Source organism: Saccostrea echinata, unplaced genomic scaffold, assembly GCF_033153115.1.
Source record: "Saccostrea echinata isolate AGI-Se365-2 ecotype Australia unplaced genomic scaffold, CSIRO_AGI_Sech_v1 ptg000081l, whole genome shotgun sequence".
In the NCBI taxonomy this organism is placed as follows: domain Eukaryota; kingdom Metazoa; phylum Mollusca; class Bivalvia; order Ostreida; family Ostreidae; genus Saccostrea; species Saccostrea echinata.
In genome coordinates this window covers 805,093-942,500 of record NW_026889830.1, presented here as the reverse complement: position 1 = coordinate 942,500, position 137,408 = coordinate 805,093, and the positions used below count along the sequence as shown (strand labels likewise).

Sequence of the window (137,408 nt, the reverse complement as noted above, 5' to 3'; positions counted from 1 at the left end):
ATACAAAAATAAGTCTGCTAATAACGGGACATAATTGGTACCCATGGAAATTCCGACAGATTGTTGGAAGACCTGATCTCCAAAAACTACATAGATATTGTCAATCAGAAACTCAAGCATCTTTTTATTATCAACTTCAGAGTACTTGTGTGTACAATCAGAATGTTTTAACAAAATAATTTTGCAAATGACCAAAGACAAAATAAGTAAATATACGATTTCCATTTTTATTAAAAAGCAGCTTTCTATGATGTCAAAATGCCTGAATTTTAATTTACAAAACACTTTAAAAAGAATTACTTTTAATATAAAAAATACTATTTTGGGTGAAATACTGCTCACTAAAGATAACATACCTATAAGCTTTATTATAATATACACTAAGCAGTATACTTTTACTTGCTCATCAGAGTGTTAAAAAACAAACTTTTTTTGGCCTTGTAAGTCATTTGATTGTACACCACTATATCATATCCACTAGAGTTTTACATAATAGAAACCAGTAATTTGATTTAAGAGTTATTGATTCACTCCAAGCTCAAATATACCAAATACTTGTAAATAGGAACTTATATCTCATTATTTTCTGACACCTAATCATTACTTCCTATTGATCTTAATGAATTAAGCACTTGGAAAAAGAGGCACATTTTCTAGGACTAACCTTTGGTAACAAGTTCAAACAAATTTATTTAATTCACTTTATCTTTTTAATGGAAACATTTTGAACATTAAATCCTGTTTCTTCAAGTCACTTCTATGCAAAGATAATGAAAATCTTGTACTATGGGGAGTTAAGTACTTCTCAAGAGCACCGATAGTACACATAATTTATTCTTCCAAGTTTACATATACAGTGAAATGTATCTAATTCAACATGCACTGGGAGACAAACTTCGTCTTTTGAATAGACAGGATGAAATGAGAATTTCAATGAAGGTTGCAATTCATAGTGAAACGCGTACGGATTTCACAGGTTTCAGACTAGACAGTTTTCACTGTATTTTTTTCATATCAATATGGAGACACAGTAATCAGGTACAATGTATTTTTATGTCTTACATCTACATGTATAAAGGAAATATAGTAACAGATCACTGCAAAACATCTCAATTCAAGAAAAATACCTTCAAATATTTTACAATCTTTAATAAATAATAAGGCATTTTATGCATAAAATCAAATGAGGAAAAAAATATGAAGTCTGTGAACAAAGAACCGGTATATTTTCTACCTGGATCATGATACTAACAGATAAGTAAACAAAATCAATGTAAAGCAATATGCCTAACCTAAAAGATGAATAAATGTTTTCAGAACTGCACATCTTCAAAATGTTTTAATATAAATAAAATATAAATGCTGAAGTTAAGCTTAAATACAGAGAAAAATACTCATAAAAATCAAACAAAATCAATAAATGTATTAATATTGATCATACGCAAAAATCTAAAAAATTTACAAAATTAAAATATACAGATGAATATTTATCCAAATGATTGAAATCCTACACGTTGCACTTGAAGATGGAATGGAATTTTAGTAGTTTTTACACAATCCACAGAGTAGACTTATTATTAAGAAAGAAAAAAATAATTGTGGACTACATATACGTATGCACTCTCTTCAATAAAAAAAAAAACAATAAACATGTATTCTAATGATTTTACACAGAAAATCTTTCTTATAATCATTTTTTTTTTCATTTCATTGCCAATTTCTCTTATTTATATTACTGGAGTTTTTTCAGAGCATATAATTTTTACAACAGTGCTAGGGATGGGATGATACACCTTCTTCGATAAGTATTATGATACTTGCAGTGCCAAAATATTTTTAACTTAATTTTCCTTTTTTATTTTGAATTTATATTTATATCTAAAATATTCATTTTAAATATTATCACAGATCTATAACTCTCCTGTGTTTGCTGCTAGATCCACCCCTCAAAATTCATTTATTGATCAGCAGCCTGCTCTCACTCCCTCCACTGGAAGAGCTACAACTGCTGCTCTGGTCGTCTATCCTGGCTGTTGTAACGGGCACCCCTGTTTGGACTTTGGTAGAGCTTGTGTCATCTTTCTTGTAATTTTCCTTTAAAAAATCATGGAAATTAATATCATTATATGTTACATCTGTGCAAGTATAATTCTTGTGACAGTCAAATTATTCCTTTTAAAACAAAGAAAGCAACTTAATACTTATAGCTTATGAAATAAATGCGATTTTTTAAAATATCTGAACTTTAAAAAGGACAAATATAAATCATAGAAATGTTATCATTCCAATGCTACCTTTCAGTTTGGAAAACCATTTGAAAAAAATTAGAATCCAAAAAATCTAAATCCTCAAAATTAAAATGTAAAGTTTTTCAATCAAAACATGTTACTTCAAGATCTGTTTAAGACCAAGATACTTTAAGCTTTTTTAAACAAAAAACTGCTTTCTTTGTAGAATGGTAATTAATGTTGCAGCTATTGCAGAAAAAAAATATATAACCTGTGTAAGCTGCAACTGTTAATTCCCATAGTAATACACAAAGAAAAAGTTTTTCAAAAACATTTTACAGTTTATATTTATGTCTGTATAAAAAATCAAATAAAATAGGTGTAAGTACATTAAATCAAGGAATGTTTTTAAGTTTTGTGTGAATTATTGGTGTGTAAATCACACAGACTTGTCACGTAGGTATATTTCATGAAGCGCGCTAGCGCTTAATAAAAAAATATGCCTACGTGCAAGTCTGTGTGATTTACACACCAATAATTCACACTAAACTGAAAAACATTCCTTATATTTACATTTTACAAGTTCAAAAGCCACAATATTATGCTCAATATTTGAATTTCTTGCTGCCCTATATCATTACATTTTTATTAACGTCTCTGTAGCCTCATTGTGACGTCACTTTACCGCGAGTTTCACCGTGTATATTTCTACGCGTGAGTATACACAGAAATGAACTTCAAATCAATTGCAGAGTTGGCTTAGTAGAAAAACATAGCAAATGCAAATATTATTGTATTAATTGATATGTACGTTTTTGTACGTTTCATTCACACTGCATAAGAAATCTTTGGGTGTACAAGTAAATATTTAACCATCTGAAAGGGGGTACATTGAAACTAATGGTTGCAAATTGGAAAATTTTACCTGTTTTGAAATACCAGTCCATAGGGAACCAGCTTCTCCTCTTATACAGCCAATCACAAATGTTGTTACAAGTGTAAATGGCACAAGGTACAACAAAGCTGGTTGGCCTTTGTCCATAAGATAAAGGGCAAGGAAGGTCACCACAAGACCAATAGCATATGCTGCAATAAAAGAAGAAGGGGAAAATTGTAATTTTAAAATGCTGACCAGTAAATCTATTGAACAAGTCATATTATATTGATGGGAGTTCTTTTTTTTAATTAAATGTTCTATATAATATTATATATATTGCTAAACACAAAAAATTTCAGAAGTTTGCTTTCTTTTAGAACCAAGGGATGCATGGTTCTGAAAGAAAATAACTCGTCTATTTATCATATCCGGAAACCATGATGGTTTGAAATCATTAATGTACAACTACATTAAAAAAAAGTGTTCTGCCAGATTTCAGAAAAATTAATAAATATTTCAATGAATGAACAAGTTTTTCAGAAATGACTTTTTAAAAAAAAAAAATCTTTCACAATATGTTTATCACTTTAGTAAAATGGTGATATACAGATTCTAACAAATTGCCGTATCTCATTTTAGAAATGAAAACTGAGGTGTCAGTGTAATATTACATTTTATGGTGAAAGCTATACAGCTATACCGAGTTATTACACTCAGAACCTTACCTATAACAGTGGCTATGAAATAAATCCGTCTCGTGCCCACTCTAACATCAAATCTGTGGTTATAGCTGACCAGTAAACCTTAGAAGAAAATGATCTCTATTATTAAGATGCAAGTTCTTTATGTTCTATGTTACTACTACATACAACAATTTACAAAAGTTCAAATAGAACAAAAAAAAAATGCAATTGTCTTTCTAAACATTGGTAAAGAGATTTTTTTTTGTAAGTGATAAACTGTGAATGCATGAAAATTGTAACCAGAATTGATTGACTTATTCATTTATTTATTCATTAAGAATTCTGAGTAAAACAATAACTTATTCATTTATTTATTCAGTAAGAATTCTGAGTAAAACAATAACATCTTCTATAAATTCATTTACTATCACCCTGGCTACTAATCTGAATACAGCTGATTTTCTTAAACAAAAGGAAACAGAGCAGTGAAGAATCCATAGTATTAAAACATTTTAGAAAATAAAATGAAGAGTTATACTTCCCTTTATTCAAAGAAAAAACTTTTTCAGAACTTGAAACCTACCTGGAACAATGACGTCACCAAACCCCAGTAAAGAGTACGGCAGATTACACACGTTCATCAGTGAACTGCCAAGGCGAGGAACCTTAAACACCATGGGGATCTGTTCCCCTGATGACGACCCCCCTGAGGACCCTCCAGTGGCTACTTTTACCATCACACTTTCTCCATTCTAAAATTAGAATGTTTTTTTTGTATTTTTTTTGAAAAAAATTGGAGAATTAGTACAGCCTTAACTAGATAATTATGAACTACATTTAAAATTGTATGAATTCATCTACTTGTAATTTTATTCAAATGATTTGTTTCTAAGTATTGTGCCAAGAGAAAATTACACGAGGGAAATGCCATGTTGTGAAAATAGTAACGCTAATTTTCTTCTAAATTATATGTATGGGAAACAGTTTTCTGAATAAAAGAAGAATTTCACTCACAGAGGTAAAGTAGGGTGTAATGAAGACAAAGAAAATGTCATACAAAAATAACAGCACCATCAGTATGACACAGATCTGGAAAAATAACACATTAAATTAATTAAATATCAACATTTTACAAACAGAAATAATTGTTAAAAAGTATACATCATAAATTTGGCACTTTTTTGTATTTTAATTTTTGGTAGAAAACCATTATGCATTTACTGGTACAATGCACCATACACTGAACAATATTGAGTACAAACACCTTCCTTGCACATTCTGCATAAGATTATTATGGCAAACTGTTTTTCCTAGCATGTACAGAATAACATGCTTATAAAGAATTGATGCTTATAACAGTATAACAAATTGAAGCTTAAAGCAAAGTGATTTTAATTCCCCTTGGCTTTGAAATATAAACATTATGAATATTAAGAACATATAGCGGATAAAACAAATTATGGATTTTAACGATCGAAGCATATTTTACTGTACATAGAACAGTACTGATCACTATGTATAGCTGTCACTTTACCTTTAAGTTTGGCAGGTGTAATGTCTTTAGCATATTTACACAGAATGCCACACCTAGGATGTCCTGTAATACCCAGGCATAACTGAAACAAAAGAAAAGTATATTTATTTTCATGTAAAGGGAAAGAGGATTCTTATACTTTAAAATACAAGAACATTTTTCCCCCAGAGCTGTGGTACTATATATAATTAGGATTATTTCAATAATATTTGAAAGAGTCATTTTACTCATCACAGCATTTTTTTCAAATAATCCAGTTTTGATGCAATTTTTACACACGGTAACATAATAACAGGAGGCGAAAAAGAAATATTTGTACATCACAGCGCATTTGAATCCTTGAAAATGAATTGCATCAAAGTAGTAATTTTTCTCTTCACTGGGCTTAAATCATTTACTTCAATTCACATTTGCTTTACAGTGTATCCAAATATTAAAAATGTTAACCAATTATTCAAATAATGTTAATGTCTATAATACCTTTCTTTTCTTTGAATTCCCCAAAACACTGCCACACCTAAGCAGAGCAGAACCAAAATTATGTCCCTATAAAATGGTCGCTGTTTTAAGAATGGAATTTTATTGGCAGGTAATCTACAAATAACAAAAAAAAAATCATTCACATATTATATTATAAGTATTTTTTAACTATGATGAGCTCCATGAACATGTTCACCATAGACTACTAATATAACAAGCAAATTCAGAATTCAAGGTCAGAGCATGAGGTGAAATAAAATACACTGTAATACTTTACAAAAAGTGTGAAATGCTCGAGTACTGTACCTGTGAAAAATATAAATGTCCTGTCTCTTCTGTTGCAAAAGTATGGTCAAAAGTACAGCTGTAGAAAAGTACATCAAATGTCTAGGTCAAGGTCATGAGGTCAAAATATTTAGTTTCTGAAATGTGTTGACATTAGGTTACATGTACAATACATACATGTAAAATCCATAAAAGCCCTGTCTTTTCTCATTCCAAAATTGCTATAAATATTAAAAATTTTGAAAAGAAGATTAAACTTAAAGAACAAGGCCAGGGGGACAAAATTCACAGTATATCTGAAAAAGTTTGAATACAGGTAATAATCATTTGAAATATGAATGTCCAATCTTCTCTCATTCAATAGTTAATATGACCAATGATAAAACTTCTTACAATTAGGTCAAACTTCAAGGTCAAAGTCACAGGTCAAATTTCCTTGTACATTTGGAAAGGTCTTCTCACATGTAATCCACAAGTGAAATATAAAAGTCCCATCTCTACTTATTCAAATCAATATGACCAATGTCTGTGTTTCTATGACAGACCAAAAGCTGGATAGACAGATGGACTAACAGACAAACCAGTGAGATTTAATGTTCTTTTGCTTTCGTGAAGGTAGGGAACAATAAGTAACTAGAAAAAAATGTCAACCTGTACAGTACACTGAATACTAAGTCTGTTCTTTGAAAAACAGAAAGGGGGGGGGGGAGGGACATGTAAGTCAATTTCTTTCAGTGACATATATATATGACTCTCCTTACTGGTTTTTTTAAAGGGGGCATGAATGTTGTCTTAGGGTGGTGGCAAGGGCATTTTTTTTAACTTTTCGTAAACATCTAATAACTTTGCAAATCTCAGGGGGATCCAGACATACCCTTCCCACAGATCCATACAATGATTCTGTCAGGAAATTGAAACCACAAGTTAGAAATATTGTCTTCGGTTAGAACATACATGTATATTTATACAAGTATTAGAGTTATTTTAATTTAATACTTTAGACTGGTTAATAAAGCAATTTATTAAAAAGTATATAAATGCTTAATTACCGAATTCCACTTTATTCCAATTTGCAAGTTTTATGTTAAAGTCCCATGAAAAGCTTCAGGTTAAAATAAGAGTCATTACCCTTTATTCAAAGTGCCATACTGTACAGTGATTCTTTATGATGAAAGTATTAAGGCATGCTGTGAATATTATGTTTTATTATACAATTGATTCATTCCCAGCTCTCTAATTTGCTAGAGATGTAAATTACCACTATTTAATATGTAATTATAAATTCCATATTAATTTATTCTTTTGTTTGAACTCTTGAATTACAAATAGAGGACTTGTAAAAAATGTTGTAGAACAACTGCATCATAGCATCCAAACATTGACACAGGGGTCATTAATTCCCGAAACATATAAATCAAATATTGCACTAAAATTTTCCCATGAAAGGCCCCACCATAAACCTAGATCCTGATTCTAATGTTTCAATGTGTAGTACTGGCACTATGCCATCATCTGGGAAATGACAGTGCTCCTACATGAGCAATACATATCTAACCAAACGATATGGTTGTCAATGATTATCCATTGAATTCTTTGAAGAAATTAAAAAAAATGAAATGAATCAGAGCATTTCTGAAATAAATATTTTTCTTTTGTTTTTACCAAATCTATGTGTGTGTGTGTGTGTGGGGGGGGGGGGGGGGGGGGGCTATTTTTTAGTATGCAGGAAAATTTAAGAAAAGTAGGTTTACTTTGCCTTTTTTATGCTTATACAGTATTTTAGTTCTTCTTTTAATTCAATTGTCATATATTGCATAGTGTAAAAAGCTTGTGCTATCATTGCTAGACATCATATATCATGTCTAATTTCATATCATGCTAATAAGCATTGGTATCTAATGCTAGACTAAAGGAAATTTGATTTCTCTAAAAATGAATTCATTTTATTTTCATTTACGGGGTACAAATGTCAACTTTTTACAAGACCGTTTCGAAGACTTCAAAGAACCTTGAATCATATTAAGATGCATAAAATGAAAATTGTTGCATGAAAAGATCTCAATGTCAAGATTCATTTAGAGACTTTTTAAATAAAATAATAAATTTAAGAGTTATCCTTCCTGGCTGAGGATCAGATATCCTTAAATATCAACATTTTACAAACAGAAATAATTGTTAATAAGTATACATCATAAATTTGGCACTTTTTTGTATTTTAATTTTTAGGTTAGCAGGTTTACTTTGCCTTTAAATAGGTACAAGAAACTTCACGTGGAAAAAGGGTGAATTAAAATCTTATATTACAGTATGAAAAAATTAAAATTGAAAAAAAAAAACCATAACTATTTTAGAGAACAAATTTGCACCCAAAGAAAAAGCTACACCAGTAGTAGTATGTATAATAGTCCTTTTTTTCTTAGAATGCAATACGTGGCTTTTTCACTAATATATTCACATCCATATAGGTGGGTTTTTTTCTTTTTTCCGTCCATATTGCTCAGAGATTAACATGTCTTTATATAAACAATTGGGCCCTCAGTGTCTCGTCTTGTAATTAAATCTGTAACACTTCTATAACTTTTTTTTTTAAAAATAAATCTCACTACCTTGCCTCCCATGGTATTTTGCTCCATAATGGCTCCACACAGGCAAATAGACCGGCTGTTCCAGCCAAACAGAACAGAGCTATCACCACATACACTGTAGAATATAAAAATATTAACTTGAACGTCTCACTGTTGTTTGAATAAAGTTTTAACTATGGTGCCATGGTATATATATACATGTTTATAATTATATATATTTTAAACATATGGATAAATATGTGTTCTTTTGTTAAGAGGAATGTAGAAGGCTAGAAGCCCCAATGATTTAAAAAGGTAATTAAAACATTTTTATTTCCCACTTTTATACAGTTGTAGCAATTAAATATGCCAGCTAGTACATTTTTCAGTTAGAACTACTTACCAAGATAATCATAGAAGAAATACAGAAGAATGAGGAAGGTACAGACAAAAAAGAAGAAGACGATGATCATTGGTACGGAGATGTCCAGCTCCTCTTCATCATCATCACTGTTGTCATCAGCTCCCGATCTCCCAGATTTTTTCCCTGAGTCTTTTGATTTTGGTTTTTTCAAACTATAGAATTTACATGTATATTACAATTCCTTACTGTTAATATTATTGTTTTTATTACACATTTGAATCTGTGACTTGCATAAATCCTTTCCATTTTCAGATGTAAATATTAAGCATCCATTCAGCAGAAAAAAATTCTGAACCTCCATAATTTAGTGAAAAAAAATGTTTTTTTTTTTTTTTTTTTTTTTTTTTTTTTTTACAAACCCATATGTATATCAAGCAATTACATTTTACTGACATTATATTGTACCCAAAATCCAGCAATAAATGATTATCCCAAATCATTTCATAACAATACTATAATCCATGCCTAGCAATACTTTATTTTCCCCAATTCTTAATTTCAGTAGCAAAACTTACCCCCTTACCAACAATATCTAATTCCCCCATCAACTCTCTCAAAAGCATATCTAACCCCTTACCCAACAATACTGAATTCCTCTCAAACTCTTTCTTCAGTGATACCTTACTCTCTAACCTGATCTTCTAGCAATAAGAACATCTCCCTGTTACATCAACCCTTACCCTGAAGTTTTGACCACTCCTGCCCAGTATCCCCCCACAATGATACACAGCATGGCCAGGAGAAAGATGACCACAATACAGGGGTCAAATCCACTACTGTCTGGAGCTACCAACATCACCTCCACTTCTGAGCCCTCTCTCTGCAATGATAAAAACAAAAAAAAAACCTTATTATAGTGACAAAATGAAGAAACTTCTACTCTGTAATTTTTTTCTATTTTCTGGCTTGTCCATCATGACAAGCAAATGTATGTCTCACATGTACATCAATTTCACAAAAATCAATTCCAGAATGTAAATAAAGGACCCCCCCCCCCCAAAAAAAAAAATACAGTCTAGGAACAGAACAATAAGACATCTGCATATTGGCTGTACAATACCAGGAGTAGACATGGTAGAAAAAAGTTCAGAAAGTATACATAAGTCAGGGTTGTCTTTAAGACCTGGAAAATGACGTTACCTCCCGGTTACTCTGGTATTCCTTGAATCCCCTTGTTAGGGGAGGAACCCCAAAACCCCTTTCTACTTTTTTTAATGTTCCCTGCTATTTCAATTCTTAGGGACAACCCTGCTAAATGATGCTAACTTTTCTGTTCCCATCAAAGTAAACATCTCAGTCATGAGTATATGCCAAATTTAAAATGTAAGAATTGAAGATTTTTCTTGCAAGTTAATTAATTCATTCTGACTCATATTTCTTGGTAAATACATGTACAATCCCACTAAACAATATATTTTAGAACATATTTATTTATGTACAGAATCAAGTTTACAATGCAGAGATCTTTTTCAATTATCTCCTATTCTCCTCATGAAATTGCACTATCAACTGACATATAAATTTTATGCAGCTGTATGCTGCTTTCAATTTCAAATAAAAATGAAAAAAAAATTGTCACATTTAAAATGCTAGTTTTACCAGAATGTCCTGAAAGTCTGCACTTTTGATGCTGGCCACAATGATATTGATGGTGTTATAGTCTGATGTCTGGTTGGCACTTGGGTATATCTGTAAATTATCATACAACTTGTACATTTTAAACATCAGAAAAAAGCATTGTGTGATCAACAAACATTTGTACCCATAATATGTTCACATACTTTGTCCAGTGTAAAATTTATCTGGTACCCCAACTTCTTCCTGTTTCTTAGTTCCCCCTCCTACCTTGTTTTTGGAGATAATCAATATCCCTGCTGCTCCATGTCTCTTGGCCATCATGGCTTTTTCTGTGAATGTACATGTCCGATTTCCTCTGGCAATGGCCACAATTTTCCCCTTGACGTTGGTGTCATTGGTGTAAATAACACTGGAAAAACAGCCCTCATCTTGGGACAGGTTTACTAGGTCATAAGCCTTCTGTATAAAGAAAAGAAATGAGTAACCCAAGATAAGACTTAATGTGTGCCGTATATACTCGCCTAAAGGTCACAACAAATTTTGGTGCAAAACACTATGTCAAATTTATTAGAATCCTAGAAAATTCAGTATTTTTCTGGATGAGAAAATAAACTACAAGTAATTTGTAAAATTTAAAATGATAATCATCTATATGATTTACAAATGTCAGAACTTAAACTAATGCTGGAAAGGAAGGTCTAAGATTATACCATATTATACCATAATTATGCTTATAACACAAGTACTTTCAGATTTAAATGATCTTATTTTGTAAATAATAGTCTCAATTATCAATGTTTATGCCCAAAAACATACTTTTAACAACAGGTAAATACTATTATAAAAAAAATTGAAGTTGGTAACAGATTCTGGCAGAAAAAACATACTGACTTATAAGAGAGTCAGGGGCAAACTCCTCCAATATAATCTGATAAAATATAACAAACTTAAAAGTGAACAGACTTATAAGTGAGAATATATGAGGGGTGATCAAAAAGTTCGCAAACTATCTCTATATTTAAAAAACCACAATTCAGATCAGAATGAAATTTGGCACACATATAGTCAAACACATGTTCTATAAATAGCAGATGTTAAATAATGTTTTGCTCCGTGTTTATGAAATCACAATGTTAAAATGAAGTCAGTATGTAGATGATTTGTGACAAGAAATGGTTGACTCAGTCGTACTCAAGCAACGAACAGCTGTAAAGTTTAACGTATATCTTAGAAATTCCTTTGCAGTAGAATAAGATAATTTGTACAAGGTTTATGAAGACAAAAGACTTACCAGAAGTTCAATTACTAATTGGATCAAAAGGCAGGGAGATGATTAAAAATTATGTTTATTCTGTTGACTAGCAAAAGCAAGCCGGTTAAAAGATGTGTCCTTAATTGAGCAATTTGTTTTGAAAGGTCGCCAAGTTACAGTAAGAAAAATAGTTGAATATCTGAGCAATAATATAATTATTAAATCCCTAAAATATCGCTTACTTTAGACTTTAAACATATGAGATATGAAAAAAAGAAGGCGCCCATACATTTTTCACATTGGATAAACGACGCTCCCGAGACAGAGAACTCGGGTTGTGATGGCCACCATGCTAATTTTGGGAAGGGATATCCTTATCCGCCCATCCTATTGCCGAGATTTGGCCATTTCTGACAGATGGTCTGTTCTTGTTATAAAAAATTACTTGCATGGTAAGAAATATGAGACTCGGAAAAACCTCTCAGCTTCTGTGAACAGATCACTACGAAGCATGTCACGTGACCGCCTGGATCACGTGATTTGCGCATGGGCAGAACAATGTCAGATGTGCATTAAAATCCAAGAGGACCACTTTAAAAAATAATAAACACTGAAACCTCATATTATTTCTTTTAAGGAAGTAACTCAATTAGTTTGCGAACTTTTTGATCACCCCTCGTAAGGTATGTGCATAACTGGAACACTTTGTTAACAAGGTTTGACTGTAATTATTACATTCTGTTTTAACATTTTGTATGTTACAATTTCTTGTTCCAACTACAGTAAATTCTTTTGTAAGATTTATATATAATAATTATAACAATACAAAATTTCATAATAGACTGGAATGTTGATAATGTTCACAGCTTGAGCTCAGCAGCTGTGGTTTGCTACCTGTCATTTATCTTTGCCACTGGGAAAAAAACCCAGAGTGAATACTGTGTCGGATTTATTCAATCAACTTTTCATTATTTTCTTTATAAATTGCTAAATGTAGATTGACTTTTGTATTGTTTTGATAATACCTACAGCCTGCGACTTCTCCTCTGGGAGAGAATGGAAGAGTGGATTGTACAGTATACAGAAATGGTCACCCCATTCAGTATGGGAGGAATTCGGCTTGGCAAAAATTACACCATTGCCGTCACACACAACCTAAAACAGATGATACACATGTAATTATATTATCGTGATAAAAAGTTACATGGGTCTATTGTCAATCACATATTTTAACACACTTAAGTTTGAATGGGCAAGGCACGGAAACTTCTTCATTGAAAAAGCAAATTGAAAATTAAGTATCACAAAAAAAGTGAAAAATTTCTTCCTGCTAAATGTAACTTGACCCACAGTAATGATTATAACTATCTTATAGTTAGTTACCTTGCACTACAAAACGTATATAATAATTGAGTCATGTTCAGTCGATATGCTTTGAATTATACATTGCTTGAGGACCATGATAATTGTAATTCAAACATATTTCAATAAACATTTTACAAAATTTTAAAAGGAATATTACCTTTGCAGTTTTTCTTTTTTCAAAAGGATTTATTCTAACTACATGTAGACCCATGATATCATATTCCTTATGTTTACAACCTTGTGATCTTAACATGAATAAGTATCAGTGCTGCTATTCATGTAGACATTATACATGTATTTCCTGTTTCTCTGCTTTTGTGCACTCAGAAACATCAAACACGGCTGGAGAATATGTGAGAATCTAACAAGAGTTGAACTCTTTTATCACTGAATGCTCTACTCTGTGAGGCAATAGGTCCTTCAAGGTATTCTACCCGGTCAGATAGACTTCATCCTGACCCCCCTCCCCCAAGTTAATGTTTCTGCTTGAAAAAAAATAATAAAAAACTTACAGACCTATATTGATCCCTTAAACCTGGACACTTCATTTCATTTTGAATATTTACCCTTAAGTCTTAATCATGGAGAGCAACCAAATGAATTGAAATAATTTTGATAAACCTAAATTTAAACAAGGAAACACATCTGTGGAGCCACATGACTCAACAGATTTATCAATAAAGCAATAAAAACAGCAACCAGCAAGCTTCACTAGGCAAGTATGCTTGCAAAGCTCAGAGCCAGTTTTCATTGCTTCCTGCTGATATAACTCCTGTGGTGGATCCAACATAAGAACCTGCAAGCAGGGACCTATATACTAACGTTGTAGTATGTATTAGGTCTCTGATCATGCAAGTAAACTAGTTGCCTTACATATCACAGGTACATTTGAATTGTACAAGTATTTTTTCTCTCTATAAGATCGAATTATAGTCATTTCAGATTGTTATTCCGAGATTCTTACTCTAACTCCAGTCTTTTTATTTCTTTATTTTGACCTGATGAGGGGGTTGGGTCGAGTACAAAATCAAACAATATAAGGAGGAATCTCTGATTAATAAAGTGTGGTTAGTTGATAAGAGAGATGTGTTTTCAATACTCAGTCTAACCTTCCTAGATAACTGAAATCTCTCCAACGCCATTTTGCGAAAGAGACATTGGCAACTCATTGAACTGCCAGGTACTGTGGGGTCATAAAAAAACTCCCACCTGTTAACGGAGGAAGAAATATAATACACATAGGGACTATACTGTACCTTAATCATTATAAGCATCTATTCAGAATAATTCTATAGACTTTACCTTGTCGATTCCACAAAAACATAAAATTATAAGAAGACTCGTAAAGTTTGTTAATCCCATGTTTACGTTTTTATTCTTCCTTCGTGCTGCACTTTCACTTTGCACGAGCTTGCGCACTTGACATTTAAAGAAAGACAACTCAAGATCTCTCGAGATTTCTTTCTTTACTCGGGATATTACAGAGTTATCTGCCCATTAATCATTTAAGTTTTACAAAGATCCGAGGTTTAAAAAAAGCAGCCCTGATCACAGGGGGCTTGCCAGGTAATGTTTGCCCTTTTATAGTAGGAGTAACTGTATATTTACAGAGGGCATATATTTTGTGACAACTGACGAGGCCCTTGGATATGCTCTGATATGAAAAATCTAATTAAATAGTTTAATGGACTTTTGAGCTTGAATACTGTTCGTTATCTCCATATATTTCATAGAGATATATAATGTGTACATTTTTCTTTATAAAATACATCTTTAACATCAACTGAGTTATAAAAGATTACATAACAAAAATATCTGCCATGGAGTCATTTTGAACTCTAGAGTAAAATTAAAAAAAAAAAAAAACCGACAGATTCATGAAAAATTTTACTTAGATCTTCATAGATAATCGATCTATATAATTTAATAATTCTTGGCTGAACGTGCTTTTTTTTTTTATTATTTCCATTGATAATTTTAAACATATCTTATTTCTATTGTTCTGAATGAAAAGATTTTTTTAACTTCAGATAAAAAAGCACTGTTTTGCATGTGTAATTTTTCTACAGAAACGCAATATAAAATTCTCAACCTTTTAATTTCACAAAGTGCACGTATCTGTAATTCTTCTATTGGTGTATACACAGAGCAGCTGTCATGTAGCATCTAATATGTTCTGTCACTTCAAATATGTTTCTGGAATGGTCGCGGTATTGATGCTGTTTTTTCCCTAGGTCCATGTCCAATTTTTCGACTGAAGAAAGCTTTCTCCCCTTAATCCCAATTAAACTGCAAACGCTTTATATATAGCTGATGTTCATGTTCCCTCCCTCTGTATTTTCTCTCTCTCATCTCTCTTAAGACTCTCCCTCTCCCCCACTGTCACTCTCTATCCCCCACTCTACTTTCTCTCTCTCAATGTCGCCTGTCGCTCTTTAGTTTTTCCCTATATTTCTTCTCTCTTTCCTTAGTCTCTCCCTATACCTTCACTGTCGCCCTCAATTTGCGTTTTCTCTATCAATGTTGGCTGACGCCCTCTGGTTTTTCCTTACCTCTATTTCCTCCCTCTCTGTCTCTCTCTCGTCTCTACCTCTGCTTTCTCTCTCCCTTTACTTTTTCTCTCTCCCGGTTGCTCTATCTCCTCTAATTCCCTCCCTTTACTTTCTCTTTCTCACACTGTCGCTCTGTCGCCTCTCCCTCTATCTCCCTTCTCTCTCTAACTGTTACTGTAGCTTTTTAGTCCCTAGCTTCATCTACTTTCTCTTTCTCACTGTCGCTTTTTCCCCCACCTCCCTTTCATATCTCTCTCTCTGACGCTGTCTTGCCTCTCCTCTCTCCCTTTCACTCTCGGTCGCTCACTAGTATCTCTCTCCCTCTTCGCGCTCCCTCTTACTGGTGCTCTCTAGTCTCTGCCTCCCTCTACTCTCCCTTTCTCTCACTGTCGCTCTCTAGTGTCTACCCCCCTCTACTCTCCCTTTCTCTCACTGTCGCTCTCTAGTCTCTACCCCTCTACTCTCTCTTTCTCTCACTGTCTCCCTCTGGCTTCTCCCTCCCTCTACTTTCTCTCTCTCCCTATCGCCCTCTAGCCATTACCTCCCGCTTTAATTTTTTCTCTCCGTTCCCGGCGCTTTCTCACCTCTTCCTCCTTCTTTTTTTCTCTCTCTCACTGTCACTATGCAGGCTACCCTTCTACTTTATCTCTTTTACTGCATTTTTGCTCTCCCTCCCACTATATTTCTCCCTTTTACCATATCGTGCGCTCTCTCTCTTCTATTTCTCTCTCGCTATCGCTCTATCTCCCTCCCACAGTTATTAAACATAACAGACACAAATTCCGTCTTCGTTTCCACTGTTTAATACCTTTTACCCAAGCAAGATAGAAAAAAGAATACTAGTTGTATAGTTGTATGTAATTGTACACTAGCCCTCATTTTGTCTTTCCTTTATTTTTTCTTTTCTTTTTATTCAAAAAAGAAAACTTCTCTATTAGAGTTAGATATTATTGTGTGCTGGTCATCTACAGATGAAATAAGCGAACTATAATGTTTAATCTTTTTATACAGATGTATTTGTCTGTGTGTATATCCGTTATTTTCAGGCTCACAAAAAGCTAATGAGCCTGAAAATAACGGACATACACACAGACAAATACATCTTTATAAAAAGATTCACATGGGGGGTGGGGGGGGGGGGGTGGGGGGTTCGAATCAAACAGAAATTTTAAAAAAAAGATTCCTTCACCAAAAAGAAAAAAGAAAAAAAGGGGAACAAAAGATCATCAGATATATTATTGAGGGGGCTCAACTTTAAATAAGTTTACTTTCTAGTTTATACAATATATGAACGTGTATTGCAAAATTAATACGAAAAGTGAGGTTCTTTCCCCCTCACAAACACACCGTCTGGTTCTTCCCGATTTTTGTGAATCTGATTTTGTTTTCTTAAAAAAAAATCCGCTTTTGCGATGATACAAACTGGTTCAAGATTATTGGACGCTGCTACACATAAATGTATTTTTAGCAAAACTGCAAATCAAGTGTTTTTTTTTTTAAATCAAGTTTTATTATTTTTTTTTAAACATAAAGATAGTTCCCATTGAAAAATCGTGATTTATTATTTCTTTGAATCAACTACACCCCCACCCTGTTGAATTCGCCTATAGACTTATTAACAGGGTATATAATAGTTCTGCTCCTTTTATTGACCTCATGTCATAACCTTGACCTGCTTTAATATAAACGCTCTACATTAAACATGACATGCTTCAGAAGAACTAGGTCTGGGTGTATATATGCATGTAGGCAGATAGATGTATTTGAATTCACAGTGATATACTTGTATATATATATATATATATATATATATATATATATATATATATATATATATATATATATATATATATATATATATATATATATATATATATATATATATATATATATATATATATATGCTTAATTAAGAAATGGACTAAAATTTATTTAAACCATGCATTTGCATTAATGTATTTTTAGAAGACTTGCGTTGTCTTTGCACTAAAATACTTTCAATCAAGATTTTGAGCAATTTCTTTTCATACTAAATTATTTTATTTTTAATACTGTGTCTTCATAAATAAAAGAATAACAATTAAAAAAAAGTAATATTAGCTCTTAAGCATGTTAAAATGTTAAAATAAAAAAAAGTAATATTAGCTCTTAAGCATGTTAAAATGTTAAAATAATATGCCTGTTGATTTAATATTTAGTTTAATAATTATCAGTAAAAAATGAAACCAGAAAAAGTGCATGAGACTGAATGAAATCAACTTCTGGGTGTTTGTCACCAGGTGTCTATTAATAATAACAATTTACCATGCACCTCAAAATAAATGTATTCATTTCATGTAAATAATGGTTATACATCAGATTTCTAGTATTCGGACACAGATTACATAGAATTCCAATGTTCAAGCTTGAAATTGTCTCTATTTCTAAACCGTCCAAGGTTACATTAAACCCCAAATTACTCAGTATATAAGAACTGCTACATGTAGTAATAGTTTGCAATAAATCGTCAGCTTAATGAATACTAATGCTTTCTCTGGAATACGAGGTAGGCGTGAATTCCAGCATCAGGACTCGGAAAAATAAAAATATAATAAGTAATATAATATATAAGTGATTTGTTTCACTTAATAATCCAAGCTTCTGCTTTTTGAAGCAAGCTTCCTAGAAACGCTTCTCGAACTATAGAAACCGGAAGTAAATGTCCACGTGGCATTAACACAATCCCAAGCAATGTGTCCATTCCGGTCCGATGCGTCTCATGAATCTGGAGCAGCACATGCGCATAAGGAGTAGCCGGATTTTGGTCTTTATCAAAAGATCCTTGATGATTCAACATCACATAAGTTCCTTTGTGGAGCATTTTAGGTTTTGAATTTAGATCGAAAAATGTCGGTAGGATATTTACATGATTAGCCAGATGAATTGCTTCGTTTATTTCAAAGCTGGTCGGCTGTGTCATATCCGTTGAAGGTCTAAATTGCAAACGCCAGCTGTCCAAAATACGATCTTTTTGAGACACAGACACATTCTGTCTCTTCCATACACAATTAAAACACTTTAAATTCCTCCACTTTAAAATACTTAAACTCATTCTGCTAAAATTTTATTGCATCATTGGTCGAATAAAGTATTTTAAGTACACGTCTTGATATATCCTCCAAAATTTCTGCACATTTAATTCTTAAACATCCATGTACATGTATGTACTTTTAAAAGGAAGGGGGCAGGGAAAAGACATAAATTTTGAAATATCATTTTGACTCATGTTTAAAAGTATCATTAAGATATTTGGAAGATATAATTGCATTGTAAGATATCTATTTAATGCATCAATTTTTAGGAGAATTCTGTACAATTCAAACTGAAATACATGCAATTTAAATTAGTAACGAATTTCGGGTTGTTTTTATAAGGGATAATGCTTTCATCAGTCAACGTATGACAATAAATACATGTCTGATCCTCCATACATATTCACGTAGATAATGACTGTGTCCTCTATCAGCGGTCTGAATGTTGACCCAGGCTTTGAAGATAGTGTTATACTTAGGGTAACCTTAGGTAAACCTTCTCACGGGGATAAGTCATGATTATATACATGTATGTATGGAGGAAGGAACTTTATATCACCAGGCACTGCTTTATATTTTTAAAAAAATTAAATACTTATATGTATTACTTCATTATTTTGTTCTATACAAAAATTTTGATATTTCTTATGCAAAATTAAAAAAAAAAAACATGTGTTGCATATTGTATTTGATAAAATAAAATAGGTCAGAATAGACACCTCGCTGCTTCAATACTGTTTCAATATTTATATACATTATGTGATTTAACACCGCAGGTATGCTAAACGTATTTGTTTATCCGATACCAAACAATAACAGGGACACAGATTAATTCTAAAGAAAATTCGAGCAAAGTGGACATTCTTTTGATATATCCGTAAAGTACATGTATTAATATATGCAATATACCCTATCACTAATTACAAATAACTAATATCTAAATATCTAGCTTCCGTTTCACAATATGAATTAATTTTGCTGTTCCACATATAGTTGCAATAATGCAATTCTTCTTTGCATATTCCTGTTTATTATTATGACAATGGCTTCGCTAGATGTAAGGAAGAGCCCACCCCGGTCCTGTTCCTGAAGCATGTTTAATATGTTTAATCGTAAATTTAATTTAACTGTATTACTGTACATGTGACGCCATTGTACTGGATTAGTAAATCAAGAGTTTCTCTTTAGAATGAGACAAATAAAAAGTTATAACGAAAGACATTCACACTATTTGCGCTATATTTTACAAAACTATTTAATTGTGATTTACACACCAACCACATTCACAAAACTCCTTGAGCAACCCTAACTGTGGGGCGACAATATGCACAGTAAGAGTAGAAGCATATTGTCGCCTGCGACAGTATAATTTTCCTGCTAGCTGCGACAGTATGTAAATTAAACTCACGAGAACCTTTTATCATCTAGGGTAAAATTCTCACAGGCTCAAACATGATTAAATGGAAAGAGAGACAACTTGTGTCTACTAATGACAACTTGTAGTCAGGGTTTGGTCATCTAGTACTTTTAGCAGCTTGCTCCTATTTTGTCTTAGCTGAGAAATCCGGATAAACAAGAAAATTCAAAGAAATGTGGTCCCCCGCTTTATGTGTCTTAGTGGATGGGATGCCATTATTTATGGCATATTGTATCTGTCTTGTTTGTGTGTCCCCTTGTCTCTGCATCACACAAAAAGACATAAATTATTAAATTAGTAATAGTTATGGCAAAGATAATTGCTTCTCAAAACTACATCAAACTTCAAGATCAAGGTTATGAGTTTAAATATTGTAATACAATCCGAAAGGTCTTGTCAAAAGTAATGAACATGTAAAAAAATATTTAAAAACAGAGTATACAATCGAAAAGGTCTTGAAACAGGTAATGCACATGTCAAATGTAAATGCCATGTCTTCTCTCAATCAAACGTTATCAGCAATGTTAAAATGTTTGAGAATTAGGTCACACTTCAAGGTCAAGGTCATGGGGTAAATCAAAGTACATTTGGAAATGCTTGTTACAGGTAATGCACGTGTCAAAGTCCTATCTTCTTCCTAACTTTCAAAAGTTAGCAACACTGATAAAATATTTGAAAATTACGTCAAACTTGAAGGTCAAGGTCAGGGTGTCAAATATCATAGCACGTTCGGAAACATTTTGACACAGGTAATGCACTTGTCAAATATGAACGTCTTATCATATGTCATTCAAATGTAATCACCAAACTTAAGACTTTTGAAAATTAGGTAGAGCATGAAGGTCAAGGTTCAAAAAGGGTTCAAAAAGCATAGCATGATCAGGAACATCTTATCACAGTTAATACACATGTCAAATATGAAAGCCCTATCTCTTCTCAATCAAATATTATCAGCAACGATAAAATTTCTGAAAAGTAGGTGAAACTTCAAGGTCAAGGTCATGAGGTTAAAAGTCATAGTATATTAAGGAGGGGTTTTTCACAGGTAATATGCATGTGTAATATAAAAGCTCTATCTTTTCTAATTCAAAAGTTATGACCAAATTAAAGTAATGTTAAATTTCTTTTAAAAGTAGAACAAACTTCAAGGTTACGGGGTAAAAAAAAAACTATAGTACATTTGGAAAGGTCTTGTCACAGGTAATGTAGATGTGAAAGATGAAAGCCCTAATCTCTTTTCAAAGATTTTTCAAAATATACTCTGATTTCCGACTCCTTAACCTTGAAGTTTGACCTACGTTTCAAAAATTTTAACAATATTCTAATTTGGTCATAAAATTTGAATGAGAAAAGATAAGGTTTTCATAATACTCATGTACATTACCTGTAACAAGGTCTTTCCAGACGTACTATGGTTTTCGAACCCATGACCTTGACCTTGAAGTTTCACCTACTTTTCAGAAATTTTATCGTTGCTTATAATGTTTGATTACTCTGGATTTTGAGCTCATGACCCTGACCTGAAACGTTAACCTACAGTCTTTTTTCATGTAATTTTGAGAAGCTATAACCTTTGTCAAATATGTTATTAATTTAACAACATGTCTCTTGTATGAAGTCAAGACACACAAACAAGGCAGTTACAACATGCCATAAATAATGGCATCCCCTCCACTAAGACACCAAGAGCAGGGGACCATATTCTTTGAATATTCTTGTTGGAAACACTTTTAATTTTTATTAAGAACTGGCATGTTTTAAGAAGAAAATAATCGTTCTAATCCGAAAGCTTTTTTTTCTAAGTTTATGACATTTTACCCTTGTCAGTGCTTTACCTGAATCGAATATCGAATTGAAGGCCACAGCTAGTTTTCTCCTCTTCTCATGTAAAAGTTTATGAATAAATGCTGCTTCATATGAATATAAAAACAGATCAGCTAATAAAGGAGCACAATAAGTGCCCATCGAAATTCCAGCAGTTTGTTGGAAAACTTGGTCTCCGAAGACTACATAAACAATGAGGAACTCCAGCATCCTTTAAATATCAACTTCAGAGTACTTGTTTGTACAATCAGAGAGGTTTTTAACGAAGTGATTGTGCTGATGACAAGTCACAAGATGTGAAAATTTCCGAGTTCCGTTTTTATTTAAGGAGTAGTCTATGATATCAAAAAGTTAAGATTTTAATTTTTCGTAAAGAATTTTCGTATAAAGCATAGAAAAGTCTAAGTTTTGATGTTATGAACTTTTGAAAAATTTGGTGATTTCAACGTATCTAAAAGTTCTTTCGAGTTTTTGTAGGCGCCACATCTGATTTACATGTACACCACTTCAAGAATAAGCTATAGCATAAGTGACAACTACAGGACTGGACGGACCTCTCTATGATGTCATCCAAAAACCTAGAGTGAAGCATAAAGGTTTTTGGGACATTGAAGGGAAATTAAAAAAAAGCATTCCGCAAGCACCAGGAACAGCATTTAAAAAACAGCATTGCCAGGATAAACTTTGGTAGATAATCAGCGAATCTTTATCACATGGAGCAAAGAGCTACTATTAATGTCAGGCATATCATTGAACAGTTGTTGTTTAATTAGGAATACTTTAAATAAAATAAAACATCGCAAAGTAATTCTGAGAAAATGCAAGAAATTCTAGGATATTCTTGTTAAATCATAAATCAAAAGATAAGAAGGATGCCAAATGATACTTTACCAAAACAATTTCCGGAGGGGGGGGGATTCCATGTGTATTTTAAATGAATAAAAATTATACAAGTAAACTTTTTTCAAAAAGCTTGGCTGTCTTTCGCAACAACCTAAAACAGCTAACTGGCATACACCTATCAGGCTGTATTTTTCTTGAGCATTTCCTCCTCATTTTTTTACTGACATTAGCCCTACCATGTGAAAGTTCAACCAGACGCCCGGCTTTCTCCGTAACCCTCGACTCTGCTGATGGTCGGAGTTTACGGAAAAAGCAGAGGGATAAGAGAGACAGTGAAACAAAAAAAAAAAATAAATAAATACAAGCTGAAAAGCAATAAAGAAAATTTTCTTCACAATGAAAATATAGAAACGCCTTTAGTTATCGTTATTAAAAAAATGAAGTATTATTTAGATTTATTTATGGCCATTTCAATTGTTCTTTTTCTCAATTTTATAGTTAACCAGAAAATTATCTCCCTTGCCTTGAACAGCGTTTTAACCAATGAAATAATTAGAAATTTTCACATCATGTAATTTTTACCAATCACAAAAGAGAGGAAGTGCATAGTCTGAAGACTGATAAATACTTCAACTCTGTAATCCGATTTCCAAGGAAGACGCTAATAAAAATTATTACTTTACATCAGCTTTTCAAAATATTGCTTTTACAGTGTAACCTTTATGTGCTCTGTACATTTCTCTATGCGGAAGCCGGTTTTCCAAAAAAAAGATAAAGTTGACATGGGTTCTATGCATCAAGACAGCAGTGTTGCAACCACCATTGAGATAATGACCACTATTGAAATAATTATTTCAATAGTGGTTGAGAGTGCATTTCAAAACCAAAAGCAGGTTCCAAACACTACTGATATAACATTCACTTTTGAAACAATGATTTCAGTAGAGGTTTTGTATGCATTTCAGGTTGCAAACAAAATTCAAATAATGTACTCTATTGAAATAAAGATTTCAAAAGTAATTGGTGGAACAGCTTTGAGATTTCCATATAGATTTCCTTGAAGGAAACCGTTATTCCTTGTCTCAGATTGCATTTTTCCAGATGTGGAACTGGAAATTTGCATTAGCGGTTAAATAAAGGGGTCCTCTAATCCACGCGTGAAATCCATATAATTACAATCTCTTGACGTTGAGGTATGTTAACATGGAGAAATAGTAATGGATGAATGTTTCTTGTTTAATATTCAGATGACATCTATTGGTTTCAATCTTTTGGCAATGAAAAAAACTAAACCAATCCTTTCTATAGAAAAAAATCAATAGAGTCAATGATGATAACCTTTTAATGATAAACATGTATTTGTTAAATTCCTGTTTTATTTATCAGAGTATCAAATACAAAAAGAATTTGAATTCTAGATAAAAAAAGAAGATATTACTTTGTATTCTATCTTTCTTTTTGACAGATTTTCCGGATAATTTTTAACTTTGAGATGAATTTGTAATTATGTGAATACAAGGCAAAGACTAGCACAATTTAATTATTTATGGATGCGTAAACTGAAAATATATCTAACATTTTATATAACGAAGAAGAAAAAAGAACAACATGATGTAAACTGGCTATTTGTAGGTACTTTATTTCAGGTTTTAAAAATCACTCTGCCACTAAAACCTACTGTGACTCTTCTTCTGAAACAACCATAGTCATATCATATACAATTAATGTGACACGAAAGCAGATTAGATAAAAAGTACTAGGTATATTACCTCTTAGTAAAATCGCACCCTGTCACATAGTATATTGTACATATAACATATTGGACATTATCCTTAAAGACAAGAGGTTTAAATTTAAGGTTGTTGGTAGTGGTACATTTAGTTAACTGCGATTTTGGGTTGAAGGTAAGTTTGAATCTTAACTCAGTTAACTCAGTACATGGAAAATACATTATATATATATATATATATATATATCTATCTATCTATCTATCTATCTATCTATCTATATATATATATATATATATATATATATATATATATATATATATATATATATATATATATATATATATATATAAGAAAATGCACAGTTTCCAAATTTCATTTAACACAAGCGCTTTCTGGATTTAACAATCCGTCTTCAGGTGTACATACTTTGATGACATTTTAACCTGATAAATTTATTTTTTGTTTATTTGATTATGTAAAGGAATTTTAAGAGGTTACCGTAGTATACATGTAATATTTTTAAGTGTTATTATTTTCTTTTTGGATAATAACATATCAGTTTGTTGATTTCATCAACTGGATGTTATCAGAAATTTCATAGGCGCATAAATGCATTAATCTTAACATAAATGGGTCAAATAAATTGTAAATCAATGAATACCTCGTTTTAAATCGGGCACAGATATATAGGACCGATATCGTTTCAGTCTTTCTCACATATTATCGATTTGCGCTCAGGTCAAAGAAGTTAAGGTTAATAAATGTAGTACATGTAATTGACTTCTTTTAATTAGATCATTTTATTTCTAGCCAATGCATGAAGTATGTAGAGATAGGGGTAACCTTGTCATAGACTATAACTATGTGGCTTTATATTGTCGACGCATTTTGGGTTTGTTATCTTTAAAAGCTTTTTTATACTTCTCATATTCTAATGGTATTGTATATATATAACAATAATTCTCTTCTTGATGAGCTTGTATTTAAAGACATTTCCTGGGAAATAAAAACACGATGTCATGTCATTAATGTACACAAATTTTTGAATGAAATCCAAGGGAGAGCAGTTACTGATGTGTAGCCTTAATGTTAAAAAATTTGAATCTGTACTTAGGCAATTGATTTCAAAAGTTGAAAATACTGTTATAAGCTATAAATATCAATGCAAGCACCATGTTTACAATGTACAGTCAAGCTCAATAGATAAATGCTAGTAGTACAGAGAATAAAATCAAATGCACTGAATTGATAGAGAATCTAATGTATCAAATTATTCAAAAGCATATACAACAGAAATCAATTGCAGCTCATTGCAGTCGAGAATATTTTGAGTAACACATAATAAAAAAAATTGTCCTAGACGAAATCCTGCTAAACGGAGGTAAAGTTCGATTTAATGTGTTTCAGGTTCTTTTATTTACGATTTGGTTTCTCTTTAATGTCTTTTAAATAAACAAATATGAACATGCATTGAAGTAAGATAATTGAAGGAAAATACACTTATTTCAAAAACATTGAAATAGTATTTGAAAAGGATAGAATTTATAACTTTAAAAGTGTAGATGCGAACGAACCATGACTCTTGAAATTAACGTCGGCTTCATGAGCCAGCGGTAGTATTATATAATGTAGTATTTAAAATTTGACTTGCTTCAAAATTCAAGAACTGCGTATATTTCTGAAATATTTTGTGACGTCAATCGCTCTCAATCACGTTTTTAACAAGCATTCTGAGAGTATTGCATTAGCAATACTAGTCCCCTACCGGCAAGTGTAATCTGGTTCCCGTTAAGAATTGATAAGGCCATAATTCCGTCAAAAATCAATGAAGCGGAATAAAATGCAAACGTGATCTTTAACTAATTAAGGTAAAGTCACATACCAAAAATCAGCTCAATATCTGAAAGCGTTTAGAAGAAAATTGCGAAAAACCCTTAAAAATTGAAAAGGCCATAATTCCGTCAAAAATCAATGAAGCGGAACGAAATGCAAACTTGATCTGTAACTCATCAAGATACACTCACATACCAATTCAGCTCAATATCTGCAAGCGTTTAGGAAAAAGGTTCGGAAAACCAAGTGGGACAGACTGACAGACAGACAGAGGGACAGACGGTCAAACAGACAGCTAGACAGACGGACGAACAGACTCGGAGGAAACCTACAGTCCCCTCCGGTTTCACCGGTAGGAGACTAATAATCAAGTCTTCGTCAATCATCTACTTCCGTACACTCCCGGATTGCTTTTTACTGAGGCCCTACTATATGAAATGTTCTTGTGCTATTTGTAGACAGAAGTCTGACATTCCACTGGTTTGGTACAAGTTTAATTAAGCACAATTTTGGGTCCCTATTGGCATTTTCCCGGGCTCTACATACGCTTTAAAAAAAGTTAAATCACTCACGTCAAATTTGCACTTGTTTTCTAAGGAACAAATTGGAGAAAAATTACAATATTTCTGCTAGAACTTCAAATATTAAGTCCGAAATCTAAATGCAAAATTATTATGCATTTATGCCATAATAATGAAACATTAAAAAGAAATATAGAGACGACTGTCCAAAAATCTCACATATTACAGAAAATAAATGAGTTAATGTTTAGATTCTCTAGCTTCATTTTCAAAATTGTTGCTGTGATCCTTACATCACCATTGGAATTAATAGAACAGCACTATATTTAAGAGAAATTGATTAATATAAAAAGTTTATCGACATTTTACTGGAATATGTAAGAAATATGTTTCTGTGAAGTTTCATTGCAATTTGACGTCTGCTAGAGTAAAAAATTAGCAGAGTCCGCGTTATTTTTGAACGGCTTTTTTAGACTCCAAGTACAAATTTACATTCCCGGGAAAATTGTACTAAAAGTCAGATAATTTTAAATTTTCAAATACATTCTTTAGCGTGTTTCAAAAGCATAAAGACTAAATGACGTCATCTGTGAACCTCTATCTTAAAAGAAACGGCCATTTAATATTTTAAAAATCAATATACAACATGCACAATCTATTATAATTAGGGATGTCAATTTCATTCGGACAGCTTAGTCGAAAAGTCGGAGGCTTTAGTCGAACGATAGTCGAATATTCGTTGAAATCTAAATTAATTTTTCATGTCATTTTCACTATTTGTCTTTTATAGACTAGTTTTACAATATTTCACCTACGCTATCACCATTATACAACAAATTTCTGAATCTTAAAGATCACGTAGTACAATAAATACTGTACAATGTGTACATCTACATTTATCCAATGTATATGATTTCAAAATTAATATAATATTTACTTCATATTTTATCTAAATGCAGGATATCAAACGCTCGCATTAGTCCTTTCTTTTCATAATTATAACGATAGTACATGTACCCGTTAATTGCCATTTTACGTGTCTTGTCAGTGACCGTTGACTGGTAAACAATTAAAACGTGCCTCTTATAAAAACAGAGAGCTTGCGATTAATTTTAATTAGAATCTACAAAACCAAGCAATTCTTGAACGTCGTCTCCATTTACAACAATAAGTGGTAGACAATCCTTGATAATATCATATTTGCGATAGCAACATTTTTTCTTTCCGGCTCTGCTTTTTTGGCATTTTTGCGGAGAACTTACTTAAGAAAAGTTTCACTTGAAGACTGTGTTTACTACATGTATCTTTGACGGATTCGGCATGTGATACATCATATTTGATGCCCCACTGAAGAATACAAGTTCAGTTTCACATAACCTTTATTAACGTACTTTTAACTGTTTTTCCATCCTGATATCTTTTAAAGTATACATGTACCAAAACTGTAGATTTTGGAGGCATATTTGCCGAACATAAATCGACATACAAATAATTTCCTTCAAGCAGTTAAACCTTACCCTGAGTTTTACTTACGAGAACATTGATCTGTAAATAAATGGATTGGGCAGATCCAAGTTTATTACTTGAATTTAAAACTACTTTTAGGTAACATATTTTTAACGAATAACCGACTAAAGAAATTTTAGTCGATAGTCGGTCTGATCGAACGATAGTCGAGTACTCGAATATTCGTTGACATCCCTAATTATAATCTATGTGTACCATGACATAACATATTTTGATTAGTTTTGTTTTGTTTTTTAACTTCACATGTTTTATAAGTTGCTTATGCACATTAATTTTTATTCCAGATGCAATGGCCACATCAGATATTACCGATTTCGTCAAAAAGATTGAAACATTTTGTGAATGTACAATATGCTTTTGCACTTACGATGAAGATTCGCACGTTCCACGAATGTTACCTTGCAACCATACATTCTGCACCGACTGTCTTTTGAAACATTGCACATGTCAGGAAATAGTTTGCCCTCTCTGTAATCAGGTCCATGTGCTAATGGACAAGGGCATCCTAAACTTTCCAAAGGACAATGTCAGACGTGACCTGAAAGATTTGCTCATAACTTTTGTTCCTGACATTTTGTGCAATGATTGCAGGAAACATGATAGTGAATGTTATATTTGCGCCATATGTAACATACAAATTTGTCGATTATGTTATCAAGACAGAAAGAAAAATGTCTGCCGAAATCATGAATTTCATAGCAAAAATAATTCTCGAATTCAGTCGAATGTTTCATTAGAAAAGACCAACCCATCTAAAAACATATGCCTTTTAGATGGCCATGAGAAAAACGAACTGAAATTTTACTGTAAGAATAAAAGCTGCTCTAAACTTATTTGCGCTAATTGCATTGTTTACTCGCACACAAATCACGCTTTTTTGAGCCTTGAAGAAGAATGCAAAATTCGGGAAAATAATATACTAGAGAAATACCACCAAACAATGGAAAAGATACAAAAAGCAAAGAAAATGATGAAAAAAATCAAAAAATTACGCTCATCTTTGATGTCCAAGGAAACAAGAGACAAGAAAGCTCTCACAACAGCAGTAAGACTAGGAATTCAGTCTTTAAAAGCATTTGAGAAAGAAGAAATAGTGACTTTTGAGAAAGAAATCTTGAATGTATTGAGAATTCTTGAAAGACAGATTAGCAAGGAAGACTTTGCATACTTACATAATTACAACAACCTGCCTTACCTGGTGTGTCTCATTACGACAAATTGGCTGGGAACAATCCAGAAATTTCCAGAATGTTCTCAAACATAAGGAGAGAAATCCTGAGTCTTAATGAATTCCAGAAGACCGAAAATTGGAAAATATCTGCAGTTATTAGCTTCAAGCTAACCAGCATGAAGAAAATTCTAGACTTTTTAGAGAACTTTATTGGCAATGCTGAAGAATGCTGCTCAATATCAAAAGAAATGATGGGAGAAAGAAGTGATTCTGAACTTTTATTTGAAGGTGATTTACTGGAGAAAAAGTTGGATGAACTCATCCAGATAGATATTGATATAAGCATTGAACATCTAACACTTAGTCGAGAATTTTCAGTGGAAGAAAATATCAAACGGATAGAAAAAAGGGTTGAACAGATAATAAATCCACTCGGTAAATATATTTGGAACATTTTGCCTCTCTTAGCAAATACTCAGATGAAATTCTTTGAATTGTTATGAAATCAAAAGAAATTGGAAACATGCATATGTTTTACTTGTTAATTGGATTAAATGTAACCTTTAACCCAAAGATTCTCGTTAAGATTTCATAACGTTCATGAATTTATATTGCTGTGCCGATATTCGATAACTGGATGAATACAGGAGTTACTTGGTCAATAATTAAGGTTCATTGGCAATGTATTAAGAGTTCTCACTGTCATTTATAACTATGGTTCCTATTGTTCCTAAATTTGTTAAGTAAAATGTCTATTTCCGACTGGTTTTGTTCTGCAAGTTATCCTAAAATTGAAAATAATTAAAGCTGAACACAATTCTTTTCGCCTGTTGTTATATCCGAGGCCCCTAATATATAAGCCGCTCACTTAGTCACGGTTCACAGTAATCAGTGTTAACCTGTGTAGACGGGCATATTCTACATAGCTATTGTAAAACACTCGGTAGTGACAAAAGTAAATGTGTACTTCTTCCATGACAGGCGAGAAAGTTACCAAAGAAACTTACAACAGCTGCACAAACACAATTACATATAAACTGTAATAAAATGTAAGCAAAGGTATTGTAAGATAACCAACATGAACACGTGTCGTCCATACCATGCAGGTACCCGTGATAAGAAAGCAGTCAGATGTAAAGAATGCGAAGGGTTTACACAAGAGCTGATATCGGAGATAAGAAAATTAATATAGTGTATACCTAGTTACGAATCGCGTTCAGCTTTATATTATAATTTAAATGTCTTTTGGAAAAATCATTATCAAAAGAAAAAGTATATATGAGTTATCAGCAGATTGAAGTAACTTAAACTGTCTTATCTCTGATAGAGTACACAAGCTTAAGGAAACAATTTCTACAATAACCCCCCCCCCCCCCCGAGATATTAATTGTTATACATATAAATTCTTAAATTATATTTTAAAAATCAGTTTTCATTTCAATGAAAGCAAATCCATACATTCTCAGGGTGAAATATTCATTGTATGTATGGTTTCTCAGATCAGCTGAAGATATCTAATACTAAATGTACTTTTTTTTTTATTTCTAGGGGAAGAACACTTGCCAAGACAACAGAATCCTGAAGAACAATTTTTAAATGTGATTTTTAATTTTCTGTTATGGTTTGCTTTTATTCTGTTTGTTTCCGCAATGGCAGTGGTAAATCTATATAATTTTCTAGCTTTTGAACAAAAAAGTAAACATAGATTACCCCAAACAGATAATAAAATATTAAACTACAATGATTGGACAAAAACGTAAAGTTTGATCTCTACCAGATTCTTACAGTGATATTTCACAAATATATCTATTTATGCTTAGGTATACTCAAAGACAATAAATATTCTATTCTTCTTTTGGAAGATGATTGGTGGTGATTTGTAGATGTGCAATATGGTTTTAGATTTTTTTTATTTTCACCCTAGGGGTCGAAAAACATTTTTTTCTACAAGAAAAACTCTGGTTCACGGAACTCCTTTTTCATTTTAAGAAATAGCCAAAATGTGTTTTGAAAGATGATTGCCGATTCCGGTAGATTTGCAATTTTTCAAGGTTTTGGAATTTTGCATTTTCACCCTTGGGGCCAAGTGGGAATTAAAAACGACACACAAAATTCTGGTGCACAGTGCCTTTTGCCATGTGCAACAAAAACATATTTGCATTAAGGTTTGGAATCTGAACCATTTTAACAATTATTAAATGAGAATGCTTATATGACCCCAGAGATACTTGCCCAACGGAACCCTAAGTAATTTACCAGAAGTCTCAAGTAAGACTGTAGCTCTACTGTAGGGCTTGGAGTAGCGTTTTGATAGATTTTATTTTATTTCAAGTAGTCATGCTTACACCGATTGTCAAAATCAAAAACTGCTGTACAGAATTATTCATTATTATTTATTTTAGTATAGTCTACTTCTGCTCCAGATTGTACTGAAATTACACAAAAACTATAGGCAGAGTAGCGTTTTGAAAAGAAAGATTCAAAATGCTCTCAATTTTAAGTAAACACGGCAATACTGTTCACTGAAATCAAAAACCGATGTGTCTTATTATGGTGTACATATGTACTAAGTCTTACTGAAATCGGACCAAAACTGTTGGAGGAGTAGCATTTTGAATAATTTCTATAAATTTCTAATTTTAGTAACCATTGCAAATTTAAACATCGATTTTTGTTTATTATTATAAATTATCGGCACCAAGTCTAATTGAAATCGAACAAAATACGAAGGAGTAGTAGTGGTTTGATTGAGTTTCAAAAAGATATCTATTTTTTAGTAACCATTGCAACACAGTTCTTGGAAATAAAAAAAAAACCCTCATACACAGAATTATGCATTAAACTATAGCCTTCTTGTGTTCCCTAAGTCTTTGTGAAGTCGGGCCAAAACTGTAGGAGGATAAGAGTTTTGAACGAACAAATTTGATTTTACACTTTGTAATGAAGCATTCACACAAGTATCAACTTTTCTTGCCCAGTGGGTCTTGAGAAGATTTATGATGATTTCCCCCATACATGTACATTCCCATGTAAAACATTTATCCCCTCTTGTGGTCCCATCCGCGACTCCTGAAGCACATGATTTGGAAAATTCGAATCTACACTATGTACAGTGTAATGAAGTTTCACATAAGTTAAAACTTTTCTGGTCCAGTGGTTCTTGAGAGGAAAATTGATAAAATATTTCCACTCATTCTTATCTTCCCTTGATAGAGGATGTGGCCCTTCATTTTACTTAAATCTATTTCGCTCCCCGAAGAAACAGAGGCAATTTTGTTTAAATGACCCAGTGGTTTTCGAGAGGAAGATGAACTTGAAAAAAAAATGACGAAAACAATACATTTTACCCACTGTTTTACATGAGATATATTCTACACGAGAAATGAAACTCTCTGTGTTTCTAAATTTTTCATCACACCTCTATTGTGTTTCTTGTTATTTTAACTAAGATAATGATAATTTTATCATTACTGGTTCAATCTTGTACAAGCCCATGTATGATAATCAACCCTGAGGGTTATGTTTACCTGTGCAACTAGTCAGATGAGGGTTTAAAATTGCGCAGTGAGTAGTTTTCAAACATTGAGTTCATTTCTGCATATTCAAAATAAGACGACAATGTATTTTCAAACGGATTTAAGGCAGGAACTTATACGATCCTGAGAAGTATGAGTTCTATGTGAAATTTGTCATAAATTTTGTCATAAATCACGAGAAAAGACTTTTGGTTGTGTCTTTTTGAAATAAAAAATCATGTAGATCAAAGACAGAATTGTGAGTAAATTAACTATTTATTTATTTATTTATTTATTTATTTATTTATTTATTTATTTTTTTTTTTTTTTTTACATTTTTGGGAGGGATATCATTCTACCTGCAGTATGAATTACACAATGTAAAATCCTAAAAAGATAATCAATTTAGAAAAATCGTCTTATATTTCTGTTTTAAATTTAGGTCCGAGTATGAGGGTATGTTAAGGAAACATTTTATTCATTTCTCGGGAAATTTAGGCTTTTTTTTAACAAATCTAACTTCGATAAATTATCAAAGCCACTAATAAAACAATCTACTATATATTGTTGTATATATAGACGTCAGATAGTCTTATGACATAGAGTTCAGTGCCATGACTTTATCACGTGACTGCTTTAAATAGCAACATATTTCTTCACTAAACAATCAGCAGAACAACAGTACACCGGGGTATAATCATTAATTTTTGGAAGAGGCACTCTTAATCATCATAACCGTACACTTAGTTTATCTGCTAAATACCATTGAACAGAGAACAGACAATCCTTAGTGACTCAGGTGATCTTATAATACGAGAGAAGGAATGAAAAAGATAGAAATAAGTAATGCTTTTATCAAACTATAAAATCAATTGGAATAACATGAATTATAATTAGAGCAAACACAAGCATCTAAAGCATCGTGTAAAAACACACTTATCAAAAATTTGGAAAAGGCAATAACTACGTAGAAAGTTTGCTTCTTTATGTCCAGGGAAGAAGGAACGGGTTAAGAGGGAAGTAATTTACGATTGAAATACACAAAATCAGTTGAATATCAATTCTCAACACAAAAATACACATTTTTCACAATAAAAAGAAAACAAAACAGTACAACAATAGTACTTCATTCGGTCAATAAACCATAAATTTGCAAACGAATAGTAAAATCATATTAATTCATGTTGATCATTGTTCGTGGAAAAAAATACCAGCTCTTTAGGATATTATCTCATTGGTAAATCGTACATACCGAAGATTGCAATTAACAGATACATTGACAGAATTTGTAATTCGTGAGCAAGGGTAAACCACCAAACGAACATTGGTCATCCATAAACAATGACGATTCAACAGTGGATACAAATGTAATCCAGTTGTTTAGATGCTCCATTAGAATGTGCTAGAAATTAAGAACATTTTATCTTTACTTCACATTCGAGAATATTTTTGTAAAAAAATAAAACTTGTACCTCAAGCAGAATAATTCTCATGTATAGGACCATCTTTAAAAATATGTTTGTTCTCCCGACTCAGGATGAAAAAAAAAAATGGGTCGATGGGTAATACTACATAAGGTCTGTCAATTAAAATTGCCAAATATACTGAAAGGAAAAAGTAACGCAGAGTAAACATTTGATATGATTTAATGATAACTTTTTGAATATATTTTCCGATATTGTTATCTTTCATTTAGATACGTCTTTAGTCAACAAGTTAAGAAAATCTCATATGATTCTGAAGAATACTTCAAGAGAAATTGAAACTAATTTAACAGTGCCCCCCCCCCCCAAAAAAAAAGTGATATCAAACATGCAGTCATTATTTCCTATGCCTCTTTTACGCATCGGTCAAATCCTTGATATTCCTGTGCATGGAGGTTTTCGGTGCATTTTTCTTTCTCATAGGAATATTATTCAACCCTTCCAACAAGGTAGTCCTTAGCTGGTCAAAAGGTGCTTGGATATTCCGAGGCCTTTTTACTTTAGAGTCCAGTTAGTCCACAAATGTTCAAATGGAGACAAAGGTGGATTGTGTACATTAATGTGAATTTTTGCTAGAAAGTCTTGATATACTCTGGCTACATTTAGGGCGGGGGCATTCTGAAAGAATAGGCATACATAGCTCACGTGCGCGTTTGAGACGACCACGTCTGTAAAGACGGCAAGCTTGCAGACCAAACTCGCACAATCGGTTTCATCTAACTTTAGGGTTGAAGTGAAAATTGTGACTGCTTACTGTGCTAAAAGCGCTTTTGGTGGTAGTGACGTTGCAATTACACAGGTAATAGGACGGATAGCCCCGTCTTGACAAGATCTCGTTAGGCGCTGACGTTCCCGTCATGGTTGAACGAAATCCTTTCCAGTCTTTCTCTGGGGATAAATTATTTTCAACTTATGAAATGACTGTTTCCTAAAAAAATGTCAAAATTTCGTAATTCTTAATTCTTATAGTCATAATGTTAAAAAGAAAGAGGAAAAGCAATAAATATATCAAAACAAACATGAGCTAGTACATATAAAGTTTATATATGACAATTTAATAGTTATTCTGTTTATTCAAAGTGGTATATATAGAATTCAATACAAAAAATGACGATTTGAAATGAATTTAATTTACTCCCTCGTAGGATGTCATTTTATAATGATTTGAATGGAACATTAACTTTGATTGTTTTTATTCCTGGGATTTTTATAGCATACGGACAATGTATATATTATAATATGAAACATACCTTTTGTCTTTTGTTCATTGACCGGGTGGCGTGTTGATCACGTGTACAATACACGTACTATATGTAACACAAAAAGTTGCTGCTCTTACTGCAGTACACGTTATCTAAGCGAAGTGGTGATTATGTTGAGAAGTCAATCATTTAAAGGGAACTCCTGGTTTTATCCATCAAAATTTTCATAATTTGTTTTACCCGCTAATCCCGTATTATCTTTTCACAATATAAATCATTGATATTTTGAAAGCCATATCAAAAATATAAAGACATTTTAATTCCAGGTCATTAGTTTTCAGAGAAAGACATGCTTCAATTATTGTCTATGAAAAACCCTCAAGAAGTCTGTTTCCCCACTATATTTTTAGTGCCATTTATCTCAAAAACATGTCCATTAACTCATATTTTTATCTTTATTGTTTTGTTTCCAATGATGAATACATCGGATGATAAAAACAAATTTGAAAAATAAAATTAAATTAAATAGAAGTATCTCAGCAGAATACACCCTTAAATATGTAAATTAATATAACTCTGAATTAGGATCTCAACCATCTTGCTTCATATTGCAACGTAGTCCGAAATATAATCTCAGTTATCAGTTTATCTCGGTTAAACGTTGTAATGAGTTCTTTCAGGATTTTGTAGAGTTGAGAAGGAAAACAATATCAATCAGAATAAACAAACAAATTTATTTACACGAAACAAAAAAAAAAGATAACAAATAAATTCAATGTCGCTCACTCACTCTCACATACAGGCTGACACACCGAAAATGAAATAAATATAAACTGTTAACTCAGTATTGCAATTTCTGATACTTTACATAGTTTCAATATTAACTCCTACAGTTTTGATTCGCTTAGTATCAGATATTATATCAAATGAATAATTCGCCAAATTTTGTCTTTAACAGTTCAAAAATAATATTCCGAAAAAGCTCAAATAAATTCTATTAATGATAGAATATATTCAAATATAAACGTTTTCTTTCAAAAGCCACTGAAAGTTACTCAAAGTTACATTTTCAGCAACTGAGGTCAACCACACGTGTCCAGGACATCACACAACTGCGCACTCGCCGCACAACTACGTCTACGTCCCACCAAGATCCGTAGTCCTCTAGTGGTAGTTGTTGTTTGTTTGTATGTTGTTTAACGTCCCTCTCGAGAATTTTTCACTCATACGAAGACGCCACCACTTGCCGGTGGAGAGCTGCAAATTTTCTCCTATACTCGGCACTTAGGACCATTGAGCAGTGAGGGATCTTTTTCGTGCCAGCACCTACTGCGACACGGGACCTCGGTTTATACGGTCTCATCCGAGCCTCCCACTCCGGTTATCCTACCACACCATTGACAACGTCTACATTTGGATATGACACCTGTGGCCCTCCATCCAAATCTCATCAATATCTCACAAACATCGTTAACTGACCCTCAGCACGTCCACTTATTTATAAATTGTCTCCAAGCCTCTTACGCACTGAAATGAATTTACGTTTACAAAAAACTACCATATATTAATATTACAACTGAAACCGGAAATTTATAATAAACCACTATATACATTATTCGAACACTCTTACCGGCTAGAACTGCAAACACACGCTGCAATAGTCCCCCCAACAATTTATATGGTTACCCGTTAAATTCGGTGCTATATCTCACCGAAATATATTTGCCACTTGTATAATCATGAAGGGGATACAGCAAACGTGGCACAGTCTGGCTGGTCAATCTACCGGACACCAAACTAGATCTGACCACTCCGAAAAAACCGGTCCCTTTTTATACCAGTAGCAAAACAACCCCAACAGTATGGACACCCGTTATAACAACATTTAAACAATATTTACAATAGACAAAAAAAAAATCAACTTCGTCACAAACGTCTTTCCTTATTTAACCATAATAAAACAAAAAAAAAATGTGTTGAAAAATTACTCTTTTTTCCTTCTTTACATTTAACCATTTTTGGTATGTGAGTGAAGATTTTTTTTTTTTATAATTTATATTAAAATTATAAAACTATAACCGAAAAGAATTAAATTGAAAAAAGAATATCTTTTCACTTTATAAGTAATTGTTAATCCAAACAGTCTCAATAAAAACGGCTTCAAATATCTTTTTGAAAGATATATTATAACTGTTAAAACAACTTACCATAATTTTGAAATTTAAGTGTTATTTTTCTGATTTCTTTCCTCTATAAAGCAAATCGCGTACCTTGGGTCAATTTGTTATCGACATGACTCCTGAGTATAAATTTCAAAACATCGACAGTTCTAAATAAAGTACCGTCCAGTATTTAAAAAAAATATATGTGATTTTATGTGTCTTATCAGACAATCAATACAGCATGTACAATGTTGATATTCAAACAGAACTTATGAGTCATATACGTGCATAATTATGCAATTAAAAAATAAACTGTCGATCAAACAGGATTTACCAAATTTTTTGTAACAGATGCATTATTTTGAGTGATGTCAACCTTTTTTAAAATGTGTTTATAAATTGTTATCAATCTTACAGCTGTGCACGTAACATCTGATTAATTTTTCAAAAATCTGTTTCATTTCTTGACGTATATTGATTAAGCGTTAACTAAGCTTTAAAATGTATGCAAAATAGACGACTTCATATTGTCTTTCGTTAATAATTCCGGGTTATAAGGCGTAACTTTCGCAAGGTACAATTTCAAATGTGAAGGCATGGAGCCTCGAGTAGCTATTTTTGGACTGTTGGTTGCACTTTTTCACGTTAATTATGTACAAGGACAAGTTATATCTGGAAATATTCTACAAATTCTCCAACGAACAACAGGATTTTCTAAGGTAAATTTAAAGTTGCGCGTTTTCCTTCCCGCAGAAAAATTCAGTTTTACTTGTCAAAGTTGGTATTATTTCAAACTAGGAAATGGCGCATGGTTGGGGTTTGTATACAAAACATTGCGTAAATAAGGATTAGGGGATTGAGAGAATGTTGTGCGTTCATTACTTTGTACACAGACATTGTTAAATTTTAAAAGTGAAATTATTGCAAATAGCTGGTAAAAGATATGTAAATTCTCGAAACATTAATTAGATAGATTGCACGATCAGTATGTACTGGTCCCAGCTAATTGAGCAGGTAACAACATTGTCTTTGTTTGTTAGGCTCATTACTTGAATCATATGTTAGAGGATCTGGGATTTATTTCTGCAAGTGATAAACCAACTTATACCCATAGCCCCTTTTCTAAGGAGGAAATTCTTCAAAATCATATGTCATTTTTAAATATTTTTAATATTCCTAACAATCAAAATGAACTTGAATTATTATACCTATACTGGATTCCGAAGCTTCATAAAATCTTTACAAATAAAAACTGAAGTTGAAAAGAAAAAGCTGCTTGAGTTCCTGATTGACAATATCGATGTAGTTTTTGGAGATCTGGTCTTCCAACAATCTGTTTGAATTCCCATGTACACCAATTGCATCCCATTATTTGCAGTTCTTTTTCTGTATTCAGAAGAAGAATTATTTCAAAACTTCTACAGGAGAAGAAGAAAACGCTTGTGTCCTTCATCTCGACATTTTGATACATCGACGACGCATTACCTAATAACATAGTTATATTCATTCATATGTCGATTCGATACATTCCAATGACTGTGAAAAAAAAGACACTACAGAATCTGACACATCTGTTTCATATTTGGATACTTTACGAGAAAAAAGACGTTAATGGCAACCTCACAACAAAACATTCTGATAAACGTCATCACTTCAACTTTTCTATAGTCAACTTATTTATGTAATAATATACCCTTATCACCTGCATATGGGTTTTATCTCTCAGTTGATTCGATACGCAAGAACATGCTCTATGTACGATCAAGTTTTAAAAGAAAACAAGCTAATAGAAGTACGTTTATGACCTAATAGTGTGAAATTAATTTAACTGTTCATTATTACTTAAATTGTATTTTTATCCCATATTTTTATTTTAAAATTCGGAATAGAGATCGACCTCCAAAAATAACGTTTTTCAATTGCAATCTGAACTTCATCATTTTTTATGTCGAGTTTATTAATGCTTTGGTGGCAATGATAGTGGTTCACGTACAGACAATGATTTATATGTAGGTACAATGTGCTCATAAAACAGATAAATTAGCATAACAATCTTAATCATCAGTTTATCTTAATTTATCAAAAGTAGATTAGAAAAATGAAGCAAAGGTGTATTGCCAACTCAAAATTACCTATGAAAAGCTCAAATTATGCACAGAAACTGCAAAATAAGGTAACTAAAATGCCTGTGAAGTTTAAGCTCATGCATGATGCACGTATTAGGGAGGGGATACATGTTGGTACATAGTAAAACCGAGATTTTAAGATATATAGAGGGTTAAAGTTTGTTATGAATTACTTATGATAAAGAAGGTGATCGATTAGCAATGAACTAATTCACAAGTAACTTACTAACTTAACTATCTAGTATCAAACAACCCGATATTTTATGCATCAGTGCATCCAGTTTTCTCAAAATTTAGCTAGCAGAGCCAAAAAAAAAAAAAAAAAAAAAAAAAAAAAAAAAAAAAAAAAAAAAGAAAGAAAAGAGGAATGCCATTAAGTGCAATAATAGTTGAATTATTTTAAAAGCATGCAATGCTTACATAACTCCAGCTGTGGGAGATGAGATGGGAAGAGCTTTGAATCATTAACTTTATTATCATGACAATCAATGTAAAGTTAAGGTAATTGCCATGGAAAATTAAATAACAGGGGAATAACTCCAGCTGTGGGAATTTGAATGGTCAGAGTTTTGAATTAGACAGTCATATAACTAAATAAAGGAGGATGAACTCTCTTAAATGTTTTAGTGTAACACTTGAACAACTTCAAAGAGCAAGGTTTACTTAAGACCTTTTTGGTCCTGTGATTTTTTTTTTTTATAAAATCAAAACTACCTAGATTTAGTTGAAAATGCTTAAATTATCACTGGGAATATTTGTGACTGTATATCTATTTAAAATGACGCAATTTTCTCCCTAATCAATACATTATGACGTCATGAATTGCTTCATTATCCCCATAACCTGAATATTTTTTTTCAAAATTTCGTCAAAAGATGTTTTTCAATTTTTCATTACAGCACAACCTCTGATATAAAATTTGCAATTATTTATGGGAGAACTGCCTCTGAATATTGTTTAAATTTTTTTTGGATCGAGGAGTGTGCTTATAATTTAATTCGTGACTGAATGTATTCAAATTCACCTTTTTCTGCAAAATTCAAAATCATTGCAATTTCACAATTAAAACAATTTTAAACAGGTTTTAAGAGCTTTCTGGCAAACCAAAAACTATACCCCAACATAAAAACACCGTACGCACCACTGTCATCAACAACAAAGTCCGTCAAGTAATACTTACCTCGATTTATTTCTAGGATCCAATATTCATCGACAAACGCATGCAGATATGGCTACCAGGTGTCTTCCGGTTGTTACTATTTTAAGATTAAAATGGCGTTAACTGGAATAGCTACGACATCGCTTCTCGTATTCAAAGCGAAAGTTAAAACCAACGCCGCCTATCGGAAAAGGGAAGATAACTCCACGCCGGTTAGCAATTGTAGAAACACTGATTTGACAAAATCTAAAAAAAAAAAAAGGAAGGTTGGCTTGGTAGGTTAAAAATCCAGAATGTAGCCTGTTTAGTACATATAAACCTACTCTTGAAAAATTCTTAACGATAACCAGGAACCTTATCAATAGCCTTAGCGTGCATTTACTGAGATAACGTTATAAGTATAAAGCAATCAATGTTTTAAAACACCCAGGGTTAGATAAATCACAAGTATTTTTTAAAGGAAAATATATTCAACCCAGTTTCAAAGGAATGTTGCAAGCCATTTTTAAGTTACAGGTACATTACACCTGTGGTTAACTTGTTCATTATTTGTGGTTTTTGTGGTTTTTACTCTTGTCCGGAAGTGCTCATGAGTAGCGTCCCTTGGTTCAGATATACAATTCAAATGTTAAGTCATGGAATCTAAATTGGCGATTTTTGGATTGTTTATATCACTTTATCTAGTTAATTATGTGCAAGGACAAGTTATATCTGAAAATATTCTTCAAATTCTCCAACGAACAACGGGATTTTCAAAGGTAAAGTTGCACGTTTTCATTCCGGGGAAAAGGTTCAGTATTGTTAGGTAAAGTTGTTTAATATATGGCGTATCCTTAAAGTTTGTAAAAAGAACTGGGTAAATGAAGATTACATTGGGCATTAGAACACTGTTGTTTGTTTTTTTACTTTGTACACAGACATTGTTAAATCTTGAAAGTGAAATTAATGTAAATTAAATAGTTGGTTAAAAAAGTTCAAGACACAACTATGAAGCTATTCTAGAAGTGGTGTAAATCAGATATTGATCCTCAAAAACTCGAAAGAACTTTAAGAACTTTAAAATCACCAAAGGACAATGTGTGTTTGGTGCCAAATTCGGCCCTGTGTCAGAATAAGATAATATTACTCAAAAGTCTTTGATAGAGTATATAATTTCATAAAATTAGGCAAAAAAAAGTCTTGTTTCCTGCTACCCGACCGACCCTATTTGTGTGCGACTGACCCTAATTTTTTTTTTAGTTTGGAAGAAAAAAAATGGGAAAATCTGGAACTTCATTATTCTGTCACTGTTTTCGGTTTCCGTATTAATAAAAAAAAGCATCTAAAGAAATTCTATGTTTTAAGTATATACTTTCATAAATACCACTTGAGTTGTGCATTAAAAGACATGAATTTTAATTTCAAAAGACGATATTGACCTGGGACATGTTTAATATGATCTTATATTTGCTCATATCCAAAAAATGCCGTCGAAAAAATAATTAAAAAAAAAAAGAAAATGAAATAATTTTCCTTCCTACTTACCTACCCATTTTTTTCAGGCTGGTAGGAGAAAATAAGACTATTTTTTTGGCTTTATCAATATATGCATGTACAAAGCTTATTTATGTTTTATATAAACGTAAAAGTAGCTCAGTTTACGATAACGTTGCGATATTTGAACGTTGCTTTATGCGACGTCATGAACAAGAAGGGAACGTCATGTTTTAAAATAAATCCAGCTTACATATCTCATTATGTACGTTTATTAAAGCCTATAACATCAAAGCTTACGATTTTATTACACTTTATACAACAATTAAAATCTAGACTTTTTGATATCATAGACAGCTGCTTCTTATTAATAAAACGGTACTCGGAAATTTTAACATCTTGTGACTGGTCATGAGCAAAATTATTTCGTTAAAGACCACTCTGATTGTACACACAAGTTCTCTAAAGTTCATATTAAAAAAAATGCTGGAGTTTCTCACCGACAACATTTATGAAGTCTTCGGAGACCAAGTTTTTAAACAAACTGTTTGAATTTGATGGGCACAAATTGTGCTCCTTTATACGATGATCTGTTTTTTTTTATATTCCTAAGAAGCATAATTTATTCGAAAACTTCTACACGAGAAGAGGAAAACACTAGCTGTGGGTTTAAATTCGACATTCAGATATATCGACGTTTTATCAATAAACAATAGTTATTTTAATTTCATTCATATGTCGACTCAATATATCCCAGTGAACTCGAAATTAATTATATGACACCACAGAGTGTGCCGCATCTGTTTCATATTAAGATGTTTTACTGACTATACACGATAAAGGCCAATTACCAACTAAATTGTATGACAAACGAGATGCCTTTAGCTTTTCCATCGTCCACTTTCTTTACTTATGTAGTAAAAATGAATATTATGTACGAAACAACCTCAGAAATAAATATGTTCTGGAACGCATGTCTACAAGTTATTTACAGTTATTTTTTCTGCAACGAAATAGAAGTTAGTTTGTCTGTGTTTGTGTTTTATATTACACCTCTTCATCCCACCTTACTTCTGCCATTGCTTACCACAGAAATATTCCCTACTACAGGAACAAAACAGATTATCTTTTCCTCTTCACTTGTGCTTCTGTAATAAGGCCTTATTAGAAAACCTTTGTTCATGTTCATTTAACCATTGCCTGTACATGTATTTCAATTACTATCTTGACACTCGTACTTCGAAGCTTTGGTTTATGTATGTAACACTGCTATATTTGTACTTATAAAATCATAAATGTATTTATAGAGCTATCTATAATGGTATGTTCCTGAGAAAAAAAGGAAACATCATTCATTTATCTCTACAATTGGCCACGAATCACTGCACACACTTAATATTTTATTTGAATAAAACATGGCATAGGGAGTGACTGGTTCGCGACGATAAATACACTATCCGCGAGGTTGAATTGCTGCCGAATCTCAAGCATGCGTTTTAAAGTTGTTTAGAAATATAGATGTAAGAATTTTATCTAAATATTACATGTACTCTCTTCGTTTAAAAAACATTCAAAATGGCCACTGAGTATAAGCAGAAAGTCCTATTAATTTCATGCAGTTAAGATATATTTTAAACAACAAATCTGGTAAGACCTTTCATATGCTCAGTTTATTATTAGGTGGAAAATGCGGGGAATTCTTTTAAATTCAATTGAGTCAATAGCTGATATTTTTATTTTTAAGCAGATTTTGAGCCTCTTTGTTCTAAGTGATTTTCTGTGAAATTAATACACTTTTACTCTACAAAAAATCGTATTTAAGACTAATAAATTTTTTATGAGTTCCGTATTCTACAAAACCCCTTGTTTTTCTTTTAAATGATCGAAAATGTTCCATGTGTCCGCTGTTGAAAACGCCGAAGCGTTCAATTGAGTGTTACAAATATATTGAAAATGAGTCGTTTCAAATTACGTGTTCTAGTTTTTCTCCTCTAATACAATGTAATGTATTTAGATCTAGATCTTTGAAAGGCTCAGATTTTAACTATTTTATAAATCCATAAATATACCACAGTGGAATTCATTTTCCATACAAAACATCTTTTTGCATTTCTATCCAGTCAGAATTGACTGGTACACGTATACTTTTTATATAATCGTAAAATAATTATGATGTTGGAAAGATAATTGTCTATTCCCAACTATTCAATTTCATGTCCAGTGTTCATATATTACAACATTATAATAGCATGGTCATTTCTATCGCCTATAATAAAAATCACACTAATATTTGAAATGAGGCAATTTTAAATAGTTCGTGGAATTAGCTTTTAGAAGACAAATTTAAACAATCAGAGGATAAAAGAGAATTTTGAAGTAGAAAAAAATAATTGTTATGGACCAAAGATTAAAAATCTATCAAAAAAATGTAGTATTCGTAACAAAGAACAATCTTCGATTATGGGTGATTTTTTTTAATTATTATTATTTTTCATTACAAGTACCGCCGCTGAACATTCTTGTAGCTTGAGGAATTTTTCACATTCTATTTTATCATTCTCAGAAAATACGCATGAAATATTTGTTTGTTCATTCGTTGACCAATCAAGCTCCTGATCTTATTTCCCTTACTTTTTTTTCTTTTCATATAGTCTCTCCAGTTTATTTTCTTATTCCTCCATCATATTGATATTTAAGTGATGTTGTTTTTCTTTTTTCTATGCTTAATATATCTATGTATTTTTTGTTTTTACTTTTTTTTTTTTGCCGAAGGCCCAAGTGAGCTTTTCTGATCAAAGAGTGTCCGGCGTCCGTCTGCTGTTTGTCTTCCGTCGTTTGTCCTCTGTCGTCTGTAAACTTTTCACACTTTCCACTTCTTTTTAAGAACATATGAGCCAATTTCATTCAAACATGCCACAAATCATCTTTGGGTGAAGAGGATTTATGTTTTTTCAAGGGGAGATAATTAAGAATTCGTGAAAATTTGGTGGCATCATTTAAGAATCGTTTTCTTAAGAAGCCCTAGCCAAGAAAAGATAAAACTTATGTGAAAGCTTTATTACATACTCTAGATTCAAGTTTTTTTTTCATATCATAATCCCCGGGGGTAGGGCGGTGCCACATGTGGTGGTCGAAGTTTTACATGAGACTATACAGGATATGTCTTTAAAAATCTTCTCAAGAACAGCAAAGCCATGATAAGTCATATTATTACAAAAGTATCCTCACTTAGTGTAGATTTAATTTTGTTCGAATCATGACCCCTGGGGGTAGGGCAGGGCCACAACAGTGGGTCAAAGTTTATCATAGGAATATATAGGAAATATCTTTAAAAATCTTCTTCTCAAGATCAGCTAAACCATTATTAGTCATATCGATAAAGAAGTATCCTCAGGTAGTGTAGATTAACGTTTGTTCAAAGCATGACCCCTGGTGGGTAGGGCATTTTTAATGGCGTCACAGTTAAATGTGTAAACTGAAACCTTGCAAAACAATTATAAAGGTGCAGTAGTTATAAAGGAAAATTGTATTTACCATACAGATCTTGTGTATGGTCCTATTTTTTTCTTTTGTCAATAAAATAAGTTCAATGTCAACAATTATTTTAACTTTCAGTTTGCACAGCTAGTTACTCGGGCACAACTTACGAGTTTCTATGAATCTCCGACTACTATGACCGTGTTTGCGTTTAAAGACATTGCTTATAATCAGCTGCCATACAGAGAACGAAATATAATAGACAGCTACACGGAAACAGAGCTCAAAGATTACCTCAAATTCTGTACAAGTAAGTTTTTTTAAAAGGGATTATTACATAAACATATTAAGGCCAAGCATAAAAAACAATTTTGCTTGCAGTTGCCGACCTATAATTTTTAGAGTGGGTAGGTAGGTAAGATTTTTTTTTTTTAAAAGAAAAAAAAAACATGCAAAAAGATTCAAGTTTCCAGGTTTTTAATTGGATAACAAATAATAAGGATCTTCACAGGGTTACTTAATATAAATAAGCTCCTATTTTAAGCACCTAAATGATAAAACAAGACGAAAAATAGAAATGAAACATTAAAAAACCTGAAAACTTGAAACAAACTAAAATGAATAAATAAATTTTTAAGAAAAATCAAAAAATGACTGAAAAATGTTTTACAATGCACGTCGGGTGCATTTTAGGTGGGTTGATAGGAAACTTTAATCAGACATTTTTATATTGTAGGCTTAATCTGAATGATTTTATTAAAATGATCAATTTTTTTATGAATCCCCATGATAAAGCTAATATTTTTAAAAACATTTGAATGAATTGAACCCAGATCTGAATCTGCCGACATATTTCATTTGATGCTGCCCGAGATAAGTAGGATGCAGACCTTGTTTTTATTTGGTGAATCTTCAAATAAATAATGTTTATTCGTAAACAGTAATGGCCAGGTAATTTCTGCCGAATAAAAAACAATTTTTTTCTAATGTAGCCTTGTTATTATGGTACATATGTGATAACTACTTTTACTAACAATGAAGGAAACAATTTTGACCTTCATAATGTTTTCCTGCATAATCAATATGGATAAAAACAGTTTAATAAGCAGTATGTGAGTTACCATTTTTGAAATAAATTTAAGGTTCAATTGACCTCTAATAAGAAAGGTAACTTTTACTTGGAAAATAATGTTATGTCATTTCTGTCAAATCCCACCACTCAATATGTTTTGGCTGAAATTGATTATTTTTTTTTTAAATATAAAATTGATTTCCTCCTAAACATCTTATAGATACAAAAAATATTTCATGATGATTTTAAGCATACAAAAATATTATCTGTGTTATTACAAATGTACCATTGAATCATGCATGGTTTTTAAATATATTGTCTTTCCCTATATATAAAGGGTTGGTATTTTTTTTATTTGAAATCAAAAAAAAGAAAACAAATTCCAACTTCTGATTCAATGTGCTATTGATTGAAAACTTTTAAATTCACATACGTACACGTTTTCGTGGTCACTTTCATTTAGCACTTAAAGTATATACATCACTGAATTAAAAAGAATTAATAATGGTGATCAAAACTTTTTCATAACCACCATCATAATTGTGCAGATGATCTATCATTACCTCATTATGTCCAATTTTTTGGAAGTCCCAAGCACTTTAAGCATTTTACCCTCAGTATTTGGACATCAAGAATATTTTTTTTTTTGTTTTGCACGAGCCCATCGAGTTTGAGGCACTGAGGCTTGACAGTATTTGGTACAACCGTCACAAGAATGGATCAAGAAAGAGAAAGGGGAGGGTCCAGGGCGTGTGAACCCCACTTTTTGCAGACTGAAAACATAACTTTTATACAGGGTGTTTCATAATATATGTATATTACATTAAATGATTTTGAATCTTTAATATGAAAAACACAATAAAAAGATACAGACAAGTGTTTTCATCAACTTGATGCATGTACAAATAAGATTCATTATATAAAATTAGAGTACCAACTAAAATATTAAACACTGGACGAAATCTCAAACATTAATGAAAATTAATGAAATTTCTAAATGATGTCATTTTTGTTACGTTGACTTTAAAAACGTCAAAAGCCCACATTAATGTTCTTAATTATCTCCACTATAACACATACAAAAGTTGCTTTTCGAAATTTCTATAACCTTGTCACACATTTTTGCTTCGATTTTTGGCTCCAGTCTTTGGCACCTTTTTTCAGCTCTTCCAAGTCTTCTTTATTAAATATTTTGGATATTCAACGTGTCGGCTTGAGTATCACTGAAGAGACATGATTTGTCAAAATGCGCATCTGGTGCATCAAAATTGGTACATATATGATTTACACTCCTCATTTGAAGGTTTGTTTCTTTTGATCTCATTCAGTATCTATGGTCTAGGATTGTAGACCCCCACAGAAAAAAGTCTAAAGATTGAGATTGGCGAATGCAGAGATCATACTCTTTTCCTGGGGTATTGCATTATTTAAAATTTGTAGGCTGATAACTTCATATCATATTTTGAAGTTCTATATACGATGAAACTGCTATTATTTCCAGCATCAATTTCTGAAAACATCCGTCTGACACTTTTCTCAGGAGTATGCTAAACTATCTAAGAGTCTCCACTTCACCAATTAAATCTTCACGATCGGTTCTTGAAGTTCGAAGGCTTTCTGGAGTAACGAGTTATTTATCGCATACTGCCCGTCCCTGTCCTTTAACCTTGTTACTAGCCTTCTGATAAGCATCCTAAAATGCTTCGGATCCATTCTTTTGGAATATTACCTTCACCAACTTCTGAATAAATATTGGCGATATGTATTTTAAAAAAAACGGCTTTACAATTCAGTAATAAGTTGATAAACTAATTCCATTTCGAAAAATATTTAAATTATGACATCGGCGTTTATGTCACAATTAATCATTGTATTATCATGATTTCCTTGACTTTTTCACGTGGAATTCAAATGCAGAATTTGATTTTAAAAAATGATATGTAGTTTGTAATAGAAATATGATAGATAATAAAATATTTAGATTTAAAAATATAACATATATAATGAAACACCCTGTATCAGCAAAAGAGTTCATAAACATGATGAAAATATTTTTAAAAAACTGTCCCAGGTCTCTGTAAGATGTTAGATACATATATCATGACAGGGTCAACCTCATTCTGGACTCCAGCCTAAAATAACCTTTAATACCTCAACCACTGAAGTTTGAGAAAGGCAGAGTCCCGAATGACATTGGGCCGATCATGCGTTTTGTTCATATAAATCTTTGATTATGAAAGTGAGAGGTCACACCAAGCTGAACAACTGGTACAATCCTCTGTAAACCAGTGTTAATTTATTTTGAAGAGCTTTTTATCTGGCAAACTTCTTCTCCCCCTCTGACTACTGGTTTGCACTCAGCCTACGGGGAAAGGCCGTTTTTACCCAACTTGTATAAATACAACAGAGAAGACACAACTCGTCTTGACCATTCCTTTATTAATTTTGAACAATCCATCATTATAATTAACAACTTCATACGGTATAATAAATATTATAAGAAACATTATAAAATATATTATCCTGTAAATAAAAAGAGCCATCTGAAACTTTAACCTTTTCTGTTAAAAATATGCGCAAGTGTACAAAAGTTTCTTACCTGTATAAATGCAAAAGAGAAGACACAACTCGTCTTGACCATTCAAAGACAAGGTCCCTCTCTCCTGCATTTATACAATCCGTACTTGTTAGATCTGCCCTATCCATATTTGTTATTTTATCAAAATTTTCAACTACAACCATCAATTTTACTTGCATTACTGTACCTTTCAATCCTTTTTACTTTTTATATGCACTTTAAAATTCCTATATTTGCCATGACCAAAAAGGATCTTGCGATAATCAAGTTACAACACACTCATGTAAACAAATACCCTAACCACATTTCACCGGTGAGAAGTTCAACCACCTGTGTCCAGCATCCATTTTTATTTTTATCTTATGCGATAGAAAAACATCCCCGCATGTACTGTGTTTCCCCTCAAAACAATAATATCTGTCATAGTCTATTTTTTTATGTAGATTTTCTTATGATACATATGTTAGGAGCATTTAAATGAGTTGGGTTCTGTAAAAACTTTGTTATATTAAATAATTTGTAAGATCCCACTCTCCTATTCATCCCCGTTGTAGATTCCTGGATTCACTTTAAGTAAAATATTAAATATCAGTCTGAAAATTATTTATTTATTTCAAAAACTTCTTATTTCTGTAGACACTGTAATCACAGAATACTTTTGATAATGTTTATTGGGTAATCATTTATGTCCGATTCAGAAATGAGAAGACATTGTTTAAATAACGATTTTAAGCAAACATGTCAAAGATGATCCTACATTACACATTACACTACATTACTACATTCCACTTTTCCCTATCACACTGACACTTAAGGAGTATTACAAATTGCTGTCCTTTAAAAAAGGACTGCAATACGTGGACCATATGCATGTGTTACTAAACGAAATTAAAGAAATCTCTAGATTTAGTAATCATACAAAAGTGTAATTAAATTTTTTTTTTTTTTACATGTATCTTGTATTTTTCATCGTTATTAAAGTCTGCTTAATTAGGCTGTAATGATTAAAAAAATCATGAACTTGAAATGATATGAATATGAAATGTTGATCTAGGTATCTATCATAATTGTAATCTGTAATGTGGCCTTTAAAATTAACAACAGAATTAAAAGAGGCGTGCATGTAACGTAATGGTTGAGTTTTAACTCCATTGGCGAATTCAGGGAGGGAGGTGTTTCCGGACGTTGGAACCCCCTTTATTTTTGCAGAAAGAGGAAAAGTGAAAGAGAATGTTTTTTTTCTGTAATATGGATATTTTTACGTCTAGTATTTTCAATAAAATAAGTACTTCAATCTCTGCCCTTTCTGCTCTCTAGATAAGAGTTTTTCTTATTGCTCTCCTCCGTGTACCTCCACAACCTCGGCCCCGTGCCTCGACCACCCACACGTAACATGAAAATCTTCGGAAGATTCCGGCGAACGTACGGCTATGCCATTTTTGGACCATCTTCTGAAGTAACTAACTTTAAGAAGTATGCATAAAAAGCCATGAAAGGGAGTATGCATAAGAGAATATTTTTCTCCTTATATTATGGGGATGTTTTAATCAATGAAGAGAAATTTTCAAAATGTCCTCGTAGTATATGGGGGAGGTGGGCTCACTTTTTCTACAAAAAATAATCTTTTGTTATAATTTTAATATCTAAGTTTTGATTTGCATGGGGAGCTCCCCCGCACACTTTGTTAATAGGTTTGAAGGTTAAAAATATGGAGAATCACACATTTTTAAAAAATCAAAATGTACCGAAAAATTAGACGAGCCCCCCCCCCCCCCTCCCCGAAATAGGATTTTACAGTGTGGTGCACATGTTGTTATTTTCATTTTATTAATATATTCATTTATTTTTTTTGCTTGTCAACTCTTTTTGGAGGTTGCCCCTCCCTCCCCTTTTTGAAAATCGTTGCTACAGGCTTGAATTTAAGTGCCTGCGGCATGACCTAGAACTCCCCCCCCCCCTCTTTTTTTTCAAAAACTGCTGGATCCGACCCTGTACTCGAGCACTAAAGGGTCTCGAGTTATCTAAAGCGATGCTAGGTTATCGATAAATCGATCAATTTAAATACACAAAAAAGATTAATTTTGTGTATTTGTTTCTCTGTCTCTTTTCAAATAACGGAATGGTTAATATACAACACCTGCAATCGTAACTTCTCGGCAAAACAACGTGGCTATTTGGTCTTGCAAGTACAGATGTGTGCACTGTTTCCTAGTGACGCTTATAAACTGGTTACGTATTTGCTACGGACATGAAGAACTATACACCAGTTTTATAACATGTGCAGTTTAAAAGTCGAATATCTTGAATATGGGGTAACCCATATCTATTTTTGTTACAACGACCGTCAATGCACCCATAGACGAATTCATTGATTACTCTGAAAATGTGGCACGGGTTAACCTTTCGTTAAGATCTGCCTGTTTTGAGTGATAGCACTTTCATAGCAAAATTGTTAAATTTTATCCCCGATTGGCCTATAATTTTATGATAAACGTGATGACTTTAACTTTTCAATCGTCAACTTCCCTTACTTATGCAGCAATATACCTTCATCACCTGCATACGGGGTATATATCTCTCAGTTGATTCGATACGCAAGAGCATGCTCTATGTATGTACAATTTCTAAAACGAGGTAAATTATTGACAAATAAGTTGATAAAACAAGAATATCAGCTGTCTCGTTTAAAGTCATCATTTCGTAAGTTCTATGGTCGATACAATGACCTTGTCAGCAAATACAATTTATCATTGAGTCAAATACTGACTGACGTTTTTCATACTAATTGTTAGGCCATTATTTACACACTGAATTGCCGACGGATTTTTCCGTTATTTCCCGATCATGACAAGGAGCACACGGCGGGTGTGACCGGTCGGCAGGGGATGCTCACTCCTCCATGGCACCTGATCCCACCTCTGATGTTTGGAGGTCCGTGTTTGCTCTGCTCCTATTTCGTATTGTATAATGGACTTTTGAGCTTGAATACTGTTCGTTATCTCCATATATTTCATCATTTAAAAAATCGGGCTATTTCGATACATGAAACCCATAACAGCTGGGACTAAACATCTGTACTAGATTTATACGGAAGATATTCTGTACTAGATTTATACGGAAGATATTCTAACATTGGAAAGATAGATGGTACACGTGTAGCACAGATCTGTAGTATGCAGAATTTTTTTTGATGTTTCTCCCTTTCCCCCACATGGATAAACGTTGCTACAGGCCTTTATCAAGCTATATTTGGATTGCTGCCTATCAAATTATTTTGCGAACCTTTATGCACAAAACTAATCCCGGTAAACATGGTAAAGACTATCTTAAAGTTTTAAAACTTAGTAGTTGAATGAAGTTTTAAATTCAACATGTTCAAGCTGCTAAGCTATCAATATATTAAGTTCTTCCTACTTATTTAAACTGCTTGTACCATAGAATTTAGTTTGTGTATAAGGATATATGTTTAAAAGAGAAATTCGGATTTTGGTTACGCCAAAGAATACATAAATACGATGTGCAGATTTTAGTGCGAGGTTTGCCAATGATTGGCATATTCTAATTCGAAGAGGGCGAATTGTTCTAAGGCAGGTTGTCTTAGAGGCGAACTCTCTAGCATTCTCGCACATGCGTAACCTGACGTAAGCCCATGGCATCCGGTTTAACCCCGCTTATATATTTTCTGCTTGGACATCAGGGTCCACGCAATAAACTCACAAAAGGCTTTATTTGCATGCATGTTTTTTACGCTTAAATACGATAGTCAGAAACATAAGCACAAGTTGGACAATATCTGGTATTCCTGCCTCCATCTTTGTGGTTTTCAGTCCCAGGAAACCGCGTACTCACAACTGCCATCCAGGACAACCAGTATGTGCGGAGCAGTGACTCCAATGGCGACCGCCTCTTTTTCAATCGCGTCCAGAGAATGGACACTGTAAGTGACGTTTTATTTCCTTGTATTCGGAACACATAGTGGGCAGAGTATTGTATTTTAATTTTACAGTCTATGGAACGAGACTAACAACAGGTTCCATGAGGGATAGTATACAATTCCACAGAATGGACTTCAATCTCAGCTATGTTTCGAACCAAAATGGAAAATTCGCTATTAGTAGCCTCTTAATATTTATTATTTAAAAAAAAATCTTGTTACTAAGTAACTGTATACATGTAGCAAAAGTAATATAGATATCCATAATTGATAGATCTGTGCCTTACTCAGTACCATTTATATCGCATGTATCAGCTCTCTGTCACGTGACTGGTATAAAAAAAGAATTGTTAAGCTGAATGTAGAAAATGGGGCTAGTGCAAGGGCATACGCATGCTTTTTGAGAAAAAAGAATACACATTAAGAAATGTTTACATTGTCTCCTCAAAAAGTGCTGGCAGCTAGTTTGTGCTGTTTGGGATGTACTTGTAATTTTGTCGAAAATGCGTAAAGTAGCTAAAAATTCCTACTTCGCTTAAATTCTTAAATGAATAAATGCTAAAATTGTCGCCCGCGTGGCGCAGTGGTTAGAGCGTTCGCTCTAGAGTCGCGGAGTAAAGAGTTGATCCTTACGTCGCGGGTTCGAATCCCGCTGTGGGACGTGGAGACTGGTCCTTCGAATGAGACCGTATAAACCGAGGTCCCGTGTCGCAGTAGGAACTGGCACGAAAAAGATCCCTCACTGCTTAATGGCCCTGAGTGCCGAGTATAGGTCAAATAATCTCCGTGAAAAAAAAATGGCAAAGAATTACTGCATATGGTAAGTGGAATTTTTAGTGAATGAGACGCAAACTTAGCGATTTATCACAAAATTTTTAGTTGATTTAAGTTCAGAAACAAGGCCATGACAATTGATAAGGAATAAACTGTGTGCAATATTCAATTTTAGAGATCGATATTGAAAGCCTCGCTATTTATGCCAAAATTAAATCTTGTCAAAAATTCTGCTTATACAGCAAATATAATTATAAACATGAATTTATCTCTACAAGAGATATTTCTCTTTCCGTATGGACTATGAACCTAGAAAAAAATTATTGAGAATTATATATATATGGTGGGGAGAGGGGCTTAGTTCACACTTACACAAAGAAATTAAAATTTTTTGATTCTGAAAGTTTTTTTGACATGGTAAAAGATAAAGTGTAAACTTGCTCAAATCTGCAAAAAAAATCCCCCGAACACCCCCCTTTCGGGTGCAAACCTGGCCTCAAGACCATAAATTGAGAAAAGACTTAAGTCAAAATTTCAAATCTATATAACTTTCTAAATAATTTTGATTATAAAATAAAAATTTTCATCATATGTTTGAATTTAATTGTTATGCAAAACTGCAAATTCTTAAGCTAATACAATACATGAAACTTAAGATATTAAAAATCAATTTGATTGATTGAAGTCTGTTCTCATTTTATGGCCTTGGGGCCTGCACATTTTAAGTAATCCGTAAATTTTAACGAAAAGGCTTTAACTCGCGCCTGTCTTTGACTCAAAGAGGGTGTTGCAGTTCTTTTGTTATTTTTCCTAAAGTTGTAGCAGTATAAAAGAAAAATTTTAAGTGACAGAAAACGGTCTTAATTTTTTTCAGATACAACGGTATATACAGCACAATGTAGAACAATATTTAGAGACTGCATATCGACTTCCAATTTGCCATTAAATGAAGTTTAAATTAGTCACATAGCAAAATAAGTCAAGTTTTCTGTTTTTCAAATAGGGAATCCCCATTGTTCTGAAAAATTTCCTCCCTGAAACAGAATGAATTTGATTTACGCATAAAGAGAAAGGATTTTTCTTCAAAATTGCCATTTCCGATTTTTGTTTCAAAGAGGCATATTTTTTTTTAAATCGCAAAATTCGAATAAAAATTATTATCCATCCGAAATGCAAAATGTGCACATAAAATGGCACACGATATTTTACTGTCGGAGCTGGTCTAGTAGTAAATTGTGTGGAATCTTTGCGAAGATTCTTTTACCTGAGAATGGGTTCCAAACCTGGAATGACTGGTATATATATATATATATATATATATATATATATATATATATATATATATATATATATATATATATATATATATATATATATATATATATATATATATATATATATATATCTTATAGAATAGAAGTACAATGTAACATCTCTCTTGATAGACAAAGAGAGAGGGAGAGAATGTCAGAAAATTAATGGGTACTATTTTAAATGCATGCAGAATTAAATTGTTTTCCTTGATATTGTGATCTAAAACTAATAAGACATATATTTAATGTTATTATTTAGTGGTGATGTCTCAAAAAAAAAAATAAAGTGCTATCATTTCTATCATTTTAAATAATTTAATTTTTTCATACGCATTTCGTTTCATTATTGTTCTGTTAATTAATGGCTCAGATTTGACTTGAAACAACTAAATAGAAATGACTCAATGGAATTTCTTGGATATTGCATTAACAGTGTGCTTATTGGACACATTTTTATATATTGAAAAAAAAATTAACACACGCTGTCTACAGTACATCTTTTAAAATGATGTGCGAGGCGCACTTGCCATTAATTGTGCTTTTTATCATTCTTTCTTTTCTCGTGCAATATGGCGACAGTGACCATAGCTGTGAAAAAAAGTTTACTTACAAGTCGCCAGTCTATGTTTGGAAAAAACTATGCACGAAATAAACGTAAAATGTGCAGTGTTTTGTAATAACAAGCTGGACATACCGGTCGTATAAATAAAGTCATCTACGTAGCATTATCTATATTTAGAGATAACTCTTCATCCGTCGTGGGTATTTAAATATCCTTCTCAATTTAGGGAATAATTAAGAGTTTCTGCAACACCATCTTTCACATTTCAATGACTTTAATGGTGATGGACATTTTTCATATGTAGTTTTAGTATGCATTGAGTTAAACATACGTTGCAGGTGCCAGGAGGTGAAAGCATTCTCATTGAGGACAAATTTGAATTGAAATATTAAGAAAATTTTCAATATCTAATTGTTAAAAGGGAATTTCATTTCAGAAATAGGACAGTAGTATCATTTTATTATTATTTTATTTAAATATTTTCACCATTCACTAGTGCAAAAAATTTTGATGAACAAATTATATTAAACTAATTCTACATCATCTTTCTAAGAATCATTGAGTTTCTGTTGATTATTTTTTTTCAGTTTACTTTTTGACCCTATTTAGGCAAATTAGGTCTCGTTGTTATCAATGTAATTTTCATAGATAAGTGTGTAAATTGCTTTTTCGGTTAAAAAATATATTCAGCTTTTCATTGATTTTTAGCTCACCTCGACGAAGTCGAGATGAGCTTATGCTATACCCCCGGCGTTGGCGTCGGCGTTAGCGTCGGCGTCCCGGTTAAAGGTTTAGGAGCAAGTCCATTCCCAAGTATCTATAAGCCCTACCTGGACCATACTTGCATGGATGATGAATCTTGGGATGGACACTACCACACTTGCTTCGGATGCTGGATCTGACCTAGATTTTCCGGATGAATGACCAGTTTAATGTTTTTGGAGCAGGTCCATTCCCAAGTAACTATAAGCCCTACCTGAACCAAACTTGCATGAATGATGAATCTAGGGATGGACACTACCACACTTGCTTGGGATGCTAAATCTGACCTAGATTTTACAGATGAGTGACCAGGTTAAAGTTTTAGGAGCAGGTCCATTCCCAAGTAACTATAAGCCTTACCTGGACCAAACTTGCATGGATGATGCATTTAGGGATGCACACTACCACACTTGATTTGTATGCTGGTTCTGACCTAGATTTTCCAGATGAGTGACCAGGTTAAAGTTTTAGGAGCAGGTCCATTCCTAAGTAACTGTATGCCCTACCTGGACCAAACTTGCATGGATGATGAATCTAGGGATGGACACTACCACACTTACTTCGGATGCTGGATCTGACCTAGATTTTACAGATGAGTGACCAGAATAAAGGTTTTGAAGAAGGTCCATTCCCAAGTAACTATAAGCCTTACCTGGACCAAACTTGTATGGATGATGAATCTAGGGATGGACACTACCACACATGCTTCCGATGCTTAATCTGACCCTGATTTTCCAAGTGAGTGACCAGGTTAAAGTTTTTAGAGCAGGTCCATTCCCAAGTAACTATAGGCCCTAAATGGACCAAACTTGCATGGATGATGAATCTAGGGATGGACACTACCACACTTGCTTGGGATGCTGAATTTGACCTAGATTTTCCAGATGAGTGACCAGGTTTATGTTTTTGGAGCAGGTCTATTCCCAAGTAACTATAAACCCTACCTGGACCAAACTTACATGGATGTTGCATCTAGGGATGGACACTACCACACTTGCTTCGGATGCTGGATATGACCTAGATTTTCCAGATGAGTAAATTTTAGCCATATTTTAATCAAATTAGCATGGATGATGTATCTTAGGATGGACACTTTCAGACATGTTTTGGATTCTGAATCTGACCTGCATTTTCCGGATGAGTGACCAGGGTAATGTTTTTGGAGTAGCTATATAATATTATGGCATGTTATTATTAAACTTGCATGGATGGTGCATCTAAGGATGAAAACTTCCAGACTTACTTTGGATGTTGGAACTGACCAAAATTTTCTTGATTAGTAAACAGGTTAAAAGCTTTTTGAGCAATTTTCTGTGCGGATTACTTTTCAAGTAACTATAAGTCCTTCTTAAACCAAACTTGTATGGATATTGATCTTGGGATGAACACTAACTAGAAAAAAATATGATGTGAGATTTGTCTTACTTATAGATAACCTTCGTTGATATGAGCCTCGTAGTCTTTGATTACCTATGTTTTAAAAATTTTATTCTTATGTCTTAATAATTATTGCACATTTCTGCACCTGGAAATTTTAATTTCAAAAAGATTTTTTAAAAAAAAAGACAATATTTTTTTCCTATGGTCGAATTGTGATACAAACACTATTAAATTAACTCTACAACATGAAATGTATGGAGATTACGGAAAGTATTTAAACTCAAAAGTCAATTAAACAGTAAAAATTTTAGAGCAGAACAAACACGGACCTCTAAAAAATCAAAGGTTGGATCAGGTGCCATGAGGAGTGAGTATCATCTTTGTAAGAAACATTGAATTTCTATTTATTACATTTTTTTTAGTTTACTTTTTAAACCTGTTAAGGCAAATTAGTTCTGGTTGTTATCATGGTAATTTTCTTAGATAAGTGTGTAAATAGCTTTTTTTGGTGAAGAAATATTCAGCCTTTCATTATTTTTTCCTTTTATTTTTATCATATTGTTTCTTGCAGATACTGAAATATCGTGAATAAAAGATGCCGCGTATAATAGTTACTTTACAATACTATAAAGTTATTTAAAATTTAAAAAAAATAGAATTTTCCTTTCATCAAAAGGTGGGCTGATAAAAGATTTGATTCTTTTTACCTGTTTACTTTCAGACTTCAGCAGGCACGTTTGGACCAATTAAGTATTATGTCAATGGCGTGGAGATTTCGGAGGGAACAAATCGAGATATATCAGCTACCAATGGGATTGTTCATGGTCTGAATGGAGTCATGCGGAAAACAAGTAAAAAAACAGCATATGGGTGGATTCAAGATCCAGAAGATGCTACACAGAGATTTATGTATGTAATTATGGTAATTAATTCTTGTTACAGAGCAAAGTGTACTGTTAATTACTTTGCTTTTCCTTAATTACATGAACAAGTTTGCACAAAAAATTTTTTCTCATGTTTATTTTTTTTATAAGCAGCAACATGAGCAATATTCATCATTTGTGAAAAATTTATCATTTTGCAATACCAAATACTCTGTTTATTTTAACCAGCTTTTCTCATTGCATTTGGCATGGACTTCAACATTTGAAAATTTATGTAAACATGTAAGAAAGATATCATAGTGTGTTTAATGAGTTTGTGTCATTCGATTAGTAATTCATCTAATAAAACAATTATTACTGTTTTCAGTAAGTTCGATGACTTGGCAAACCTCATTGTGCAGTATAAACATCACCTTGGCTAAATCATTGTATTGACCTCAAAACAGCAATAATTCTTAAGTGTATAATGTATGCACTTTAGCATATCAATATGCACTGTCCTTTGTCGAATCCTATACAGCTGTAAAACAATTTTTATTCACTCGTGAGAAATATCATCAGATCTTGTAATTCCCTTTTAATAATGACTACACGTGTATATTCGTCTCCAAACTAATTATTGCTTATTTGTGTGGAATTCCTATTAGTATAATTGAAATATGGAGATTCAAGCTCAAAGTCCATTAAAACAATACAGATCGGACGTAGAGCAAACACGGACCTTCAAAAACATCAGAGGTGGAATAAGGTGCCATGGGGGAGTGAGCATCCCCTGCCAACCGGTCATATAAAAAATAAAAGGCTTTACATAAACTGAAATGACAAATTGTGATTTAAATTTCTGAATCGTTATACTGTGGAATCATTGGATTTTGTGGCTGCTAAATATTTGTGGAATTAGTGTGTACCCCGCATACAAGAATTCACATCCTCAATGAATTAATAATTTGGGTTTTAAGAGTCATCTTCTCTTTTGTAGATATGAATGAATGCACAAAATCACAACCCCTTTCGAACCTGATAAATTTAAGTAATCTACGAAAAATTGGCCCCCACGAATTTTAATGATTCGACAGTTGTTAATTTACTAAAGATGAGTTTAATTTCATTGACAGACTGGTAATTTTTATGAATTGAAATTGCAGGAGATTCATAGATTTGATGAGCTACCTAATTGTGTTGGACAACATCAATGATATTTCATCACCAGACAAGATTACCACCTTATTTTTTCCCAATGACAATGCAATGCAAAAGATTCCTACCACTCAGATAGACAGACTTAAGAATGATCCCACAGAATTACAGCGGGTAAATATAAACGTATTAGAACCAACATAATTACAACGGGTATATATCAAGTTTTCAGGACCCACAGAACTACAACGGATATTTTTAACTTATCTCATAATACAGAATTACAACGGGTAATATAAACTAATTGGATCCTACATATAATTACAGACTCTGAGTTAACATACACTTATTAGATAATCATATCACAGAATTTCAATGATGAAATAAACACTTAATTATCAGACAATTTCGCTGAATAGCATTGGGTAAATATACCAGTGTACATCACATTATCCTACAGAATTACAGCAGGTAAATATACACTTATCAGGCAGTGCTAAAGAATTGATGAGTAAATAATAATCAAATAATTTTATATTATTAGACAATCCCAAGGACTAACAGTATGTAAATATACACTTATCAGATATTCTCCCAGGAAGACACACTTTACAGACCTTACAGGATATTTTAATTCCAAGGCTTATCCCACCCTAACCACTCTTTGTTGCAATAAGATTGGCGCCTAGTATGTTGTTCTAATTTGAAACATTTTTTGTTAAAAAGCTGCATTAAAGAGTGAGACTCCTTGCAAAACACAAATGATTTAACTTAAAACTACATGTATTTTTTCTTCTTTTTCTTTTAATTTAGATTCTTCAAGCCCATTATGTTCCTAATAGAGCTATTTTCACAAACTGTATTTCTCACAATGAAGGTGTTACTAATGCCAAAGGTCAACCATTGACCTTCAGGAAGCCATCAGGTTACAATGGTAAGTTAGTTTGCAAGGATGCAAGGCTGTTGCTTGGGACATATGTCATATGAGGTGTTTGACTTCTCTATGCCAGAATTTTTTAGGTCTTGATATCAAGGGCCTAGAAGCCTTTACCAATTGGCAAAAAAATTGCTTAAAATTGGAAGAAAAAAAATTTGCCTAAATATTGGGTGGAAAAAACAAAAGCAGTGCATTAAGATAGAGCTTTTTTACTGAGGAATCATTAAAATTCATGGGGGTCAATTTTCGGTGGATTTTGTGATGTAAAATGTTCGTGGGGATGTAATTCGTGTATTCTTTTATACACTGTATCTTCAAAAGGAAATATGACTTTGTAAATTAAAGATTATTAAATCATGGAGGATGCTAATTAATGGAAGAGAGGTACCCACGAATTAAATCCAATGATTTTACAGTAAATAAGTAGAGGTCAAAATATTAGGTTCTTAATAAATTTGGGAATACAAATTTGAATGTATTGGACATGTTTCATGAACAAAAAAGGCTACCCTGCTTGAATTTTTTTCATTGTTGAAGTAAAAATTAGGAAAATGCCCGAATTTTAGCAAAAAATGGAAACGGATCTTTTTTTTTCAGCACCCTACAGACCTTAATAAAACCCTCCATGCATGTATTATCTCATCCCTTTTGCATAACCATGCATAATAAACAAATGATATGCATATTTTAGCTGTGGATAACTGAAATAAACATTTAAATTCAGCAAAAATTGAGCATACGTTTATATGAACAATGTCACTCTTTCAATTCAATGTAATTCTCTTTGTAATTCAATTTGGAAGACATTTTAGATCAAGATACACTATTAAATGTAAAAAAGTTTGTTTTGTCAATTTGTGAAATTACATTCAATTTTACAAAGAATAGAACTCATTTAAATCAACTTCTAACTCAGCATATTTTTCTGATCATGAGAACGGAGCACTATTAACAACATTACAGCATCAAAACCATAACATCTTCACAGCTTCTGGAAAAATGTTTCTGTCAACATTTCAACAAAGTTTTTGGCACCCTATCCAGCAGCCATTCATAAAAAGCTAGCATCTCTTTACCACTTCACATCTACATGTAATGATTGTTCGAATAGGAGAAGTTATTTGGTCAGTGTTTTTTTTATTTGTATTATTATCTTCATTATTTTTTTTTGATAACAGTAATAATACTTGAAATGGTTTACTTCCTGATTTCAGTATATGTCAATAGTGATGGGGTGAGTGCGGCCATTATTGAGGGAAATATCACGGTGTCTAACGGAGTGGTGCACGTGGTCGATCAGCTGCTGGGATTTGTTTACAATAACGTTCGTGAACAGATTCAACGAGAGGGAACGTATGTAGAATTTCTCTCGTAGGTCCTTGTATAAAGCTAATTGGGTTTAAGTTATGAAATGGGAGTTCTTTTCTTCTAGAAACTCATTTTTTTCTGAATTTCTATAAATCGTTCATTTCATTGAAATGATATCCCATCCCGACTTCTTTTGAAATAGATGTACAATCACACTTTATCATTCCATAATTAAAACAAGAAGTAGTGATGAATAACTGGTAGTTTGCTTTATTAATTACATTAATTTCATCAAATTAAACATGTTCACTGTAACCATGTTTTGAGTGATACTAAATGTCACATTATATATCTAAATTCATTCAAATTTTGTTTAGGTTTTGAATCATTTAATATTAATTTTAGGTTTTGAATCATTTAATATTTATTTTATGTTTTGTATCATTTAATATTTATTTTAAGGAAATTTGAACAGCTGATAAATCTCGGCACAGAAAACGTCAGGAATTCCTTGGTGCAGCCCTCAGGGGTAACTGTCTTCGTGCCTCTGGACGCCGCCTTCCAGAAAATCGCCAACATCCGCTGGGCCAACCTGAATAGTAACCAGACTTTAGTGGATATGGTAACTATCTCAATAATGGAGATTATACTAGAAATCTACTACTACTTGTATAGGCCAAAAAAAAAAAAAAAAAAAAAAAAAAAAAAAAAAAAAAGAAAAAAGAAAAAGAAAATACAACTGAATTTTGATATTTGAACACGGATATCTGGAATACCATGAATATGTTGAAATGATTTGGAAGTCCCAGCAACTTATTCTTTAAGTAGTTTACGCTGGATAATTCGAATCGAAGTTTTTTCTCTGCCCCATTGAATTCAAGATAACAAGGTTTGACTATATCTATAGATTTTTGGTACTGCCATAGTAGGCAGATCCAATTTTTTAGCTCTACTGGTCAGAGACCAGAAGGGAATTAGATTGTCTTTCAAGCATGTTGTTGATCCATGGTCAAATACCAGCATTGCTCCATTCCTGGGTTGTAGGCACTGTGGCTACGATAGTGTACACAGAGCTGTCACAAGAACAATATGCTGTTCTAGGGCTATGTATGATAACAACCAGTAATTCAAGTAGTGCGTTTTTTAGATCTTAAGATATGTGATTATTAGTTAGGCTTAATGCTATGATCTTTAACCCAGCTGGAGAAAATCTGTTGTTGTTTTTTTTTCAGGTGCTTCGACTGCATATTCTAGTACCCAACAACCCAATTATTATCTCCTCCTTGCCAGCGATGAGCGGATATGAGAGTCGTCAATACAGGCAAACCATGTATAACAATGAGATGGTCACCATTTATAATGAAAGAAATGGTAAATAATTACATGTTGTTTTAATTTGACTTTCATCAGATCTACAAAAGTTTGGACAAATTTTTAACAAGCTGGTCTCCCTCCTCCCTTTATAAAAAAAAGTATTGGTGTCAAAACTGAAAGATAATTTATACATGTATGATAAAAAATTAAAAAAAAATGATTTTGAAGACATGAAAGCATCCATGCTTATCCATTCTGCACCTTAAATCTCAAAAAAATTATTTTTTTGGCAAATGTGTTTAACAAATGTTTATGTAGAAGATTCAAGAAGGAGAAAACGTTGAATTCACAAAACACTCATTTATTATTAATTATGATATCTTTTAAAAGTTGCATAGAGTGATGGCTTATCTATTTCTATTTTTAGAAACCTGGGTACAGGGTGGTAACGTGAAGGCTCGCGTGATCAGACCGGACATAACGACCGTAAACGGCATGATCCATATCATTGACTCTGTACTGGGAATACCCTATCTGGATCTTCCAATGCTAATCTGCCATGACGTTTGGCTATTGTAGGTGTAGATAGGTCATGAACAATGAAGTTAAATAATCATTACATGCCTGAGATGGATTGACAAAAATATAAAATCTCAATGACCTCTTGTCATTTTTTATGCAACATGGTTATGTGTCAGAACATTACGTTGTAGTACTTTTTCGTGTTTCATTATAGGCGTACATATGACTACATGAGGAGAGTGGGACTAAAGAACTACCTTACGGACCGTAGATTTACAGCAGAGACGTGCAGCTTCGAAATTTATGGCTATCCTCCAAATTATGGATCAACCGTGCTCACTAACCAGGGAACCACCTGCCCTACTTACTGTAGCCAGGCCCAATATCAGAACCAGTACCCCTGTAACACAGCACAGTGTCAGACAAATACTGGTTCCACCACGTGTCCCACTTATTGTGCCCAGGCGAATTACCAGAACCAATATCCATGTAATACTGCTGTGTGTGCCAATACCAACACTGGAGGGGGAACAACCTGTCCAACCTATTGTTCACAGTCTCAGTTTGCAAATCAGTATCCGTGTAACTCGGTCATTTGTACGTCTGGGTCTAACTGTCCCCCCTACTGTTCACAGCCCCAGTACGCAAACTCCCAGCAATGCCTGAGTTGTAAAGGGGGATTAGCGAGCCAGTGTCAGTATATTAGCTACTGCAGTGATCCAAACAATGCCAACAAAAGTCCGTGCAACATGTATCCATGCAACATGCTAAATAGTTTGAACACAGGGTCGAAGGGTTCGTCAAATTATGATATGGGGTACTGCGGTTCGACCACTGTGGCGTGTGAATTCACAGTCTTTGTTCCTAATTCCAGTGCTATTGAATATTTTTCAGTGTCGCTTAATGGCAACAAAATTATGAGAGACACTCCAAGATTTCAATATGTAAGTGAAAAAATTGTAGTAAAAAAATATCTATGCAAGTTATCAATAAAAAATTCTTCTTTCAACCAACAATTTTCAAGAATACATAATTTAAATAATTGTATATATGTTTGCTTGTTTATTTATTGTTTAACGTCCCTCTGGAGAATTTTTAATGCACTAATATGGAGACGCCACACTTGCCGGTGGAGAGCTGCAATTTTGACCTATACTCGGCACTCAGGGCCATTGAGCAGTGAGGGATCCTTTTCATGCCAGCACTTACTGCGACACGGGACCTCTGTTTATATGGTCTCATCCGAAAGACCGGTCCCCACGTGCCACAGTGAGATTCGAACCCGCGAAGTAAGAAGCAGCTCCTTACTTCGCTACTCTAGAGCGAACGCTCTAACCACTGCGCCGCCCGGGCGACTAACAATTGTATATAAAGACACACAAAAAACTTCTAAATATGCTCTTTAATGTCATGCATTTTGCAATTTGAATTCTTAGAAGCACTTTTATAAATATCTCTTACATTATTAATGGTGATTTCTCCTTATAATGTGACAGAAATTAACGTGTATAAAAGTGTTTTATTTAATAATTCTAGAATGTAGAAATTTAGACTGTATTACTTTTATTTTTAGTTGTTTAAACGGCTCATTGTTCCTAGAAGAATCTATATAGAAAAAATGGGAAACGGAATCCACCAGATGAGAATGTTAAACGGGGAGACGATTAATCTTACAAAAACAAATGACAGAGGTAATAATCCAGGAGAACCTTGTTATCTCAAATTTAGTAGTCTCACTAAAACAAATGACAGACTTAATTATACAGCCAAATCTCGTTTTCGCACACCAAAACATATACGTAAGTCTTTTTATTGTCGAAGGAGTTTTCTTATGAAAACAAAAAATAAGAGAGTTCTTAATAACTGGAATTTACTTTATTTGCTTCTTTCACTTTACTGCTCTGTGTTATATTCTCTATAGGGATATCAGCCAAAAAAATATATTAAAAAAGACAAACTGAAATTTTTATCTATTTTTAGATGTGAGGATATACTTTGGAGGAGCATCAGCGAATGTTATTCACATGGATGAGGGGGCGACTAATGGGGTCATGCATATCATTGACCAGTTGTTATTTGTTCAGGAAGATCTTACAAGAAACATAGCATCATCGAGTAATCCTGAGAAATTTCAAGAGATTCTGGGATAATATTGATAAATCATGAAAACAAAACAAGACAAAGATATGAAAGTTTACTTATACAATTTATAGTGATATGCTATCAGAAAATATAACATATATATATATATATATATATATATATATATATATATATATATATATATATATATATATATATATATATATATATATATATGATTTGTTGTATTTCTATTGCATTACGTATTTTACCGTTTACTCAGAATTTACTCCAGTTATATTATTTCTGATTATTCCAATCAATTTGTTTTTGCATCTTTTTTTTTTTATCTTTCTAGCAAATTATAATGGAAATTCACATCATTACAGATGATACCTTTTTGTCTTGGGGAGAATGGACTTCTTGTAGTGTTACTTGTGGAAACGGTTCCCAACAAAGGCATAGGGAGTGTGGCGGATCCTGTTCTGGTTCGTCATCCGAATCAAGGACCTGTTATCCACGCTCATGTCCAGGTAAAATGAAAAAAAAAAACCATTACGTTGATAAGGCTTAATAGAATTATAGCTTGTTTATATCGGTTAGCCCATTTGTTTTCTAGTGAATGGTTTATGGAGTTCTTGGGGTAGCTACAGCCCCTGTGATAAAACGTGTACGCACGGCTGGAAAGTCAGATTCAGGAATTGCAGCAATCCTCAACCGGCACACGGTGGTCTTTCTTGCATCGGTGATTCATTGGAAGCTGTACGGTGTCCTGGTATAAATATACAGTTTTATAAAAGAATATAAAAATACTTAGTAGACGTATTCTTTATCAAGCTAGGTTTTGATTTCAAGTTGCAAAAAAAAAAAATCTAATCATGTATATAATACGGCATTTCTGTCACAATCAATTGCATGTGCAAAAATGATAAACACACTTGAGTACATTTTTTACATACATGAATTAATTGTATCCTTCGCTATCTTGAAAATGCTGGAGATAAGCCTATATAACGCAAGAATTTCAAATATAAGCTATATGTGAAAGTATTTTCCTACCTATATCGATTTCTTTTAAGAAATAAGATGTAACACAGACAAAACCCGAGCAAGATTAATAAATTATAGAGCTTATTCATGCAGAATATTTTCAGCTAATCCTAGTTAATCATTTAAGCTTGACTATTATATACACGATTTACAAATTCTGACAATTTACGGACGTGTATCGGAGAGAATCTCGCATTTTACATAATAATAATAACAATAATTTATATGGGATTTGAGAAAGGAATCACTATATAATTACAAATATTAACCATCATCGCAGCATATTCAACCTTCAAAACATATTTCTAATTTTTAACATGCAACAAGTTAAGAGGAATGGAACATTTATGACATATTTTCAAACAAACTATGTTGAAAGAGGCCATGGTACATCCATGACTATAGTACCTAAATTTGTACATGTAGTTGATGGACAATGTTCAGCATGGTCAAGGTCTGAAAAGTGTAGTAGAATTTGTGGAGCAGGGGTTCAGATAAGGATAAGACACTGTTTTAATCCTGCTCCTGGATACGGTGGTAACAACTGTTCTGGAAGGTCTATTGAGAGCAAACCATGCAGCCCCGGGAATCGTCCAAGTTTTCTCTTTTTGCTCCCTTCCTTTTACTTGTCATTGTTCCACGTAAACCAAGATGTATTTTTAATATTTTTTTCCTATCAAATTTCCGTAGTTTTCCATCCTTATATGTCTTTCTTGTGGTTTATATTTTTTCTTTTCGTTATTTCTTTCTTTATTGGCTTCCATAATACTGTATTTTAAAATAATAGCTTTAAATATTTCCAGACAAATCGTTCGTTTTTGAACATCATAATACAAATGAATGAACACCAATTGTAGTCAATGGTAATTGGGGTCATTGGGGTCACTTCCGGCCATGTGACATGTCATGCGGTGGGGGGATTCATATCCGAATGAGAAGATGTGACGACCCGCCTCCTTCTGATGGAGGGCTTCAATGTCCTGGTCAATCAATCCAAACCGAGGCATGCAACACTCAGTCATGTCCAGGTACAGTATAAATGAATCCTGCGCAATGGGAATTTTTGTGTACATTTTAAATCCTTTTTTTCTTGTTTCAATCATTTTCTTTGCATTATTTCAGATACCAGTCAACCAATTGATAGTGTGATCGGATAATATGTACCCGAATATTGTAACATATTATATAATGAAAAGGATATTCCCTTTAATTCTTTTTCTTTTAGGCAACAGATATTATATCTACTTTCTGATGATACAAATTTATCGAAAGGACTTTAAATCCTTAAACGAGGTTAGATATTTTACAAAGGTCCGTGCTGTGTCTCCATAGTGTGTTTCTACTTTTAGGAGAAAATCAAGTATTGAATCTCTAAATGTCCCCTATGCCCAACGTGGGCGCCATTGTCACAGCCTTGTATAGATATAAAGTTAACATAAAACACAACACGCCCGCTAGCGCTTGGTTCGATAATCGTATATTCTACGTTTATGGAATGAAATTTATACAGATCAAATAGATATTGAGTAAGAATTACAAAACTGGTCTTGTCAGAAGAAATGCTTATGTGGAATTTGAAAGCCATAGCTCCAACCGATCAAAAATTACGGGCAAGGTTAAAGTTCTTTTGCGAACAAACACGCAGACTAACAGGCAGGGCAAAAACTATATACCTAAAAATTTTCGACTAAGAGTTTATAAGATCTACTTGCCTACTTTTTTGTTTTACCTTTTAACGTAATGCAGTTCGAAAATAATAAAAAAGAAATTCTCAATCTTTACCAAAAATAAATTATTTAAAACCGTGTGTCTATTTTGCATTTTCACCATTGCTAAGTGCATAAATACGTGCATGATTCTAAAAGATGGTTTAAAAGACCAATACTTCTTTTACCTTACAAATCAATTGCTTCATATGTTCGAAGAATTATAAAAAATGCAACTCTTAAGTGAAAAATGGAGATAACAACAATAATCAGCTTAAAAGTTCTATATACAATAGTATACAAATCTGGAGCAACCCTAACTTACATTTGTAGTGGGTACTCCCGGCAATGATGGTAAACACAGCTGTAACTTGCACGTTTGTTAAGGTGACTTCATCATGGCCAATTGAAACAATGATAGATGGTAGATAAATGGATAATATGGAAAATATAGAAAAGTCCTTAAATATATAAATTGCGTCATAAAAATATGCACAAAAGGTATATGAATAATCTGATATTCCTATCATAAAGATATAACAAATTATCTCTCTTCCCTTTTACAATGAATTATTATATGTTTCAATTTTATTCGATATGATAACATGAAGTATGTTATATAAAAGGAAGTTAAATCTTAACAAATCATAAAAATATATATACAGATAGATATACCAATTTATGGAATTGAACTTTCTCCAAATGCAATAACATGTATATATATTCTTTACTAATTGTATTACCTCTGTACAATAAATAAAATAATCATGGTTTGTTCTTTACTAATACCTTTCTCATAACCAATAGACATTTAAATTAGTTTAGTTACTAAAATATTCACATCAAAATATTTCTAAGTATAAATGAAATATATGGAGATAACGAACAGTGTTCAAGCTCAAAAGTTCATTAAACAATACAAAATAGGAGCAGAGGAAACACGGACCTCCAAAGCATCAGAGGTGGGATCAGGTGCCATGGAGAAGTGAACATCCCCTGCCGACCGGTCTCACCCTCCATGTGCTCCTTGTCATGATTGGAAAATAACGGTAAAATCCGTCGACAATTCAGTTTTTAAATAATGGCATAACAATTAGTATGAAAAACGTCAGTCAGCATTTGACTCAATGATAAATTGTATTTGCTGATAAGGTCATTGTATTGACCATAGAACTTACGAAATGATGACTTTAAACGAGACTGCTGATATTCTTGTTTCAACAACTTGTTTGTTAATAATTTACCTCGTTTTGGAAATTGTACCTTCGTAGAGCATGAGCTTGCGTATCGAATCAACTGAGAGATATAAACCCCCGTATGCAGGTGATATATACAAATTGATTTACTGCAATAATCCATCAGATTTATCTATATCTGAATAGAAAGAATAATTGAATAGTAATTTAAAAGTAAAATATTGTTTTCCACCTTTTTAACATAGATTATGGAAAGTAATTATATCTTAAAGCATTAAAATGTAACAGGGGTATCACTATGGAAGTATATAACACAACACTCCTGTCAGGGTTCATCAGATTTATTGCACAGTGGAGTGATTATATATATATTGTGTTGTAATGTGTAAGCCCTGTAAATATCATAAAAACAACAATAAATATAATGTAAATAATTATCACACACAATGTTCATTATTTCACATGAAGATAATTATTGAATTATCATCGTTTATATTTACATTGTCATCAAAGGGAGATAACTCTCGAATATATAAATCTTTACATATTAATTACTCCCATAATATTCATAAAAAAATATATTCCAGATTAAAAACATATAAATCTAAATCTCACCATTCTATGGGAATAGGCTTTCCCACAAATTGTTAATGTAGAAGTATCTACATGAATGGTGATCTGTAATTTAATACAATTTATTTAAAAATATTATCCCTTTAAAAATATATATCAATTGCTCACTTTGAACAATGTCATCAAATATATCTTTGATCATCATAAAAACATATAATCTGATTAACATCAAATTACTTCTGTTAAATACTTAATATTGATCTTGTAATCAATAATAAATATACATCATAAAATAACTTTCTTTCAAATTCATTCATTCACTTTAGTAAGTGCAAATGGAAATAACTTTTGCATACTATAGGATGAACATTTAAAATATGAAATAATATTAGTAACTTACCAAAAATGGAAATCTGTCCAAAGTCAAAAATGTCTTTTATGAATATATATATATAGTCTGGTCAAATCAACCTCTGAACAAAGAATGGTCTTAATAAAGCGGGAAAACTCCAACCCAGTCAATAAAACCAATAGAATCAGACCTTTCAAATCAATAACCAATAAAAACCAAAATAACAATGACCACTTCCAAAACATCTGACCAATGCCCTTAGGTATATATATAAGTATGTACAGGTAAGGGAGAACTAAGGGGTGGATCTAGGTTTTGAATAACAAATTTAAATAAAAGTTAAGACATATATTCTGGCAAGTTCTGTTACTTTATTTTTGTACAAATCCAACACTATTGCAATCTCCCCCCGGTCGCGGAATGACGTCCACGTCATTCAAATGGGAAAGTATAATCCTGAAATACAAAGCATAAAAATACATAATATACAACTAAAACATTACTTGGATGATGCAGACACAAGATTTAACAAGGCTAACTGGCAAAACAGATTTAACAAGGCTAACTGGAGTCAACACTCTCTAAAGTTCCTTGTTCCATCAAACTCTTGATAAAATTGGCTCTCTGTAACCAGTCTGGCTGTGTCTGGCTCATCATCACAAAGTCTTTTGTCCAAGGTGGTTTACTTTTGTTTCTAGTTGATCTCCTTGGTGCTGGTACTGGTACATGGGTATCTTGTGTAGAAGGCTCTTGATGAACAGTATCATCAGCATGTGAAGGCATATCATCAATATCATCGTCAACTTCATCATCAACATCATCATTATGCTCTTCATCCTCTTCAGCATGATTCCCAGGCTCATCCTGGTGGAGAGCGTCCTCCCCTGAAGCCATAACCGAAGCTTCCTCAGCCAAGGAATAGTCGTCACCATCTTGACTGGGGATGTCTTGATATGAATTTTCTGACTGCATTATAGGGTAACCTATAAAAGAAAATTCGCTATCTGAATCTGAATGGGTACCATCATTAGAATTTGTTTCTTTTGATACTTCTCTTTTTGTTGCCTTCCTTCTACATCTTGGTGGTTTTGATGGAGGAGGTGTATACTTCTGTAATTTGAAACCTATTGGAAGCAATAAATTTCTATGTAGAAGTTTACATCTTCCTTCACCGTCCTCTCGTCGAACTTTGTAAACAGGTATGTCTTTATTAGATTGAGCAATGACTACATAAGGCTCATCTTCCCACTTATCAGCAATCTTATGCTTTCCATCATACGATACAATTTTCACCAAAACTGTCTCCAACCTGTACAGTAGCCGCTCTTGCCCTTAAATTGTAGTTTTCCTTCTGCCTTTGTTGGGAATGCTTGATTGCTGTATTAGCTAGTTTATATGCATCTTGTAGTCGTTCTTTTAATCTGTTAATGTATTTAGTATTGCATTTTTCTTCATCTTGCTGCTGTGGAAATCCAAAGATGATATCAACTGGTAATTTAGGCTCTCTCCCAAACATTAAGTAAAATGGCGAGAATCCTGTTGAATCATTTGTTGTGGCATTGTATGCGTGAACCAAGGAATTGATGTGACTTTTCCAATCAGGCTTTTGGGAGTTTTCTAAAGTTCTCAGCATGGAAAGAAGAGTTCTGTTAAAGCGTTCTGTTATACCATTACCCATCGGATGGTAGGGGGTTGTTCTTGATTTGGAAATTCCTAAAAGAGTATATAATTCTTTAATGATGTTGCTGCAGAAATTTGTTCCTTGATCCGAATGTAGTTTTTCGGGAATTCCGTAATGTAAAATGAAATGATTGAAGATAGCTTCAGCAGTTGTTTTGGCTGTCTGATTTCTAGTTGGTATTGCCACAGCGAAATGGGTAAAATGGTCTGTAATGACTAAGATGTTTTGTACTCCTCCCTTTGCTGGTTCTAATGTTAGGAAATCCATGCATACAAGTTCCAGTGGCTGGGATGTTTGGATGTTAACTAATTCAGCTCTCTGGTCACTTGTCTTAGTCTTTATACATCTTTCACAGCAATCAATCCAATCGATGATATCTTTCTGCATCTTTGGCCAATAAAATCGTCGTCGCACTAATGAAGTCTTGTCTCTGCCCAAATGTCCCATCTTATTGTGCAGGTGATGTAATACAGTTGGAATGGTTGACATGGGAATGACAGATTGATGGATGGTGCTATCTTCTGTTTTCACTTCTCTCAATAGGATGTTTTCTTTGACTTTGAATTTGGAAAAATTCCTGTAGAAAATTAAGTCATTTTCAGTGTTCAAAGAATCCCTATCTGGTCTGGTTCCTAATTCCACTTGGGTTTTCCAGAAAGAAACAGTAGGGTCTTTATCTTGAATAGCTGATATGTCCAAATGATCTGCTATTTCTAAACTTGGCTGCATAAGCTGGCAAATAGCATCATCTATGGCTAAAGTCTCTGCATATGGCTGTCCAATTTGGCATATAGCTTTAATAGAGTCGCTGCTGATGGTTTCTGTGTTGTCGAGTCTGGAAAGTCTATCCGCATCTGTGTTTGATTTTCCCGGTCTGTATAAAATTTTGAAGTTGAAGGAGGCCAAAGCAGAAATCCAACGATGTCCAGTAGAATCTAATTTAGCAGTACTAAGAACATAGGTAAGTGGGTTGTTGTCAGTGTAGACAGTAAATTCCTTTCCTTGTAGATAGTCGGAAAATTTTTCAGTAATCGCCCACTTCAATGCCAAAAATTCAAGCTTGTGAGTTGGATAGTTCTTCTCAGACTTGCTCAATCCTCTGCTTGCGTATGCAATGACTCTATCTTTTCCTTCCTGTTCTTGATATAATACTGCACCAAGACCTGTCTGGCAAGCATCCGTGTGTAACTTAAATGGTTTGGTGAAATCTGGATAACCTAGAACAGGTGGTGAAGTAAGCTTATCCTTAAGTAAAGTAAATGCCTCCTGTTGTTCTCGTTCCCATTTCCATTTTGGGTCTGGTTTCTGCTTTCCTCTAGACTTCTTTCCAACAGCCATAATGTCAATTAATGGTCTGGCAATCTTGGCAAAATCCTGTATAAATTTACGGTAATAACCCGCAAAGCCTAAAAATTGCCTAACTTCCTCTGCATTTGTTGGAACTGGCCAGTTTTTGACTTTCGACAACTTGTCTGGGTCTGGCTCAACCCCATCTTCAGATACGATGTGTCCGACATATCTAACTTTCTTCTTGAAGAGTGAACACTTCTTTGGAGAAAGTTTAAGCCCATATTCTCTGATACGCTGGAATACTTGCTGCAATCTGTTAATATGTTCCCTGAAAGATTTTGAAAAAATAATCAAGTCGTCTAAATATATAAAACAAATTTTAAGATGTAAATCACCTAAGCATTGCTCTTGTAGACGTTGGTAAGTTGCAGGTGCGTTAGCTAAGCCAAAACTCATTTTATTGAATTCGTAAAATCCAAGAGGGCCTACAGTGAATGCAGTTCGTTCTTTATGCCGCCCTTCGATTTCTATTTGGTGGTATCCTGATTTCATATCGAGAACACTGAAGTAGGTGTTTCCTGATAGTGAGTCCAGTATCTCCTCAATTCTGGGCAAGGCATAGTTGTCTTTTACAGTTCTTGAATTCAACTGTCGATAATCTATGCAGAGTCGTAGAGATCCATCACTTTTCCTGACCAGTACAACATTGGAGGAGAAAGGTGAGTGTGAAGGTCTAATAATTCCTGCTGCCAACAACTCTTTAATATGTGACCGGACTTCATCTATCATAGCAGGTGGAATCCGTCGGTACTTTTGCTTAAATGGTGTTGAGTCAGCAAGTTCAATCCTGTGTTTCACTTTGTCTGTTGTTCCAATGTCTGTAGCACCTGTGGAAAATATATCCTGGTATGACTCCACTAATTCTCTGAATGCTTGCTGTTCTTCATCTGATATATCCTCTGGCAAATGAATTTTGGATATAATGTCTTCTAATTCTGGTGACACTGATGAAGATTCACTAGATGTTGGTCCTGTATCCTGTATTTCTACTGGCTGAATCTCACAAATGATGCTCTTTGGTGAAACTGAGATGGTTCTAGTTGTGACGTTGTTGATGGTTACTGGCATTATCTGATGATCCTCAAACAGATAAGGATGGAGAGTTGCCTCAATGTCAACATCACTTGGAATACAGGATTTGTTAGATTCATGCATCATAACAATACATCTGTGGTAAGGAATCTTCTTATCAATGTACCCATTGATGGTAATGTTGCTGTTTGGAGGAATGATCACTCTGGATGTCTCTGCACTTTTCACTAAGCCTAGGGAATACCCATTCCTACTTAATTCCTTCTCTCTAATAGCAATACAGCGGAAGGCTAAGTACCAGGGTGTCGTTAAAGCTGCTTCTTGAAGAAATCTGGATCCATATTCCTCCTTTGTGACATCTATAAGACTCTGGATTATGTTGGTTCCAATAAGCACAGGAACATGCATATTGTAGTTGCTATTTGGAACAACAAGGAATAAACAATCCTGGAGTCTGTCCAATGTTGAAATACCAAATGGTGTTAGGTTGACACACACATAACCACTATATGGCATCAGTTGTCCATCAGCACATTCTATATTAATAGCCTCTTCAATGGGATGTAACTCTACATCTTGAAGGTACTGATCATAAAAAGACTGGCTTATGGTAGATACAGTAGCACCAGTATCTAGAAGAGCGGTACACTGAATGTCGTTGATGGCAACTGTAATCTCATTTGGTTTTCCTATAATTTCCGTTCTGGGACTCTTGGTCCTCGAGACAACTCCTCGTCCCCAGGGGTTGACTTGTTGTAGTTTAAAGTCTGGCGTCTGTGATCCACCATTACCCTGCATCCGATTGCAATGTGTCCGACTTGTCCACATCTATAGCAAGTAGGTGGTTCCTTCCTCCTATATCTCTGAGGTTCCTGCACATCATCATGTGTGACCTGAGGTGGAGGTATCCTAGGGTTCTGTTTGTATCCTCCTCTATAAACTCTATCTTGTCTACCTCTTTGATAGGATGGTCTAGGTGCACTGAATGTTTGTGGTAATCGTCTGTTGTAAGTGTACTGACGATTCGTAAAACCTTGCATTGCAGTGGTCAGTTGATTAATCTTTGCCTCAAGATCATCGAGTCTATCAGTAGAGTGTTCAGCAGGTGTTGCAGCTTTTGCAGTTGCTGATTTCTTCTCTTTGATTTGAGGTTGATGCTCCATCTCTACTTTCCTCACTGCTGATCTGAGCTCATCAAAGTTGAGAGTCTTGTCAAAGAGATGTCCACAAATATCTTTCAGTGATGGCCTTAATCCTTTGAAGAACATTGTCCGTAGCATCTCATTGGACTGTGACTGTGCAATAAGTCCTTTCTGTATGGCTTTGCTTAAAATGTCCTCTAATCTGCAACTCCATCTTGCACATTCCTCATCATCCTTTTGTCTAGCACTATAGAACTCGGACAGGATGTCCTCTTTCTCAGCTACAGTACCATAGATGCTATCTAGTTTCTTAATGATACTTTGAGTAGATGCCCCTGGTCCAAGATGCACTATCACACGGCTCGCTTCTCCCTTCAACGAACGTCTAATGGCATGATGGATAGTGTCTGGATGATATGATTCATTGATGAGACATTCCACTTCATACTTCCAAACATCATAAGTAACATCACTCTTACTATCTCCTGTGAAAGTCGATATCCGTGGAAACGGAGTGTAAGGCATAGGTTTCCCAGAAGATGGTGGAGGTTGAACTGTGTTACTGGAAGCTGTAGTGCTTGGAGATTCAGTTGTCTCTGTAGGTTCTTCCTTAATAAATGTAGAGGTCATCCAGTCTATGAAGTCCTGTGGGGTATCAGCCTTAGGCTTCAACTTCATTGCCTTCCAGGCAATAAGCATGTTCTTCACTTCCTCTTTTGTCATCGCTGCTTCTTCAGACATGATTGTTGTATGGTAACACAAATAATAGTACACAATATTTACAATGCTGCAGAATAATACACAATATTCAAAATAAAGCAACTGTTTGTACCTGTAATTTATCTCATGGTGAAATAAAATTGCAAATAATTCCAGGACTCAGCTACGTTAAGGAAGGCCTGAGTTCACATTAGTGATGCACCGTATGAGAAGTTTTATTGTGACGTCATTAAAAATTTAACAAGCGACAAAAATCTATTTAACCACATACTGATGCGTAAATAACAACTTGCATTCATTTATCTTATCAATTATTTATAAAAGCTTGTAAAATCACAACATCTGATAGCAATACTGCCGAGTTATTAGAAGCAAATCTTGTGTCATATATGACGTCACTAGCCTTGACTTGACGCAGTACAAGTGATCCAGAGGAGTGGATCCATTGGTTTAATAATTACAAAAATGCTTAAATAAATATAAAACATTCGCCAATGTTTAAATCTAATTAATAAAATTAAAAGGAAATAATTTATTTAAAACAATAATGTAGAGTATTAATTTATGTAGGTGCTATGGAGCTGCACATAGACAGAGAATGTAAAGAATATCGCTAACACGATACGTGTATGCCTGATTAACCTCAAAAGTGCAAGGGCATAGACTAGACTGTTTGAGCTGAAGTATGGAATATCAATTGCTTATATTATGTATATTTTGAAAAGTGCTGGGAGCTGATTCTAGTCGGCATAACATTATTTTTATTCATGACAGAATTTAAGCGAAGTGGAAATTTTAAGCTATTATACATATTTTTGGCATAATTACGAGTCTTTCCGAAACAACTCAAAGTAGCTCCCAGCACTTTTCGGAAAGCCGATGTAAATCTTTTTTAATATGTATCAATTTTTTTCTCCAAAAAGATGCGTATGCCCTTGCACTAGCCTCATTTTCTACATTCGGCTGAACAATTCTATTTTCATATCAGTCACGTGACACACAGCTGATACATGCGATGTAGCTGGTACTGAGTGAGCCACAAACCTATCCATTATGGATATCTATATTACCTTTCCTAAATGTTTACAGTTACTTTGTTACAGAGATTCTTAAAAATAATACCTATTAAGAATGTACCAAGATCGCATTTTCCATTTCCTTCCTTAACATAGCTGAGGAGGGTAGTTCAGAATGAACTAATAATCTTTGGGAAGGTATAAACAATGTCAAAATATAAATAGAAAATGAAAGTAGGATGCACTTCCGCTAAGTGTTGCACTTCCGGTCAATAAATGCACTCAAAATATTTTATCTTATGGCTGACAAAATGCAATTTACAACCTGCAAAATAAACTTTTAATTCTTTGCACTGTAATAAGCAAGTTTGGTAAGCGTGAATCAATTCAAAAACAAATCAAAAGTATCAGCGAATAATTTCAATATTGAAAACAAACAGATAATTTTGTCAATATGAACTTTCTTGTCAATCAAAATCAGCTGATTTTACGTTGAAGAAATTAAGTGCAAATAATCAAATAAACACAAGGTTTTATGCAGAAATATTTACCTGAGACGTAGGAATCTTTGAGATAACAACACAAGAACACAAAAACTGAATGCAAAGATTGTTGTTGATGTTTTAAAACAAAATTAAAGTGCTGAAAACAAAAAAATCAAGAATTACCGAATCACGTTTTGTAAACTTCCGGTTTATGAATGAAACGGATTTCGAGCTCGAACGGAATTCGCAAAACAAAACCGAACTCGACTGAAATGCGGATAAGAAACCGAACCCGATCTAAATTGATACGAATGAAATTATATAAACACTACTGTAAACAATAAATAATATGTACAATGCAAAGGTAATGGGATTTTGGGTAATAGGGTGTTTGGGATAAACTACCAGACAATTACAAAATCACTGATAACACTGAAGCAACAATGACCTCACAAAATATCACGACAAACTCAGATCAACTGACTTGAATACGACCAATATAACTAGTAAATTCAACTGTTGTAGTCTTACTGTCTTGTCTGTAAAATGTCAGATGAAAGATATAGCAATTAGCTACTAATTAATACTGGGAATGGAATGTGGGAAATATGTGCACTGTTAATTACACAACTTACCCATGCTCTCACTCTCACTGTAGTTCTTCTTACATTTTAAAGTTCTAATACCAATATGTGCACAACAAAAAAATGATAACAAACCCAGTTATGACGGACAGAACAGACAGACAATGATCAACTTTGATCTATAAAAATATTACTAGCTAGCTAAATGTAGGCCTATTCAAAAAAATTTACACCACTGATCGATCGTGAATATTAAATTCTTTACAAAGAAAAAAATATATATATTTACATATTCAACTCTTACGGTGCACCAAGTTCTAAAATCTACAGTTTATTAACATGCATGTAACTCACCAGCTGGTAAAGATAAATATCACAGATTAAATTATTGCATGCAGCCTCAAATGCACTACACCGGTGTCACTGATGATCCTTCAGAATGTCACTTGTTAGGCGCGGATCAAAGTTTGTAACTTGGGTGGATAAACACAGTCATCACAGATAAGTTTATGCGTCACTGACGGCTTGACGATCTCCATGGATCCGTAAACGTACCACACACCATACACTCGTCTCCAGTCTGCACTCAAAGCCACTGTGTCCCAACGTGGGCGCCAAAATGTAACAGGGGTATCACTATGGAAGTATATAACACAACACTCCTGTCAGGGTTCATCAGATTTATTGCACAGTGGAGTGATTATATATATATTGTGTTGTAATATGTAAGCCCTGTAAATATCATAAAAACAACAATAAATATAATGTAAATAATTATCACACACAATGTTCATTATTTCACATGAAGATAATTATTGAATTATCATCGTTTATATTTACATTGTCATCAAAGGGAGATAACTCTCGAATATATAAATCTTTACATATTAATTACTCCCATAATATTCATAAAAAAATATATTCCAGATTAAAAACATATAAATCTAAATCTCACCATTCTATGGGAATAGGCTTTCCCACAAATTGTTAATGTAGAAGTATCTACATGAATGGTGATCTGTAATTTAATACAATTTATTTAAAAATATTATCCCTTTAAAAATATATATCAATTGCTCACTTTGAACAATGTCATCAAATATATCTTTGATCATCATAAAAACATATAATCTGATTAACATCAAATTACTTCTGTTAAATACTTAATATTGATCTTGTAATCAATAATAAATATACATCATAAAATAACTTTCTTTCAAATTCATTCATTCACTTTAGTAAGTGCAAATGGAAATAACTTTTGCATACTATAGGATGAACATTTAAAATATGAAATAATATTAGTAACTTACCAAAAATGGAAATCTGTCCAAAGTCAAAAATGTCTTTTATGAATATATATATATAGAATGGTCTTAATAAAGCGGGAAAACTCCAACCCAGTCAATAAAACCAATAGAATCAGAACTTTCAAATCAATAACCAATAAAAACCAAAATAACAATGACCACTTCCAAAACATCTGACCAATGCCCTTAGGTATATATATAAGTATGTACAGGTAAGGGAGAACTAAGGGGTGGATCTAGGTTTTGAATAACAAATTTAAATAAAAGTTAAAACATATATGCTGGCAAGTTCTGTTACTTTATTTTTGTACAAATCCAACACTATTACAAAAAGGTAAAACTTACCTTTTAGGGAACTGTCATTATTTCCAAATATTATATATAATTAAGTCAGCAGCAATATGTCTTCTCCATTTGAAATCTAAATCTAAATCTTGAGCTAAAACTGAATAAAACTCAGTACCCCACAATGACCAAACTTTAAACCAATGAAATCTATCCATTTCAAATTCTGACCAATAGATGTATGTGTGGTCATGTAAAAGTACAGGTGTGGATCCAAAATGTGTAAAGCTATGTCACTAAATACCCAATCATGTTAGTAAAGAATGGAAAGAATGAAACTTTAATAGAAATCTTATCATTTACGCATTTATGACATGTTTAATAGTTTATTTAGTTTATCAAGTTTATATTTTATATTTATTTTATATCATTTAAAATCATTTCACTTTTATTATTTTTATAAAAGTACTTCTACTAGACATTTTCCATAGGATCCGTGGAATTCAATAACAGATTCCGTGGAATTCCAAGGAAAAGTCCCCATCTCTAGATGAAAGAGAAAATATAAGTACTATGTGATATACCCTCAGATATTAACTCAGACAGAGTAAAAGGAAAACCTATATATATCCCTTGTAAGAACCTGATCATACACGTTACATAGGAAATATCTTTGAAATCTTCTTCTCAAGAACAACTAAGCCATTAATAGTCATTTATATACAGAAGCAACCTTAGGTTTTGTTCAATTTATGACCTCCCAGGGGTTTGGGGCACAACAGAGGGTCAAAGTTTTGCATAAGAATATATAGGAATCATCTTGAAAAAATCTGATGCTCAAGAACAGCAAAGTCATGATTATTCATATTATTATAGGAGCATTCACAGGTAGTGTAGATTCATATTTGTTCAAATTTACGGTGCGAAGGGTGGGGCCACAATGACCAATCAGATTTCCAAAGGAATACATAGGGAAAAAAATTCTTTTGTTTAACAACAGCAAAGCCATGATAAGTAATATTGATATAAGCATGCTGAGGTAGTGTAAATTTAAGTCCCCCCTTAAAACTTTTCAAAATACTGAACTGATTTCTGCTTCTTCCTAGGCAGTGTGCTCAGGCGAGCGATGTGGCCCATGGACCTCTTGTCTATTAACAATAGTTACTTTCATTCATATGTCGATTCGATATATCCCAGTGAAAGTGAAATAAAAGACACCTGAGAATCTGACACATCTGTTTCATATTTTGGTACTTTACAAGAAAAAGACGTTAATGTTAACCGAACAACAAAACTTTATGACAAACGCGATGACTTCAACTTTTCTATCGTCAACTTATTTATGTAACAATATACTAGTACCCTTATCAACTTCATATGGGTTTCATGTCTCCCAGTTGATTCGATACGCCAGAGCATGCTCTGCGTACGATCAATTTTTGAAACGAGCAATCAACTAACCAATAAGTTGATGAAATAAGGTTATCAACAGCCTCGTTTGAAGTCATCATTTCAAGTGCTATGGTCAATACAATGATCTTATAAGCAAGTGCAGTCTATCATTAGGTCAAATGTTGACTGACTTTTTCATACTAACTGTAAGGCCATTTTTACATACTGAATGTCCACGGAATTTCTCGTTTACCCGATCAAAACAAAGAGCATACGGCATGTGTGATCGGTCGACATGGGATGCTTAACCGTCCATGGAATTTGATCCTTTTTCTGATGTTTTTGGAGGTCCGTGTTTGCTCTTCTCCCGATTTGTATTGTTTAATGGACTATTAGCTTGATTGATTCATTGATTGATTGTGAGTTGTTTTACGTCCTGTTCGAGAATTTTTCACTCATAATAGAGACATCACCAGATATCAGTGAAGAGCTTCAGATTTAGATCTTTAGTCGGCACTCGGGGCCATTGAGCAGTGAGAGTTCTTCATCGTGCCAACGCCTACCAGAACATGGGGCCTCGGTTTTTTAAGTTCTCATCCAACTTTAACTAAGCTACGATGAAGGTAACTATGATTAATTGATTGTGTGTTGTTTTACGTCCCATTCGAGAATTTTTCACTCATAAAGAGACGTCACCATATTCCGGAGAAGGGCTTCAAATTTTGACCTTTACTCGGCACTCAGGGTTATTGAGCAGTGATGGATCTTTATCGTGCCAACGCCTGTCGTGACACGGGGCCTCGGTTTTTAAGGTCTCATCCGAAAAACCCGCAACTTTCACTTCAAAGTGCCGAGCGCATGGCGAAGGAACAGTTGCTACCCATTTTTTATCGACTTAGGTCAGTCGCGGCTGAGATTCGAACTCACAAGCTCCCGATCACGGAGCGAGTGCTCTACCAACTGAGCTACCGTGAACGGTGAAGGTAACTATGAGCATGGATACTGTTCGTAATCTACATACTTCATAAAACTTTGCCTTTTTGTGGTACACAAGTATTTTGATATTTGGTAGAACCATACGACTTATTTATTAAAACACAACATTTAATTTTATGACAGAGAGTGACAAATATGATTTATTTCAAGAAATGTATATGTACGTGCAATATGTGAGAAGGTAATGACAACACAAGATAAAATGAAACAAGATCGAAGTGTATTATAAGTCATACAGTAAATAAGTTTGTGATCTGATACAGAGTTATCTACGATGTGAAATGGAAATCCGTTTTGGAAAAGGCGTTTGAAGCATCTAATTTAGCTGTTTATTATTACATCAATCCCATTTTATCACAAGATTTTGTATCAAAATTCAGAGTAATGATGGAGATCCGAAATTTCCGTTTCTGGATTATACTCCAAATTTAATTATTTTTTTAATTTGATCTTATTAACGTTTTTGGCAATGATACTGATTCACGTAAAGACAATGATTAATTTCTTATGCATGATCCATTTTACTTATAAAACATATAGATTAGCATAACAATCGAAATCATTATTTAATCTTAATTTTATCAAAAGTGCATTAGAAAAAAGAATAAGGTGTATTGCCAACTCAAAAAATTACTGACGAAAAAGTCAAACTTTGGACAGAAACTGCAAAATAGGGTAACCAAAATCCCTATATGGAGTGTTAGCTCATACTTGATGCAATTATTAAGGGGGGATACATTTTAGTACATAGTAGGACTGGGATTTTAAGATTTATGTAGAAAGTTTAAATTTATTTTGAATTACTTATTATAAGAAGGTGATCCATTAGCAATGAGCTAATTTACAAGTAACTAATTAAAGCTGAACACCACTGGTAAATAGACATGCGCCATATTCTGTTATACTACTAGTATCTGTAATATCAGCATGCGCCATATTCTATTATACTATCTACGATATCAGCACTGGGGTATACCCTTCACATTCATTGCACCTGACTGCTTTATTGTCGCCGGTATCGGCCTGGAATGGATTACTCTCTTCTATCATATAATTTGCAAATTGCATTAAGATGAAAAATATGTGTAAAGAAATGTATTTGGGGATGGCAGTTTTGTATTCAGAAAACTTTTTTGTTAGAGCATTGAAGGAAAAAAAGTGCTTTATTTATTTCTTTTTTAAATTTCCTGTTGATGCATTGAAATATTGATAAAATATAGCAGAATGATTTCTTAGCCATATGCTCATGAATGAGCGCATTGTTGTCTGCGCCAAAGCCGCTAAAATATGAAGCCCGCTTTTTAAAGCACACATACAGTATTTTCTACAGTAGTTATTCATTTATTTCACTGTTTTTGTGTGAACATAAGAAATGCACACGCACTCAGCTGAAATAAAAAAAATCATATTCGTTCTATCAGAACACGACATATTTTGATTTTCCTTGCTTATCTGCTATTTGGGGTTCAATTTAAAACAACTGCTGTACAGAGGCCCATTTAGCACGACAAACATTTTTTGAATTGCACTTAAAGAATTCTCAAATTTGCTAAAACCAATAGAACATTTCTTAGTTTGTTATCAAGAATTTTATCTGTTAAAACACATTTGCTAGAGCTACATGAAAAAAAAAGTCTACTAAAGCATGTCTATGTGAAGTACACTTCAATAACACTCGTACACCAAAACGAAAACATTATGTTTACATTTTACCTCTTTAAAAACAGCAAAACTGGACTTGGTATTTGTATTTCTTGCTGCCCTTAATCTATAATTTTTTTATATCTCGCTCGTCCCATTGTGTCATTGTGACTTCACTTTAAAACGGGTTTCTCCGTGTTTATTTCTTCGCGTGACTAGATATGAAAATGGAACATAATATATGAAAATCTGGAGATAGTAAGTATGGGCAGTTCTTATCTCTGCAAGCATGCAGTTCATTCGAGAACAGGTGTCAGCATGTTCATAACTGACACAACACTTGTAAGCTACTTAGCAAACTGAATTTCTGCCGAAATATCCCAAAGGATGAATGACGAATTCAGTATTATACAACATACAAAATCACTTATAATTCAATACATTGTTGTTAAATTATTTTTCTTACATTATCCCTATTCCATTTCAAAATGTTACTCCAGAGAAAGACTTCTGAAAAGGTAGTTGTTAGTAAATGTTGAATAATTAAATTCCCAAACTTAAAATAAGCATAAAAATACACGTTTTAAATATAATTTCACATAATGTTATCAACTGTTTTTACTTTTTTGTCGATAGGAATTTTTTAAAAATTGTTATTAAAAGATCCCCGTATTCAATGATATCGTTTTCATTCATCCGACTTTTTTTGTGATGAAAGTTGAAAAGATGTATCCCTTTTAAAGGAAGTGTTATAATCAGATATAAAAATTGTATATGAAATGGCTTACATGTAAAATGCGCAAAACAATTATCTAATAATAAAATGAATATGTACGAGTTGATCTATATCAACTCGAATTACTATTGACAACACATTTAGCAATCCAGTCAATCCAATTAAGTTTAATATATCGTACCTATACTGGATTCCTAAACTTCATAAAAATCCTCAAAAACGAAGATATATTGTAGACTCCAGTAAATGTTCAACCAGGCTCTTATCCTTAATCCATACCAAAATATTAAATGGTGTGAAGAGAAGACTTCCGATGCATTATGTTACAACATATTCAGATAGTGGTATAAATCAAAATGTGGATTCTAAAAGAAAATCCAGAGAACCTCTGAAAAGCTTAAAATCTCAAAACTATTCAAACATCAATGTCATCAGAACATATTTTTTTCTATGCTTAATACAACCATTCTTCATGACAAATTAAAGAGCAGGCTTTTTCACATCATGGACAAATGCTTTCAGAATAAAACTGGACCCAATAAGCTTTCATATATTGATAATTCTTCTTCATCTAAAATTTATCTTGTTAAAAATTATTCAGATTTTACATACTCTGAAGTTGATATTCCAAAGATACTGGCTTTCCTCATTGACAATATCAATGTAGTCTTTGGAAACCAGGTTTTCAAACAATCTATTAGAATTTCCTAATTGTGCTAATTGTGCTCCTTCCTTAGCCGACATGATTTTAATTTACCCCAATTAACTCAAGATAAAAGACACTACAGAGCCTGTCACATCTGTTACTTTTCTGCATGTTTTACTGATTACAGATAATATAGGCCAACTAGTAACTTAATTTTACTACAAAGTTATGACCTTAGATTTTCTATCGTAAATTTCCTTATTTATTTATCGTGATATTCATACATCACTTGCATATGGAGTAAATGTTTCCCAACTGATTCGATATGCAAGAGCTTGCTCTAATTACGAACAATTAAAGTTAACGGATCATAATTGTTCGAATCAAAGGGAAGGTCTTGTTACAAGGGATACACATGTGAAATATTAAGACGTACTTAAGTTCTGGGTGTAGTAAATCTGAAGAAGATTGAGACAACTGGCTCTTATCTATCAATAGCAACCTAGGGGAGAAACACAGTGCAAGTAGTACCTAATACCCAGTCCCCATCTCTAGATGAAAGAGAAAATATAAGTACTATGTGATATACCCTCAGATATAGCTGTCCAATCATTAACTCAGACAGAGTAAAAGGAAAACCTATATATCCCTTGTAAGAACCTGATCATACACGTTACATAGGAAATATCTTTGAAATCTTCTTCTCAAGAACAACTTAGCCATTAATAGTCATTTATATACAGAAGCAACCTTAGGTTTTGTTCAATTTATGACCTCCCAGGGGTTTGGGGCTCAACAGAGGGTCAAAGTTTTGCATAAAAATATATAGGAATCATCTTGAAAATATCTGAAGCTCAAGAGCAGCAAAGTCATGATTAGTCATATTATTGTAGGAGCATCCACAGGTAGTGTAAATTCATATTTGTTCAAATTTACGGTGGGAAGGGTGGGGCCACAACGACCAATCAGATTTACATAGAAATACATAGGAAAAAAATCTTTAAAATTCTTCTGTTTGAGAACAGCAAAGCCATGATTAGTAATATTGATATAGAAACATGCTGAGGTAATGTAAATTTAAGTCCTTCTTAAAACTTTTCAAAATACCGAACCGATTTCTGCTTCTTCCTAGGCAGTGTGCTCAGGTGAGCGATGTGACCCATGGACTTCTTGTCTATTAACAATAGTTTTTTTCATTCATATGTTGATTCGATATATCCCAGTGAAAGTGAAATAAAAGATACCACAGAGTCTGACACATCTGTTTCATATCTGGGTACTTTACAATAAAAAGACGTTAATGTTAACCGAACAACAAAACTTTATGATAAACGTGATGACTTCAACTTTTCTATCGTCAACTTGTTTATGTAACGATATACTAGTACCCTTATCACCGTCATATGGTTTTATGTGTCCCACTTGATTCGATACGCCAGAGCATGCTTTACATACGATCAATTTTTAATCTATTAACCAACAAGTTGATGAAATAAGGTTATCAACAGCCTCGTTTGAAGTCATCATTCCAAGTGCTATGGTCAATACAATGATCTTATAAGCAAATGCAGTATATCATTATGTCTAATACTGACTGACGTTTTTCATACTAACTGTAAGTCCATTTTTTACACACTGAATTTCTACGGAATTTCTCGTTTACCCGATCAAGACAAGGAGCATTTATTTAAACACAACATTTAATTTTATGACAGATATTGAACAAATTTGATTTATTTCAAGAAATATACATGTACATGCAATATGTGAGAAGGTACTGACAACACAAGATAGAATGAAACAAGATCGAAGTGTATTATCAGTTATACAGTAAGTAAGTTTGTGATCTAATACAGTGTCATCTAGGATGTGAAATGGAGATCCGTATTGGAAAAGCCGATTGAAGCATCTAATTTAGCTGTTTATTATTATCCCATTTTATCACAAGATTTTGTATCAAAATTCAGAGTAATGATGGAGATCCGAAATTGCCGTTTCTGGATTATACTTTATACTTCAAATTTAATTATTATTTTTTTTTTAATTTGATCTTATTAACGTTTTTGGCAATGATATTGATTGACGTAAAGACAATGATTAATTCCTTATGCATGATACATTTTACTTATAAAACAAATAGATAAGCATAGCAATTGAAATCATTATTTAATCTTAATTTTATCAAAAGTGCATTAGAAAAAAGAATAAGGTGTATTACAACCTCAAAAAGTACTGACGAGAAGCTCAAACTATGGACATAAACTGCAAAATAGGGTAATGAAAATCCCTATATGGAGTTTTAGCTCATACTTGATCAAGGACAAATGCTTTCAGAATAAAACTGGACCCCATAAGCTTTTATAAATTGATTCTTAATCATCTAAAATTAACGTTATTAAAAATTATTCAGATTTTACATACAAGTGCTCTGAAGTTGATATTCCAAAGATGCTGGCGTTCCTTTTTGACAATATCAATGTAGTCTTTGGAAACCAGGTTTTCAAACAATCTATTAGAATTTCCTAATTGTGCTAATTGTGCTGCTTCCTTAGCCGACATGATTTTGATTTATCCCAGTGAACTCAAAATAAAAGACATTACAGAGCCTGTCACATTTGTTACTTTTTTGCATGTTTAACTGCCTACAGATAATATAGGCCAACTAGTAACTTAATTTTACTACAACAGGGCTCTAATTGGCGACTAAATTAGTCGCCATGGCGCCTCATATTTTTGATTGGCGCCTAAAATTTTTCCATAAGTCGCCAAATTGGCGACCATTTTAAATTGACTTGGCGATCGTCGAATTCCGGAAATTTTCACATTTCTAACAATTTTTCTGAAAAAGCGAAAAGAAATTTAAAAGAAGAGGAAATTATTTTTAGCCATGGACATGTAGTATTTTCTTAGGCATGTCATTGGTCTCTATAATCTATTAAGGAGGCGGGGGGGGGGGGGGGTCAACAAATTAACCATCAGATATAACTTATTTTTTTTAGATATGAAATCTTAAGCTGTCAACTATCATTTGGCAAAGAAAAAATTCATACATTTTAGTTTTAAAATTTGTTCATTTTTGTATATCTTTATATGGAGCTCTTCTTCTAAAGGAGATCAATAAAGTCTAAAAATGGCCATAACCACCCAGTCCTCTTAACGTTTACAGTTGGCGCCTTAGAAAAATGGCCTGGCGACTAAAAATTTGCAATGGCGACTAAATTTTTTTGGTAGTGCGCCAGCTGGCGCCTAAATTTTAAAGGCCACTTACAGGCCTGTACAAACGTTATGACTCATGATTTTCTATCGTAAATTTCATTATTTATTTAAAATAATATTCAAAAATCATTTGCATATGGTGTAAATGTCTCCCAACTGATTTGATACGCAAGAGCTTGCTCTAATTACGAACAATTGTAATACCGAGGCAAGCTTATGACAATTTAGTTAAAATTTCAAGGAATTCAACAACATCTTTAAGGACAGTTTTTGCAAATTATACGGTCGTTTTAATGAAAAAAAAACAAACTATTCTTAGGTCGAATTCTTTCAGACATATTTCAAACAAATTGTCAGGTCTTTTCTTTTAGACTAAATTTGATTAAAAAGCGTTTGAAACTGTTTAAATGTCTGGCGAAAAAAGAAGATAGAGAATTCATATTTGAAATAAGCATTACCTATGACAGGTCGTTTTCGAATGCTATGACTTTTGATCCCCTGACCCTGATCTTAAAGTTTGTATCATGAATTTCGACCCCCTGACCTTGATCTTGAAGTTTGACCTACTTTTAAAATTTTTATCATTGGTTATAACTTCTGAATGATAGAAGATATAACATTCATATTTAAAATGTGCATTACCTGTGACAAGTCATTTTTAAACATACTATGACTTTTGTCCCTGTGTCCTTGACCTTGAAGTTTGACACTTTTCAAAGTGTTTAACATGTGTTATAAATTTTGAATGACAGAAGATAGGACGTTCCTATGTGACAAGTGCATTCACCTGTGTAAAGAAGTTTCTGAACGTAGTATGAAAATTGGCCCCATGACCTTGACCTTCAAGTCTGACTAATTTTCAAAAAAAATATCATTGCTGCCTACTTTTGAAGAACAAAGGTAGGGAGTTCATATTTGTCATGTGTATTTCATGGGACAAGATCTTTACAAAAGTACTATGATTTTTATCCCTATGACTTTGAAGTTTGACCTAAGTTTGCTGATAACTTTTGAATGAGAAAATATAGGGCATTTATATTTCAAAACCTTTCCAAATGTACTCTGGGTTTTGACATCATGACATTCAAGTTTAACCTACAGTCTTTATCTTTTTTTTTTTACATTGGTAAATACTTTTGAACAAGAGAAGATAGGGCTTTCAAATTACATGCATATTACCTACAACACCTCTCAGATAGATCTATTTATTTTTTACTTCATGACCTTGATCTATAAGTTTGAAGGACACACAACAAGACTGTAAACATATGTCATAAAATCATTGCATCCAAACCACTGACACCGAAAGCTAGGGACCACAATTATTTGAATTTGCTTTTTATCGCCACTCCTTCAAACCGTAATTAGTAGAGAAACCAAACCTTCAGAAACGTCTTTGAATCATTGAGAAGATTCTTCAATCTATTTAGTGTGAAATGATCTGACGACTCATAATGTGAATCATTGCTAAGTGTTCTTTGTGCTATCATCAAAGCTAAAAACTGTGTTTTGTTTGCTTAAAGTCCAATCGATAAATTGTCACTCATATTAAGACGCCACCACTTGCTGGTGGAGTGCTGGAAGCTTTTAACCTGTACTTGGCACTCAGGGCCTTGAGCAGTGAGGGATCTTTTATGTGGCACTGCGACACGGGACCTAGGTTTAAATGATCTAATCCGAAGAACCGGTCTCCACGCCCCGTCATTGAATACGAACCCACGACGTAAGAAACAAATCCTTACTCCGCAATATTTGAGCAAACGATCTGATCATTGCACAATTGGGCGACCCAAAAGCTTTTAAACCGTTAATTGAACAAACATGTGACAAATTGCAATGTAATCCTAGACATTTGAACTTAAGAACTGGTCCAAATCAAAATCAAGGAAATTGAAATTTCCTAAAATTTTATTTTTTACCCCAATTTTTAAAATAATAATCAATTCCTCACGATAAATCAAAATCTAGGCTTTTGATATCATCTTTAACTCCTTCTTCAATAAAAACGGAACTCGGAGATTTTCATATCTTGTGATTAATTATGAACAAAATTGTTAAAAATCAATTTGATTCTACACATAGAATACTCTGAAATTGATATTAAATGGAAGCTGGAGTTCTTCATAGACATACATACATGTAGTCTTTGGAGACCAGGTCTTCCAACAAACTGTTGGAATTCCTTTTTTTACACTCACTGCACTCCTTTTATGACCGATGTATTTTTATATTCCTTTGAAGTAGAATTTCTTGATATACTTCTAAATGAGAACACTAAAACACTTGCTATAGCCTTTAACGCGTTTAAACGTTTTATAAATTAACAGTAGGTACAAAATGCACCAGTAATTATGTGCCGACTCTGTATATCCACGTAACCTTAAGTCTCCAAAGACTATGTACATAGAAGTTGTCAATAATCATGAAGGACTCCAGCATCCATTGAATATCAAATTCAGAGTAATTATTCGTAGAATCAGAGTGGAATAAAGATACCGGAGAGTCTGTCACATCTGTTTCATATTTAGAAGATGTTTCTACTTGCTGCAGACGATAATAACCAACTTACAACTTAATTGTATGACAATTGAAATGACTTTAGTTTTCCATCGTCAACTTTCCTTATTTATGTAGTAATATTCCACTATCACCTGCACCTGGTGTTAACGTCTCCCAACTAATTTGATACTGAAGAGCGTGCTCTGAGCGCAGTTATTTAAAGGCTTCCAGGCTTCGGGGCCACCAACGCTGAGATTTTCTCAAATCTGAGATTTCTCAGAAAATTTGAGTTTTTCTCACCAAACTGTGCCACCAAACAAATATTTTCTCAAACTCAGACTAGTTTTTTTGAGTTTTTTCTCAAATCTGAGATTTTTTCTCAAGTCTGAGATTTTTCTCAAACATGCGTGCCACCAACATTGTTTCTGACTCAGCTGAGAAAAAAATTTGAGATTTCTCAGAAAATCTTGAAATTGATGTATACCAGTCTCAGACAAAATCTCACAGAATTATTTTTGGTAAAATAATCGCAAATGTTATGAGAGTGAACATTTTAATCCATGAATACACGAAATTAACATACAATCACAGAAATAATGTTCATTTCTCCCAAAACTTGATCCTCCTGTGAGGAGGGGGTGTCTTAATTATACACGTGTAAACCATTCTTATCATAATATTGTCCACGTATGGAATCAAGCACTTTAAACTTTACAAAAAGCATAAAAAATAAAGAATAAAAGGAATATAATTATATCAGTGGCACGTTATACATAACATTTATATCTTCATTCATATAGGAATTAATATAATTAATATAATTAATTAAATTCATATTTTAATGTGCTATTTGTGGTATGACATTTTTATTATATGTAATTCACAATGTTCTTGTATATCAGAAAAGGAAATATGACTAGATAAAATACAAATCCTCCTCGGCTCCGTCTTCGTTTTTTTCCCGTAGTTATATTTTACTGTTTATAAGTGTAAATTATACGCAAATATTAAAAGAAATCTATCTAAAATTTCATGTACAAATATTTCTGTTCTTTGAAAATAATATGTACATTTTGTAAATCACCATTTATTAATTACTGATGATATCAGTCTGTCTAATTTGGTTCTTAACTAAATCTATAAAATTCTTAATTGAGAATTTGGATCGAATTTATACTCTCAATGGATTATGCGTAAACTAAAATCCTTGACCGTTTATATTATTTATAAGAATATATTCGTCCTATGTCCATTCTGAGATACATAATTCACAAAAAGAACTGCATTTATTCAATTTTTTTTTAAACAAACAGTATTTATTTTAAATTGACAACTTACATTTTGAAAAAAAAAAGTATGAAGTTTGATCCTTTGTTTTTTAAAAAAAAAAAACTACATCGTTACCATGATTACGCAGTGAAACTTTTATTTACGATATGATATTAGAAATTAATCAGTTTCTCATTATCGATGAGCACATGCGAGATTGACTTGGGTTTCCAATGTAACGATGATTATTTGTCAAGTGGTGCTAAATTCGTTGTTTATTATTTATCTAAAAATAGAAAAAAAGACTTTCTGAGACATTTTGTCACAGGGGATCATAGAAAAATTGATGTGTTAGTTTGCCTCTTCCCTATTCATGCACTTAGTTCAAATTTTAGCCGGTTTTTCTTCCTTTCGGGGGGATGAACTGAAATTCCCCGACAATTAAACAGTTCGAGAAATTTCCGTGATAAATGATCCTGTAAAACTAAGTATATGTATGTTACCCGCTCATGTTCGCTGTTCATCTTATCACATTTATCCACACTTATGGAAAACTCACAAAATTTATTACAGCATGTGAGAAATTTAGCTATATATATATCGACTATCGAATTTTTTTTTGGATCTGCTAGAAAAAAAAAATCACTCAGGTTTATTCTAAATACAAATAGTCTCTAAAACTCAAATAATTTTTTTTTGCTATGGAGAGTTAAAAATAATACAGATATACCATGATATCTAACATATAACAAAAGAAAGAAAAATGTGTTTCATCAAAATGATTTATTTTAATCGGTCTGGGAAATGTAGAGATCCGCCTACCTGCTACACGTAACGTCACAATGGCGGAAGTGACGCCTCGGTGTATGTTTTTGTATGTTTATGTCGACAGACGAGCCAAGACTACAAAATTTGGATATTTTTTTGTGTTATTCTTCTGTTGGGATTATTTTACGTGGGTTCGATGAACATTTATTTTCGCAAATGTCGTAATGGAATTCTTTCTGTTGAATGACTCGAAACAGCAAATAAAAGATGAAGGAAGTGGGGGAATGTGTTTTTATCGCGATCTACACAAAAATATTGCATAAACAACTGAATAAAAGGTAAATTCAATCATTGAATCAACATATTAGTGCATTTTTCGAAAAAAGGTCGCATATAACAACGAAAATAAATCTAAGATTTTTCTCAAATCTCAGCTTACGTGAGACGAATCTCAGAAATGTTGGTGGCACGGTGCTTTAGGAAAATCTCAGCTGAGGCAGAAATCTAAGATTTGAGGCTGAGATTTGAGCTGAGATTTTTATTTGTTAGTGGCCCCGAAGCCAGGGCTTTAAAATGCATTCAAAGCATAGTATTGCGTCATAGTCATAGTAAAACTTGGGTTCAAACTATTTCACGAGAAGTTCAACTGACCGACACTTTTGAGGGTATTTTTACACTCAATATCGTAATTTGTATTGTAACAAAGCCGTGAAAATGTTTTCCAAGCACGATTCAGATATCAAAATTCTTTAACATATTTACACTCATAATAAATTCTATCTCTAACCAAGGGTATAAAACAGTATATTTCAAAACTACACTTTGAACACGCTGAATTTCAGTCAAGTTTAATTAAGTAAACTGTTTAAAATATTCGGACATAAAAGATTAAAAAATAAAATCAAGACACGTAAAGTTTGGAATAGCGGTCTGATATTTTAATGCAGTTCGAAATAAGGTTTATAACACTCTCCCCTTCATATAATGTAACAGCTCAAGTTTGAAGTGACTTGACGTCATTTTCTATTATGACGTCATATATTTTTAGTTCAGGGAAGAAGGCACAGATCTAGAGTGCCCTGCAATATTCTATTGAATGCCATAACCTATATAGCTACAAGTACAATTAATTTTTAAACCGATGTAGGCTAATGACAGATAATTTGCTGTTACAAGGATTTCAACAACCTGGTTTAAATTCAGGATTTTGTACATTCTATTCTTTCAATAACCTTGTTAACAATTTTAATTTAACCTAATATTGGGTCGTATTTTGGCTGACATGTTTCAAACCAATTGTTATGCATTTGTTTTATACTAAATTTTACTACGGATTATACCGTCTACCTAATCAATAGATAGGGCTCAAGGCGTACCTGATTCCACCTCAAGAATTTTCTGGACGTCTTTGCCTATGCCCTATTCAGCGATTTGTTTTGTTTGTATAGTTTTTCAATCGATCACTTTTCGTTATTGTCACCTTTTTTCATTCTTATAAAACAACAATGATACGCTCAAAAATTATATTAAAATGTCTTGTTTGCTAAGATATTATCATAAATTCATTATTTAGTATATATACATATTTAGGAAGGTTTTACCACTATTTACATTGGGATCTTAACTGTACATAAAGATAAGTAATCCATAAATCTGTCAATTGTACAATGTATGCTTTTCAATACAATATTTTATGTTTTCAGATGGGAGCACCGGAAGTTACAAATTTTGTTAAGAAACTGGAATCTCTTTGCGAATGTACAATATGTTTCTGTATTTAAGACGAAAATGCACATATTCCTCGAATGTTACCTTGCAATCACACATTTTGTACCGACTGTCTTTTGAAACTTTGCTCGCGACAAAAAATAATTTGTCCTCTGTGTAAACAAGTGCATGTTATAAACAAAGATATCCTGATTTTTCCAGAGGACAACATGAGACGTGAAATGCGAGATTTGGTAAATAACTTTGTTTCTCAAGTTTTTTGCAGTGATTGTCAGAAATATGAAAGCAGTTGTCATTTCTGTATTGATTGTAAGATTCGAGTTTGCTCTTTATGCTATGAAGAGAAAAGGAAAAAATGTGTGTCAAAAACACAACTTTGAAATAAGTAAAGATTCTTCATCTGTTGTTGATGATTTATCAGAAAAAAAATAATATATGCCTGTCAGTATATGCCCCGTAAAAGGGCATGAGAAAAACGAACTTAAATTCTACTGTACGAACAATACATGCTGCAAGCCTGTGTGTGCCACCTGCATTTCCGAGGGCCACATAAATCATACTTTTAAAACCGTACAAAATGAATACGAAAGTAGGAAAAAAATTGTGCACAACAAATATCTAAAAACAAAAGAAAAGTTAGAAAAGGCTAAGGAAATATTGTCAAAAATGTGTAAAAAGCGTTTGGATATGATAGATTTAGATAGAAGAAACAGGGAAAAATTGACAGCTACCATTAGCAAGGCAACTCGATCTATAAAATAATATGGACAAAGAGAAGAATTGAAGTCTTTTAAGACGCTATTTCGTAGTTTTTACCAAAGCGATATGACACAAGATGATTACCAATGTCTTAACATTTTGCTAAACGAGAAAAGACTGGCTGACGTAAAACGGGAAGAAAACATAAAAAGCGGCAACCGCTATATAAACAAATATATAGGAAAGAAGTAAATAGAAAGTTTTCTGAAGAGCTGATCCCCAAACTAAGCCAACTAAACAAAGATCGGGAATTTCTGAGTAACTTCATCGATAATGCTGAAGAATGTTGTTTGATTTCAAAGCAAACAATTACATCAGGCAATGAAGTAAATTTTTTGAATCAGGAAAATTCACTGGGAAAAATTTTGGACAGTTTCATGGAGATTAATATCGAACTAGATGTTACAACTCTAATGTGCAATGAAGATTTTAAAATGAATGAAGAATTTGAGTACATAAAATTAAGACTTGATCATTTGATGGAACAACAAGGTGAGTCAGTGAAGATTCTGGTAAATATATGACGTTCATTTTTTTTGTCTTGATGATTTTAAGGATATATTTTAATATATTTTTATTTAAAAGATACACGTTAAATATATTACCATTAAACAGCACTTTGAATTTATTCCTTGACACATTCTTTGTACATGAAATATGGAGAAAACGAACAGTATTTAAGCTCATAGTCAATTTAAACAATACAAATCTGAAGCAGAGCAACCATGGGTCTCCAAAAACATCAGGGATGGGATCAGGTGTCATGGAGGAGTAAGAATCCCATGTCGACCTGTCACATCCGACGTGTGCTACCTGTCATGATCGGATGGACGGGAAAATCCGTAGAAATTTCAGTGGGTAAATAATGATATATCCCTTAGAAAACATTTTTAATGCACGTGTATGCCTGCACTATAACTACTCAATATCTGATAATGATATTGCCCAAATACATGCATGCACATTGGGTAACCGGTTAACCGGTCGAAAAACGCGACTAGTCAATGATATTATATATTGACTTTCATTAGGTCTTGATAACGATTTCGGTTCTTTCTAACAATAAAAAAATTCTTAAGGTTAGAATTATAGACTAAAGTTGTTTTACATTTACATTTTTTCCAAATGTGTTCCTTTAAAAACATATAGTTTAAGATATTTCCCATTTTGTTGTGAACCTTATATTAAGTAGGTCCATTATCATTTTCGTGACTTTTGTCTCTTTTATTCCCAGTCGAAACTTCAAAATTGCAAATTAACTTTTTATTTCCCTGAGAATTCAAAACTTCCTTGTACCTTTACTTCAATGGTTCATTTATGTGAACATACTGATTGAAAAGAGCATTTATGACAATATTCTTCAGTGATAAACTACTCGTTTCTATCTGTGAAACAATCATGCTAACATGCTCTGAAGAAAGCAAATAATAACCTGTTCATCTAAAAACAATATCACATGGCATAATTAATTCCATATTTTAAGTAGGAGAAAGGCCAAAAAATTTACATTATGTGAGCGAAAGAACTAATAATAATATCTAGATCTTCTTTTACAGACTGAGTAGTTTTCGGCTTTTCTCATTTACATAGTTTTAGAAAAGTAATGCGAATCTAAAATGTAAATGATACACTATTGACAGATAAATCTAAAAAGAATTAACTGTGGTAAAATAAAGATGGTAATGCTTTTGAAAACTATATATTATCCTCAGCAAATCAGTCTCTACTCAAGATATTCATTTTTGAAGCTTTTGCTAAAATGCATGAAAATATACATGTTTATGCAGGAACACTTATGACCTTCCTTTTTTTTTTTTAGCAACATGGATATCTATTCTGAATCCATTCATATTGTCATTATATCTAATTTCTTACATACATGGCTATTTTTTAAAATGGAAATTTACTTTAGTTATACATCAACCACGTATACGTAATTGTTTTTTTATTTTAGGTGATGGAAACAATTCCAAACTACAGATTGTCAAACACACGTTTTCAGTTATCTTCTTAATTGTAATTTGTTTTGCATATTTATGGGAAGCATTGTAATTGATACTTTTATTATTTTATTAGTTTTTATTTTCCTCTCAGAAATGATGATAAACTAACTTAAATATTATAAATATAAAATAGGACACAAGGAGTATGAACAATTTACAAGTTTTTCACTTCTCAATTTAAAAGTTCAGAAAAATTTGAACTCTTAAGAATTGCATAAATTTAAATGGTTTGTTTTTTCCAGTTAACCTTTTAACATTATACTTGTAAATTGGTTGAATCTGATTCGTCAAGAATCATTTGTAAAAAGAAAACCCTCTGAACGACGAATCCACGAAATCCAGCGTGAAAGAACGTAGCAACAGTTAACATTTCTTGACGACAGGCTTGAGACCTAAATACTTAAGATGGTGCGACTACTCCTTGGAACGAAATTTTTCAATGTTACCCCCAATTACATGCAATTTTTCTAGTATAATGAATGTTTTACACAAATGCATGTAACGATGAATCGTGCACAAATAAATTTCGTCCAGTAAGTATTTTATTAGAAAATCGCTATCATCTGTCGTCAAGTAATATTGACTGTTGCTACGTTCTTTCACGTTGGAGGAGGTGCATTCGTCGTTCAGATGGTAATGGTGTTTTTATTAAATGTTTCTTGTTACTTGTAATGTATTTAGCTCTCAAGTCTTTGTAAATAAGACATCAAACCAAAATGAAAGTGATATTCTATGCTGGTTTTACAGTGTTGACAGGATCTTTTCCTTTACAGTGTTTTAATAGCAATATTGTGTGAAGACATTCATATTGTTTTTATTAAGTTGGTAGTATTGACTTTTTGACCAATAATATTGTAAGGTTGGATGATCATCAATAAGTTTGTAAAAAAAAAAAAATACATTTTAGTTAATAATTGATTTCAAATATAAATATGATAAGATTTTTATGAAATTATTTGAAAACAGGGAAATGTTTATCACATAATATTTTGTCTCGACTTAAAACACATGAGAAAGACGTAAAGAATGATTACTTTCTTGAACAGTGCTCCTGATCTGTGAGATTTCTTCATAGGAAAAGGACCTCCTAAAACAACGGAACATTTTGAAAATATTTTAAGCAACATAGTTTTTAAGGTTCTTCACATCTTAAATAGATAAATGATTTAAATGTACCGGTGATAACTATTTTTTCTATTCTATTAAAAGACGCGGCTTAAAAATTGCAAAGGACACAGAAACAAAATTTAGTTCTGTTATTTAGATTTACTAATTGCTTACATATCACAACTAATTAAACTTGAATATTTATAACGTCTGGGTTTTTTTAAAAAAAATATTTTAGATGGGTATGCTTTTCAAAAAAGAAAAATAATTTTAAGAACGTTTATCATAGTAAATATTTTACTACAATTTACTAGAAAATTCTACTTGATTTGACTTAACTAGAATACGATTAATTTACGATAAAACATCGCACATTTTTTTTGTTCAAATTAGAACCTTATTGTCTCTAATTTCACATTTATTATCCTAAATTTGACTGCTTAAGTAAGATTTTCAATATTACAAAAATGGCATTTAAAACTAAATAAAATGAATTTTGTAGAAAAACAATTACGATTCCCTCTTGCAAAAACTGTAGAACTTTAATTTACAATATATATAGAATAACATTTGAATTATTTGATATAATAAAATTAGCTTAAGTTTACCGTAGTATATTTCTTAGGATGTACCTATCATAAAATTGAAATTTTTTACTATTATGTGAATTATGTGATTTTTCCTTATTTATAAATTGAGGTTTAAGACTTTCCCTTATTTATGAATGAAAATAGTAGATCATAATTAAGAAAATATGAGTGATTGACTTCAACACAATATGATCCGGAGAGAGAAAAAAAGATCTCGAGGCAAAGGTTGAAGTCATCCTACCAATATGGTGTCAATATGCTTATCCACTGGAAAACCTAGAGGTGACATGGGATAATGCTTTCTTTTTCCCCAGACCAGGTATTATTTCTTTAAATCAACAAAATATTTTTTTAGAGGACACCATTCACTGCTTTGACAGAGTTTTATTCTTTTTTTTATTTACAGACTGTGCACTCAGTAAGATTTTAGTCTATTTTTTTTTATTTTAGTCCTCGGGTTTCTTGGAAAAGGGTGATATATTAAAGTTTATAAAATGGAACACTCTCTTGGGAGGACAGAGTTACATTATTATTATAATTCTCGGACAAGTGAGGGACCCCCCCCCCCCCCCCCCCACACACACACTTCGTAAATGTGTTCACAGTGTATAGTGGTTTTAATCATACAATATAAACGAAACGTAATTATCAATAATCAAGACTTCCAAAAAAAATATTCATTTTATCTAAATTATGTTTGAACACTTTCCCTTAACTGAAAAGTCCGCAGTCCGCAGTCTGCTGTCGGGTGTCTGAGATTTCGAAAATGTTTACTACTCAAGATGGTACGCCTAGTTCTGGGGATGAAAATTTTCAATGTTTTTTCCCCAATCACATGCAGTATATTTTTTTTATATTATAATGAAGTTCTTTCACGTTGGATGAGGTGCATTCGTCGCTTAGATGGTAATAGTGTTTTCATCAAATGTTTCTTGTTACTTGTAATGTATTTAGCTCTCAAGGCTTTGTCAATAAGACATCAAACCAAAGTGATGTTCTATGCTGGTTTTACAGTGTTGACAGGATCTTTTTCTTTACAGTGTTTTAATAGCAAGATTGTGTGAAGATATTCATATTGTTTTTATTAAGTTGGTAGTATTGATTTTTAACAAATAATACTGTGAGTTTTGATGATCAACAATAAGTTTGTAAAAAAAAATACATTTTAGTTAGCAATTGATTTCAGCTATAAATCTGATAATGATCCAAACAGTCTCAATAAAAACTGCTTCAAAATATCTTCTTGAGAGATATATTATAACAACTTTCCATACTTTTGAAATTTAAGCGTTATTTTTCTGATTTCTTTCCTCTATAAAGCAAATCGTGTTCCTTAGATCAAATTTTATCGACATGACCTTTGAGTATAAATTTCATAACATCGACAGTTCTAAATGAAGTACCGTCCAGTAAAACAAAATATATGTGATTTTATGTGTAGCAGTCCATCAATACAGCGTGTATAATGCTGATATTCAAACCGAACTTATGAGTCATATACATGTAGAATTATGCAATGAGAAAATAAACTGCCGATTTACAAAATTATTTGTAACAGATGCATTGTTTTGAGTGATGTCAACCATTTTAAAAAACGAATGTGTTTATAAATTGTTATCAATCTTACAACTGTGCACGTAACATCTGATTAATTTGTCAAAAATCTGCTTCATTTCTTGACGTACATTGATTAAGCGTTAACGAAGCTTTAAAATGTATGCAAAATAGACGACTTCATATTGTCTATCGTTGATAATTCCGGTTTATAACGCGTAACTTTCGCAAGTTACAATTTCAAATGTGAAGGCATGGAGCTTGGAGTAGTGATATTTGGACTGTTGGTTGCACTTTTTCAAGTTAATTTTGCACAAGGACAAGTATATCTGGAAATATTCTACAAATTCTCCAGCGAACAACAGGATTTTCAAAGGTAAATTTAAAAGTTGCGCGTTTTCCATCCCGGGGAAAATTTCAGTTTTACTTGTCAAAGTTGGTATTATTTCAAACTAGGAAATGGCGCATGGTTGGGGTTTGTATACAAAACATTGCGTAAATAAGGATTAGGGGATTAAGAGAATATTGTGCGTTCTTTACTTTGTACACAGACATTGTTAAATTTTAAAAGTGAAATTATTGCAAATAGCTGGTAAAAAATGTGTAAATTCTCGAAACATTAATTAATTAGACAGATTGCACGATCAGTATGTACTGGTCCCAGCTGATTGAGCAGGTAACAGCATTGTTTTTATTTGTTGGGTTCATTATTTCAATCATATGTTAGAGCGACTGGGATTTATTTCTGCAAGTGATAAACCAACTTATACCCATAGCTCCCTTTCTAAGGAGGGAATTCTTCAAAATCATATGTCATTTTTAAATATTTTTAATATTCCTAACAATCAAAATGAATTTGAATTATTATACCTATACTGGATTCCGAAGCTTCATAAAATCTTAACAAATAAAAACTGAAGTTGAGAAGAAAAAGTTGATTGAGTTTCTGATTGACAATATCGATGTAGTTTTTGGAGATCTGGTCTTCCAACAATCTGTTTGAATTCCCATGTACACCAATTGCATCCCATTATTTGCAGTTCTTTTTCTGTATTCATATGAAGCAGAATTATTTCAAAACTTCTACAGGAGAAGAAAACGCTTGTGTCCTTCAACTCGACATTTTGATACATCGACGACGCATTACCTAATAACAGTTACTTTCATTCGTATGTCGATTCGATACATTCCAATGACTGTGAAATAAAAGACACCACAGAGTCTGACACATCTGTTTCATATTTGGATACTTTACGAGAAAAAAGGACGTTAATGGCAACCTCACAACAAAACTTTATGATAAACGTCATCACTTCAACTTTTCTATCGTCAACTTATTTATGTAGAAATATACCCTTATCACCTGCTTATGGGTTTTATCTCTCAGTTGATTCGATACGCATGAGCATGCTCTACGTACGATCAACTTTTAAAAGAAGACAAGCTACTAAAAGTTGACCTAATAGTGTGAAATGGACAATGCGCTTTATGCATCTAATTTAACTGTTTATTATTACTTAAATTGTATTTTCATCGCATATTTTTGTTTCAAAATTCGGAATAGAGATCGGCCTCCAGAATTTACGTTTTTTTTTTTGTACTCTGAAACTAATTATTTTTTATGTTGAGTTTATTAATGCTTTGGTGGCAATGATAGTGATTCACGTACAGACAAAGATTTATATGCATGGTACAATGTGCTCATAAAACAGATAAATTAGCATTACCAATCGTAATCATCAGTTTATCTTAATATTATCAAAAGTACATTAGATGATTGATTGATTGTATGTTGTTTTACGTCCCATTCGAGAATATTTCAGTCATATAGAGACGTCACCATATACCGATGAAGGGCTTCAAATTTTGACCTTTACTCGGAACTCAGGGCCGTTGAACAGTGAGGGATCTTTATCGTGCCAACGCCTGCTGTGACACGCGGCCTCGGTTTTTAAGGTCTCATCCGAAGGACCCGCAACTTCCACTTCAAAGCACCGAGCACATGGCGAAGGAACAGTTGCTACTTATTTTTTATCGACTTAGGTCAGTCGCGGCCGATATTCGAACTCACGACCTCCCGATCACGGAGCGAGTGTTCTACCGACTGAGCTTCTGTGAACGGTAAAGTACATTAGAAAAATGAAGCAAAGGTGTATTGCCAACTCAAAATTACCTATGAAAAGCTCAAATCATGTACAGAAACTGCAAAATATGGTAACTAAAATGCCTATGAGGTTTAGCTCATGCATGATGCATCTATTAGGGAGGGGGATACATGCTGGTACATAGTAAAACTGAGATTTTAAGATAGATATAGAAGGTTAAAGTTTATCATGAATTTCTTATGATAAAGAAGGTGATCGATTAGCAATGAACTAATTAACAAGTAACTAATTAACTTAATTATCTAGTATCAAAGAACTCGATATTTTATACATCAGTACATCCAGTTTTCTCAAAATTTAGGTAACAGGGCAAAAAAAGAGGAATGTTATTAAGTGCAGTAATATTTGAATTATTTTAAATGCATGCAATGCTTACATAACTTCAGCTGTGGGAGATAGGGAGAGCTTTGAATCATTAACTTTATTATCATGACAATCAATGTATATTTAAGGTAATTGCCATGGAAAATTAAATAACAAGGGAATAACTCCAGCTGTGGAAATTTGAAATGGTCAGGGTTTTGAATTAGACAGTCATATAACTAAATAAAGGAGAATGAACTCTCTTAAATGTTTCAGTTTAACACTTGAAGAGAAAAATCTCACTAGATAAATTAACTATTATTTTTTAAATTGTAAAATTGCAATTTTGGACTAAAAAATTCCCTTTTCTCAATTTTGTGCAGCAATGTATGCTGATATTGTGTTCAGTGCAATCAAAATTATTAGTTTCCATATAGGTAGAATTTTTGGGAAGACACAAATTCTGCGATTTTTCTATAAACTTGGTATATATTTTTAGGGAGGACTAATTTTTGTGGTTTTGTAATGTCCAGAATAATTATCGTTTTTTAAGAAGTTGGATAAAAAATATTAACTATTTCAATTTTATAGCGACCCAATCGCTTTTGCTATAATAAGAAAATGGAATCCTTGCTTAAAGCAATATGAGCTGCATTTTTAAGAATTTATTATGCTGTTAAAATATGTTATTATGATAAATTTGTATGTAATTTAAACCTTTGTGCCTTTATGTTCAATTAGACTAAAATAAAGTATTAGATTGTATCAGAAGAAAGACTTCTGTGCAATCAAACATATAGTATTATTTAAGAAATCATTATTGTAAAGGATGACAATAATGTAATTTTCCTTCAGTCATAGCTTTTTAATAGTTCTTCAACCGCAAATATGAACAACAGAAGCCATAAGTGTTCTTTTTCTCTGTCCTTGAAATAGTTAATTACATGTACAATTTTGCAACAAAAATTTCCGATATCAAAAATTGCAGCTCATATTGCTTTAAAATATTTCTCATAAGGTAATTTTAAAGGAAAATTATATAAAACAGAATATTATTTTATCTTTCAGTTTGCACAGCTGGTGACCCGGGCACAACTAACAAGGTTCTATGAATCTCCGACCACTATGACCGTGTTTGCATTTAACGACACAGCTTATAATCAGCTACGGTACAGAGAACGGAATATAATAGACAGCTATACGGAAACAGAGCTCAAAGATTACCTCAAATTCTGTACAAGTTAGTATTCAAACAGTGATTTAAACATTTAAATGATTTCCTTAGTTGAAAGTATGGGAATTAATGCTGCTGCTGTAGCAGAAAAAAGCGACTTTGCTTTGTACTTTTTTCTCAATAACAGCAACAGTTTTGCACTTAAATGCATCCATACAACAGCAACCTTACTGTTTGGCAAGATCAAAACATTTCTGGCATCTTAAATTTCATATTTTACTTTGGAAAGAATTGTATTACGATATTTTTGTCAACGAAACATATTATACCGAATATTGATATTATTGTGCAGTCCTCGTTGTGGATGGATCAATGAAAATGATGATTATTAATACATTTTCATGACCCTCACTATAATCATACTTGATAATTCTAAAATTATGCATTTAATGAAAAAAGGTAAATAAATAAACATTATAGATAAATAAATAAACATGATAAATTAATAAATTAATTAATTAAAAAATAATAAATGTATAAATAAAAAGGATGAATAAATAAAAAAAATGAATAAATACATATCTTTTCAGAATATATCATATATGCCCTTTATTGTCGTATATTTTATTTTGGATTGAATTGTTACATTTCCAACATTTGAATGCCAGGTATATACCTGGGACCCACAGGTAAGGATGTATATCTATACTTATAGATTAATAAAGAAGAAGGTACAGTTTGGGCTTTATTGTGCCCTAAAAATTTAATGTTTTCAAAAAGTTATGGAATTGGCTTAAATATGAGTTGAGTATATGAATGCAATAAATCATGAAAGAGTACGGCAGGAAGGAGGACCATTGTGGATATATGACGTCATTAATTTGTTGTTTTTTTTTTACAGAAAAGTTTTTTACAGAAAAAGCATCAAAATGACTCATTTCTGGGGGTATTTTCCTTAAGAAAATAGTGTCCACAGCTGTTGTCCACTGCAATTTTTGAATATACTGTGTAAAATCCTTTGAAAAATCATATTTCTGAATATCTTTGTGGGCGATGCATGTGCTCTATATTATCTTAGAGAAAAATTCACTGAAAATTGATGTCTTCTGCAACTTTTAAAGAAAATACGGGAAACTGCACAAGTTTATGACGTCACAATTACCCGTTAGGAAGTCATATTAGACAAGCGATTTTTATATTCTTACTGCATGGAATTTTAACAACTCAGAAAGCATCAGTTTCAATTACTTACATCACTTTCTTATTTTTGAAAAATACTGGGCATGATTTGTATTGAAACTGTACCTTGTTCTTTTGCAAATAAACTCTGAAACGGCTGCACCAGAGTTCTTACTTACTCCTTTAACAATACACTAGATACAAGATGATGTCCGTAAACTATATTTAGTTTTCACTCGCATAGTAGGTATCGTATATTAAATTAAAAGTCTACTTTCATTTTCAATAAACAGCCATGAAATAGCAAAAACGTGAGTACGGTGGAGTTTCCGGTTGGCAGATCTAAGTTACTGGCAATTTTTAATGAAACTGACAACAAGCAATCATTTATTTATTTCATAAAATGTCATCACTGAATTATGCAATCAAAACTTGAATTAAATGATATAAAAGAAAAAGTTGTGATAACAGATTAAAAAGAGAAATGTGCAAATTATTTTCGTCATTCCCCGATCTTAATATACTCAACAAAAAAAGTTAAGGGTTATGAAAATCTTCATTTATAATTTCTATATCGGAAAAGTATATTTAATCCAAATAAATCACAAAGTTTGTTCTGTTAAGTAACTACACATTTGATGAAAAACCAATGGTTAATGTTCACTTGGACAGAAGAACACGGCTAACAATTAATCACACCCTCTTAATCAGAGTGAAAATCACTATCCAATAATTGCAAAATTTATTAAATTAGAAAACGGCGATTGATCCAACAAATGTCAATATTTTGTGTGGCCTCCCCTTGCCTGAATAACAGCACTGCGTCGCCTCGGGAAACTTCGAATGAGTGAACGGATGGTCCTTTAGGGAATGCGATCCCATTCCTCTAACAGAGCAACTTCAAATTCATTGGTATTGGATGGAGCAGGATCCTGTTGCTGAATCTGCCTTTGTAGAACATCCCAGGTATGTTCAATAGGATTGAGGTCAGATGACTTCGAAGGCCATTCCATTCTCTCGATAGTCTCTGCCTCAAGGTACTGGTTCACGATGTTTGCTCTGTGTGGCCTGGCGTTATCATCCATTAAAACGAAATCTGTACCTATGGCCTCGGCAAATGGTATCACGATTGGGTGAAGGATCTCATCTCTATATCTGATACCGGTCAATGCTCCATTTCTGATGAGGTACAACGTATTAACTGCGTGGACCCCTTAATAGAAATCCTTCCCCAAACCATAACAGAACCTCCACCAAAGCGATCATTTTGAGCCACACAGCAGTCACTGAAACGCTCCTTCTTCTGTCTCCAGACTCGTCGCCTTCCATCATTAAAATCCACGCAGAATTTGGATTCGTCTGTAGAGAGTACGGATCTCAAGTGACGGATTTGCCAATTTGCATGATCTCTTGCAAACTCCAGTCTCCTTACTCTGTGGTCTGCAGTCAAAATTGGGCGTGTGGCAGGACGTCTTGCTTTCAAGTTAGCTTCCTGAAGCTATTCCTGCAAATTTGATTAGAAATGTTTACGCCATGTGTGTTGCGAAAGTCCCTGTTTAAGGCAACAGCCGAGTTGAATCGGTTTCGCTTTGCTTGCAATACAAGTTTGCGGTCCTGCCGGGCTGTCGTACATCGTGGTCTTCCACTCCGAGGCATTTCCTGGACTGATCCTGTTTCCTGAAATCTTTGCCAGAACCGACCATTGACGCTTTGTGACCTGTTCATCAATCTACCCACTGCATCTTGTGACATTCCAGTTTGTAGCATCCCTATGGCCCTACCAGCTTCCTGTACATTAAGACGTCGTCTTTCAGGCATCACTTGTAATTCATTTGTGTATAAGTGTTGTTAATTTTTCCTTACTTATTGTCAGCATGAAGTACTGACAGTAATTTTTGAAGACATGCTTACCAGTTTCAGTCTGCAATGCTGACTAGGGTTGAGACTTTTCCGTTTGGCTTTGAACACGAGGACCGACAAGTCAGCGAAGAGTAACAAACAACATTTGTAGTTATGGATAATCATATACATCATTTTTAGATAAATTTCCGAATTTAGATTTTTAGAATTTAACTATATTTTAAATTACCCTTAACTTTTTTTGTTGAGTATATTTGACGGAAGCTTCTAGAACATCATATAGCATCGAGCCTGATGTTAAAAAAGAAAAACGAGGCGATTATAGCTGCATGAACATAAAATGAAGCTTTTGTGTGAATGGTCATTGAAATAATGGTAAATCATTGATAAAACTATAAGTTGTGAATATACATGCATTTATATATCAAAAGACTATTACGTACATGAAGTAGGTTTTTCTAAGAAATTTATCGGTAAAATTTGTATTTTCCTTACTAAGAGCATTGTGGAAACGAACCCGAAGTACAATTTGTACTTCGTAATAAACATGCTTACAGGAAAAGAGAATATTAATGAATAAGGTATTTTTCAAATACAATTAAAGGCGTAAATTTTTCTGCTTTAATCAATACATTTCAGTTTTTTTCTTTTGTGTCAAATACTCGGCCTATTCATAGGGCTTTTAAAGCTATTTTTTACACAAGTAATTACATATTATTTACATATCAATAAGGTACATACATATTTATAAACCAAGACCCAAGTACCTGTGAATTTTTACCCTCCCCCCAAATCAATTTATCAGTAAAATGTGCATATTCGATGCTTTTATCCTTGACAGAAATGAAATAAGAGCATCTGAAGTACAGTATCCATAACATAGTATAACATGTGTCACAATAAATGTCAATTAATAAAATTGTTATTTTTTCAAGTTTTTTACAAAAAGGGGTGGGGTGAAGACGTACATCTATTTCATGCGGAATTTTGAACAAAGTATTTCTTCCTTCTTTAAGCTTGAAGGCTGCCAGTAGAAACTACAATATACTTTCTGTCGGTAGTGGTATACATTCTGTTCGCCGCGCTTGCGCGGGATTTCATCTGGTCATGTATATATTTTGTATGTCTAAATATTAGTCAGAGTCAACGTCTGATATTCTTGCCTCCATCTTTGTGATTTTCAGTCCCAGAAAAACGTGTTACAACCACTTCTATCCAGGATTACCAGTACGTCAGAAACGTCAATCGTGGCTTCCTCTTTTTCAATCGTGTCCAGAGAACAGACACAGTAAGTCACGTTCTATTTACTTGTATTTGGAACGCATCATGGGCAGAGTATTGTATTTTGATTTCACAGTCAAGAGATCGAGACTTACAACAGTCACCATGAGGAACAATATGCAGTTCCGAAGCATGGGCGTCAAAGGTGACAAGTTATTTATAAATAGAAAAAAAAGATTGTACACCGTAAGTGTTTGGGATTTGTAGTGCACTAGTACTGGAATTGACTTTTCTGCTTTAAACTCATACACTGTCAGGTAACATTAATGTGTGAGGAGTATTGTATTGGACAAAAATTTTTGCTATGTTGTGTTCTTGATAAAGTAATTTATTCCAGAAACTTTTATTGTAAAAGGAAAGATAAATGGAAAAGATAAATCCACACTTTTCAACAGTATGTCCCTTGGTATCTTTTGGGATATTAACCCATAGAAAATCCTGTATGGACCAACATTGTATCTAGAGGTTGTATATAGGGATACACACTACCAAGATCCCAAATAAACTGTAAGCTCTATGGCGACTGAACTTGCATTGATAATGCATGTTAGTAGGTATGAACAGTAACTGATATGCTTCGGAAGCTGGATCTAGACTATATTCACAGTGTGATTGAACAGCTAATGTGTTTAGAGCAGATCTATTTAAAAGTACAGATCCTGCCTGCACCAAACTTGTATCCACTAGATGTATCTAGCGATGATGCATCTTTCAAAATATTTGTTTGGTGTGAGAGGTTGCCTTATTTATCTATCAAGGTGAGCTTTGTAATCTTTGATACCTAGATGTTTACATTTTGCGGCATATTTCACCAGATGGCTTAGTTGGTAGAGCATCTTGGAAAGGTTTAGAGAGCCCAGGATTGATTCTGGTCTGTCGCATCTTTTGCCTTTTCTGTTACAATTTGATGGTAGTCAAGGACTTTGTAATGGATATGTCTGTTTTTATCTATGATAACAACATGTGAGGAAGTCTCTTAATTGTAGTACAGATTTCTGTTTAAATGATTTTCGAGTTCATTAAATTAATGTATTAAAGACATAATGTACACTATGTTTAATACTAACTATGAAAATGCTTACGTTTTGACTCAGTCCTTAAAAACTGCTAGAAATTGCCTAAGCAGCAAACATTTATGAAAATGAGCTTAAAGATTGTGTTTGTTGCTTTGATATATTTCTGTATTGCCTTAATTCTGATGTTAAATGACATGCTTTATATTTATTGAGCAAAATTTTATAAATGGAAAGATTTTTTATTTATTATAATAGCAATACTAATTGGAAAATGCTGAAAACTTTAAATAAGCTTAAGAAATTTTTAGAGAAAAAAATCAATAAATATTTGATACGTCAATTTTTTAATTGAATGATTTTAGTGTCCAAAATTGCTTAACAATGGCCGCAGTACAGTTAAGGCTACACATGAAGATAATATGGTAATGAGGTCATAATGAGCTTTGACGTCATGACAGTTGCTCCGCCTAGATAGATCCATATAAGGAAATAGAGCTCAAAAAAGCTATTTAATGATGATTGCGAGAATTTGTAATGAATGTCTGTATTTTCAGGTTTAAATAAATAAACATTAGTGATTTTCTCTTATATAGTAACAACACGTCTTCGAAATAATTCTCTTTTTATTGTGTCGTTTGGCTGCATTCGGCTTCAGCCAAGCGCTTGCACTCGGTGACACGGACTGTTTACATCTAAAAACGTGGCGATAGCAGCTGAGATATGCAGTGGATAAATGCAACAATCAGGCAATCTTTAAAGAGAATAGGGATAAAATAAGAGACCTTGGCCTTGTTTATCTTTTTGATGAGAAGATGATGATGTTATTTCGGGAAATCATGGAAAACTGAGACGATCAGCACTACCTCCCTAGGTCCCTTCTGTTTACTAAGGTGTGTATGTGCATAGGCATTAACATGTTGACATACTATTCTTTACATCGATGTAAAATAACCTTGAACAGGTACAATAAGATGTATTGTTACAGTCCGTCACAAACTGCAATGCAGTGCCTTGTGTGTACCCCCCCCCCCCCCACACACACACACACAAAAACGCACACATTATGAAAGTTGCACACTTTTAAATATGCAATGATGTTGTCCTTTGGCATACATGTACAAACATGTAACATAATATAAGCACAGCACGTCATGATATCAAATAGTATAATTTAGATGCAGTCACACTTACAGTGTATTTGTGAAGTCAAACTGCACAGTGTACAATGTATGTGCACTGTACATACAAGAGTATAAGACCCTATAAATTTTAATTTATACCTCTGGCAATCAAAAATATGTGAATTTTAAGATTTCAGTTTTTACCAGTGCCACACTAAAGCATTTCACATTAATTTTATAGTATGCCAGTGTTAAAAATTTTTTTAATGTTGTATAGGTGAAAGAATTAAATGTTATCTCTAGTATATTGATTTTTTTTTAACTTAAATTAAGTATAGCTACCAATTCTACTTTTGCAAATGTCATAGGTTTCAATTTCCCAGAAAAATTTTGTATCAAAAGTTTGTTTCCATTTATTTTGTGAATTTCAGAAAATATAGTATAGCATGGTTTGTTTTGTACAATGCAATGTCATTTCATTCTACAATAGTAATCATTATGTTTTTCACTCATTGCATATATATTGTGTTATAGCTACCCTCAAACAATTTGAACAATTCATTCAGGCAGCAAGTGTTTCCACCAATAAAATAAAAAGGTATGCTCCATATAAGCTCTAAACCATACATATTCCTAGCAAGATTATTGAAATGTTTTGATAATAAAACAGTAGAGTCATGTATAATTATGCTCTCCATGTTACTCAATGCATTGTTTTGAGTATCACTTTTTTAAAAAACCAATGAACCTTCCATAATGGTATTTCATTTTGTTTTCAGAATTGATTTCATCCAGAAGAACTGTTTTTGAACTGTGGACTGTTTGAAATATTTTGCACCTGCTCAGAAATCCCTTCACAGCTTGTCTTTGAATTTGAAAGGCTGTTTTTAATTAAATAAATTTTCTAGATAACTAATACTTTGAATTTTTAACAGTACAATGGTGTGAAAGTTTGAAGGCTGTAAAGATTTGAGTATCTTAAGTTTACTTGCATGTATTCTGACAGGCGCGTAGCTGCTTATACGCAAATACGCAGGTGCGTACACATCGTTTACAAATTAAAAAAAATGGGGGGGGGGGGGGAGGGAGAGATTTGTGAGAAGAGAAAAAATATCAATACCATCCAGCAAATATTTGTGTTTCAAATTATTTTATCTCATACTGTTTCGATTCAAATTCAAATTCTATATTACCATGTCTTTATAAAAAAAAATTGAAAAAAAAATTGTAATACTTTATTAAATCATTGCCAAAACCAAATAAAACATTCATTAATTTGTAATTCTTCTACAACACATTGATAATTTATTTTAAGATCTTTGAGAAAATATCAACCGTTGAATGCTGTGATCCACTAGAATATGATTTGAAATATTATTTTTGTTAAAAATTGAAATTATTAATTATATTTGTTGCGGAAAGATGATACCAATATATCTTTTTAAAAAAAATATTCAGCCTCTACATGTACAATAAATTTGCATGGAAGTATTTAACTTTGTGTTAAAAACAATATTAAGTACTATGTCTTGTATTTTCTAAAGAAACTTGAAATAGCATGATTTTGAATGAAATATTTGGTAAAAAACCATGAGCTTCCAGGGACTTCGCCCCTGGGCCCTCATCTGGACCCACTGGGGGTCTCAAAGCGGACCCCAGCCATTCTCTGCGTACACTTCACTTCCATTCTGGTATGCGCCTGTCTGTGTTTTGAGGTACAAGATCTAAATTTCAGCATGTATATTGTGTCCACCTGTTATTTAACAGAGTATCTGTTTCTTGATTACAAAATTTTTACAATGATTATCTTGATTGCGCATTGATTGATAATTACTCAAAAACATGAGACTAAAGCCCCCCCCCCCCTTCCTCCTCTACGCCGATATGATTTGTGCTACAATACCCAAATAAGTAAAACCTGATGTAAACACTGTTTAATAATTTATTTTTAACACGCCAGTAAGTATATGGTATCAAAGGAGCCAGAGGCAAACTGGGGGGGGGGGGGGGGGTTAGATCTGTAGAAAGGAAAACAGGTTATTAAATACAGGAGTAAGCACCCCAATCCCTTCCTTCTGTTCTTAAAACTTTTAACGTAGTCTAGAATCCATAAACAGTTGAAGGTTTGATAACTAAAATAATCACATAAAAAAAAAAATTAAAAAAAACTACTAAGTTCTATTGGAGATATTTTTACTGTGTGTCTAATGAGGAAGAATAAATGTTTTATCATTGATAGGGGCTGTCTATTTTTTTTTTTTTATTACAAATGACTGAATCTTTCAATATTTTTAACCATCGGCATTTTCCAATTCATTTACATGATGGATGTTGCGGCAAATTTTAGGCGAACGGAGGAAATGCGGTAGGTGTCAAATACGTCTTGTGTAGCGTATAAAAGAACGAAGATATACAAAACAAAGTAAAGTCAAAGATTTTTTTATGCATACCGTTTTGATTTAGTGAAATAAAGCCCAACGCAGTCCGAAGGTATTATTTGATTAAAATTTGCGAGGTACACACACTCTACTAAGTATCACAGAGTTATCTCCCATGTTGGGTCAATGATGCGTTTGAAAACTATATTTAGAATGAATGTGTTAAGATTTCAATTTTTAATCAAAAAGTGCAAGGGCAAGGCGACAACCCAAGAGGTAGGTTTTTATTTCAAATTCTTTATTTTACTGTATAGTTTTTAAAAAGTGATGCTCATTTCTTTGTAATTCATTAGGCAATTTAAAATTTCCGATTAAATGACGAAAAATACCCTATTTTTGAATACTGGTGTTTGTTTTCAATGAATAACTTAAATATCTCAGAAATCTGACTGAATGAGCATCAGTTTTTCGATAGGCTAGATACCAAGGGACACAATGAAACCTTGTGCAGTTCAAATATTGTTTGCCTTGCCCTTGCACTTTTTGGTTAAATTTGACATTTCATATTTTGTCCTAAAATCGGAGCTCACGTGACTTTAGAGGGTCACATGATGACAAAAAATACCGATGTGAAAAGCGATGGACAAACTCTTCATAAAGCCATTAAGATATTTCAGATAGAGTTTCATGCTAAAAAATAAGACGGTTGAACTTTAAGTGTCTCGTTTTTGGTGCCTTTTTATAGAAAATGTTGCCTTAACTGTACTGCGGCATATTAAATATGCTTAAAATGCTAATTTGCTGAGCTGTGTGAACTATGTCATCAAGGATAATTTTTCTCCCTCTAAAAACTATGAACCTTAAGTGTCAACTAAAATTGTCTTAGAGTATTTGAGAATTGATCTGGAAGTAAACAATAAATACCAATAAGATTTGTTTCGTGAATGTACAGTGTGATCACCTGTTAATAAAAACCTATTTTTCATATTTCAGTGATTTTGAGGATGAATATTTTTCATATCAATCTTAAGTATACATTGAATGAACTACTCTCAAGAAGGATAAAGTTCTCTTTTTCCTAGGACAAATTTATATTCAGATGTATAAAGAAAATTTAATATTCTGTAGTTAAAAAAAGTATTTATTTCATGAGTAAGACATCGTTTTTTTTTTTAAAGTTTTTTCATCAATTTGGTAAATTTTGTCTCACGGGTAAAATAAATTGCATATCATTTGCTAAAGGGAACCGACTGGGGTTTTATTGTGTAAAAACTACAATTGAGAAACTCTTTTTAATTTCATACCATATGTAACTTACATTGACTTCAGTGTACATGCTAAGTTCAGGGAAAATCTACCGTCTAAATATTTTTAGGGGCCGTCTCAAAATACAGGTATATTTACTATAATATTACATGTATATGGGGAAATGCCATTTTTTCGCTCTTTAAAGCTATTCAAACAAAAATTACAATATACTTTTTGTTCAAATTATAATATGTGATGAGTAATACTATATTGTGCATTATACGTAAGAAACATAAAATTCTATTGTCTGGTTTCCAGAGGGAGGTTTCTCAAAATGTCAAAATTTTACTGTTTTTATGGAATACAAAAGGTGACAGTTACAAAGGATTTTTTTTTTTTTTTTTTTTTAAATTACAAAAATAATTGTGAGATTTTCAAATCTCTATGTTTAAAATTTCAAGAGCTTATAATGTATACCTGTACTTCTGTTTTTATAACATTTTTATGAACCTTTCTTAAAGACTTTCAGTTTATCCTAACGTCACTAACACACTACTACGTTGCCTATCTACCTATCGTTTGTAAAATTCCTTTAAAAAAGTAGTTATATAAAATTGTAATAAGGTTTTTAAACCTGTGATTTCTTAATTTTGTTAAATTTTATTAATTTGGTGAAAATAGTTGCTTAAAAAAGAATAAATTTGCTTTATTTCACTATGATGCGCGAAGTATTACGCAATGGAAACCCCAGTCGGCCCCCTTAAATGTAGCTTCTGCGTTCTTCTAGACCTCAGCAGGCACATTTGGACCAATCAAGTATTACGTCAATGGCATTGAGATATCAGAGGGAACAACCCGCGACATATCAGCCACCAATGGAGTTGTTCATGGTCTAAATGGGGTCATGCGGAAAACAAGTCAAAAAACAACCTATGGGTGGATCGAAAATCCAAATGATGCTACACAGAGATTTAGGTATGTGCACTTCTTTCAGAGCAGGGTATACTGTAAATCACTTTTTGTCGGCAAAACTCAATTTTGCTTAATTACCTGGCACAGTTTGAGTGCAGAAATTCCAATCGCAAATATTTTGGTTAGCAAGACGACCCAGAATTTTAGAAAAAAAAAATAATGTCTGTCTGCAAACTTTCTGTTTCTGTTTACTTTCTAATTACTTTTTTATGGATGCCCTATTAAGTTCAATTTGATATGTTGGTGGATAGGCAGTAAGACGTAAGACGTATACTGATACTAAATTTGATTCTGTATGTTATCCTGGATGGTTGGGTAGATTCCTAATTTTATAAAGAATGAAAGGGCAAAGAGAAAACTGCTGAAAATGTTCCTCTTTTGAAATGTGAAAGTTCAATGTCTCCCCTGTGATTAATTAATATGTCTGTTTAGAATATCCAGAGAATAATGGATAGTGAATAAAACTTGTTGTTAATTATTAAAGTACATTTACTTAAGATGAGTTTATAATTACAGACTGTTATTAAAAATTAAAATTACGGAAGATTCTTAGATTTGATGAGCTACCTATATGTGGTGGACAACATTAATGATCTTTCATCACCAGCCAGGATCACCACCTTGTTTGTTCCCAATGACAGTGCAATGCAAAAGATACCTATCACCCAGTTGGACAGACTGAAGAAAGATCCCTTACAAATAGAACGGGTAAATATACACTTAGCAGATCCCACAGAATTAGAACAGGTAAATATACACTTATCAGATCCAATAGAATTACAATGGGTATATATACACCTAACAGTTCCCCCGAACTACAGCAGGCACTTACAAAATCCCACAGAATTATAATGGGTAAATATACACTTATCAGATCCCACAGAATTAGAACAGGTAATTCTACACTTATCAGATCCAATAGAATTACAATGGGTATATATACACTTAACAGATCCCCCCGAACTACAGCAGGCACTTACAAAATCCCACAGAATTATAATGGGTAAATATACACTTATCAGATCCCATAGAATTACAACAGATAAGAATACACTTATGAGATCCCATAGAATTAAAACTGGTTAAAATACACTTAACAGATACCCCAAATTACAAAAGGTAAATATACACTAAGTAGATTCCCCAGAATTACCACAGATTAATATACACTTAGTAGATCCCCCAGAATTCAACAGGTAAATATACACTTAGCAGATCCCATAGAACTACCGCAGGTAAATAAACACTTAGCAGATCCCATAGAATTACCACAGGTTAATAAATACTTAGCAGATCCCATAGAATTACCACAGGTAAATATACACTTAGCAGACCCCATAGAATTACCACAGGTAAATACACACTTAGCAGATCCCATAGAATTACCAAAGGTAAATATACTCCTATTTTGTATTGTTTAATGGACTTTTGAGCTTGAATACTGTTCGTTATCTCCATATATTTCATTAAAAAATACTATAGAATTCCAACGGGCAAATATAAACTTACAAGATCCCATAGCATGACAAATTATCAAACAAATCCACAGAATTAAAATGGGTAAACTTAATAGTTCCCCGAGAATTACAAGGCGGCTACATATACACATATCAACGAGAATTACAACGACTAATATAAACTTACTAGACAATCCCACAGAATTAAAAACGGATCAAAGAGTAAAGCACGCTCATATAGAAAACACTTATAGTGAATTGACATAGCAAAGTTATTTTCATTTCCCTTGGCCTTAAATATATATTTTGAATTTAACGCATATAATGAATTTCGTTTAAAGGGAAGCAAAATCATCCATCCCCGGCACTTCATTATTAACCTGTTTGACTGTATACTCATCAGACAATTCTACAGAATTACAACGGGTTACTATATATGCATTTATTAGACAATCCCACAGAATTACAATGTGTAATTATACACTTATCAGACAATCCCACAGAATTACAAAGGTTAAATATACACTTATTAGACAATCCTACAGAATTACAACAAAAAATACACAAATATCAGATCCCCCAAAATTTCAATGGATAAATTTACACATATCAGATCTCAAAGAATTACAACAGATGAATATAGCTTTATCAGATTCCACATAACAACAACAGGTATGTATTCATATCAGATTCTACAGGAAATTTTCATCTAAAGGTTGCCCCTATCACCACCACTTTTTGTTGCAGAATGCTCAGAGCCTCCAACATTGTTCTAATTTTAAACTTTTTTAATCATTAAAAGTGCATAAGATTGCAAACAGAATACAATTGGTTTAACTTTAAACTTTTTATTTAGATTCTTAAAGCTCATTATATTCCTAATAGAGCTATTTTTACCAACTGCATTTCTCATAATGAAGAATTTACCAATGCAAGAGGTCAACCATTGACCTTTAGGAAGTCGTCAGATAACAATGGTAAGTTACACGTAAAGTTTCCAAAGCTGGTGCTGTTGTTGTAATATAATGTGTCTGTTACTCATGTATAATTTCATCCTTAATCAAATTACATAATGAATAAATTATTTGCATTTTTTAAATTTACTGATAACTGAAATACCTTGGTAAACATAACAATTCAGCAAAAAGTATCCATCAATATACAGAAACAATCTATTTTGCTGATGCATGGTTAAAAAACCCCAAACTTTATTATGTAATTTTAAAGAAATTTTAGACCAACACAGTATTAAATGTACTAAAACATTTATTTTGTCAATCTGTGATCTTGCAATCATTTCTTAAATATAGAACTCATGTAACTTAACATTAAAGTCAGCTTACAGTAAAACAGGCTTAATGAAGTGCCAGTCACGGATGATTTTGCTTTGTTGTAAACATTATACACATATCACATGGCTTCGAGCATGACATACCAAAATATTTGCCCCAAGGTGACAGGAAAGCCCTGGAGTGTAATGTCACCAGATGCAGAAGGCATAATCCAAAAATGCTTTCATGACGTTAAGAATTCGCTCCGTTGTTTAACAACCGACATCATAAAATCTCGAACCCGAACTATAATGTGTAGCATAAAAGCGCGTGAAGATGATCGGGAGGGTGTTATAACTGCTTCCGTCGGGTGATAAAACCGTTCGAGGCGTGTTATATAACTGTTTCCGGTATGATTCAGCATTCTTCTGGGTTTATAGTATACATACATCACATGGCTTCGAGGGTGACATACCAGAATATTTGCCCCAAGGTGACAGGAAAGCTTTGGAGTGTTATGTCACCCGATGCCGAAAGCAGAGGGTGACACAACACTCCAGGGCTTCCTTGTCAGCGAGGGGCAAATATACTGGTAAAGTCACAGGGAAAGCCATGTGGTATATGTTATATAACTTTTTTTAAAATTAAAAAATCGTCTAAAATCGTTAAAGTTCAGACAAAAATCCAAGAATGCTTTCATGACGTTAAGAATTACGCTCAGTTGTTTACGTTTGCCTAGCAACCGAATTCATAAAATCTGGAACCCGAGCTATAATGTGTATCATAAAAGCACTTTAGGATGATCGGGAGGGTGATATAACTGCTTCCGTCGGGTGATATAACTTTTTCCGGCATGTTATATAACTGTTCCGGTGTGATTCGGCATTCTTAAGGGTTTATAGTGAAACTTACTGCATTTGTGACATAATGGGAAAACTTATTTAAAAACTGTTATATAATTCCTTATATCTGTTACGTGCACGATATATTTTAAAGCCAAGGGGAATGAAAAGCATCTCATGAGAGGCAACTCTAAACCATTTTTCATCTACATAAAATGATTGTTCGTGTAGCAATCTTATAAGCTGGTTGGTCAGTGTTTTCATTTTTTTTCATAATGATAATAAGTCAAAATGATTCCTTCCTGATTACAGTGTATGTTAACAGCGACGGTGTGAGTGCAGCCATTATTGAAGGAAATATAACGGTGACCAACGGAGTGGTGCACGTGGTCGATCAGCTGTTGGGATTCGTGTACAATAACGTTCGTGAACAAATTCTACAAGAGGGAACGTAAGTTGAATTTCTTTGGGAGTCCTAGCATTTGGTTAATTGGATTAAAGAATGACAAGAGATTTTGTTGTTTTTTTTTCCTGTAAACTCAAAAGTTCCTGGATTTCTAAAAATCTTTCCTTTTTTTTCATTGGAATGTTTCCTCTGCTTCTTTCGAAAAGTATGTTAACTCAATATTTAGTATATCTGCAATATAAAATTTAACCGTTGTTTAATTTTTTCTGGAAATTTCAAATATCAGTTCCAAAGAGAAATTATCTCTTAAACATTAATCCAATCCCTTCCAAAGAAATAATGTAAACTTAAAAAAAACTTGGTTATTCATATTTAAAACTACAGGCCTGGGAATAATAATAACTTTGCTTTATTCATAATATAAACGTGAATTCATGACATTAAGCATGATCACTGTAACAGTGTCTTATAAGTAAGCTGGATGTCCTTATATTTATTCAAATTCCTTTTTGTTGTATTTTTTATTCTTGTATCATTTATTATTTATTTTAAGGAAATTTGACCAGCTGATAAATCTAGGCACGGAGATCACAAGGCTTACCCTGGCGAAGCCCTCGGGGGTAACTGTTTTCGTGCCTCTTGACAGTGCCTTCCAGAAAATCGCTAACATACCCTGGGTCAACTTAAACAGTAACCAGATACTAATAAATACGGTGACTATCTAGGCTACTTCAAAGCCAAAATAAATCATTGTTTTTATTCAGATATTGACATATTCACATATTGAAAAGTGGGTGAACTCAATTTTTTATTTGAAAACTGAGTTACTCCCTTTTTCATCCATACCTTTAAAAGTTGTTAGTCTTTAGACCTCAGTCATTGTCAGAATTATTTTCTTTTATGTATGCCCTTCACGCAACATTCTTAAGGCTACAGAAAGGGGGCCGGGCCTAATTTATACGGGAAATGCTTACTGTGACATCACACAAAATGAGAATTCTTCAAAATATTAGGAAATGAAATAATTTACGATTTTAGACTGTATAAGAGCAATGAACTATACCAAAACTCATTGCTGCATTAATTTTTTGTCGCTGATTTAATCCCACACAAGGAAATATTAACAAGTAATTTATCGCAATGCACTTGTCGACATGACGTCATCATGAAGAGATTTAACTTCTTTATGTGTAGTGAGAGGCAGGTAGAGTAATATTTTTACAATGAAAATGCATTTTATTGTCAAAAGAATATTATTTTAAAATATTAGTTAGACCATGAATACCAATGCAAAACTTTTGTTTAGTACCGCTATTTAATTATTATAAACAAAATCTATTTAATTAATTATACCGGCCCGCGTGGCGCAGTGGTTAGAGCGTCTGCTCTAGAGTCGCGAAGTAAGGAGTTGATCCTTACGTCGCTGGTTCGAATCCCACTGTGGGACGTGGAGACCGGTCCTTCGGATGAGACCGTATAAACCGAGGTCCCGTGTCGCAGTAGGTGCTGGCACGATAAAGATCCCTCACTCCTCAATGGCCGTAAGTACCGAGCATAGGACAACATTTGTAGCTCTCCACCGGCAAGTGGTGGCGTCTCCATATGAGTGAAAAATTCTCGAGAGGGACGTTAAACAACATACAAACAAACAAATTAATTATACCGTGTTATTGTGTACAGGGTTAGTGTGTTTAACATCGAGGTGCCTCATTAAATTGCCTTTTCGCAATTGCAAGGGCATACACTTAACAGATCTTGGCCATTTTTTGAATATACATGAAGGAAATATTCCTTAACTTTAAAAGTTGTTTTTGTAAATTGGAGAGCATTACTTAATAGATATATAAAATGTTTTGTGAAAGTAACACATATTTCAACTTGAACCTAATTACTTGAATTTCAAATGACAAAATTTGAATTTCATTTGAAGCAACAGCATTTTTCATAATTTACAGGATATGTAAAATCGACTTATCACTTAATTTTTAAATTTAAATTAGGGTATGCCCTTGTGATATTGAAATTTGTGCATGAACTCCGAAAATACGTATTATGTTCATTTATCACGTGACTGGCTAAGCAAATGACAAAACTAAATTCAATACAGTGTGGGGTGTGCTATGGTATTTCAAATAATAATACAGTCATTTAATAATGTAATAGTTTTACAGAAATAAATACAGTTTTCAAATGTATCTATTTGGGTAATTCCTTATTTCGTCAATTTCTTCATAGTACGCATTAACAGTGCTACTCAGTGGTTAAATAACAGCATTACCGCATCCTAAGATTGTAGTGGATACGACTGAACAAAAGGCTATGATTATGAAGAATATGCCAGCCTAATGGCCATGCAATGATAAACAGCCATTACTTCTTATGGTGTTTTCAATTGACCCAGATATCTAGCTTAGTAAGTAGGGTAGCTGCTATGGCTATGATATGGCTATGATCTTTAATGCAGCCAAGATTATTTCACTGTTTTTTTTCCAGGTGCTTTGGCTGCATGTTCTAGTACCCAACAACCCAATTATTATCTCCTCCTTGCCAGCATTAAGCAGATATGAGAGTCGTCAATACAGACGAACCATTTATAATGGCGAGAGTGTCACCATTTATAATGAAAGAAATGGTAAATAGTTGCAGACTATTTACCATCAGACCAGTAAGAAAGAGTATGCATTGGATGAATTTTTAACCTGCTGAGCAGACCCCCATCCCCACCCCACCCTCCAAAAAAGAAAACAAAATGAGAATTCAAAAATATTCTCTTGGTTTTAGAATTGCTATTTTGATTTATATATATTCATGTTTATATAGGGGATTTAAGAAGGAGAAAACACGGTGATTTCATATCAACCCTTGTCCATTTATTAATAATAATATTTTCTAGACGAAAAAAATTTACAAAGCAATGTCATTTCTATTTTAAGAAATCTGGGTACAGGGAGGTAATGTGAAGGCTCGCGTGATCCGACCGGATATAAAGACTGTTAACGGCATGATCCACATCATTGATTCCGTTCTAGGAATCCCCTACCTGGATCTCCCCATGCTGATCTGTCATGACATTTGGCTACTGTAAGTGCAGTTAGGTCATAAACAATGATGATCAATAACCATTACATCCTTGAGTGAATGACAAAAATATTGGACTTAAGTGACATACCAGTCGTTCTTTTTTATCGTAAGACTGTGTTTCAGAACCTTCAATTTTTATATCTTTCACATGTCTTTCAATATAGGCGTACATACGACTATATGAGAAGAGTGGGACTAAAAAATTACCTGACGGACAGCAGATTCACGGCAGAAAAGTGCAATTTTGAGATATATGGCTACCCTCCAAATTACGGATCAGCCGTGCTCACCAATCAGGGAATGACCTGCCCTACTTATTGTAGCCAGGCCTAGTATCAAAATCAGTACCCCTGTAATACAGCACAGTGTCAGACAAATACTGGTTCCACCACATGTCCCACTTATTGTGCCCAGGCGAATTACCAGAACCAATACCCATGTAATACATCCATATGTGCCAATACCAACATTGGAGGGAGAACAACCTGTCCAACATATTGTTCACAGTCCCAGTATGCTAATCAGTATCCGTGTAACTCGGCCATTTGTATGACTGGGGGGTCTAACTGCCCCGCCTACTGTTCGCAGCCCCAGTACGCAAAATCCCAGCAATGCATAACTTGTAATGGTGGCTCAACAGCCCACTGCCAGAATGTGAGCTACTGCAGCGACCCAAGCAATGCTAACAAAAGTCCGTGCAACACGTATCCGTGTAACATGCTGAATGGCATGAATACAGGATCACAGAGTTCCTCCGACTACGACATGGGGTACTGCGGATCGACCAGCGTGGCGTGTGAATTCACAGTCTTTGTTCCTAATTCCAGTGCTATAGACTACTTTTCAGTGTCACTTAATGGAAACAGAGTCATGAGAGACACGCCAAGATTTCAATATGTAAGTGGAAAAAAAATAGAAGATTCTCACTGAACCCTATCAAAGTAAAAGAGTTTCTGTTCAATTCCAGGAAGACGGATTTTTATTCAATTGAAATATGTGGAGATATCGAACAGTATTCGAGCTCAAAAGTCCATTAAACATTACAAAATAGGAGCAGAGCAAACACTGACCTCTAAGACATCGGAGTTGGGATCAGGTGCCATGGAGGAGTGAGCACCCCCTGCCGACCGGTCACATCCGCCATGTGCTCCTTGTCATGATCGGGAAATAACGGGAAAAACCGTCGACAGTTCAATGTGTAATGATGGCCTAACAATTAGTATGAAAAAAGTCAATCAGCATTTGACTTAATGATAGATTGTACTTGCTGACAAGTTCATTGTATCGAACATAGAACTTACAAAATGATGACTTTAAACGAGACTGCTGATATTCTTGTTTAATCAACTTGTTTGTCAATTACTTACCTCGTTTTAGAAATTGTTCATACGTAGAGCATGCTCTTGCGTATCGAATCAACTGAGAGATATAAACCCCATATGCAGGTGATAAGGGTATATTGCTGCATAAGTAAGGGAAGTTGACGATTGAAAAGTTAAAGTCATCACGTTTATCATAAAGTTTTTTTAGCTCAAGTGATCAAACGTTTAAAAAATATCCTTTGTCACATAAACTTCATGTTCATTCTGTAAACCGTCTATGTTTATAACAGCTTATAATATACAAAATTGTATATAAAAACCTACAGAAAAACTTCTAAATATGCTCGAGTAGGTCATGTAGTTTGCAATTTGAATCCTTATAAAAGCATTTCTCATAAATAACTATTTTATAATAAATCTGCAAGGTGTAGTTCTGTACCTTACTACGTCTATGTTGTACATTTGGGCCTACGAAGCGTTCTTTGCAGGTGTTTGGTGCTGAAAGAAGTTTGTGATCCTAGTGCACTCTGATTCTTCCTTGTCCATACATGTACTCGTCGAACCTTTCACACCCAAGTACGATGTTGAGGCATTCTTTTTCAATTTTTGCGTATCTTTACTGTGTTTGTGTCATGGTCTTGTCATGGTCTCTATTGTCAGCTCTTTGCGTATTGCTTTTCCAGTTACAGAATGGAAGTTTTCATTCAGTTGAATAATTTTCATCTTTTCAGAAGCTTCCTTGGACAAAAGAGGGTATTGTTTGGTATCAACAATTTGGAATTCTAGCTTATACTGCATCCATTTGGCTCACTATTCATTATCGCCTGTTCAACGGGTTTCATTCGTGACCAATCATAGAGTGTCAGTTTTGAATTAATCTTTTGCATTGGTGGATCTCTATTTGGTGCAATATTTCAAAAGTCCTTGCAGCTGATAAGGTTCATGTTGAACATGTATCTATTTGGCATGTCATTTCATGTGCATTTTTTTCTACAAGTTTCATTTTCATGTTGACAAACCATTGCTTTCCAGAGGAATGTACTGATCAAATAACTAAATTCACTCAGCGTCTTCCAGTTTTTTCCTAATGCTACATTGTCTGTTTTCTTAGAATTGCTAAGTGGTGTTTGTTTGTAGATTTTCACGAAATTATTCATTTTGTCACTCTTGCTGTATTTCATTATATAATCAATTCATCAATAATATTAACTGCATTATAAACTCGTTCATGTTTTCAGAGGTTTACTACATCTATGTATTTGTTCTTCTTGATGGATAAAATACGAAAATTCATTGTTCTCATATTTATGTTGTATTTTAAGTTAGCTTAGTAATAAATTGCTTAACGCTGAAGATAATTATCACCGTCCGGCAGGGGATGCTCACTCTTCCATGTCACCTGATCCCATCTCTGGTGTTTTAGAGGTCCGAGTTTGTTCTGCTCCTGATTTGTATCGTTTTTATGGCCTTTTGAGCTTGAATACTGTTCGTTATCTCCATATATTTCACTAAAAAAAACTGCTCAAATAATGATTATGTTTCAGCTGTTTAAGAGACTTATTGTTCCAGGGCGTATTTTCTTAGAGAAGCTGGGGAATGGAACCCATGAGATAAGAATGATTTCTGGAGAGACTGTTAGTCTCGTTAAATCAAACCAAAGAGGTAATAAACAGAAGCCTTGACTAAACGTTGATTAATTTGATGAGAATCCTCACTACATAAGTGTGGGGTTGACGTTTTGTATTGGTGTCAGTTATCAATGTGTGTTTGTCAAAACGCAGTGTCCTTGGCACTCCGGGTTGTACATTGTAATTTGGGATCATTTGCTTTATTCATTAAAAAGCGCGTAAATTTGTCTGTGTCGTATCATTTAACGTCATTTTGATTCAAGGGTTTATTTTAGATGTCAAAAGCATTGTACTGTGAATGGGGGTAACCGCTATGTAGAAAGAAAAATTTGATTAACCAAAAACAAATGATAGAAGTATCTAATATAGTTGTATGTAAGTTCGAATTTAAATATCGATAGACTGTGATAACTGTGAAAACTGATAGAAGTGATATCCATAATATTTAGTTTAGAATTAAGGCATCTAACGCATTAGTTTATCACATTTATCAAGTGTGAGTCGTATATCTCATAAACACGTGACGTCTGCAGTTGGTAGAGCATTCATTAAGAGCTATGAATAAGGATTGTGTAGCTAATAAATATTAAAAGAACGAGCAAATTAAATGTATGCACAATATGTACATCATATGATCACATGATCGTATTCTGAATGTTACCTTTTCACGTTTACTAACATCTGATATATTGAATAATACATTTTCATCTTTTTTTTAAATGTGAGGATATTCTTTGGAGGAGCATCAGCGAAAGTTATCCACATGGATGAAGGGGCAACAAATGGGGTCATGCATATCATTGACCAGTTGTTATTTGTTCAGGAAGATCTTACAAGAAACATCACATCGTCGAGTAATCTTGAGAAATTGCAAGAGATTCTGGGATAATATTATTAAATCATGAAAACAAAAGGATACTCAGTATATGGAATGTCAGATAAAAATTTACTAATTTTTTGAGGATTATTTAAATTAAAATTTGTGTCCCTAAAACAAATTAAATTAAGATAAGAAGCTATTACTTTTCCTGCCTTTTCATCTTTCACTGTCTTTTACAGTATAACTTCTATGAGCTAACAAATGTAGTACCTAACTCCAGAAGAAAGTACGTTCTTCCAAAAATGGATCTTTCAACGCGGGCTCTAGAAATGACTACAACAGTAACTTCCTTGTGTTTCCATTACAGTTGAAACAATTACTAGTAATGTATAAGGTTTCAACATACATTCCCAGATAGAAACAAGCATGCTATATACTGTTCATCTTTTTCAAGATGTGGAACTGGAAATATGCATCAGCAGTTTAATGTAGCAGTCTTGTCATACATATGTGAAATCCATTTATTGGGTCTAGAGGCCTAGTTATGATGGGAAAAACACTTTGATAAAGTGATTTACATGCATATCTCTTGTTGTGTAATTATATGATGTTTATTGGTAAAATTCTTTGTTTTTTTATGATGAAAAGATTCTACACTAAATACATCGAAACAAAGTTTAAAGTCTACAGAAAATGCAAGTAATTGTAAAACAATGGACATATCAACAACGTCAGACCTTGAACTATGAAATCACACAAAATGCCTTTTCGCCATTTACCCACCTTTGTCATGAGTAAGGAATATACATGACAGAAGGTATTCATGTTAGCACATCACATCACATACATGTGTAATGATGGAGATAACTTATTAGCTATAGACTTTCGGATTTCCAATTCTACGTATAGATTTCAAATTAAATGATCCAATACACTACAAATGTTTTGTTGTTCTTCAATATCTCCTCACTTATATGGAAAGCATGAGGTCTGTAGACAATACCAAATCTATTGTGTTATATTTGTGTAACATAAAGTGCTAAATGATGCAAAGATCTGATGAAGAATTAGTGTTTCTTCAATACGCCAATAACTTGTACATTGCGTGTTACATGTATTTTTCTTATTTACCAAATGGATAATGTATATATATAAATAATATACATAATAATAATATACATAAACAAAACTATGATGACTATTGCAAAAACTGTTTCAATGGTGTTCTGTTTCTTACACGATTTATCTTCACCTAAAAATAAAAAAAAGGAAATTACTTTCAGAATATGTTTCAGACTGAATTAATATAGAAGTTATTTATGGTCATTATAGTCAACAAGTGCAACGCAAATGAGAGCATCTCCTCGTAAAAAGCATATCTTTTAATAAAGACAGCATTCGACACCGATCCCGATGCAAATTACGTCACTTCCGTTTCTCACAAAGACAAACTAACACAATCACAGACAAGAGCGTTACTATATCCCCTCCAACTCCATTGTGAGGGGATAAAAAAGAGTTTAATTCAATAGCGTTCTTTAAACTCTAACATAATTCTTCAGAGGATATGCATATATTATAAGTAAACTCTGAAATACATCTGTCTTTAATTTTATAAAGTGTATATATCTATTACAATTGAAAAAAAAAAAATCTTACAATAAAAAAATAAGATAAATTAGACAACAGGAGAAGATCTTCAGATTATAGTCATTATTTTAGATTCATTTTGTAACCTAACAAAAAAAGTATCTATATTTAAAATTCGTACATTTTTGCTTTATACCTAGTGATACAAGTAAGACTATTTTCAAATAAACAAGTTTTTTTTAAAATATGATTATTAAATGCATTATTTCTAAACTTTTTCTTCAAATAGTCTTTTAGCTTTTTGTAAAGTTGGCTGAAATATGTAAAGGATTCCAGAAAAGAAGATAAAAGAAATAAAAAGTGTACAGCATGCGTGCATTTCTTATGAGAACTCGTACATGTATCGCAACTAAAATAGGATTTACTTAGAAGCATCTTATAGAAAAATCCATTTTGTTTCTTCCACAATAGAGTTCAACATACCCATCAATATTAATTCGACATTCTATAATAGATGAAAGTTGAAATCGATAAGAATATCGCTTTACATCTTCTTTGTATGGCGCCTGTTTTTTTTTTTTTTTCCATCAGTCACATTTTATTTTGGAAACAAAAGAAAAACAAAAGAAAGGGGCTTGAAATTTTGATAGTGTAAAGTTTGTAACTATAGCTTTTGTAAAATTCCAGAGTTTCTGACCTCGTAACCTATAATATGACCTTTGATCTGCTTTTCAAAATAGCCTCATTACGCCGATATACACTATGTTCTTTGAACTATATACACTATGTATACACGCCGATATACACTATGTTCTTTTTCGGCCACAATATACAGTCTTGTTATATGTCTATCAATCAATACACGGGTTAGCTCCATCTTATTATTGAGGATCTTATAATTTAATACAAGTCCACCAAATCATTGCGATCTGGAGTCAACATCGCGGTTAGTTATTCCAAAAATCAAGACAAAGACATATGGTGAACGCCAGCTCTGTTGAGCAGCAGCGCTTTTGTGGAACGACCTTCCTAATGAGACAAAACAGGCCCAGTTCCTGGACATTTTTAAAAGACATTTAAAGACACATTTTTATAGAGTAGCTTTTTAAATACTTGGAGCACACATTTTAGCAACAAATCTCAAAAGAATTTCTAACATTCACAGTTTTTAATGACGTAATTGTATGTATGTAACTTTACAACTTTAATGTTATAATTTCTAATACACATATGTTAAATTACATGTAATTAATCTATTCTTAGTTCTTAAATTATATTTATTTGCGTTTTATTGTATAGCGCTTTAGGGTAATTTTATTAATATTTAGCGCTTTATAAATTCATGTTATCATTATTATTATAACAAGGAGTTGTAAGTCTTAACTTTTTAGCATGAACACTGCTTTTCATCATAAAACATTTTGAAAATTATAGCATTATAATCATGCACCTAACTTTCGACTTTGGCCTACTTTTTAAGAATACCACATTATCTTTATAATTTTTAAAGGTAGTACATTGATAACTTGCATACATATTGCATTTTTATGACCTCATGACAGTGTAATTTCAAAGGGTCTAATTACATATACTAAAGCCCCCCAAAAAATTAAATAAAAATTAAATGAATTGCTGAGCGAAAATAAATTTAGATTCCGGGTATATTTCTGGGTTTGCAATTCAAGTTAAGTTATCGCCCGACAATTGCATTAAAGACAAAATCACACATTTATCAAGCTACAAATCTGACTAGCCCCCCACTTTTTTTTTTCAAAGATAGGCATAATATAGGCATTGGAAATTGGTGCTTACCTTTTTCCGTTGGTTTAGCCCCCCTCCCCCCCCCCCCCCACTTTCAATTAGCCACCCCACTTTCAATTTGCTTCCGACGCCTATGTTCATCATCAATGTTGCTACTGCAGATGGATTGTATGTACGTTCTTGATAAAATTTGAACGATTGATTGATTGATTTTATGTTGTTTTACGTCCCGTTCGAGAATTTCTCACTCATACAGAGACGTCATATACCAATGAAGGGCTTCAAATTTAGACCTTTACTCGGCACTCAGGGCCATTGAGCAGTGAGGGTTCTTTATCGTGCCAACGCCTACCGTGACACCGGGCCTCGGTTTTTAAGGTTTCATCCGAAGGACCCTCAACTTTCACTTCAAAGTACAGAGTGCTTGGCGAAGGAACAGTTACTACCTGTTTATTATCGACTTATGTCAGTCGAGGCCTTGATTCGAACACACGACCTTCCGATCACGTAGCGAGCGCTCTACTTTTAATTTGCAACATAAAGATTCAGTAAAGTAACTTGAGTGCTGTCCTTTAATGAGGTCAACCCCAAATAGTACCAAACATTGGGGTGTGCATGAAATGAGTGCTTTATTTTTAGAAAAATTATTTCTAAGTATAGGAAGCCCTATACTAGGGTAATCGAAATTAATAATGCAAACAATTTTCTTGTCAAACGATAAGTAACAAACCAAAGTTACAAAGGCTTCTGTGAGAACTCTGTGAATTTTTACCCCTAGACGGCGACCAAAATACATGTACAACTTTCGAAAAGTGACGAAAGTATAGATTTATAATTACCACAAAATTTTAGTTCAGTTTATAATTTTGGCTACGAGATGATCGAAATTGCACAAAATATACTTACCAAACACTTCTGCCTCCACTATCTGAGAAATCTTAGATTGTACATATTTAATTTCCTCTTGCATGTCAAATTCTTGACTAGTTGGAAAATCTCCAATGAATTCATCAATATTTATCTCGATGAAACTGTCCAACTTTTGTGCCAGTGAATTTTCTGTGCTCAGAAAACTAATATTTCCTGCTGTAATTGAGAGCTCAGAAATGGAGCAGCATTCTAATGCATTGTCAATAAAATTTTGTAAAAGGTCTCGGCTTTTCTTAAGTCTGGTTACATTACACGTAAGTTTATCAGATGTCTTCTTATTTGCATTTATTTCGTAGTCGAGTAAACTCCTGATTTCTTCCCTGATGCTTCTTGCAAAAGTTTTTTTGTCACTCAACATTTGGAAAAAATAGGAACTTCTCCCAAGAATACTTAGATTATATATAGTCTTGTCGGTAATCTTCTTCTCTTTTGCTTTGCATTCCGACAAAAACTTAAGATCTTCCATTATTTTATCTTGCATTATCCTATTTTCAAAATACATGCATGTTTCCGTACCGAGAGTGTTTTGTAGTGTATAGAAACCTAGTACTCTGTTGTATTCGTTTCTCCTTCCTAAGTTTACAGCATTTACTTCTAACCTAATAAATTCTTCTAAGTGGAACGGGCTTTTCACTACATCATTAAATCTAGATATAAGCTGATCAGTCATCCTCTCCGATTCTTTCTGCTCATACTCTTTTAAAGAATGGATGCCTTTCCTTATGGTTGCTGCTAATTTTTCCCTCCCATTCGTTTCTTTAATTGTTATAACTGAACGTAATTTCTTGATTTTCATTAAAATCTTTCTTGCCTTTTCTGTTTTACTTTTTATGTGTTGACACTTCTCGTACATTTTCTTCCTCCGAGTTTCACATTCATTGTTGACGTTCGTAAAGCTATGATCAATGTGGAACTGGACAATGCAATTGGCACAAACAGGCTTGTGACATGTTTCATTCTTGCAGAAAAATTTCAGCTCGTTTTTCTCATGACCATCCAGAAGGCAAATATCTGTTAAATCGGTGTTTCTCCCTGTTGAGTCATTTGGAGTATCGCTTTTACAGTCAAATTTGTGGTTTTGACACGCGTTTTTCTTTCTCTTTTCAGAGCATGTATAGCATAATCGAATGTTACAATTAATACAGAAGGCAAAAATGCTTTCATATATCTGACAATCATTGCAGAGGGTTTCAGAAGCAAACGTGATAACCAAATCTCTCATTTCACGTCTCGTGTTGTCCTTTGGAAAGATCAGAATGTCTTTGTTTTTTATAGCATACGCTTGGTTACACAGTGGGCAAATTATTTTCTTATGCGAGGAATGTTTCAAAAGACAGTCAGTGCAAAATGTATGATTGCAAGGTAACATTCGAGGAACATGTGCATTTTCGTCATAAATGCTAAAGCATATTGTACATTCGCAAAACGATTCCAGTTTCTTGACGAACTTTGTAATATCTGATGTACACATCTGAAAGAAATTACATTGATTAAAATTTATAGTGTTCTTTGTCTTCAATTTGCAATTTTTTTAAAATGTGTGTTGTTTTCTGTATCTTTAAATTTAATGAAATTTAAAGAAAAATCTTGGAAATTTACTGCGAGATACCTGAACGCCTCCGTAAGGCAAATAAAAATATATATAGAGATAAAAAACAGTATTCAAGCTCAAAAGTCCATTAAAAGAATACAAATCAGGAGCAGAGCAAACACGGACCTCCAGAAACATCAGAGGTGGGATCAGGTGTCATGGAGGAGTGAGCATCCCCTGCCGACCGGTCACACCCGCCGTGCACTCCTTGTCATGATTGGGAAATAACGGGGAAAAAATTACGTACATTTGTGATCTGCCTTAATACGAGCGTCAGAGGAATTTATTGATACCTTATGGCAGGATGTCATTTTATAAAGATCTGAATGGAAAACTAACTTTGATTTTTTATTCATAGGTTTTTAATAGAATACGAACAATGTACAGTGGCGCCGCGGTAATCCGGACGCCAATAATCCGGACGCTTCATGCACCTTCCGGACGATATTTTTTGGGAACCGATTTTTTCCACGTTATTCTGTCTCATTAATCCGGAAATTCGCGTTCCGGATCCGGACGGTCAATTTCTACTACAAATATAATATTTCATTGAAAAATGACTCGTTTATCCGGACGGTTATTTTTCGAGGAACGACTTTTCACACCTTTCTTGCAGTAGTGATAATTATTGTAAAAACATTGTCCGTGGAGTCAGTTTGAAGGCGGTTACCTGTGACCTCTAAACAATAGCGTCTATAATTAGCGTGTGTTTACCTCAGACAAAACACACGTCTTTTATATTATAAAGCCCGAAGAATTTTGCTCATACTGTGCATTAATTAAATTGCTACCTGCTTATAAATTTATTAGAATTTTGGAGAGTTGTAAATAAATTTTTTTACTGAATAATAAATCACGAGATTTCGTTGTGGTATTGTGTTGCGTAAGTTTATCAAAATACGATCGTACATTATTTGAAACGTTTTTTTTTTCTTTTCATAAGACAATTTATTATGATACATAATTCAAGAAAATATATTTCTATAAATGCACTAAGAAATACGTAACTGGCGTTAGTTATAAATGCCGATCATGTCTTTTCAAGATATATAGATTAAGAGTTTATAGAAAATGTATTGATTATCCTGAATATGGCTTGTGTTTACGTTGAATGTTTGCAATACGTACACTGATTACAGTATTTAGTTACTTACTTCCCTATGTAGTGAATATACGCGGTTAATCATTTGAACATTCTCAATGGTGATAATGAACAGTTCTACTTAATATGAGCTTGAATAAATAAAAAAAAATGTGCCAAAATAAAACAGTAGCAGATCTAAATTTGGTCAGCCCATGTAACTACACGTCAAATAGAAGGCGAGTAAAGTTTCCAGTGTTAGAAAAGGAAGTCTCAACATAAAACTGCCTATCCATTTTTCATCGTGTAAATTACATTAATTTTTTTTCTTTTTAAATTTTGATTATTTCTTTTAAAACTATAACAATAAAATCAATAAGTCAAGGTAAAATAAAGGTGTTTTCTTTGCCTTCACATTTGATACTACTATGTTCATGAGTACATGCTTTAAGAGGGTAAGTCGTTTAAGAAGTGATTCACTTATCCGGACGATTCATTTATCCGGACGATTTCGTTGGGGACGGAGGCGTCCGGATTAACGAGGCGCCACTGTATATATTATTATTTAATGCATACCTTTTGTCTTCTGTTCATTGACGGGTGGCGTGTTGATCACGTGTGTACACAAGATAGGTACAATATGTTAAAAACTTAAAAAGAGTTACATCTCTTACTGCAGTACAGGTTATCTATAGCGAAGTGGTGATTATCCTGAGGTGTCAGTCATTTTTTTTATGGAACTCCTCTTGTTTTATCTATCAAAATAATCATAATATCTTTACCCATGGCCACTTACCCCCTTTTATTAGCTCACCTGAGCCGAAGGCTCAAGTGAGCTTTTCTGTTCAAAGAGTGTCCGGCGTCCGACTTTCGTCCGTTGTCTGTAAACTTTTTACATTTTCGACTTCTTAAGAACCACCGGGCCAATTTCAACCAAACTTGCCACAAAGCATCCTTGCATGAAGGGGATTCAGGTTTCACAGGAAGTGTCGCGCCCTCTTTCAAGGGAGATAATTAAGAATTTGTAAAAAAAAAAAAAAAAAAAAAAAAAAAAAAAAATTGGTGGCATCTTTTAAAAATATTCTTCTCAAGAACCACTGGGTAAGAAAAGATGAAACTTATGTGAAAGCTTCATTACAATGTACATACTCCAGATCCAAATTTATTCATATCATAATCCCGGGGGTAGGGCGGGGCCACAGGAGGGGGTCAAAGTTTTACTTAGGAATTTATAGGAAATGTCTTTAAAAATTTTCTTCTTCAGAACAGCAAAGCCTTGATTTGTCATATTATAATAGAAGTATGCTCAGGTAGTGTAGTTCCAGTTTTGTTTTAATCATGACCCCTGGGGGTAGGGCAGGGCCACAAAAGGGGTCAAAGTTTACCATAGGAATAAACAGGAAATATCTTTAAAAATCTTCTTCTCCAGAATTTTAACAGCTACATGTAAGCCATTATTAAACATATCAATACATAAGTATCCTCAGGTAGTGTAGATTCAAGTTTGTTCAAATCATGACCCCTGGGGTTAGGGCGGGGCCACAACAGTGGCTCAAGATTTACATAGGAATATAAAAACCCTTAAGGGTTAAGGGGCATTTGAGTACCCCCCTTAAATCCGCCACTGTGAACCACGTAGCCTTATATTGCAACAAATGTGTAATATGAAAGATAATCTCGATTTCTCAAGGCATTGGGTCAACGCGTCTTTCCTTAATTTTTATTTTACCTTAATTTTTTCCTTATAAATAAATTTTAAATGATAAATTTCTCAGAGAAACAGAAATGAAAAAATGATCTCAAAGCAACAATTTCTATTTATTTGCTCAATTAAAAAAAACTTGCCTTCTCATACTTGAGATTATCAAAAATATAATATAAAAATATATATATCACAGACTAACATACTACAATTGTATTGATAGTAACAGGAAAAGTATGCTTAGCTTCGATCGTTTATTTGACAAGAGGTTTAAAAACACCGAAAGCCGTCTGAATTTTTAACAAGAGCTTCAGCCTGCATGTATGTGTCTTGTTTAAAATTTTGTATAAATTAATCCCACGCGGTAAATTCAAAAATTAGAACATGACATATGTAAGGTTGCATTGTATTATAAAGTAGAACTCCACATAAGATTTTATTGACCTCACGCACTGTTCACAGATATATATTTCTCGGAGGGGCTCTACATGCACGTAGGATATTTTTACAGTGTTTGATGTGCGTATATATCGAACTATCGGATAATATATTTTTGTAAACGTTTTTAATTATTAAGATAATTCAATCCTCAGAAAATCAGCAGTCGTTCAAAAAATGTCCCGAATTTACCAGTGTGCCTATACATTCGCTTTCATTTATTATTTATTAATTTGATAACGTTTGATATGTATTTAGTCTTTAAGACTTACAATTACAATAAAGAACATTAAAGTGTATCATTTGTTATTTCTTAGTTATCAGTATGAACAAAAAGAACGCGCGATGACTTTTTACTATCAAAAAAGGTCGTCGCGCGTTTTCTCCCCCCCAAAATATTTGGAATGTTGACAGGTATGGTCTTATAATTCGATTCTTCGTTGAAAATTGATTGAAAAAAAAAATGAGTTTAAGGTTCCATTTAAGACA

At 33.1% G+C, this 137,408-nt stretch overlaps 3 protein-coding genes and 1 long non-coding RNA gene across 4 annotated transcripts; 3 read left to right on the top strand and 1 right to left on the bottom strand.

Moving 5' to 3' along the window:
• Positions 1-208: 208 nt before the first annotated feature.
• Positions 209-14,646, bottom strand: LOC133176827 (signal peptide peptidase-like 2B). Its single transcript, XM_061311896.1, has 14 exons — positions 14,573-14,646; positions 12,935-13,060; positions 10,921-11,112; positions 10,675-10,764; positions 9,756-9,895; positions 9,055-9,227; positions 8,694-8,787; positions 5,803-5,916; positions 5,323-5,404; positions 4,803-4,877; positions 4,372-4,540; positions 3,831-3,908; positions 3,154-3,314; positions 209-2,094 (listed from the first exon to the last, which is right to left on the bottom strand). The coding sequence occupies exons 1-14, from the start codon at positions 14,630-14,632 to the stop codon at positions 1,954-1,956; spliced, it is 1,695 nt and encodes a 564-aa protein (XP_061167880.1). The 5' UTR covers positions 14,633-14,646; the 3' UTR covers positions 209-1,953.
• Positions 14,647-42,033: 27,387 nt separating this feature from the next.
• On the top strand, positions 42,034-69,171 carry LOC133176701 (uncharacterized). Its single transcript, XM_061311770.1, has 17 exons — positions 42,034-42,165; positions 46,496-46,667; positions 53,835-53,944; positions 59,454-59,641; positions 60,762-60,927; positions 61,567-61,687; positions 62,905-63,043; positions 63,461-63,620; positions 64,231-64,369; positions 64,740-64,887; positions 65,049-65,778; positions 66,408-66,525; positions 66,815-66,949; positions 67,306-67,449; positions 67,536-67,691; positions 68,824-68,994; positions 69,089-69,171. The coding sequence occupies exons 1-17, from the start codon at positions 42,043-42,045 to the stop codon at positions 69,121-69,123; spliced, it is 2,955 nt and encodes a 984-aa protein (XP_061167754.1). The 5' UTR covers positions 42,034-42,042; the 3' UTR covers positions 69,124-69,171.
• Positions 69,172-102,556: 33,385 nt separating this feature from the next.
• LOC133176761 (fasciclin-1-like) lies at positions 102,557-128,033 on the top strand. The gene is given in 15 exon segments (XM_061311832.1): positions 102,557-102,623; positions 102,626-102,678; positions 105,839-106,010; positions 110,168-110,271; positions 116,815-117,002; positions 117,545-117,707; positions 119,313-119,433; positions 120,882-121,020; positions 121,529-121,688; positions 123,469-123,607; positions 123,909-124,056; positions 124,221-124,338; positions 124,423-124,953; positions 126,923-127,040; positions 127,726-128,033. Coding segments are annotated over 15 exon segments (2,391 nt in total). The 3' UTR covers positions 127,896-128,033.
• Positions 112,952-113,317, top strand: LOC133176783 (uncharacterized). Its single transcript, XR_009719551.1, has 2 exons — positions 112,952-112,999; positions 113,181-113,317. It is a non-coding gene; the product is annotated as an uncharacterized LOC133176783 (long non-coding RNA).
• Positions 128,034-137,408: the final 9,375 nt, after the last annotated feature.

Bases quoted from the DNA above. Each gene is read 5' to 3' on its own strand.
- LOC133176827 (XM_061311896.1), bottom strand. From the start codon at position 14,632: ATGGGATTAACAAACTTTACGAGTCTTCTTATAATTTTATGTTTTTGT. The intron at 13,061-14,572 runs GTAAAGTCTATA...CATCTGTTTTAG, and splicing joins GTTTTTGTGGAATCGACAAG to GTTGTGTGTGACGGCAATGG. The intron at 5,405-5,802 runs GTATTATAGACA...CTTTTGTTTCAG, and splicing joins GGAATTCAAAGAAAAGAAAG to TTATGCCTGGGTATTACAGG.
- LOC133176701 (XM_061311770.1), top strand. From the start codon at position 42,043: ATGGAATCTAAATTGGCGATTTTTGGATTGTTTATATCACTTTATCTA. The intron at 64,370-64,739 runs GTAAATAATTAC...TTCTATTTTTAG, and splicing joins CATTTATAATGAAAGAAATG to AAACCTGGGTACAGGGTGGT. The intron at 67,450-67,535 runs GTAAAATGAAAA...TTTGTTTTCTAG, and splicing joins TTATCCACGCTCATGTCCAG to TGAATGGTTTATGGAGTTCT.